Genomic DNA, 144,179 nt, shown 5'->3' on the forward strand with positions numbered 1-144,179 from the left:
TACAACATCCCCGTAAGGTATATATGTATACCTATGTAGGGATATCCATGTACTCGTATAGGTCGCGAGACCCGCGTTCGTGCGGCCAACGCGAGTGCCACGCGCCGACGGGGAGGCGTGTTCTAACTAGAGTTGGTAAAGCTTTGACGCCGTCGCCGTAGGTATAAAAGAGGTGAGTCCATGGTGCATCCACGTATTACAATTGTACTATCCTCCCCGGTTGCGGGTTGTCGCGGGACGACCGAAACCGAACATACGATATCGCGCGTTCGTCGTCTGAAGGACGAAGGGTCGGCCCTCACCGATTCCGGCAGGAGCTGCACGTCTGCGAAAATTATCCGCGGACGCCCGAGCGCCTCGTATCAATTCAAACGAAATACGAAAATACCAGTCGCTGATTTTCTCACCCCTCTGCTTCCCGGCGATTCGATAAACCGAGAATCACGCGCTCTTGACAAAAAGTTTATCCTGGACCGCGAGTGTTTCATTTTTTTCTACTTCATTTTCGCCCGAAGATCGAGATCATTCTTCAAAAGGGGTTGATGTGTCCCGAAGTTTGAGAGACGATTGCGACGTACCTTTTTCTTTAAGGTAAAGCTTTAGGAGCGAAAATGCACGCGATTTTTTCTATCCGTCGTCAACGAGGTTCTCGAATCCTCGTCATCGTCGTCACCGTCGTCGTCGTTCGTTTCCACCACTCGATATTCGAGGGATGATGATTTTTTTTACGCTACCGCGGCCGACTTCGTCGTCGAGAATCATTCGACGGCGAGTCGGCCGGTCAGCTTTCCGGGTATCCTGGAGGACGATGGGTTCTTTGCCGGTTTCGCTTTGCCCTCGCAGCAACAACCGAGTGCCCCGCGGACGTCCCAGACGCGAGAGCACCGCACGTTGCGGCTCCGCCTGCCTACCTCTGCCTTGCCTCTGCCTCTGCCTTCCTTCCTCTGCCTCTGGTTGTGGCTCTGGCCAGTCAGCCAGTCAGCCAGGCAAGCAGGCAGGGAGCCGGGCTGTCCGCTTCAGTCTATCGGGCGGCCTCGTGCGCGCTGGCTTACTAATAAATTGCTTATATACACGACGATTTTCACGCCTCAAATCCGTGAGGACTTCGACGTTCGCGCCGGTCTGTAATTCGTTCATTGACGTGCGAGGCGTAAAGTTTATTTATTCAACTTGGGCTGAAACGCGTAAAGAAAGAGGCGACCACGAAATAGAGGAGAAAAAAACAAACGAAAAACATTAACGAATAAATAAAATCAAACGAAAATATATATGAATACGATTGTCCGATGAACTGTAAATGAAGAGAGAGAGAGCAGTATTTTCCACCCCCCCCTTTCACCTCCGCTCAATTTATTCTTTTCCTCAATTTCTAATTGATCCCGCAGTACGGTAGTTTTATACGTATATACACGCGTATGAATCGGAGGCGAACGAAGTTATAATTTTGCAAGGGTTGTTTTATTTTTGAAAACGAGGTGGTTTTCCCGTACGGCGTCGTTTCGTACTTCCCGCCCCCTTCGAACATCCCCCTCTCCGAGCGTTCGCTACTCCCGCGCATCGGAACGACACGCGGTACGCTTTAAGAGACCCGGAGAACATCGCGACTCCGACATCGGGCGCCCCTGACTGGTAAAGTTGCCACGGTTCGAGGTGTCTCAAATCCGTGCATTGGGACGGGAATTTGAGAGGAGAAAAATTTTCGTCTCTCCGTTCTGAAAATAATCGCAGCTGATCGATTCCGACCTGAAAGTTGAAAGAAGAAGCGAAAGAGAAGGAAATAATGAAAAATGAAAACGCGGAGAACGGAAGATACCCAGGGAGCGAAGGACGAGGAATTTCCGCTGATCGAGATGGAGAATTTTGAATTTTGAACGCGACTCTGACAATTTATCATTACCAAAGACCAACTTTAAAAACAACAAAAGTGTTATACGCAACAACTGATTTTGTACAGCGAACATTTAATTGCACAGTGAAGAAAATTATAAGAATTTTTCCTCTGTATTATCAATATAAATATCGAATTGTGACAAGTAAAATAATTAATTAATTAATATTATTGTTATACATGCGCTAATAATACAACAATTATAAAGAGAGTATAACCGAAAGTGTATTATTGAAATAAAAAGTAAATAAATAATTTTAGTTTAAATTATCTAGACGTATGCTGTAATAAATCTCTTCGCAAACATATACCAAAAATTTTATGAACAATAATAACGAATTAGCAAAGAAAATAAATTGAAATTTTAATCGGTGTTGTGAATATTATGAACTTATTGCAATAAAATTTATTTTTCCCAATAGCTTTCGTGTCTGAAAATAATATATTATATACCTATATATATATATATACATATCCGTTTACGGTCAATGAAATTAAGTCGAAAAAGTAAAAATAATAAAAATCGTCGATAACAAGAATAAGAAAAATGAAAAAATGAAACAATCGCGAGTATGAGAGTAAAAAAAAACCGTTAAGGTGTAAAAATATAAATACGCGTTCGCGAATGATATATCAAAGAGGAGAAACTTTTATTGCGGAGAGAGATAAAAATAGTAACAATAAAAACAGGAGCCACCGTATGCGTACAATTCCTATGTAATAAATACGCATTACATGCGCATGTAAAGGAGATAAGAAGAAGAAGAAGAATAAGAAGAAGAGGAGAAAAAAAACGAAAGCGACATATGATTAAAAATAAAGAATTAAAGATAGAAGGGAAGAAGAAATAATAATAATAAATTATAAGAAAAGAGAGAAAAAGAAAAACGTCTCGAGATGTTTCGCGCGCCGCGAATGCCGCGTACCTATCGGTGCTTACTGCATTTCTGACAAACTTTGTACCGCGCTGCAGCTGCTGCACCACCGTAGCGTAAAGTGTAAAGCGACTAAACACTAAAGAATATAAAGGTAATGCACCCCAATACCTTCACTTCTCGTTGTACTCGGTATACCAGCGCGATTTGCCATTTATCGCGATGTGAATGAGAAAAATTTCTGATCGCTTCGCCGTAGATTCGTGAATATAATTATAAGGATATTCGCCGATAATTTTCGCATGTGATACGGTACAAGTACAAAAAGCCCGCAACTTTAAACTTAATACTTACGTAAGATATTTAAATATACGTAAGGCCGCGCGCGGTTTACGATGCGTAAACATATTACGTGCGTACGTGTATGATATACGGTAATACGGCGGAGACGTATCTATGTACCGTAGTTGTACATACGTATATATATATATTTATATATTTGCTAGGTAAAACTCTGCGTTGCATGCCGATGTCAATAGTGATTTGCACCGTTCTATGACCATCGCGACGGTGATCGAGACGACGATGACGATGATTGCGAGTGCAGAAAAAATTTTCAAATTTCAAAAAAAAAAAAAATAATAATAATCAGTAACAAAAGCGAATCGATTCGAAATTAATGTCTCTGCATGGGGATTCCGATTTTCCGATGAAAAAAATTCTTCTTATATCTTTGAATCTTCTGTCAATTATGCATTATATTCCATTGAGACGATTGAATTTAAAGGGCAGATGAGATGTGATAAACACGGACGACGAAACCCCGTTGTCGAAAGTAAAAGGATATTCGGAAATCACGTCGAGCGAGCGCAGGCCGAGGGTGCGGAATCTGAAGGACTAAATTTATTCCCGGGGGCGGAGGTCCCGTCGGGTTCCTACCGGAGGCGCGGGGCGCCTGAAATGACGGCTCTGCGACGGGGTAGCTCAACACCCCGATACAACCTCACCATTCTGCTCACCGCCGCACTTGTCGCCGCCGTTTTACAGGCTCACTCCGCAACAGGTAATCACAAAACGCACCTACGTTCCATAATGTAGTAATTAAGGGGAAAAAAAAATGAGGCTCGTTAATTAGTAAAAGAAAAAAGGACGAACGGAGATCGGGGAAAAGTCTCCGGGATCCGGGATTACATCTGCACATGCGGAAATACGTGTTCACACGTTTATATAAATACTTCTAAATTGGCGTTACACGTTCCACGTACACGCATACCGGTGCTAGTGTGCTGCGCGTGTGTACTAGTTTTCTTCGAGTGTGTGTATACGCAGGTATAATGCACGAATATGCACCACGCTGCACGCACGAAGGTACGAAAAGTTTAACGTACAGACGGACTCGGGCACGCACGCCTGCCCGTTCGCATTGAACGTATTTCACATTAGCATTGAATAAATTGCGGTTGCAAGCAATGAGCCAGGTGCGCGTTGCACCGTTTCATATGTACTGCAACGACGACAGTCGACGCGACGTACAGAGGAGTATTACCTATACCGGGGTACGAATTTTTAGTTTTTTTTTCTCTTTCTCTTTTTTTTTTCATTTCTCTCTTCAACGCGAATCGGTAGGAAGAAAACGGAATTTTTCAACCCTCCTTTTTGCTTAGAAAAAATTTATCGCGAATGTGATAAAATCATACGTCAAAATAAGACTGGGACGCACGGTGTGCCCTTCAAAGAAGAAAATAGCGATTCACGTCGCGTCAGTTATTAAAGCGGTTAATTTTACGGGTGAAAGTTTTAACGATATTCCGTTCGCGGGGGGTGAATCGCGTCGAAGTGTATGATGTAAGGAGTTTGAAGAGATGGGGTGGGAAGATGGGAACGATGGGAACGACGAAGATAAAAGAGAGCGTCGAAAACGGAGGGTAAAAAAATCAAGGTCGGACTTTGAAGTTATTTTCAGCACTTCGCTTTATTGCTTCCATCTGCAATCTCGGTGTATGAGTGAAGCGGGCTTCGCCCACCTACTTCCGTATCCGGTATCACTTTTCGAAAGTCCTCCAACACTCTTGTACATTGTATGTGTGACGGTGAAAACGTTTCCCGGAGAACTCGCGATTATTAAGCGGACTTGGTAAAAGATGGAAAAAGGACCCCTGAACGAGGTGATTCGGTACCGCGAAAGTTACATACACATTACACGCTCATGGAATAGAGAGAATATAAATGAAAATGAGTAGTAGTAGCAGACGTGTGGTCAGACGATACGGTATAGGTATGACCAAACTACGCCGCCGGCCAAAAGTTTGGGTACTCCGGTCAAAATTTCTTGTCACACTAAAAGTTATGCATAGCGGACTCGACAATGGGGATGATCAAATTTCCTGGTAAACATTTTGAAGACGATAAATTAACCTTCTTTGAAAAAGAAAGCATGTACATATGCCGCGCACGGTTTTCCTCAAAAAATCACATTACATTCGACCCTGAAAATGTGTACATGAGATGATATACATGAGATGGATTACGACTAATTGATACGCTGAAGAATCTGCTAACAATGAGTCAAAAATCGCGCGTAACTATCTAGACACACGTGTATAGTGTGAGACGTGGGCATGCGATGCGATTCGCCGTAGCCCGGCGCCCGTTGTTTCCGGAGTTATGCCACACATACCTGCATATACAATGTATAGTTAAAGTTATGTGGTATTCCGCAGGCAGACACGTCACCCTAATTTTCGATCTCAAGAGGTTAGTCAACCGGAAATAGGTACTTGCGTAATACGATACCCGTACGCAAGAACGATGGAAAACTGGCGCGAGTTTAAGAAAAAAGAAACATCCGAACTTCCGTTTAGATTTCACGACATGCGTCTGGGTTTTTTTTTTTTATCTAGTTCATTGCTTCACGATTTTTAGTTTTTGTTTCTCTGTTCGGCGTCCTTGAATATTTAAAAAAAATAAATAAATATTGAAAAGTTACGTATACGTAGATAGTCATAGCAATCTGCAGGGTTAAAATTGCAGCGGTTGCGATTGACGGGAAAATAAGGGTAGGAAAGAAGAGAAAAGGCTCAGAAACGGGGCCTGACGGAACCCTCTCTCCTTCCTTTCTTCCTTCCTTCCTTGCTTCCTTTCTTTCTTCCTTCCTTCCTTCCGTCCTTCAGGGCCCAAGGGCTACGTCTGCCCGTCTGGCTGTTGGCGACCCTTTCGTTCTCTCTCTCTCTCTCTTTCTCCCCCTTGGTGATCCCTTTTTCTTTTTTTTTTTTCGTAGTTTTCGTGTTTCTTTCTCTCTTTTCCTTTCTCATAGCACTACCTGCACGTGTAGGTATACGTGCATACGCGTCAAAATCCTCGGTGGAACCCGGTGAAACTCTTCGTACCGCTGATGCAGCCCAGATCTCTCTTTCTCCTCTTCTTAATCTTCGGCTCTCCTTTACGCTCCTCTCTCTCTCTCTCTCTCTCCGTTTCTCTCTCTCTCTTCCTCTTTCTCTCTCTCTTTTACGATCCTTCGCTCCGCGCCCGGTGACGCGGTGCAGTGACCGGCAAACCTCCTCTCCCATTACACGGAGGCGCGTTTTACTACCACCGATGCACCCCTAGAGTCACTCGTCGCGTTGCCGTCATCGTCATCTTCATTCTCAGAAAACGAATCCCGGTGAAGAAAATCTGTCACTTCCGGTAGCGAAAGGTACCTCTCTCTCCGAGTAACTTTCTCCAGATTTTTTGTGAAATTTTATTATTCCGAAAAGAAAAGAAAAATAATCGTGTTCAGAAACGGGTAACAAGAAAAAATAGAGTAACCAAATTATTTTTCATGGCATTCATATGGAAGTAGAGTCGAGTTATAAGTAGAATCCCTAGAATAAGGACTTTCCGAAGCGCCACAGGTGGCTAGTTTCCTGTATCGTATAGAAACGGTTTTAAAACCTATATGGACGCAAAAATTTACTACCTCATTTCATGCGCCCAGCTACGGCTGACCTGTGTCGGGATTCTCGCCCCGTCTTTTACACCTGTTTTCTCAAGTTCGTCGGAAAATCCTGAATAGCTACGTCGATTTCGAACGTTATTAGTTCGCGAGGAGGAGGCGGTCGATTCGCTGAATCCGCCGGAGTCCGAGTGGGGTGGTCCGTTCGTTCGTTCGTTCGTCGGATATGACCAGTCGACCAAAACCACAGACCTCTTGCTTACCTCGCAATTAAGTAACTCTAGAAACTCCGCAGACCTTTATACCTCTATGAGGATTGAGGTTCGATTACACGCTTTTAATACACCATAAGGTACGCGCACCAATACGCAACGAGCCAATAAGAGATCAATAAATTGCTTGCCACAGATATTTAATTACCAACTTATACACACATCGTATAACGCTGCGTTAGAAGACAGAGTCACCGCGTTACGCGATCGCTTATCATCGATCCCCGTCCGCTGCAGTCGCTCCTATACTTACGTATATTATTTCTTTATTTATTTATTTTTTTCACCTCCACCACATGGAACCATACGCAGAGTAGGTAGGTAGGTACGTACGTACGTACGTACGGTTCATTCGATATCGTCTTACCTGTCGATTTTTTATTTATTTCTTTTTAATTTTTACGTGCGTCAGATCTGTGTGACTTTTCACTCGTAAATAAATGGATGAATAAATCGTGGAATCGATTATCGTAGAGCCCCGGTAATCGTCGAATGTGTAGCGACAATAATAATAACAATAACAACGAAGCCAACAATTACTATGATTATCGTTATTATTGTTATGATAAAACGTACACTTTTTGCGGGTTCTCACATATCACGCGCTTATATGTGTACAGGCGTATATATACCCTGCACCGTATATACGTATAATGTAAATAAGGGCAGTTGTGGTTGGGCGCGGAGAACGTTTATGGTGCGTATAATGTATAAACAGGTAGTTATAGGCGGTTTAATGGTAACTTGACACCGGATTTTATGAAATCATAATACCTACCGACGCATACCTTTACCTGTACTGCAATTTCAGCGATGGTGACGAACGACGTGTTGCATGCGCGCGGACCCAGCTGTGTTATATCTGTATAGTTTTCAAAGTCGCGGGGAACTGCGGCGGCCGAACGCGTTTCTACTGTACACGCGGAATACGCTGTATTTCCTGGAAAACATAGCGCATAGGACTATTGAAATCGAGATAGGTTCCTTCCGGTCGCTTTATCCTTTATCTCCCCCCCCCCCCCCTCTCTACCCCCCACCCTTTCGCCTCCCTTCATCGCCAACTAGTGTATATAGGTATATATATATACGTACAATAATACAATTGAACGTACGTACGTGCATATCCCGCGTACGTACCGGTGTAAGCCTATGCAGCAAGTACTATTATAACGTGCAATTCGCTCTCTCCTCGTCCTATGCACCACCGTAAAACCTACTGTTCGAAAGACAATGCGAGCCACAATAAATGCGTACAACAAACCTGCAACCAAGAGAAATTCCCATGCGCTCGACAATATTTTAATATTAATTTTCAGGTGTACCTATATACGTATACGTATACGTATGTCCGTACATCGTTCGTTGTTTTTTCTTCAAACATACGAGTATACGCGGGGCACGTGAACGGGAGATTAGAAATTCGACACCCTGTATTCGGATTATAAGTTGAATATTTATTTAAAGATATTTTATTTTTGCTTCTTCTTCGTCTTCCTTTTTCATCCGCGGTTATGAAATACGCGGGTTGAGAATTATTACGTTGCTGATGGGTGCAGATGATGGGATAAAAAGATACGAGTACGCATAGGTGGTGGCGGTAGTTATATAGTGGAACCTGCTCCGCACCGGGGTAAAAGGATAGAGTATACGCATATGTTTATTTGTATGGGTATACCGTGTATAGGAGATGAGATAAACATATGTGCCATAATAAACACCATCATCTTATTCATTCCTTAAGATCTCGAAGACGCGGAGGTCTCGTGGCATTCCGATGCGTCCTCGAGATCCGAAAGTCTAGACCCATAACTTTTTACGTAATTCACGTATCATCCTACTATTTATTACCATAAGACTCTCTCGAGGTGTACGCAACCGCGTATACTTTTACACGGGTGGATGAACTTGTGAAAAAAACCAGAAAAAAAAACCAAAAAAAAAAAAAAACAACAAGGAAAAAGAGAAATCAAATTTCAAGACATCTGGATGCGGACGATTGATAGAAAGAGGAGAAAAAAAAAAGGAGGAAAATTATTCACGGATCTGAACTTATATCAATTACCTGCTTGGGTATATGAGGGACGTTGAGTCGATGGGGTGGAAATTTTGAGAGAGGGTTGAAAATGAAAAGGAAAGGGACGCATGAGAAATGAATCAGACGACTTTACGTTGCACTAGGTCGAGAGACGCGTTTGCGTTAAGAAGTTTTATGCGCTATGTGGGCCGACCGTCGCAGCGAGCTCCGAGCCATTCTCTCACCACCCCTTTTTCAACCCCCGTAAATAACAAACTCTCCAGACGAACTGCGGGATAGTCGACGCGGTCGGTGTACCGTGCGATGCTCAAGCGGCGACCCGAGGGAATAACGAAACTGGGCCAAAACCTCACCTCACCTCACCTCAGTTGAGGTAACAACCTACCCTAATTCTGACCGGTACCGCTCCGCGTAATATTCTCAACCAAACGAACGAGGGAACATCAAAGACGAAGAATAAAAAATATGAAAATGAAGTAGAAGAGAAGAGTAAGGAAAGTCGATCTCAATTTCGAACTGTCCGTCATACTTTTTTTTAGTATTTTTGGATCACGATAGAATTTGTGGTAGTTTTACCGAAATAAAAGATGAACGGTGAAAATTTTCAACGTTAAATAAATTTGAGAGACACTGTAGCGGCTCGGTAGAGCACGCCGAGTCCGTTGCAGCTATCGGGCTGTATCTGGTTGTATCTGAGTATATCTCTGGTTGTATATCTCCCGTGGTGCGGTATCGTTGTATATTCCCTGTCTGCGTTATTCGTTCCCCGGGAATATTCCTTGTTCCTATAATGCACCACCACCACCACCACCACCGCCACCAGCAGCAGCAGAAGCAGCAACAACATGCAACAGAAAGAGGAGAGTACGAAGCGCCTACTAGACTGTAACATTCCGTCCGGCTTTTTGCCAAGGAACGATTGTGTTAATTATATACTCGTTAGGACGCGTTATACCCGGAGCTAATTGTAAAATACTGGCCGCTCCGCCGCGTGGTCCTTCGCCTTCGTTGCGGTAGGGTTACGCTTTTGAATCGACCGCGCGCTCCACCGCGACGCGACTCCCTCGCTCTTCTCCTCCGCGTTGCACAATTCCTCTTCTTCTTATTTCTTATTTCTTTCCATTTTCTTCGGCCCTTCCTAGCTCCATTATTCGCCGTACTTTCAGCTCTGAATTCCCCTCCCGACCACGATGATGTCTTCGATGAATTTTGATACGTTATTTTAAAACGTACCAACGCGGCGAGGAGAAGCGGAAGAAGAAACGCTCGTTCGCGAACCGCGCGTTCCCTTACTTTCGTATTCCGTCTATGTAGAAGACGGACTGCGCACCGCCGGGTACGCCACGCGAAGTGACGTTGACGTTGACGTTGACGTTGACTTTGACGTTGACGTTGACGCCAAACTTCGCGACGACACTCGTCGCTATCCCGTTCCACATACCGATACAAGAACGGAATTCATTCGATTTCAGCTTGCCCTCGACTCGGAGGAGGATCCGACCCCTTCTTACGCGCGATGGGAACAAGTCAGCGTCTGCAGAAATTTGAATTTCGCAGTCGGAACTAAGGAAAAATAAAATTGCGCTCTCGGTTCCACGTACTCGTGGTCCACGGCACGATATCCGCAGGTGTACGAGATTGAGCTTAGATCGAATATCGCGTACCGCATAATATGGACCGTACAACCTCGTGCTACTTTTCCATCCGTATAACCTAAGCCATATCGCATGAAGTTTGCTACTCCAGCTAATCGTTTCTGTTCACTAGTTTCTCGCGCGTTAATTATAAACGTGAACGCGATTTTCAAACCTCTACGGTATTGCAGCCCATACATATCTGTTTTATATACATTATTAAAACCTATACAGACGGTACTGCGTACGCGTAAAACATTTCATGTACCCGTGTACATACCTATATATACACGAGTGTACGTTGCATTCCTACGGTAACTTACCTACTTATATAGTACCCGTTCGCAATTTAACGCATAACTGCGATAGGGAGGATATTTTATAGATTACTATAGTTTTGCAGAATATTTTCTGCTCCGGTACATACATATATACCTCCGCCTATAACCGTAATGCCGAAGTGCGTTTTTTCTTCTTTATTTATTTATTTATTTTCTTTTTCTTTTTTTTTTCTTGGTTTCCTTTTTCTCTCTTTCTCCTCTCATTGCGTCTGTCCGCATGCAGCGTCGTCGAAGCTGTATAATGTAAAATTGGCATTCGCCTGCCGCGATACCCCGTGCGTCGTACGGTGGTCGTCGTCGTCGTCCCCGCAGTGCGGAATGAGAAAGCAAAATTCCAACGTCGGTACATATAAACGATATATAAAACCCTCCCTCTCTTTTCCCCCTCGCGCGACAGTGACGAGCGGTAAACAAAACTTGTTGTACTTATGGTACATAATGCACGTATATCTGCATATATACATACATACATACGATACGTATACGTTTGTACGATACATAAGCCGACGCGGAGTCGGTTCAAGATGCGGCCGGCACTAATTGTAAGTCGATTCCGCGTAAAGTAAAAATTTCAAATAGCGTGATAGAGTTACCCGGATATAGTATACATATGAGTTAAGTGGCCAGGGAACGGATCATCTGTAGGGAATAATTCTAGTAGTTGCGTTAAAATTATCGGGTTCGCTATTTTATAACGGTTATTTTCCCACACTCCGACATATATTCGTGTATATCCTGTAGATCGGCCGCTTGATTATTATACGTTCTGTACCAGATATAACCATTTTATATAATCAGTAACTGTTTTTAATTGGAACATAATATTATAGCAATAAAGCACCGCGCGGCCAGACGCCAGAAGAAGAGGAGAATAAAAAAAAAAAAAAACAAAAAAAAAAAAATATCAATAATTTATTACAAGTATCGAATTACCCAGGTTTTGAAATATATTTATTTTCCCTCTTGGTTTTTTTTTTTTTTTTTTTTTTTTTTTTTGTCATAATTTTTATTCATACTTGAACGAACACGTCCGTCGTATGATTACAGGGGGCATCTGTTGGTCTTCGATAAGGAACGGTCGATGTACGGAATTATTAGCTCAGGGAATATCTCGGCAGGATTGCTGCGCATCGAATACGGCGGCGGCTACGGCGTTCTCCGAAGAAGATCTGGACAGCGGGACTCTCTTCTTCTGGAAAGTTTTGGGGGGCGGAGTGCCCTGCAGACCTTGTCGAGGTGATGAGGGATCGATTTTTCTAACCTGAACCGAACCCCCGTTTATTATCCCCCCTGGTAATTTTCCTCACTAACTTGTCGTTGTGTCGTGGATATTTCGGGTGCAGAAACCTGCGCGGAAGTCCGTTGCGAGGAGGGTAAAAAATGCGTGGTACGTCGGGGCCGACCGAGATGCGTCTGCAATCCGGAATGCAAAGCTCCGAGGGGCGGCGGCGGTCCAGTTTGCGGTACGGACGGACGGAGTTACCGCAGTTTGTGCAGGCTTAAGAAAAGAGCTTGCAAAAAGGGCAGCCACGATCTCGCCGTCGCTTACAACGGCCATTGTCAAAGTGAGTTTATAAACCGATTACGTGAATTTCTTCTTCTTCTTCTTCTTTTTCTTTCTTTCGTTCTTTCTTTCTTTCTTCTTCGAGGGAATATCGGCGTGAAAAGTAAAAGGCGGTTTCGACGTCCTTCGGAGTATTGAATTTTTTTTTGGTTTGCAAATTTGGGGGTTGCGGGTTACTCGCGAAGCTCATTAACGATCTCCACCAAGGGAAATAACGCGTCAAGTGTCGGGCAGGTTCGTGCACGGGGGTGCGTTGCGGCCAGGGTCGAAGCTGTCTTCTAGATCAGAACCTGAGTCCCCACTGCGTCAAGTGCGCCCGAAGGTGTCCGCAGTCGGTTCAGGGTCATCACGGTCTTCCGGGGATACAGGAGGCTCTACAAGTCACCGGAAATCGCCCGGTTTGCGGCTCCGACGGAAACACCTACAAAAGCGCGTGCCACCTCCGACTCGCAGCTTGCAGAAGCGGCAAGGCCATTCCCGTCGCTTATAAGGGGAGATGCAAACGTGAGTTTATCATACATATCAATTTTCGATGTTGTTCGTTTCCCTGATTTGTTTGCTCATTTTTCTCGTTATTATATCCTTTCCATCTTTCGTCGGGCCCATCGGGCATATTTGAATAAGAAGAAAAACAAGAGTTTGACAAACGAATAAATAAGTGAACTGAAAAAGCGATAATGTGAAAAGATGAATCGAGGTCGAACGGACTGGCGATAAATAAGATCGGGGGGACGGGATGCTATGGTAAGGTGGGAGAGGCGGGGTGTCGAGGGTGTTTAGAAGCGGACTGCATATTCATGTACGCACACACGCGCACACGTGATGGCCCGCTCTCGGCTCCGGTGCAGCGGCTGCAGGTGTAGGCGTTGTTTTTTTTTCTTCTTTTTTATTCATCTTTTCTTTTTTTTTATACATACAGCGGGGGTCTAGGGGCTGTCTGAATACGGTAGCCAGAAATTAATATCAATATATTCAGCTTCGGTAACCGCGCAGCACGGATTCTATGTAATTTATTTGGCTGGGTGGGCCCTCTTGCGAGACTCGATCTCCTTCCATAGGGATCCAAACTCCCCTTGGGCGATACGTACCGAATACCGCTCGTATAGCGCTCGGCGGAACGTCGTCATTACGCACAACGTACGTACCTCCGCCGCACCGTCATGCGTCACCGCCTTCCGAACTCCGGAGGCTCCGAGCGATTCCTCGCGTTGCGTGAATGCAGGTGACAAGGATAACGTCGAAACTTGTACAAATGTGACGAAAAGTTCAACCGAAGGCTGCGGTAAAATAAAATCCCTAAATCATTGATGGATAAATGAAATTTGAAATTCTTTTTTTTCACGCCATCTTAAAAACGAAAATAAAATTGGAATCGGATTAAAAGGAAAAAGAAAATTGTTTTTTTCTCGTTTCTTGAATATTTTTTCGCACGACGGACGGTTCCGAGACCTCGAGAAGATATATTGCCACAACAATGGATGGAGGAATGCAGAATAGCGTGGGCTCGTCCCGACAACCGGGTTGTAGTCTAAATATAGGGTTCCAAGGGCCACGAATAACGAGATCGTAAAAATAGAATGTAACCACACGATAAAACAGCTGACAATGGCTGAATCCTAAACGGATACGCTTTGGCGTCGTTCGAGGCGACGTGATGCCGTAACACGCCCCCGTGTGCAGCCCGTTCGGCTTAGTCATTTTTTCATTTTAAGTGTACGCGCGAGGATCTCGGCGAGGATCTATCACACCCACCACGTAACATCCATATGTGGATCGGTGCGAGCGTGCGAAAGGCGTTACGAAAAAACAAAAAGGAGGATCTCCGTAAGAATGTGAAAAATAAAATTCAATAAGAAATAAGACGACGGGTGAAAATAAAAAAAAAAGAGAGAGAGAGAGAGAGAGAAGGAAACGACGGACGCGAAAGAAGAGCGACGGAGAAGAAATGTACGAGATATGAAAAAGGTAAAAACGAACGACGACGACGCGAAAGAGAATAAAAAAAAAAGGAATTTAAATTTAAATAAATAAAACTAAATGAGCATTTTGCGCGACGAAGGTCTCCTCTCGGGAGTCTCGCGTACGACGGTGTATACTATATACCGCGCATCGTTTTGCATCGAAATTAGTCTTATTGTTGCCTGTTTGCGCTCAGCCGAATGTTGGCAGGTGCTGTAAACTCCCAAAGGTATGGCATTCATAAAGTGAATCCTTTCCTCGAATAATAATTCCGCCTATTCGATGACCGCGCAGTTTATACATACGCATACCGTGTGTGTATACTCGCGTTCGTCACATATCTATACACACGTATATACACGCGCGTATGCGAGTATCCGTGAAATTTAATACGTATTTATAAAATACGAACGGTTCCATACACCTCGTGTAAAACGAAGAAGAAGTGAAGGAGGAAAAAATATTCCGTAGACTATTTACGTTTATTGATTTTTCAAATTTTTCACACAAAACAAAAAGTGCACAGGCCCAACGTGTTTTTCAAAGTCGGTCTACACGATGCGGTATCCGGGTGCTATAAATTCGTTGAAATCTTCGGAATCGAATTACATAAATTATTCGTGTCGTCGCAGTCGTGTCCTCGTAACCGAAATCGACGCTGCGCTAATTACGCCGAGGAGATCCGAAGTTCCGCTTTTCCCGGGACTATCGTGTGATGTTTCGCATCCGCGGCAGACAACCGACTGTAAACTGTGTACAGCTTCTGGTCTTCCTCAACGTAGTCGTTCGCCCGCCCGTATCTCTAGACGACTTCGTTAGTTCGTAGCGACGACATCGTTGCACTTCTACTCTCACGTTGTCTACCGCATAGGAAGACGCCCGGGTAACTGCTGCGAGCAAAAAAAAAAATAGAAATAAACAAATAAAATAACAAAAGGAAGATGTCGTTGAATTTATAATGTTCGTCAAATCCGTACGAGGATCGCCTCGCGTAGCGGAAACCAAACCGCGTGTATTTCATCGTCTCGATTGGATCCTGCGAGCGGGTCCCTATTATAAGCGCGATACCGACTTACGTTTCGGGTCTCGCGTGTGTCCTTGCGACGTCCTTGCCGATGGGGGTCGATGACCGCGCGTGGCGTCGCGCCCACGCGACCTGTACGGATGCCGGGTACCCAAAAGTCCGACTCTGCTACGGTGCACCGACCGACGACGTGTCCTCACGACCCAAAGTGCGCTCGGGCGATCAGACGGGACCGGGATACCAAACTTCGGACTCCTCGGTAACGCAGCCAATCACTCCGAAAATAAACCGGCGCGCACCGTCTCCCGTTTCTTATACACGTACACGTGTACGTATGTATGTGTATACGTGTACGTGCGTATCGCCCGTGCAGTTTATCGCGAGGAAATCCGTGGAGAAGCCCCTTCCGATTCGACGATTACGACGACGACGACGACGACGATGGTGAAACGTGAATCTTCGTACCTGAGGAAACGCAGATGCCGCGGATTATCTCACCGCGAGGCAGGCTCGATAACGATAATTATCGGTGCGAGTTCTCCGATTTCTCGTCTCTCCGCTCGGTAGCTCGCCTACGTAACCGCGCGACGCAAAGTTCAGGTTAGCAGAGCGTCGTCGGTTCGGGGTCATCAACTCCGTTCACCCGGATGGTCGGATGTAAACAAGGTTGAGAGTCACGCGCCCCCGGCTCGGCCCTCGTGACTCGTCTGTACATAACGCCGTGTACAGTGTCGGGGATACACAATACATCGGGACTCGACGCGTGCAGACGGAGGGCAAGGTTTCGCACACAGAGGTAACCGCGAATCGCGAACTCTCCGACTGGCGGCAAACTCCCCGCGCAACGGCACGGAAAGGATCGAGGACCCGCCGCAGGTAGATACCGAGGGACCCCGGACTCGCGGAGTTTCTTTTCACCTGGCGGCGAAGGAGGAGGAGGAGGACGACGATCGGGAGGAGGAAAGGGCGGAGATGCAACAGTGCTGCGCATCCCGCGGGTTCCGTACCTCCCGACGCTTCGCGGGGTCCTGTCCGCGGACCCCGCGGCCGCCCGATGCTCGATCGCTTCCCCGTGCCCCCGTTCCTCCCCTGCCCCTCGTTCCCTTCCTCCTCCTCCTCCCACCGCTTCCTGCGTTACTTGGCTCGCCTGCGGTGTGCGGGTCCTGCTGCGAACTGCAGCCGGCGCGGCGGTAACCGACTACTCGGGGTTTCTCGTTCGTCGGTTCGTTCGTTCGTTCGTTCGTACGTACGTACGTACGTTCGTTCGTTGTTTCGTCTTTTTGCGCAAGACTACGCCGGCCGGCCGTGCAACGGAACGGCGAGGCTCACCCCGAGTTCGTCGTCGGGAACGAGCCTTCATGCAGCGGCGGCCAGACCGAGAGTTGAATGCCTCTGCCGGATCCCCTTCCTTCGTCCTTAACCGACGGAGCTCCAACCGCGCGCTCTGCCCTTACTTCGCCCTTTTACTTCGCGGTCTCGCCGGCAACGGTCCCGATGACGTATCAACACGCGACGTCCCGACGCGTCGAACACCCCGTCGCCCGTACCTGCGTCTACCTATCGGTGAAAACGAACGACGATTAAAAATGTACGAGAGGAGGGAGCGCGATCGTTCAAATTTCGACCGACGAACGTTCGTCGAGTCCCGCGTCCCGAGGACGCGAAGAATCGCAACTGATATATAAATATAACGGCCGAGGGTAAAATTAGAAGGACCCTCGAGGGGAACACGTTCGAGCCGCGCGTATACGAAACAGAAGAAGGAGGAGGAGAAAAAAAGAAAGAAAGAAAGAAGAAGTGCATATGTGAAAAGCACATATGACACCGCGAGAAATGTATACATATATACATATATATATATGTATTTTAGTTGCGCGTGGGGAGAAAGGGGGAGGAGACGGAAACCACTTAGCTAAGCTCCTCGCAGCGATCCCGAAGAGGACGGCACACACTGCCGCAGTCCGTACGTCAAATAAGCAAATATAGTGGTCGCGGGATGATGATCGGTGAGGTGTCGCAGGGTCAACACTCGAGAAAAAAGGTGCGAAAAGTTCTTCCCTCCGGATTCGCAAATACCCCCCCCCCCCCCCCCCCCCCCTTCACCACCCCCCCGCCGACCGTATGAATACGGTCCCTCGCACCACCGCGGAAAGCGACGAAGAAACCACAGAGAGACCATATTATACTCTGGAACGTCGGGATCTGCGTCGGGTCGTAAAGTCCAGCTGTTGAAAGCGTGCATATTGTATAGGTGTACCACGCCGACGATCCCTTGGCCTTTAAACCTTTATTTTTATCTTAAGAGCTGTTAAACGGAAAGTCCGAAAAGCCCGCGCGAGGAGTTAAAAGCGTTAAGTAATTTGCTTATTAGGTATGCCCGTATGCGTCTATACAATACACTTATACACGTGCGACACGCACCGGTGAGAAACAGCGGAATGCGCGACGCTGAAAAATCAAAACCTCGAGGCCGAAAGAAATCGTGGCGATTTATTCAGTTTTTTTCATTCAATTAACCCGCGAAGACACCGTACCGCGGCTGTTGTACGCGTCCGAGAGTCGCGAGTGTCGAAAGATACCGGAGCAATCGGGTCCATCTCGCGGCTTCTTTGCCCCAGGTAAAACGAGATGCAAGTCTTGTACTCCACTCTGACAATGAGCCGCTGTGAGATCTACGTGCGATCTTTACTGACGCGGGCACGTCCTGCACCGGCGTAACCGACGCTCGGACGCCAACGGAGTCCCCAACGATTTCGTACCCGCGCAATCTTATTTCGGAATGAAACGAACCAACCGGCTAAACAAATATATCCCACGAGTCATTGAAATTCGTGACAAAAACAGTTGTTGTATTTGAGTGCGCGGGATCGGCGGGGTCTACTTTTGAAACGAGTAAAGATTGGTTTTATCGATGTTTTATTTTTTTTTTTTTCTCGACTTCTTTATTGGGATATTATTTTCGTCCTTCGAACGCCACGCTCGCGGACGATCGTAACGGACGGTGTGGTGCGATGAGAAGTGACCGTCAGACGACGTATCACGTAATGCGACGGCAGCGAGTCTTTCCGGATAGTAGTACGTAGGCTCATGCCCGTGTATACCTCTGTACATACATATAGGTACAGAATGTAAATCAGACACGTGGCAATGCGCTCCGAGAGCAAATTATGCAATATGTTACAACGTAACCGTAAGGGTAATAATCGGTCGTCGGCGCGGCTAGCCGACTAGTCTTTCCTAAATTGCTGGCCTTCAAAATAGAGTAGGGGAGCGTCCGTTGACCCGCACGTGTTCGGCTGAGACCTCGTTAAATCCAAACGATTGCTTCCGATTTTTCGGTGCGGTTGTTCTACAGATTATAACGGCACTGTTACGGACACGTTAATTTTTCGAATAAAAACAGTTCCTGTCACAGCGTCTGAGAGTCCCGGGTTTTCCGGTGCCCCTCCCGCTTGCAGTCAATCATGCGATAATCGGTCGAATTGTTAACGGTGGTTAAAAAAATTATCCGACGTTCGACAACCGATGCGAGTTATTTGGTACGTTTTGGAATTTTTCAGAGGCTGCGGACTGCTCGAGCATTCGTTGCCGTGAGGGTCAGACGTGTCTGACGGAAATGGGATCCGGAAGACCGAGATGCGTGACCTGCAGTTATCGGTGTCCCAGAAGACGTGACCGAAACTCGTCGTCTTCGTCTTCGTCTTCGTCTTCGGCGCCTCAGTATTGCGCCTCGAACAATATAACCTACCCGAGTTGGTGCCACATAGTCAAAGACGCTTGCGTCACCGGATTCGTACTGGAGACGCTCCATCCAGGACCCTGCAACGCCTTCGATGCCGCAGTCTACGTAGGTTGGTGATTGAAAAAACAATAATGTCGATTATACCATTCACGTGTAATTTTCACCGGCCGCTTACGCGTGGCCGTTAGAGAAAATTCGTGAGAGAGAACGAAGATGGAAAAAAAACAATTCGTCGCTAATTCGATCCTCGCTCGCAATTATCTTCGGCGGAGTGGGTGGACGGCGGGCGTGCGACGCCCGGCGTCTACTCCTCGTTTCTTCGATGTTTATAGCGCGGCTAGTTTGCCGCTAAATTTATGTTATTACACGAGCTTTTCACCGACCCGTACGGTTTTACTTGACAAATTTACGAGGCGCCGAGCTGCTGGAGAGACGAGCCCGCTAGGGTGATAACTTATGCAGACCGTACTGCCGCCGCACTTCTTCGTTGCACCGGCGTCGTCGCGAGTACCGCGAAAAAAAAAGATAAGGGGAAGGGGAAACAAAAAAATGCAACTATCGCGGAATGAGGAAAGTTCCGCCGAATCGGAGAACGGGAACGAACGCCGAGGATTCTTCGAACGTGAAAAATATTTAGCTGTAAATAAAAGAGTCGAATCGGGTGTACGCGAGCGTAGCTGCGTTTATATTATGACTCGTTTTTTATCACAGCGGGGAATTTGACGTAACGCAAATGTAAACGTCTATTGGAATATTCGTGCTCAATGTACGTCGACGATTACCATATTTTCTTTATCGTGCGCATACCGCAGATCGTATGTCTGCGCTCTTGCGCAAATGTAGAAAAAATAACAAACCGAAAATCTAACGTCGATGAGTTTCCGATCTGGTTGGCACAGATACCTGTAGAAATGTATCTTCTGAACGGATAAAGATCAAAGACAGCGTTCACCGACGGCGAGTGATCCGCGAGGAGCGGGAGAATTCCTAAGGTTACCGGGTAGTTTAGTACCCTAGGTTAGTGTTGGTTTGATCTGGCTACGCAGAATCTGGACCAAGTCGTGGTTACGGAACGGTTGCGGCCAATGCGAGCTAAGTAAATTTAGATTTTCTAATCCGTTTTACTATCGTTCTACATTAGGCTTCGTTCATCTCTTCTTTCTATATTCTAAACGGATAAAGATCTCGAGTCCCCCTATCCATTTCCGAGCGAGATAGCTGTTCCTCCTCATTGATGGGGTAAAAAAAAAAAAACAAAGAACAATTTATAGCCGAAAGGATGCGTTGAGGAAAATGAAAATAATAATAAAATCTGTACGAATAACACTGAAATTCCTACGCGCGGGTATATAATAGTAGTTTAAAGCGTCGTAACGCGCACTTGAAGGTGCACCACCTCGGCAGCACCTGCTGTAATGTATCTGGAATTCATTCAACAGCGCGCCTCGTTCACGTTAGTTATTGAACCCGTGGATATCTAAATGTGAGGAGTGCAGGAAACCTAGACGTAACAATATCCTATCGGGTTCTCGACCGTACGTACGCCGAGGTGTCATCGGGATATCCGAACGATAAACTACCTAACGTCAAATCGTTATACATCGACGTATATCTGCGTACAAATCACAGGACGATAAATTTATTCATTTCAAAACAAAACTATCCGTACGGCGAGAGCACAAAAACAATTCGGAGACAAGTGCAGATGATCGCGGAGTCAACAATTGTTGCAAGTGAAACTGACGCCGCATCATCAGCGATTCGGGCGAAGGCTACCCACACGTACGACGCCCGATTCCTCTGCGAGCTGTACAGTACTCGCTGTATACATACGTTACACGTATAAAAAGTATTGCGCGCGTGTCGAATCACCCCGGGGCGAGGGATTCGGACAGTACCGGATACTAGTCCCTTGGTCATACAGCAACCTTCGGACGAAAACACATTCCATAGTTCCCCTTTATTCCCCACCTTCTCTTGCCCTTCTCTCGTACCTTCGCTCCCTCTCATACTCCACCTTTCCGACCCATTACTCTTCACCCGCGTTACATACCTACTCGTACGCATTATCGTGTTTTACCTACACGATACGCGCGCATGTGTTGCGTATTTTACAAACTACGTAATACGTGTAAGCATCATACGCGTATAATTTTTACGTAACAACTATAACTATGACACACACGCAATTACCGAACGGTAAGATTACCTCGAAGGTTAAACATGTGCGCGCTACATGCAACTACCTAATTTGCTGTACGTATGGGATGATGCGCATATATTCAAAGCCAAGAACATGAAGAGCGAGACCTTAAACAAAACAGTTCAAATGCCTTTACCCGGCCCTGCGCAATGTCATAGCAATACTTGGTTGGGTTTGACCCTTTGTTGAAATTTAATAGTTAAATTTAATTTCGATGTAATGAATAATCGGAATTTCAAGGTTGAATTCTGATCGCAGATGGTAACAGTACGTCGTTAGCGTACGACGTGGACCTTGCCGAAGAGATGCATCATCATCATCAATCGGGTGGAGGAAGGGCGAAGGAAACCGCGGAAGCATCACGTCGAGGAAAGCGACTTCTGTGACGACATTAAATAGCTAGCTTCAGGGTCGGCCGTCGAGATAACTAGAGGGTTTGACATTTTTTTGCTATTAATCTATACTTGGCGCATTAACAGCTGCACGATGCTGGACACGAAAATGAAATAATAAAAATCGTCCTACAGCACGTACGACGACCATATAAAATCAATAATGTCCGACTAATGTCGCTGAATAATTGTCCGAGCTGCGTTCACCCTCGCGGCGATTAAGTTTGCCTCCCGTGAAAAGAAGAAAAACAGTAAAAGGAAAAGAAAAAAAAAAAAAAAGAGAAAGAAGAAACGTATCTTCCACTGGTCACAGTGACGTTAAATCAATTTAATTGTATTGAAAATATGTAGCGATTAATTAGATAGACCAGTAATTCATCAGTGTAAGTTTAATATTTATTTAAATATTTTAATTCATCGCTAACATCTCCGAACGCTCCCTCATATCGATACGATAATATGAAAAAAAAGAAGAAACAACAAAAATGAACCTTTCTTCCCATTTCCCATTAATTTTCTCAATTTCTCCCGGATAATCGATGATTTTTTTAACGGAATCCGATCCGAACTGTGGAAACGACACACGACGAACTATGAAGATGAATTGAACGCGAAAGGTGAATCGTACTTAATTTATAAATATAATATAATGTAATTATTCAATTAAAAAATTGCACATAACATCCGAAACATTCTGAAGTATGCAGCCGTTCACGCGGTCGGATTATGAAAGCAATAATATCACGGTGGGTTGCGGGTGGGAATTTGGCACGCGAATCTGTACGGGGTTATCTAAATTCGCGCGTCTGTATAAGAAGTGCAGTAGTCGTGCATTTTAGGCTTCAGACGCCGCGCCTGTAAACAAGTTGCAATATTTACGATATGTTTATGTTTATCTTCAAAGTGTCGGTACACTGAACGCATTTACATTTACATGCGCTACACCCACCGTATGCCGAAAGTGTTACGCCGTCGTGTAACGAACGGGTAGATGGAAATAGACGAAAGATTAACGTCCAGATAAATTATGAGTGCATCACCACCGCATGCGGTATATCCAAAATCAAGCGAATAAATTGCCTCCGCTTGAAGTTTTGAAAATACAGTAACTTGATTTGAATATTCTAGTATTACCGGTCGTGGACTATAATAAATAACATATTGATGCGGTTACTATACATGAGGGAGATACAAATATAGACTTAAAGATATCGTTCCAATCGGCATCTTTGCAATAATCTGCGGATTTCTGCGATCTTTCGAAGTAAAAAGTAAAAAAAAAACTAAAAAAAAAACTAAAAAAAAAAAAATAGGGAGATAAGCTGTACACATATAATTGAAGTGCGTGCGATGATTCTGATCCGTCGTGTGTCTTCCGACGAAAAACAAAAAGAAAAAATCAACTATTAGCTTATGTTTAGTCAATGGAGCTTTTCCCGAATTAATCTACTCCCTTCGGCGTTCTACATTTTTCCATCAACATACTATATTATATATGCATAAAAATATTTACTCGTTCTCCATCGCATCTATATACGTATTCACATATTTATTGTTAGATAAGATATGTGTAATATGTATACAAGTGTGTGGACGTAAATTGAAATCCATATACATATATATGATTCAATACCTAAAATATATAATGAATTTAATTATGTATTGAAAACAAAAAGAAATAAGTCAGATGATATAAAGAACATTTATAGTTATCGAAGTGAAAATATGAATAGAAAAAATGGAAAAGAGATGACAGCAAGGAAGAAAAAAAAAATGTAATAAAAATAATAAGTAGTTACGTCCACATAGTTCCTGTACGATAATATGATACGCACGATACATAAAATTTAATATAAAAGTGATCAATTTCATTCTCATTTTAAAAATAAATTATTATCGTTGATATTATTAATAATATTAATATTATTATTAGATAGTATAATGTTATCGTATATATAATAGTCATCTCGCTAAAATACGTCGCTATTATACATCTATAAACTTTCATTATTAATTTCTATCGATCTATGTTGTAAAAGATTCGGATTATTACAGCCACCAATATATAATTATCGCTCTTGTCATCATCGTCATTATACACGATTATAAATACGATTATAGGTAAGTAATATTACTAGTATGAGACATTGTGAACAGACAATAAGATCATCGGAATGAACGATAGTGCGAAGATCTTCCACTTTCCAGTATTACAACCCTCCGTAGCTTGTGCATCGTTATTTAAAATATTTTGGTCATTTCTTAAATAAGTAAGTTCACTTTTTTATGCATTCAAGTTCATATCATCTGCTTGTATATAATGATGATAATGATAATGATGATAATGGTGATAATGATGATGAAATTCTATAGAATTCGGTTTCGAAGCGGCTTATTACTTCACTGCGATATAGACAATATCACATATGAATACACATAAAGTTATAGCACAAAGCAACAGTATAATAATCATGTCTCATTACACAAATTCGAACAGCTGCTATTCTAATGAATTTGATCGAGAAATTATAAGTATGATATACTTTATGAATAACCGGAAGCGATATTTAAGCTAGAATAAAATTCATGCCGAATCTCAGTAGCTGGTCAAACTATGTGAGAATTCCTTGAATGTCTTCTTTCTCTGACCCGAATACCATCTTAAAAAATTATAGTAAATAAACATTATAGTACTATGATTACATGAAATCGTAAGAATTATACATATACGATATTATTTATCAAAATGTACGCTTAATTTGTAATATGCAAATCAATGTTGAATTATTGTCGCTAATATTATTATGTTCATTATTATTATTACAGAATTGATATATTATCTCCCACAAGCGAAATTATTTGATTTCTCCCGAAGAAACGAGAACTATGCTATTTAGTAGCATTTGAATGCAATTGAATAATTTGCCTGAGATAATTTTTCGTGACATTAGCTATATTTTTGCGTAACCGCGAACACGCATTGCTCTGCGGTAACAGATGGATTTACATAATAGGTATGAATATAAATTTGCATATCCAACGCAGTTATCAAAAATATTGTATTTGGTAATTAACAGATGATAGATTATGTAAATTGTATACATATTTTATAATAATAATAATTATTAGTATTATTATCATTACTATTATAAATAGCGATTCAAGCAACTAATTTAAAGACTGTGGAACATTATAGGTGTATAAATGTTTAAATAAATTATTATAACATCGATCAAATTATATTTATCGAGTATAATATGCGTTGTTTCGTATCTACCCGAAGTTCGGCACGGTATTTCGCATATCATATTGTCACAATATTTGAAAAATTAAACTGCAACAATTGCGCCGCGCCGTCGTACGATAACTGCATCTCTCGACTCGATATCTCGACTTATATCTGATCTAAAATTCAAAAACTCAATTGTTGAGTTGGAGTCGATTCTCGAAAACTGTCACACGACAAGTAGTATCCGCAAAGTGCCGAAAACTAATAGCTGACTAATATCTTCACCGTGATAATTAAAAGTTATTATGAAATGGTTGACAATAATTTTTGCCATGTCCTTGTACGTGATGTCGGCGTTTACGCTGGAAGTGAGTAAATTTAACATAACTCGGCCTTATAGGTTAGAAATTTTAAACACAACTTCTTCTATTCTCAAAAAAACTTTGACAGCTACGAATAAGCTGTGAGAATTTTGCGAAATTATCGATTATTTTTAACTTTTATCATACATCACACCTGTCACAAACGTCACATCTCTTTTTCTCTACCGAATAAACTTGAGGTTAGATTCTTGTATTATCCACACCCGAGATTATTATCATTATTGATGTTGTTACCATCTATTAGTATTCGAGGATATTTGTGAGTAGGATTTTAGCTCAACAACTGAAAGGTCGGATTCTTGAATGAATAAATATAACAATTTCAGATGACCGAGACTGGACATTCAAACAATTGGGCAGTCCTGGTAGATACATCAAGATTCTGGTTCAACTATCGCCATGTAGCTAACGTTTTATCAATATACCGTAGCGTCAAGCGACTGGGAATACCAGATTCACAAATAATACTTATGATCGCCGATGATATGGCATGTAATCCTAGAAATCCACGACCTGCAACTGTGTTTAACAATGCTAAGCAGCATATAAACGTTTACGGTGATGATGTTGAGGTGGATTACAGGGGTTATGAAGTAACTGTAGAGAACTTTGTCAGATTATTGACGGGCAGACTTCCACCAGAAACCCCTAGGTCTAAAAAACTACTCACCGACGAAGGATCCAACATTCTGATATATCTAACCGGACATGGAGGTGATGGATTCCTCAAATTTCAAGACTCAGAAGAAATAACGAGTCAAGAATTGGGAGATGCTTTAGAACAAATGTGGCAAAAGAGGAGATACCATGAAATTCTATTTGTAGTTGATACCTGCCAAGCCAGCTCTATGTACGAAAAGTTTTACTCACCAAATATATTGGCTGTTGCCTCCAGTTTGGTTGGGGAAGATTCTCTATCGGTGAATAAAAATCTTATGCAATGTTATGCTTTCATTTAGATCAATTGGGAACTCAAGCCAATAAATTTGATTACAATTACAGCATCACGTTGACCCGGCAATCGGAGTCTATATTATTGATCGTTACACGTACTATGCGCTGGATTTTTTGGAAACAGTAGAACCTTCCAGTTCCAAAACACTGAGTGAATTTGTGAGTATTATCGCTCCTTTCTGTTCAATCTTTTCAGCCAAACATCTGATCCATCGTTTTATTCCATAGCTCAAAGTTTGCCCAAAACGATTCTGTATATCTACCGTTGGAGTGAGAACTGATCTGTTCAGACGAGATCCAAAAAAAGTACCTGTGACAGATTTCTTTGGTTCTTTGAGACCCGTTGAGTTAACGAGTACCGTCATCACCGTCAGTCCAGTTGAGCTCAACAAAACTGTTACTCGAAAACCGTATAAAAAATACAGATATGTAGATCGATTTCCAGATTTATCATCTGTCACGTAAATGTTCTTGTGAGTGTTGTGTATTGAAATAGAAAATTCATAAAACATAAGTTTGGGAATTTTTGCAATTTTTCCCATTATTCCCCTGTTGGATATCTGTTCTGCTAGAATATTCGACGTCTTTTGCTTCCGATGGAAACGCAGGATAATGCGCACCCGATAAGACTACATTTTACACAATCATAAAAATCACGTCACTCATTTCTATCGAAGCTAATTAATGTAGCGTGATCACTGGGTCAACTGGGCATATAGAACACATCACATGTCCCGTTACGACAAGGTCACAGTCAAATGGAGACTAATCGATGATCATGTAATAAAACGGTAGCTGGTACCGAGAAATTTATACTCGGAAAATTCATGATCTGGAGCTGATACAACTATTAGATCAAAACAACCTCACGCCAAACATTCTGCCGAAATCTTCCACGACGTATTTATTACTTTCTGGAATTTATTTTGCGCGCTGGTTACGGGCGATATCAGCTAGTATTGATAAGAAAAATTGTAAAACCTGAAATAAATAATTCCTATACTGCCGTAAACACTTATGATTCCTCTTATCATTATCTCTAATGTAATTCGGAAAAAGAAATGAGGTAAATTTTTTATAGATTTAGAATAAAATACAGAAGATGGAATATCAATAAAAATATTTGCACATTTTTCGGATGATCTTGACAAAATTTTGGGTGAAAATCCACCGAAGACTATAGTCTGCACATTTTTCGAGCGATTTCGTCGAAATTTTGGGTTTAAACACACCAAAGACCAGAGTCTTTGCACATTTTACGGGCGATTCTGATGAGATTTCAGACGAAAACACACTAAAGACTATAGTCTTTGCACATTTCTCAAGCGATTTTGGCGAAATGTAGGACCGAAAATACACATCCAAAAACAGAATCGCCCGAAAAATGTGCAAAGACCGCTAGATTATGAGCGACAGTATAGCACAAAACATAAACGACACATCCTAATAGAATCAGAGATAGAAGAGAACGAAAGATGATCGAATTAATTTCAACGCAAGTGAAATCATTACAAAATTCTCGAATGTTGATCGACGGTATCGAAGAGCGGAGTTTGTGGTTGTAACTCATCGCTGACTCTTTATCACATGCACGTGATTAGCATATAGCATAGATATTATATCTATGCATATAGTAAACAAATAATATTTTGTATCCCATCAATTAATGACTTGATGATGTCAACTAATATCTTCTGCATAAGCAGGAATTGAAACAACGTCACGAGTCACAAGTCAAGATAAACTATTATTATTTAAATAGGAAATCCAGACTCTTCGGCAGACGCGTAAGTATATATAAGTAAGCGCGCTTCTCGGTGATGAGAAACAGTTAGCACTTTGCAAAAATCCGACACACATCCGGTGGACTTGAAAATCAAGCACAGTATCATTTTTCACTCGAAAATTCGCTGCCGTCGTCGAGAACCATTAAAGTGAGCCACTCATTGATTCTATTCATTTGCAAGAAGACTTTCCTATAGGAACAAGTACGTGTAATTTGATCGTCAATCTTTGATTGATTTTAATTTAATTTTTTAACTGTTTCTTTTCATTTCGCTGCCAATAGCTGCAGATCAATAATAAGATGAAGACCGTAATCTTGTGCTTCGCTCTGATCGCTCTGGCCAACGCATCCAGTCGATTAAATCTGGAACCTGCGCCTCAAAACCTCATATTTGTACCCGACTACAAAATGAACATGAAAGAAACACCTGTACAGCCTCCCCAGAATCCGGCGGATAACGAATTCCCGAAGACACCGATAGTTCCGTTCCTCCCTACGTGTATTTCAGGGAAGGGCTACTTCCGGGATCCTTACAATTGCGCGAAATTTTACAAATGCGATGGAATTAACGCCACACCTATCGCGCTCTACTGTCAACCGGAATTCATCTTCAATACGAATACGGACTGGTGCGACTATCCTGATAATGTTGACTGCTAATCGATTGATTAGCTGATTTAATATTTAATTAGTATGTTTAAGAAAATGAGTAAGATAAGAATCAGGGAAATGAACCTGCTAGAGATACTAAAGCCTGAGGACAAATTATACCTATAGCTGTAAATTGGTACCTACCTCATATACTATTATATTTCGCTAAATTATTTAATAAAGTAGACATTCCTTTGTAATATATGTATGTATATTATAACATGCTCATAGTGTAACATCGAAAACGGATGTAGATAAGGTAGTGCATAATTTATTAAAACTTAAATATATGACTGCAGAGATGATAACGAAGGAAAGTGAGGAGTTATGTAATAATTAATGAATTTTAAATTACCACAAACAGAGACACAGATTTTTAATCACACTGCACCAAATTCCTGTAATTACACACGTTGATCGCGGTATCAAAGTAGAGTCCTGCGCTGCAGGAGAAAGGTGATATCTTGAATGCTTTAGCGTCAATTTTCTGACAGATATAAAATTTACTGCAATCTTTGGGGTCTCTGACGTAGAGGAACCCATTTTGGCATGCTTCTGTGACAGTTCTCGGCTGAACAGAAGAAGGAACTTGGGGCTTAGGAGTTTTAGATTCTTGCAGGACAAATGAAGAGTTTGAATGAATTATTTGTGACGGCGGATGGATGGTACTGGAAAATTGGCCGTTGCGGATGACTTGATTTAATGCCTTCAAGAGAGGGAATCTCTCTTTGCAGATGCCCCGGAAGTCATCGGTTTCGACACTCCAGACCATGACCCCTCCGAGTCCCATGGATAACGCGAATTCCGCCTTCTCGGTTACACTCCTGCGGGTAAATGATTATCAATCACAATAAATTGGTGATCATTTTTTTTTTCAACCAATGCAGCGTGATCACTGAATATTTTTTTTTTTTCTTATCAGAGCTGCGGGATTTTCACTCACTTTACGTTGTCATAGCTGACCCACTGATTATCTCGATACGCATAAGGCACGCGTTGTTCCGCATCCCAAGCGGAAGTCCAACCTTGGCTCTCCAACTCGCAGATCTCGTTGTAACCCAGCATCCCATTTTCCCGAGTGTATGAACCAGCCTGACCTGCTCCAATGGCTACGGCTCCTGGTTCGTTTTTATTTTTATCTGCCAAGGTAAAACTCCTTCCGTATAATGGTATCCCGAGAATCAATTTTTTGGCTGGTGCACCCTGACTCAGCCAGTATCGTACAGCTGCATTCTGTTAGCAATGGACGCGAAGAGAATCGGTTGAAAATTCGTGAATGTAAATATCTTTCAATTTGAAGATATTACGACGTCTGCGTTACTTTTCGAAGGTCAGTCAATATCTGACATATATTAGTATTCGGAGTACGAAACATATTATACGAAACTGTGCGGATGTTCTAACGATCTGACGATCGTAAATGTGGTATACTTGGAAATCTGTGGTTTGCGGTTGCACTTGTCTTAACTTGCTAAAATCAATTTGTATAATTCTCTAAATCTAATATATTCTTAAATGCATAATTAATTTGAAGAAGAAACAGGAAGAATTTCAATTTTGTTATTCCAGACCCGCGAGTGGTACTTACGATATTAAGTTGTTTCTGCAATTCGCTTATGTCCCTGGCGGAGGCATATAGAGGAGCGTTATGTCCCGTAGTTGCGTCCCAGGACCCGTGGAAGTCGTAGGTCATGAGGTTGATAAAATCCAGGTACTTCGATATTTGCGGGATGTCGTAGGAGAGGCTAGCAGAATTCTTACCGGCTGCAACCGCGGCTGATAAGATGAGTCCGTGTTGATCGAAGCTCTTTCTAAGTTCTTTAACGAGCAGAACGAAGTTCTGCCGATCCATTTCGCTACCACCACGCTGATTTGGGTATTCCCAGTCAAGATCGCACCCGTCAAAATTGTGCTTTTTCACAAATGCAACTATGTTACTGACGAGATTTGACCGGGACTTAGAGTTCCCTACGACCTGTGAGTACTTTGTCGACCCCTCGTTCCATCCTCCGATTGCCATGAGGGTTTTCATATTCGGATTTTGTCCACGAAGAGCGTTAAATTTATCGTAACCAGCCATCCCGCCGTCATCCGCTAGGTCAGCCCATGGATCCAAAGCTCGAACCGCGCCGTCCAGGGTTATACCGATAAACGTATAGATCATGTGCGTGCACAGGTTTGGCTCCAAATCCGATATACTAATTTTGCCATTGGATGGGCGATAAACTGCCCAGCTTCCGAAGTAACAAACTACTTTATTTTCTGAATCGGGATGGAAATCATAGCATCAGTTTATTTGCAATTTCATGAAAATCATAACGTACTGATCATATCTTGAAGACTAACATGAAGGGATTGGTCGCTTTAAAAGTCTGATATTTTTATAGAGTTCGATGATATTTTCAATCGAAGTAAACCTTTGAGGACTTACGCTTATCAGGCTTGTCGGTTTCGATCGCTGCAGCGACGAATATCAATAACGTTGCGCACGATACAATGGAAAATCGCATCTGTAAATAATTGTGGAATCAAATAATAGATTGCACCTTACAAACAAAATTCCACACGCATAAAATGAAAAGAACAGAGCGTCGCGATGCGAAGATAAGATCTATAGTATTGGATTATTGTAAATTAATCGTGAAATTCGCGGCGCCTTTTCGCTTGAATGTTTTGTTTGCTGATTACATTGATAACTGCGGGAACGACGTGAGTATGTTTGTATCCGATCATATCGGAACTCGCGATTAGCAATATATGTGTCTGCAGACAAGTTGACTCACAGAGGGGCTGGGTTGATAATATCGGTTTATTAGTCTTTACCGTACTTCGACTAATTTACAGATTGTCCTAAACGTTTAAGTCGGCTACATGTGAAAAATTGAAAGGTAAAATATTCAAAAATGATTCGCTACTTCCGGTCCCTCCACAATACATCTTGTGCAGATTCAACGGAGCCTACAGACCCATAAAATGCTTGCGAACTGACACGGTGACCCGGGTCGGGAGTGGTTTAGAGACAAACCCTAGTTCTTCGTACCAGTTTACCCAGTTCTTGTGTCCAAACTCATTGATTCTCGATACCCCAGCATCCGTGACTACCGATATGGGTATGGTTTGTAGTGCAGTGTAATATATAGGTATAATATACCTCAAGAACTCGTGCTGAGAAATCAATGCTGTGCTACGGACGTACCGCATATATCATAATGTAGCTCATCTCTGTATAATTGAATCTTCAAAAATTACCCAAAATCGATCTTACATCATTAAGTTGTCTTAAAATCAGTATATTATCGATGCGTGAAATTTTCATCATTACAAGATTGATGTTTTTTTCCTAATTTTTTGTATCAGGCTAAATTTCTTATTATTTGACTCCGAAATTGGCATTTTTTACCAAGTTATAACAATTCAAATCGCTGCTTACCATTTCAGTTTATATTAGCTCGGGATGATCGTTGACCTCGACTATCTTTAAACTGCTTCGTTTTATCGAACACTGAAGTTGACATCCTAAAAGCCAGCATATATAGGTAGCCTGCCCAGCTGTCATACCCACCTCCACCTCGGCCCAGGGTTTCTATAAAACTACCGATATGAAGGTTTGCGACAGAAGTGCTGTTTAACAATCAATTACTATGTAAATCTGTAAGTGAATCCTACTGTCTCTACCTACTCCTCATAAGACAAACGACAACCCCTAAATTTGGGGTGACGAGTACTATGATTGAGGCATCGATATGTATTTTAGACAATATATTATTGATCATTCATTCATTGGTAATATTAGGCCATTAATTTCAGAAATCAAATTTTAACGTCTGAGTTGTAACCCGAAAAAAACGGGTTGGAATTAAAATTTGACCACACAGGACGAGCTGCGAAGTTTTTTCTTTCTTTTTTTGTCACAAGTAACTTGTTTTTGACATAATTATTCGGTAAAGATATTAATTTTTTTTTCAATTTCAAGTTTGATGATCTTGAAAACTATTTGTATAAAGGTATAAGTGTACCTACAACATATGTCGTATAGCAGTTAGCTATAAATTGAAGAATTCTTAGAAAACATCGGACATAGAATTACATCACCATAAACACTATTTATTATCATAGATACACTTGTATCAATAGGCAATGAGGCATCAATGACTGCAACCATGAAGAATCGATGATGAACATAATAGAAAATTCATTATTTTTGGTTTGGTCCTTGAAATTGTTGATAACATGAAGGAAGGCAGGGCAAAACGGGGCAGCGGGACAAAATAAGGTGCCCCAAAAACTTTATAAACATCACTCTGGATTATAAAAATGTATTTTTTATATCTAATTTCGAAGAAATATTGATGCTAATAAAGATATATCAATATATTGTAATGTAAAGCCCAATGAAATGAATGAAATAGATGCCGAGAGATAAATCTTTGGAATAAAATGCTGTATTCTTTAAAAATGCGGCTTATTTGTCAGAAATCCAGTTTCAGACTGACTATCGTTGTTTACAAAAAGAAATTCAAAGTTGAAAAACAAAAACGTGTGTCAAATAATTGAATGTAATTTAGGGGTAGGTTTAGGAGGCAGATATTAATCAAAAGGGCGTTGCCCTAAAAATATTACGATATCTATGATGGTAATAACTAAATGTTAGCATAATTTTTATTATTAATATCCAATGAAATGTTTGTTAATTTTTTTTCGCACGGTAACTGAAAATCTTTCTTATTTACTTCGAATACAAATAAGAAAAAGAAGTTTCATCGTATTTTAGTTTCACAAAGCTCGGGCATTTCTAATATACCCGATATTAATAATTAATTTATAACAATTAATTGATATATTACAATAATTATTATAAATAATTCAGCGCTAATGGGATTTTCGTGTTTCAGCAAATGATGGTCGCACTATCACTTTCGTCCAAAATGAAATGACAAAAAGAAACATATAATAATAATAATTCGTAAGGTGATGTAAGAGCGCAAACAATGAGTCAGAAAACGATGTCGTGCAGTAATTGTTCAAGTCTTATTTGTTAGTGGTCAAAATTTAAATCAATCCTCATTATATTCAAAATCTCTGGTTATCCTACCCCTTTCAAATGATAGGGTAAGTAAATTGCGAGGAAATCATATTGTCCCATGGTACAAAGAGCAAACGATTCGATTCCCAATCCACACCTGTTAAAATTTTTGATAGGCAACATACTATATATGAAACAAAGGTTTGTTTATTTTTCAATAAAGGGAAAAGAAATAGTTGTTACGTTGATTATTTTACTATGAACGTGTATCAATGAATTTACATATATTACAACAAATCGATCTAAATTAAATAACATTATATGGGATGTTATGCACGCTTTAATTTAGAGAGTAGATTGTGTCTTTTGAGTGCAGCCTTTTTCACTCGCTTCCAATAAAGTTTTGACTCTGGATCCAAATCCTCCAATTGTAGAGGTTCTCCTATGTGAATGTTCCATAGCCAATCTGGGTACTCAGAATCTGGTTTGACCTCGATATCAGATCCTTCTTTCAGAATGTTACTCCCGCATACAAAATTTCTCAGCTTGTGAGTGTCAGTCTCAACGGGAAGCACCTTTTTTTCTATCGAAACTCCCATCTTAATCTTGCCTTTCATCTTACCTCCCAGCTTACCTCCAAGGCCACCTGATTTCAAACAGATATAAAAAAATTTCATTAATCATTTTGATAATTCGTTATTCACATATTACATTGTCAATCAAAGTCAATGTCTCATCATTCTGATTCTCATGTTTTTTAGGTATGTTCCAAGAATTCAAAATGACCGCGGGGGTGTGGTGCATTGTTGGTAAAATTTCAGCAAGCCGTCTGGTAGTGATAGTGTCGAATAACTTCTAACCTGTAGCCACAGTTCTCGATCAAGTTGATCAGTGGAAGTTAAGAGATTAACACGAGCGGAATACTGACCTGGTTTTGCATATCCGTTAACTTGTACTGCATAATACAGCGGAACTATTAGATTTGTTTTTAATCGCAGGATATTTAGCGAAGCACAAATGCTCATGATGAAGCTGCTTGTTGTATGCAGCCGCGCTGCTAGCCTGCTCACGAGGGATCTTAGAACTATAAAAAACGACCACCGGATTGTCACTTGTAAAATTTTATAAAACAAGTCAAGCGCAGTCTCTGAAATTTACGAAAAGTATTGTAATATCATTGAAATAGCTGAGTAATTTAGATTTCAATTAGACCATAAAAAATGGGAGCTGCAGAAATGTCAAAACGTGCATTTTAAGTCACACCTCATAGCTTCATAATACTTTCTGAGTCAATCAGTAGCTCGTCGCGCAAGCGGACTTCCGATTTCGCAACAAAGCGAAGAGTCTGGGATGCGCGTCGGTCAAGTTTGTGACGTTATTTATTTACCACTTTGACGATAAGATACTGCATCCTGATCACATCTGATAGTCGGAATAAAAACTGAGATTTGCGTGGAATCATATGCGGCATAAATCTGGTGAGTTTCTTGCTTAGCTTATTCAGAATTATTGTCAATTCCAGAGTTGACCTAACCTAACTATGTCACTATGACCTCAAAAATGTAACTACCGCAGGTCCTGATCATTCTCGCAGTCTCTTCTCCCCATGGAAACATACATTCTTTTCATTCGATTCATGAACTTTTTACAACATTTTCTTTGGAATTTCTTGCATTAATACCATACATCAGATCAGGATTACACTAGTTGGTCCAATTGTAGATAAAACGTTTGTGTGGGACCTTTTATTTTTCAGAAATAGTAGTCACATTCCGGCGAGATTCAGGGCGAACGTAATCTCTTGTCGCACAATTTGTACTCTAAATAGAACGCATAGAACCCAGCAAGAAAAGGCTGGATACTACACCGGTGAGTTGCCCCACAAAATATTGCTTGGTAGCAGAGCGGACACTCAAAGCCAACTAACCATGTCTGTACAAAGTGTTGCTCTGGCATCTCTCACGGCCACCTATACTGACTCGGAGGGTGAGGACGGGGTGGACGACGATCTACAGGAGCATTCAAACACCCCCCAGGGGACTACCGCCCCACAAAATGTCCAATTTGGCCATCCCCAGGGTCTCACCAGTCCCAAATCTGGCCGATCTGCCTCGAATAGCCCCATCATCTCCAATACCGCCAATAGCAAGTCAAATAGCAACTTGCCCAACGCTCCCACCTTAGTAACGGACGTAACGTCCAAGGTGCAGAGATTAGTATCATATTTTGATGACACGATAGTCTCAGATGACGAGGGTACAGTGACGATGAGTGCCGAGGGGCAGCTCTTTGAGAATGGGAGATCCCCCTCGGTGGTCGTGCAGTCTCCCTCGCATCAGGGGGATCTTATTTCAGATGGCGAGACAGACCCTTATGGAGTGACGATACCACCGGAGCCTCAGGGTCAATGCCCTGTAGAATTACAGGAAAAAATAACACGGCTATTCAAAAAGATGGAGAGCGGTGGGCTGGATATGAACAAAGTCATACAGCAAAGAAAAGATTTTAGAAACCCTTCTATTTACGAAAAACTAATTCAATTTTGTAGCATCAACGAATTAGGTACCAATTACCCGCCGGAACGATTCGACCCTTTCAAATGGGGTAAAGATTCTTACTACGAGGAGCTGGCAAAGATCCAGAAAGCGGAAATGGACAAGCTTGAAAAAATGAGGAAGGAGAAAACGAAAATTGAAATCGTCTCTGGGACGGCAAAGAGGCCGACTAACTCCGCAGTCACTGCTGAAGAAGATGCCAAGAAGAGAAAAAGTAAATGGGACCAGGTTGCAACTGGAGCTCCGACTTCCGTCAAGCCCACTGTATTGTTGTCTCAACCAACCCTTACTACGCTGACATCATCGGCGACGGGTACGAAAGCGACGGTAATATCAGCGTTTGGTTCGTTACCAAAGAAAAGACTGTAACATAACGCGTAAACAAATGTATATATACACTCAACAATGGATACATGTTTTATATTTCGCAAATCCATACGCATTAGATACTCGTCTGTGCCTCACGCATTTCTGCGTTGGTCTCGATTTTTTCCCGACTAGATCTCACCTCTAGCTACTTTCTTTTTTTTTCATCATTATTGTAATTAGTCTTGATAAATTTTCTTTTTCATGTACAAGTTATTTATTGTTGTTAAAGCTGAAGGTGGTTGTTTTTCTCTCCTTAATTGTAAATAGAGCATACAGTTTCAATGATGGGCCTTTTTTTATGACAAAGTCAAGTTATTGTTGATGTAGTCAAAGATTGCGGTCAGGGACAGACACGTATCGCGTACCTCACAGCGCATAATAATATCAGCAACCTTCAAAACATAACGAACGACTAGAAAAAAAAGTTGACATTAAATGAATTGGCATCACTTTGCCGCAAATTTTTGTTACATGTATTAAATATAAATAGTTGAACTATTTTTTAACCACTAATAATTAAAGCCACAAGCAGAGGAGCAAAGACGCAGATTTCGATATTACTCATAGTAAGATTGATGAAAAATATAGAAAAGTTATTTCTAAAACGTTGATACCGTTAGAAATTCAAGTTAGACATGTACCAATTCATAATTTGCTTATTTTCACGTTCCTCTTTCGATGTTCTTTATTTATCTGTAGAAAAAATTCGGTGAATTTTCAGCCGGCAAATTATAGTCTGGTATGAATATACACTTAGTACGAAATTAATCTCAATCATAGGCTGAAAGACAAGAAAATTTTATGATGGCTGAAAATTACGTCGTTTTCTCCTCTCTTGATAGCAACATTCAATATTTAACGTGCGTTAAAATGATATTACTTAGCAAAAATTGGAGTAGCTTGAGAATTAAAAAAATTTAGTGATTCTTTTTTTTAGTTTTCTATTTGTGACAAAACTTTGTACAGAATCTACTTAGAGATAAACCTACCAATTGACGATAGATCAAAGCAATTCGACATAAAAAAATAACAGAAGAATAACATTTGTAAACACATATTAAGATTTATTGTTATGAATAATTCCAAGTAAAACGAACGTTAAATTTTTGTCAGGCATTATCATATCTAACTGATGTAAACCGGGGTATAAAATAATACGAGTTTTCAAAAAAATTGATATCAATTTGAAAGTTTATTATAGTAATAAACCAAACATATGTAAGTTTTCATTTTATTTCCGACTCAACCGTAAAGACAACTTTTTTGACCTGAATGGTGGGACTAAAGTTGAATCTGATTCCTTACTATACTTTTCTCCCGCATTTTACGAAGAAAAGTGAATTAGCGGGTCGAAAAGTACTTTTTCTCCCGCAAATGCCGGACGAAAAGTGGTCTTTGCAGTTGAGTCAGAAATAAACTCCTATATGCAACGCAGGAATAAATTTAATCATTCCCTCGAACTTACTGCCCTCCCGAAAATTCCCTCGCTTCACTCGGGCAGTAAACTCGCCCGCAGGAATTTTTCTCGGGCAGTACAGTCGTCCGCGGGAATAAACTGCAGCTTTATTCCCATGTTGCATAATGTACTATTATGTTCCGCTGTCCAACCCAGTTAGATGGAGTGAAAAATTATTGTGTATATAAAGTATTTTTCAAAAAACAATAACGAAGATGAAAGAATAATAAGAACAACCAAAAAATCATCCAAACAAAAATTTTCTTCTGATTATTCAAATTTATTCAGAACCTGGAGTAAATATAGACATTATTATTTTGCTACATGAATGCTGCAATTTTATTAATACTTTCGCTGTTTCACGGGATGACTTATTCTTATATAGCCGTTCAGCATTTGTCTCACGATTGCGCTGCTTACCATTGGTTTTGCTTTACTCAGGTCTTGCACCTTGTATATCCACTTCATATGTTGCGTCAGCAAAGCCGGAGCTAAAATTCAAAAAATAATTTTTGCACGATCTTTGAAATCAATAAAACTTTACACGGTCCTAACGACGATATGTACATATTCCTTCGTCGACTTCCATGAATCCTTTCTTTAAAGTTTCAAGTGCAACTTCGCTACTCTTATCTTGCACCTCGATGCTGTGGAGTATTGCCTTTCCAAATTCGGTTATTTCTTGCGCAGTTTGACGCGCTAATTCTCTGGCTAACTCACCGCGTTCCCAGCCCTCCTCTGTCTACAAATTTAATTAAAAATTAGCAAGCGGCCTTCGCGGCTCTCATATTCAGCTTTAATACTTGTTTTACTATTTCAGGTTCATTTACCTGTGCGAATAATTTAACAACGTCGAACGCCTCCGTTGATGGGTCGATCCCTAGCTGTTTGGCTGCCGCATAAACAAGAATTTCGATGTCACGATTACTCTTGTAAGGATACATTGTGTCCATTACATCCATTATATCATGTGCGAGCAGAGCATTCTGAAAATCAAGAGGGAGAGAAGGCTTTCAATTTTTTATTCGCTAATACACACCGCAGACTGACTTCGGAAATATCATCAACGCAAGTATACCGAGCCACGATGCTTTCTATTGACGACAATGGATTCTTTTTTTATTCAGTTCTTTATTATTTTGCAATAACGTACTATTTTTTGATCCTCCATCCGCATCTCCATCATCTTCCTAAGTGTGTTAAATTCTTTTCTCGGTACGTGATAAGCGTCCTCGGTAACATTTCCCCATAATATATCCCAGAATAATCCAATCTGGTCGTCGTATACGAGCCGTTGACAAGCGTAATAAAGATTATATATCCATTCGTACCTCAGCAGGGGAAGATGATATCTGTCGGTGAAATACTTTACAATGTATTCACCCATCGTTGTGCTTGTCTCTCCCGAGGAAAATGTTCGATTTTTCCAAATATCGTTTATAAGGATACTGACTTCCCGGCGTCCTAACTTTCGGTTTTTCATCTTACCCTTGTAGCGTAAGAATACCGGTACCGATGGGTCCGTACCTTGACCCACAAAATACGCATTTTCTGCACTAGCCACTCCGCACAATTCGGATATCAATATGGACAGACGATCTTCGCTGGATTTCTTCGCTGTTATGTCTCTCCAACGCTGAACACCGCCTTGAATGAACTGCCCACATCTATTTATGAGTCAGGAATTAATAAAATTATTCGTTCTCAGGATTAACTGACACGCATTAGACGCCTTGTGCTTGTAGATAACTTCGGTGAATCAAAAATTTCACAAAATCGGTTCGATTAAATTACTAATGTTTATTATACTTAGACCAATCTGGACGCGGTGTATTCGTGTGTGCCAATATTTTGCAGCGATCCCTCAAGCTGTTTTTTTGCTCCTTGACTGCCTCAAATCTCTCTGAAATACAGTGTAATTATAGTTATTTTTACTCAACTATTTAATACCTCATTATGATCATTACTCACTCTTGAGTATCTCGTGTTCCTTCATGAGCGTTTCCAGCTCTTGCGAAAGGTCGCGATATTCCCTCTCGATGACCTGGTATCTAATTTCCAACCTTTCTAAATCCCGCTTAGGAACAACCTCTCGAAAAGTATCTTCAAATTCTGCAAGTCTCTTATGAGCGCTGCTCAAATCCTTCCTCGCCCTTTGTAAGCACGTGCTCATCAGGACGGGGTCGTCAACCAATCTCCTTGCTACAGATATCTGGTCGGTTTTTGGTACAGCTGAGAAAAAAAAAATCAACGAACAATTCATCAATGTGTTCGCATTTGCATAATCAATTTACCTTCAGTTTGATTATCTGTCTCAGTCATTCGAGGAGTCGTTCTCTGACCATTTACTATTCTTCCTATTTCCCTTTCCTCCAATTCCAAGATATCGTTTCGGAGTGATTTTACCATATCTGTTCTCTCCTCAAGATTCAGTTTCAGTTCGGCTATAGTCCTGATAAGATCGGCATTCTCGATTTTTAAATGACGTGCTTCTACAAGTCCGGTACGCTGAATTGTTTCAACTTTGCGCTCGATCGATTCCTTATATGATTCCAATTTGGATGACAATACGTCCATCAATTTTATTCTATCGTCTCTTACCTCGATCGATTTATCGTATATGTACTTTATTCTCTTTAGCAGAGGCTTGAAAGTCATTATTTTATTTAAAAGAGCATCAAATGCTTTTCTGTATACCGTTAATTCAACGTCCAAATGATCCTGATGACACAACAAGTGATCGCAATTAGTATTGTTGCATTCCGATGTCTCTGCTTTACTCTTTAATTCGCTCTCTATAGAGAATTCTATGTTTTTAATGAAAACTGGTTTATTGAGGGAAAACTTGTGATTTTTTCCGTTCCCAGAAAACTGGTTTCTTTTAATTTTGCATCCTGGAACAATCGAGGATTTTGGTGGGCGCAATATCTGGTGTTGTATCTTCACTCTTTCAAGTTTAACTAGAACTTCGTTTACTCCTATCTTGCGCCTAGACTGCAGCACGTTCAATGACGAATCGAACATCATTATATTTATTTAAATATGATATATCGTCAAAAATTACGACTAGCATCCGCGAACGACGTACCCGTATAAGTTGACCTCACGGTACATTGATAATCACCATGATTTTTATCCAAGCAACGTGTACAACATAGGAAGTACAGATAACGTTACCATTATTTTTTTATATTTCACCGAGTGGAGGGTGGGGTAGTGAAAATAATGGTCATGCAAACTATGGACAGTCGTTATGTAAATTAATAACGCCTTTTTTCCGGTATTGACGAGCTTTATTGATGCAATTCAAACTTTCAATTAACTTTTGCAAAGAGCTGGAAAAATCTAAGAGAGTTGTTATTACTATTTTCAAACAATTTGACATCGCAGTACCTTCTGTAAATGGAATAATACATACATTAAAAAATGGTACTCTTGGAGCAATTAAACTTATGTTGAACGGTTGCGCGGCAAAGTAGCATTAATTATTTGAATTTCAAATTCTGGCGACTGCGTGAGCCATTCAAATGGCAACAGTGAATTTGCGAAGCCCTGGCGCTGGTAGCTGACTTCAGGACTCCTAACTTCAGGTTCCCCACGGATGGGGGCTCGAATGCCGAGTGGTGGGATCGAGAATGACAAAGATGGCCGCCACCAGCGAGGAGCGGAGTGCAATGGAGCCTTCAGGTACGAATTCGGGGCAAAATCAGCCCGTAGATCGTTTAAAGATGCTGTACCCCATGGTGAACGAAGATGAAACGCCGTTGCCGCGATCGTGGAGTCCAAAAGACAAGTTCAACTACATAGGGCTCTCGCAAAACAATCTCCGTGTTCACTACAAAGGTAAGTAGCCATCCCGATCTCCTACTGCGATGCGTATTTCAAGGATTTTTCTTACGCGATTTATTTCCTATTTGGTTTGTGTCACCTAGCCAAAAATTAATGAAAATAATGCTAAAAAGGTGGTAGGTTCGTTGAGCTGTGTTCCAGACGACTTACAAATATTGATTTACAATGGCAGGGTACTTTTTCGCGAGTGTCAGTGACCTAAACAAAGGAATCAGCTGATCGCAACTATCCTGCGCTCTCCCTCGTTATTCATTTCGGAATCACCTTCGATGAGTCTTTTTTTAACCGTAAAATTTTCCATCGCTCAGAATAATGCGGACAAAACCCTAGTTTACATTCAGTTACCCTTCGATCATTAGGTAAACATGTTGTATAGGCTCTTCAAAAACGTGGGCAAAAAAAATAGTGCGTAGACGCACAATGTCAATGACAGCTGTTCCATCTCTCCGCGTACATATGCGATGTCTGATTGCCAGTAGTGAGTTGAGTTAGTAATAAGCAACCCACGTTCAGCTAGCTAGATGGCTGGCTTTCGCGCATTGCTGCACTCAGGCTTGCGCAATGTTTTAAATCACGTTTTCTCTATCCAAATCAAATTATTTTGCTCGAATCATTGTCTGCCATTATTTTTTCTTTGTTTTCCTTATTTTTTTTCAACATTCTTCTCCCATCTAGCTACGCCGTTCACGAGCTCGCGGTAAACAATTCGTGGTGGTGCATTCGCTGGATTATCCGTGATTATTGTTTTATACATTTTTTTCGATATTCTAATTCAATAATTGGGCTGTGAGAATTCGATTCATTGTCTGCTACTACGTTGAGTCATGCCTCAGTGAATAGCTACCCTGGAGAGATGAGACTGTAACACATGATATCTTCGAAAATTCTTCTACTCGTTATTGTTGTATATTAATATTCGACGATTTTTATTTATTTATCGCTCGTCACAATTCAGCATAATAGCGATATATTTGCCTTATCTTTGTTTCTGTTCTAACAGATTCCCTTTATCGGGGCCACTCAGAATAATTACTCGCCAATTAAGGAATTCATTTTAATTTCATTCATGATGAAATTTTTTCTCAATCATCACCAATTCCCTTCGGCATTTGGCGCATTACTGAATCAAATGGACTCTGAAAAGCTTGTCAATATAGATGCATCTGTTTCACATTATCTGCTTATGATATGTGTACAGATCGATTCCATTTAATTATTGACTACTTGACTATTGATATGTAGAAAAAATCAAGATATGGATGATATGAAAACCCTTGCTGCAGCAAAATATTCGGCTTTGCTGAAGGTCAAGGGTTTAAACACTTACATGTGAAATCAGCAATCCATTTTTATTGATTCCAAGGTAATCACTTCGATAAAATTTTTCCCTAGAGTTAGATTGTTCAAATTTTCATTATTGCTAGTATTCGTTTATTGACTTATGGTTTTAGTCACCAGACAATGGTATAGTTCAATCAATTTACCCATATTTATAGGACAGGATATGGAAAAAGAAGTTTTGTTGTTGACAGAAAGCAGTGAGCAATAATGGGTGATGGCTATTCAAAAGGAGAGATCCAATTACAATCAATTATGGATTAAAAATGTTGGGAATTCTTTGTGGCAAAATGCCCATTATTCTATACAACACAGGGCATTCCTAGAGATTGTGCGTGAGCATGTGTAGTTGCATTGATAAAGTTCAGCTGACCTACTGACCCAATTGTCAACTTACTATACATTGGAGTCTCAAGCTCACCTAATTCGTAATTGTATACTGGCCCTCAGGGTACTAATAACATGTGTAAAATATGGCCATTTACTCGATATTAAATTTTTTTCAATATCATCTTCAACTATGCCACAGGCTTTTTATTCATCTGTCATCACAGATTTGTTTGTTTTCAGAAATGCTTATTGTTCCTTCCGATAATCGATGACCTCAAACTTGATGAGAATTAGAAAAATTTAATTTTGGTAGACAAAAATAAAAATGAAAATAATTTCCAAGAAAAAATTATACTGCACATATAAAAATTATAGATGGGTTCAAAGTTACAATCAAAATCATAGACGGGGTCAAAGTTACGGTGCCCGAATAAATAAGAGCTTCATTACAATCAGGCACAACTGCCATTGTCTCGATAAGTTCAGTTGCAATTAAAGATGTCTTTGTAAACCAAAATGGGAAGGAGAATGACAATAAGTCGCAGTAATTGATAATCTTTCACATACTGAATAATACTATGTTTGTTGCTGCTTCTTATCTTGGGCTTATCGGTGAAATTCATTGAAGTTTTACTTATATTTTGCATATTACCATAGCACAGATATACATGTCCTTGCTGTTAAATATAACAAAAGTAGATGCAAAAGTTTCAATTCTGTCCAGGTTATGGAAAAACTCATAAAGATGCAGCCAGTGTCCGTACGACGCACTCAATACCAGCCGCTTGTGGCTTATATTATTTTGAAGTTAAGATAGTGAGCAAAGGCAGAGACGGTTATATGGGAATTGGATTATCCGCTCATGGAGTTAACGTAAACAGACTACCTGGATGGGATAAACATTCTTATGGTTATCATGGCGACGATGGACACAGTTTTTGTTCTTCTGGGACAGGACAGCCTTATGGACCAACTTTCACAACAGGAGATGTCATTGGATGTGGCGTAAATTTGGTAGATAATACTGCTTTTTATACAAAAAACGGACATCATCTTGGAATCGCTTTCACAGACCTCCCTGTAAGTGAATATCTACTGCTGGTGAACTTTTATGTTGTGGTAGAAATAAGTAGACCACTGATTCAAAATATCATAATTTTCAGCCAAACCTATACCCCACAGTCGGTCTACAAACACCAGGGGAGATTGTTGATGCAAATTTTGGGCAGGCTCCGTTTGTGTTTGACATAGGAGATATGATTAATGAGCTTCGTGTACGAACGAGATTGCAAATAATAGATTATCCCACACCTGACCATGGCCAAGGCCAGTGGCAGTCGGTTCTGCATAAGTACGTAGTTTGCACTTTATAAATACGCACTAAATAAAGCAAAAGTAGTTCTCCACGTGAATGCCATTTATACAAATGAATCCGTTTGCACAAAAAAATCTCACTCATCTGAGTAATATTACTAGCAAAAAGTTCGTAGCATTGCATGGGTTTTCAGGTAATGAGTTGTGGAAATAATCGATGACGATATTTTTCTAGAATGGTGTCTACATACCTAGTTCATCATGGTTATTCCGCCACTGCCGAAGCTTTTGCCAATAGCACTGGGCAGGTTTTTGAAGAGGAGATTAACTCTATTAAGAATAGACAAAGTACGTTCTGGATTATCCAGTGACACCTAAAATTAAAATGTGCCAACCTTTTCATCCCTTCTGCTACAAAATTTACAATTAGCAAGATAAAATTAACAACAAATAAAGCTAGAGCTACCTGGTTGGTAAATTTAGGATAAAGGGTAATTTGCATCGGAATAATATGAACTTTTCTCCTTTGGTTATTTCTAGGGATCCTGAAGTTGGTTTTAGCAGGGCGGATGGGTGAAGCTATAGAGTTAACTAGCCGGTTATACCCTGGTCTATTAGAGCGAGACCCCAATCTAATGTTTGCCCTTAAATGCCGCCAGTTTGTTGAAATGGTTAATGGAAGTGATTCAGAGGTGTGCCAGAATAGCAGCGAAAACCAAACTAGCGTTATACAGTCAACCAAAGCGTATACAAAGTCATCTACAAACGGTAGTGTAGAAGAAATGAACTTAAATAATACTCTGAATGGTGCTGGAGATCAACAAGTCTCAAATGGACAAATCGAAGACGACGTAGACATGGAAGAGAATAATGTCAATGGTATAAACGGAATCAAAAGTGGCAATGGGTATCAGAATGGGAACCTAAACACCAATGGCCACAAATGTGAAAACGGGGAATTTGAAGATATGGGTGAGATAATTGATTTATTCACTAAACAAATCGACTGTCAATATGTTATCTGGTTTTGTAATCATTTTGATCGATATTGCACCATTCAAAAAAATTTCAGAGGTAGACAACACTAATCAAAATCAACAACAAAATGGCAATAGCAGTAACAACATCGACAATCCGAGCAATAATAAAAATAGTAAGAGATTATTGTGCGGGGGTAACAAGCAAGCTGTTGAAAAAATGCTGGACTTTGGTCGTCAGTTATATTCCCAATCCATACATCTCAGGCAACAACATGGCAAAAATGATGCCAACAAAAAAATGCTCCAAGATGCATTCAGCCTGTTGGCGTATGCGAATCCTTGGAATTCCCCCGTGGGTTGGCAATTGGATTCACAACAAAGAGAGACCGTCTGTGGCCGGCTTAACTCTGCGATACTTGGTGAGCACTTTTCTTTGTAAACTCTGCGATACTTGGTAAGCATTTTTCTTTGTAAGTATGTACGAGATTCAATCAGTGACATTAACTACTGAAATAATTATCTAATGAATCTTCTTCACAGAGTCCAATAACTTACCACGTCGACCTCCTCTGGAAGTTGCCGTAACACATGCGAGAGAGTTGGTTCGTTTAATGTCGAGTGCGGGCCTGGGTGCCTGCGGTTTTGCAGTCGTGGATAACATCGTTCAATATTGACGGTGCCTACCACTGCTTCCACGGCCACCCCTTCTACCTGCCCGAGTGTGGTAAGTGGTTGGTTTTATTGTATCAGTGATCAGAGGAGTATGGAGACAAGATCATCTTGATCTTTTCAATGCCATACCATGTACTCAATCTTCTATTAGAACCCACCGGGAGTGATATTGTGTTTAAAAAAAAAAGAAAAAAAAAAAAAAACAGATTAATGCCTTGGTCGCGTCGTGTATGTTAAAAAGTACTAGAACCTGCATCTCTGAGATCAGTTCAGATATTTTACGCGAAGCCAGTCAATTATTTCTGAAATTTTTACCAAGGAAAGCAGGTTGCCCATTTTAGTGCAATAAGTGATGATATCCGTTTGCTAATGCTTCCATGGTCCAGAGGTTTTTTGCTTCAACTAAATTCTATATATATATAAATATATATATGTTAATGATAAATCTTTTGATTTGATAAATAAAGTTGAGTATATCGGTTAGAAGTGAAATTTCATAGCAAAATATCTTCTCCCAATATACACTTCCACAGCGTAAGATTCTTTCTCTAAGCATTAGCTTCTGATCAAACATTTGAACAGCAGACGATACGGTTTTGTTTAAAACTTTCTTTGAAAAATAAAATAAATCCTTATAGTTAAAGTGCTCGATAGCAAAATTAGGGAGAAGATCGTGATGAAAATGATCTTTTAGGATGCGGAGGCGAAACGTGGAGCAGATGATTCTGTTAACTCAGCAACATCGCGACGTCGCGTTCCTCTTCAGCTAGAGCAATCCGATTTTTCGTCGATTTTGTTATTATCGGCTCGATCTCACACTATAAACACAACCCAAATGATAAACATTCAAACCTGCCAACCAAAATAATATTAATAGCTTCGATGATAAATAATTGCTTTTCAATCGACAACTGCCCACCGACTATCTCTGATGGGTCGTTTGGTTTTGCACCTCGTTCCCGGATTTACTCCAATGATCAGCGACTTAGAATTCAAAATATGTTCTTTTGTTTCAACATATCGCGCACAAATTATCAACAGTAATACAGAAGTACTATTCTGCACAAAAACAAAAAATGAATATAATACAACAAATTTGGTGTTTTACTTTTGTTACATTCAAATTCTACGTGCATTGCTTTTTTTTTTGGTATTATCTTCATTTTTCAACGTCTGTTTGATATGTTGACACAATATGGAACTTTGAATGATTGATAATTTCCTCGCAAATGAGTGAAAGAAAATCATTGCCATAATTATATTTTGTTTCTAATTTCGACATTGATCTAATAAATCTGAATTTTAATATCTGGGAGCGAGGAACAAAAGTTTTAATGAAAAACGAAACAAGAAACGAGTGTTATGTTTATAAAAAAAAAGAAAAAAAATTAATCAAACAAAATAACAATTAAATTCACAGAAGAAAACAAATTAAACAAATAAAAAAAAATCGAAAAAGGCAAATAGAAAAACAAAAAAAAACTTAACTAAGAATCGAACTTGTACTCTATATTAAGTAATTGTTTTTTATATGCGACATAGTATATTATTATATTATATATTATTAAAGAGTAAAAAGTGAAGTAAACAAAATGAAATAACGGAAGATAAAAATCGCAAGCGGCTAAAAGTAACCGTGCGTTTGAATACAATAATTTACTATACATACGAAGATATAAATTGAATAGGTTTACTCGAATTGAATGATTTTTAGTGTTACGTTTTATGTACTATAGATAGATGAGCTATGAAGCAAATATTATGATCATAACTGATATGAACGAATATAATAATGATTTTGGAGGAAAAAAAAGTTCAAATCTATTTTGATTTATTATCTCATACCTATGAATAACATCGTTCAAAGTGCTTTAAAATTTATTGCTCCGATTATTTATCGATTTTGTATGATAAATTTCGAGTAAAATAATTGGGAGTAAGGAATTTTTGGAGCACCTCGTTTGTTCTTGACTTTTGTGTGCCCTGTATACGATAGGTATGTGTTTGCTTTCAAGAGGAAAAAAGGAATCATTCTCGCCCGAGATTAATTCATTAACAAGTTTTATTGATAAACTATAATTGTAACACGCCCATTTAACCTGATTTTAATTTCTATGTTTTTATTATTAGGCATTACAGAAAAATATATACAATATTTGTTTAATATATTTTATCGAATCAATTCTTTTCATTTGTCTCCCATTTTCTTTACTTTCCTTGCTATGGGCTCCTCGGCATTCAAGGGTCCTTGATAACGTTACCTGTAATATACATTGAATTAATATTGTAAACATTCAAGCCCAGTGTGGCGAGCCAAAAAAATGCTCCGCAGCATCATCAACTTCTTGTGTACATGTTTCCCAAAGTATTTGAGAATTGAAAGTTAGATACATTCAATAAATCTACTGATTCCGATTGATTGATTTACAAAAATCAATTTCTTTTTTGTGTGCGTTTGCTGCTGACGTTAAAAAAACCCCATCGATAAATATTAATAAATGGGGAGAAATGAGAAGATATTTCAAAACGTTAGGAATGATCTAATCGGAAAAGAACCTGTTGAACAATCCCTAATGTTTGTAATCTTACTATTCTTTTTAATAGCCCGTAGCAAACGAGAGTAGGAATGATATGAAGAAAACACAAAAAAAATTGACAAACGTATCAGAATACTTTGGTGAAGCCGAATTTTCTCGAGCGATGCGGAAAATCATTTTATCAGAATTTTCTAATACGCATCCACTGTGTAAATCAGTAATATTTCTGGAATCAGGTGTTATTAGTGTATCCACTTCGAATGAAACAGTAAAATATGATAAATCATGATAAATTTGACCACGCGCTTTTCGTGCACAAGAAGATCAGAAAAATGTAAATGCGCAACTAATTTATTCACGGTTATGCTTTTCAAGCTTTCACATTGGATCCAATAAAAATTAGTTGGAATTATTTTTACCAGAAATTCAATCTTTGTTTGCCAACTTATCACATGTACGACAGCTAACTGTATCTGCGATGTTTGCGATGATAATTGATGCAAATTTAAAAAAATGATTTTTTCGTAATGACTTATTTTCTCAAAATACGAAGACCAATTGGCATTCCTCAGCGATCCATGGTGATTGAAAAATAATACAATATTAATAATTGAAACGGGTTTGCTATTAGTCAGTCGTGATACTCGATATTGTATATATTATATTATATGATAAAAATATATAAATATAGACTAATTATTACTCTTTACTGCCTCTGTATTTGCTCTCGTAACAAGACGTCACTTATACCTATATACATATGAAACTTTCAAACGGTAGGGAAGAGAATGCAATCAAGCATTTTGTAGATAGTGTAAGTGTGATAGTGATATAAATAATTATTTCAAACAAAGAGCACAGAATTATAAGTTGGACTTAAGCTCTCTTTTATACAAAGAAGAAATATCTCGGTCAAATGATGGGAAAAATTTAGCTCTATGAAAAATAATTCTTGACGAAAATCGTATTGCAACATCTTATCCCTGAGTTCCGGCGGTGATGATTCAGAAATTAAAGGAGATTTAGAATTCAACGAAATAAATGTCGGCATGTCAACTAGCCGAGTTGAAGCCGTTATATGTTCGAAGCGCGACGTGACTAAAAGGGGTTTCTTGCTGAATTTGCATCTTGCGATATATACAAAATTTTCAAAATGAAGAACTCATAAACACACCTGCACTACATTGAAAATTGAGAACTGCTGGCTTTACATCGATTACATCAAAGAGAAGCGAATTACTTCACCGCTTATACACACATATAGATAAGATCACTTGTGTACCAAATATACATACTTCATATTTAATTATCACATAGTTATTGTAAAATACACATTCTATTATCGCAAGAAGTGAATGCAGCGGTAAATAATTTCGGTAAGTGTAATTATGAATAAAATAATAATAACAATAATAATAATGATAATAACGATAATAATACATATACTAACGTGTTGTGCAGTTAATTATGTCCGCTCACTCGTCGTTTTTAAGAAATTATACTTTTTTATAATCAAAGCTCGTCCCAGCTTAGCTATTTAAAAAATATAAATACCATATTATCGATGTCGTCACCATGTAACGACACGACGACGATAATGCTATAGTTTAATTTGTCGTATCGTAAATTCACATCCATGTATATCGTTAGCCGAGTACGATTATTTTAACTTGTACTTTCAGGCCATGAATAAAATATTCACGGACATGTAGAAAAAGAATTACCATGAGACACATTCTTAAACACCCATTACATTCATTACTATATTTTTTTACTGTTTTTGATCGGTCAGAAGTTTGATTGATCAATGTCAATTCTATCATAATGAAAAGATGTAAAATCATGTAAAATACAATTGCATGGAATCATTATCTGAATATACGATAGGCAAATTGATAATTATTATCGCGAGTATCTGTATAAATTACATCAGCAAATCACGGGGTAGTTTGAGTTAAACGTACTCTGAATGAACCGTATTTGCGAATAAATTATCCGTGGGATGTATCAACTCAAATAGGACAGATAATACGAATAATATACAGTTGATAATATATTCGAATGTAACACTGGGGCTTCCCTGTACAATTATTGATTTAATATCGATCTAGGTTGGGCACTTTCAAAAATATATTCCACAAATTTTCGAACACTATTAATAATTGTATATCTGCTGATATACATACTTGTAGCATAGATATGTTGTTCAATATATCTATGCTTGTAGTAATTAAAGTAATATTATAATTAATTTTAATCGGCACGCAATGTAAATATATCAGGAATGTCATATGTTTGATAATAAAATAATAATAATAATAACAATAACAATAATAATAATAATAATAATGGTAACATACAACCATATATAATATTTTGAATAAAGTGCAGTGAGTATGGAAATACGTATATGACGCCTATATAATACATACAGAAAAGTATATATGATTCTGAAAATTGAATTAATACACTATTGATATAACAATGAAACAATTGCGTTAAAATAATCAACCCTTCATTCATTATTTGCATATGATAAAATAAAGTAAAATTTCACATATTATTTATGAATGATTTCCCGCCCCGAGATTCGCGATGCGGAGGTTTTGTTGCTTTATCGACGTTCCGATTCCTAGGGGTTGATGACCATTTAGGGTTGAAAAAAAGTTTCTATGGGGTATCGCGAGATGGCGATAGCATTGCTAAAAATTAGAGTTGAAGAACCGAGAACGAGGACCCGGGATGGTAGTATCGTTGGATCCTTCGTTCCTTCTGCTCTCCCGTCATACGTGGTGCCTCGCTGCTCTTCCTAGGCATCCCGATTCCTGTGGGCTGCGCTGCGCGTTGTGCGTGGGATTGATCGAGCGAACGGCTCTCCCGTCCGGAGCGGCAGCAGCAGCAGCAGCAAAAGCAAAAGCAAAAGTAGGGAGCGAGCGGAGTTTCGGGCGGGGCGAGAGGTCGCTGGCGTCGAAGTAGCTGCCAGTACGCGTCCAGCCTGCCGCTGTCAAAAGACGTTTTTCGATCGGTTTTAGTAAAAAATTTCGCATTCCCATAGGAAGAGAGAGACAGAGGCAAACCCATAGCCCGGGCGTAGCTCGATATCGCAGCGTACGTACCGCCAGGGAATATCAACATTTAACGCGGGACGTTTTATTTATTACCGGGTTCTGTTGTGAGTGTCCGTTGTTCCGACATTCAAATATAATAATACCAGATAATATAAAACTATTGAGAGGGAAGTAAAATACGTCAAGGGGTAGGTACCGCCTATGGTACACTTGAAATATACCGATCTGCGGCTTACCAGTGGCGAAGAGAATTAACTTTTTTTTTTGCTAAAATTGATGGATATTCCTAACGTGCTAATTACGCGGCGGTATTTTAACGAGCAACGGGAAAAGTAGCGAACGGAAAAAAAAAAACAGTGTACGTAGGAGCAGGAAGGAAGGAAGTGGCAGAAGGGATCTCGGAAGGAATACCGAGCCCCTCGCTTCAATAAAGCAAAGCCTCGTACGGATAACTTCCACCACTCTTGCAAACGGTTTTACTCTCGCAGTTTGTGGGGCTGTGCCGCCCGTCGAACACCCGGAACTCCATGATTCAAAGTATCGATCAAATAATATCGAAAAAGTGACCGGGAGTGCGTACAAATACCAATTCACTCGTAAATAATTCATTATCAACACCTATTGCGACCACGCTTATAATTTGCACTCGAGTCGCAAAATTTTCACTCTTTAGTATTTCATTAGAAAACATACCTATATTGTTTGACGTGAGAAAAATATCAGGCGGTACATATTGCATAGATATTGGTATAAAATCGCTGCTACTCGCGCCTTAATAATAGTAATAATACGATTAATAATTAAACGTAGTGAGTTATCATAAATGGTGTATGTCTGAGTTTTGTGTTGCCGCAAACTACCCTGGAACATAGCAGCAGAACCGGAAACCACCAAAGGGATTTTTAAGGATTTCTACCAGTGCGGGGTGGCTTCCAAAGTGAGTAGAATTAAACAAAATCCATCCCGCCAATCAATTTGACATGCCCCATCCATCGCCTAAATTTGAATTCCTGGGTAGGCTAGCTGCCCGGTGGCTAACCACCTCGGTCATTTCTTTTTCTTATATTTTTCTGTCGGCCCAGTAGTTTCTATAGCCGTTGAATTGTAACATGCATTCCAATTCAACCCGGTGTTCGTTGCGGAGGCGTCATCCACTTTAGTCGGGGAGAAAAGTCAATTGCTAGCGTTGCCCTTCGTGCCTGCGTGGGAGGGTGCGTGTTTCGTGCGTTAGCGAGTTGCGGGTGCGTCGAATAAGATATCCCCTTATTTTGGCTACGTATTCAAATGAAATGTATAATTTGCCCTTGGTAACGACGATAGATATTCCGTGCGTTTTTTCTTCTTTTTTTTTTTTTTTCTTATCCGTCTTCCATCATTTCCGGTTATCATGACACCATCGCTGACGACGACGACGACGACGACGGCAACGACGACGACGACGATGACGATGATGACGACGATGATGCATGGATCTGTAATAAGATCCGTAAGAACAGGGCGCGTAGTTTGCCTCGAACGACGGCGAAGATGGAAGAAAACTATGGAATTATTTTATTTACCTAATGAAAATTTTAATAAACCCTTATCAAGATTTCGTCGGGTCATGTTGGGCGTAACACGCGAGTATCGCGTAATTCGTTTTATACTCGGTTCGTTCGCGTTCGGTTCGATACACACGTTATATACGTCCATATCATATACATATACATCTGTGTCGCGCGTATGCGAACGTGTAGCGTGGTACACCTATATTGCGGGTATGTCGCGGGTGGTACACACACAGAATGTGTACGCAGATCAGAAACCCTCCTCGTCCGTTTTGCCCACATTGGGAGAGAAGGAAGGCAGGCTGCGCTGCCAAACCATACCCTGCAGTATCCAGCGGCAGCAGCCAGGTTTACCAGGCAAAGCAAAGCAAAGCTAAGCAAAGCAAGGCACGGCAAGGCAAGCAACCCCCACCAATGAAGCATGATGAATACAGAGGCCAGAGAATCCAGATCTGAAGCTCGACTTTGCTCCTCTCTTAAAATAAATTCTGTGTAACGCGTTGGATACACTATACCATCCGTACAGATACTCTAGAAACTATAAAGAAAGAAGAGAAAAATAATAATAACAACAATGAAAATAGGAGCCTTGAATTTAATTTACGCACCCGCAGTATATTTTTTTCCATTTTATTCCTTCCGTTTTCACGTTTCATTATACACAATATCAGCTTTTGAGTACCCGGTTCAACAACGACGGGTAAAAAATCAATGTTTCATTATATACGTGTACTCGCATCGCGTGATCGAACAACTAATTAACTATTCACGCTAAATTTTTATTTTACGATACAATTATTTCGCTCGAATTCATTCTCTCAAATTCTCTATTTTTGTAATATCGCTAATTAAAATGTACGAGGAACGGAGGGTACAATTTAGATTACACAATTTGCGGTATATATAATGACGACTGACGTTTTGGACACGTTTTAGCGTACGCGTGCGTGTGATAATAATAATAATAATAAAAATAGTTATCCTAACAATTATTGTAATGCAGATCGTAAAGTGCTGAGGTTGACATTATATTCCGACTAGACATTGTACATGGAAGAGTCGAATATAATCGTTCAACCGACAATAAAACGAGAACGCCAACTATATGTATATCTTTCTCATCGTCATTCTCCTCGTCATTGCCGTTGTTTCATCTATATATTGTTAATTATCGGTTCATTTAATCGACGTTGTATTTGCGCGTGATATCGTTTTATCGACATTTTGCTCGTACGTTTTGTTGTTTGTTCGCTTCATCATCGTCGTAATCATCATTCATTGCGAAACGCGTGCAGGGCGCAGTATACGTTTTATACATGTACGGTAATGAAATATTCAAATGCCGTGCTGATCGATCGAATGCCAATGAAAAAAAATAGAAAAAAAAAAAAAATATAATGAATTTTCTGCATATCGTAAAATGTTTCTAATTTTCTCTCGCAGCTTATTAAGATTTCCAATTCCCAAGGTACGTACGTACCCATCGGAAGTGTAAAATAGAAAATATGTCCCGCATTCGATCAGCCGTATTATGGGCTTAGGGTAAAAGCGTCCCTTCGAAAAAAGAAGGGAAAAACAGAATAGAAAATAATAATCCTTCGGTCGTTCTTCCCCCCCCCCCCCTGTACGATAATTGTCCGCGGGCATATGCGTACGGCATATGTACACGCTGCGTATAAATGAATAATAATTGATGTAAATTCACTAATGAATGTTTGACGCCAGTTTCAGGATCGTCGGTAAATAGGCGTAAGGGTGGCGGCGTTCCGAAGTGGTCGACGCCGAAGGTAGCTCGGTGGACCGAGGCGCGTGATAGTCCTTCAGGGGGGGCGCGAGGGTTGCGTCGTGTCCGATTGCCGTGTGCAGTGGAATAATAAAGGGGCGGGGGTGGCGTTTGTGAAAGCAACGTGTGGCAAGATGGGCTGCGCCATGTCAGCGGAAGAGCGGGCCGCTCTGGCCCGCAGCAAGCAAATCGAGAAAAATCTCAAGGAAGATGGTATCCAGGCTGCGAAGGACATCAAACTCCTCCTATTAGGTGAGTCGTATACATATATGTATATTTGCTGAAAACTATCTCTTGTCAGTTTTTCCCCTCCATTCTTTCATCTCTCTCTCTCTTTCCCTAACTTTGACAATGGTGAAAGTTGCCCGAGTTTTTACCACAGTAAGAATTCATCACGTGCGATAAAAATATACATTCACATGCGCAAGATTGTTGCCCTGCAATAGCGGAGGAAGTGGTTCTTCGTCAGGTGCTCTGAGAATGGAAAATTTTTTTTTCCTTCCCTTCGATGCGAGATATCGTGCAATATATAGTTTAGACAGTGCACGTTACAGTATTTCCATATCTTGTTTACCGGGGATATTTGATAATGAAAGGTGCGGGATGCCTCGTGGTGCAGATATGGATATATTTTATCGCTGCACTACCTGTACTAAAAAAATTTTCACGTATACCGAACTTGGAAACAGTTCGAATATTTCGGAAGCTATACGTATATACGGGAAAGAAAAATTGAAATATGCGGGTTGGATGTTGTATATGGTACACGAAATTGTGTAAGCCCATAATGTCATACGCACGTGCGTTTATCAATTGCACTAACTGGCCCGTTGCTTCCAGCCTTTTAATTCTTCTAATTCCCTCAACTCTTGTTGCAACGACCGACAACAGACTCGAATAATTTATACCCATGCAGCCTCGTTGACCTCGCGACCCCGCGCGGTCCCAGCTTCCCGTTTCCCATTTCCCGGTTCCCGACGTCCGTTTAACGCCGCGATATCGCAGGGCTTGCTTCGAATTTTCGTCCTCGTCTCACCGCAACCTACGATCGGATCGATCTCCGCCCGAATCAAAAGCGGATCCCTTTCGACGCAGGGCTAAAGGGTTCGAGCAAAAATCATCTTTCGTTCTTATAACCCCGTCCTGCAGACCACATCCCTATTTCTTTTCCTTCTACATCTGCAACGCCGATCTGACTATACGTATCATACACGGGCGTCCACACATCTCACTTTGTACAGCGCACGGATTCTTTTCGCCCTCTACCAGGCGTGTCATATCGCAGTGTCTGAGCTTCTGTCTTCACGTGTATTGTATATTGCACTTGTTATACATACATTAATACACTAGGTATGCACGTACACGTCTACGTTTCAACACGTGTACATAGGTAATGTAGGTATAGCCTACCCCTATGTACACGTAAAAGTGAAAGAAATGGCGGACGGAGGAGAGAAAGAACTGGGAGGAAGAGTGTTCCGAGTGCGGGGGTGGACGAGCAATGGAGGGAAAGGGCTGTCGCGCGCCCCCCGTTCCCGCTCTCTCTCTCTCTCTCTCTCCAAAAAATTTTCTTCCCTCTTCTCTTCGCTTCCCCTACATACGCGCCTCTCCACATATATATATGTATCTCCGTGTATACGTATGTATTTCCATCTCTTTTCATCTGTGTACGTTGAGATCCCTGGCGGGGGAGGGCCGCTATTTTTTCGTGCTTCTATTTCGGGCTTTTTTCGCTCTCTCTCTCTCTTAATCTTCACTTTTCAAGCCAGCTTTCAGATCGTGAGAGAGAAACGAAATAGGCGAGTATGGGGGCGGTTGAGGGAACAGATTTCTTCAAGCACCGGGAGCGTTCGCTCACTCTATCTCCACACGCTCGTAGTATAGGCGCCACCGTCCGCATACACACGAAATACACCTACATACCTACACGCCTAGGCGTAGAAAATTTTCATGTGGGTGTTCATAATCGGTACGTGTGTATCCGTCTTGTCAGATTCGTCTTAGCTGCGCGGAGACGTCGCACAACCGTATTTCTCTATTTATCTTTCTCTACTTTCGTGCGAAAAAATTATGAAGAAAAAAAAAAAAAAAAAGAAGAAAAACGAAATCATAGCTCAGCCGCGTATTCCGCGGCCTCTGCGTGTGTTGCACAAGCATCCGGGAATCTCGACTCCACAATTTGAATTGTTTACACCGCGAACTAAAAAAAATTTGATTACATTATTCTGCGATCATGATGCCGATCGAAAACCCCATTCCTCTCCGGGTTTTATAGATGAATTTTTTTTTGCCGAAGCAACGATTTAACGTTCGACCGAATTACACGTCAGATAGGCGAGTTTTTTATTTTATTTTTTTGTATAACTGCAACAAACAAAATACCTCTTCCTCAGTCCCGGGTATACACATCGCACTTCCTGATGTGTTCCACCTAATTTATACCGCGGAGTAATATATTATAATTGTTCTACAATTTATTTATTTTCATGTCTAATGAGGCGCGAAATTCGCAGATGTAGATTGCGGAACCGCGGAGGATTGCACATACTTCTTGGGATTGATGCTCGCCTCGTTTTCACGGCCAAACGTTTGTAACTACGATACATGAGACTTGGACTTATATATAACTTAAGATCGCCGGAATCGTTATACGGACATCTTTCTTCCTTTTCTTTTTGCTCTTGGTTTAAATGTCTTGCGCGCGGGTTGAACTTCTGATCCTCGATATTCTCATCGCGTTCCCAGTAACTCGCGTGTTTGACGTACACCTCCGCGTCGTCGTTTTCCTTACCTATTTCTGGCTGCATTCCAAACAGCAAACTACACATCTGCGCGAGCTGCGAAAAAGAAAAAGAAATAGAATAAAAAAAATAAAAAAAAAAAAAAAACTAAAGAGTTGAGTTACACGTTCTAGATGAATCTCTTTAACGTATACAGATAATCGATCTGCACTCCTCCATCCCTCGTTGTCGGCGGTTTTGTTCGCGTAACAGACCTATAAGTACTCGAATTGAAAGTTTTTTTCACCGACCGGAAATACTTGAAATTTTTGGTCCCATCGGCGTTATTAACGCCGGGCTACAGAATGCGAGACGTGTATAGTTGATGTTCGGCATCTGGTCGTCTGCGTTTTATTTTTTCACTGCAAATGACCGACCGACTGCGGACTTTTGTGGTCCTCTAAAAAATTCGATTTCCCTCGGCCTCGTTTTTCTCCGATGATTGATAGCCAATAATATAGCCGATTAAAAATATTCGTGCGCGGCATATGTAATACACGTACGAGTTTTCGCGCGGTTGTATGGATGTGGAACTATATGTGTATACGTCTATAATTTGCAGATGTTATTTATACGTATGTACGATATAGTATGTACGTACCGACTCGATGTTCGCACATATGTATATGTACACATCGTATACTATATATAGGCTTATATAGATGGAAGACGCGACGTGGGCGATGCACTCTGATACGAATTTAACGAGGCTCGATTATTTACTCACGGTCAAACGCTCCCGAATGATAATATATGGAGTATATATATATATATATAACCATAGTATACATGTAATATAATTGCGACCTCCAAATTATTACGAGGTTCTACAGATAACGCACCCTGCACGCCTACATATTGCGACCTTATATATATATATATATATATATATATATATATATATATATATATGTATATATAACTTATATTTGATCTTACACGAATTAATTAGCGTAGCACAAAACGGCAATGTAATTTTATCAGGGGAAATTCAACTCTGTGCAGTATCCGGAACGGGGATATTTTTTTTTTCACATTCACATGTGATTCTACGTCCGAATAATCTGTATACCAAAATTTCTTCAAAGATAGCCACATATGTTTTTGTTGGTATAATTTTATTCCACATTACATATGCGCGCCATGCATAGATCTAATAAAATTTCAAGTTAACATTAATTAACCGTCACTTCGGTTTACATGCACGTAAACATACGTACATCCATATGTATCTATGTAGTGTATTAAAACGTCACATATCTATCGTATATGACGAGACTAAAGGTTATACCGGTTTAACGAGAACGACCGGGAGGGCATGATCGTATTTAATTTTTTGTTCAACTGCATCAGCTCAACCACGATATCACTGCTGCCAGTGACTCCGTGACACTGACAGCTACGTTTTACGTGTACATACACCATAATGCACGGATCAGTTAACTCGACGATATAATTAGTCGAACGTCGAGCGGAATCGTTATAACGTGCACGTATACATATGTACACAGAATTAAAATACATATAGTATATACAAATAATGATGAGAAACTGATTGTGAGTTGAGAAGGAATTACGAAGGGTGAGAAGTGATCGTAGAGTCGGGTATCCGTATTCCATGAAAAAAAGTAAAGAATATACACACGTCATATGTATTAACGTTAACGTACATACGTATACGGATAATAAGAGGAAGGAAGATCGGCTTATGCTCGAACAAAATGTGGCTCGATATCCATAGTTGTTTATTGCCATGAGTTTAACGTGACGTAATTCGGAGTTTGATGATACCGCAATCTGTTTCTAGGTATAGGTGTATCACATGCGTGTGTGTGTGTGACTAACAATACTCGCCAGCTCAGATCTAGGGGATTTTCAATGCTAACTACGCTCTGCAGAATCTGCATATACGCATATAATACCTGCATATCTGCTGCAGGTTTAACAGGTCCAGCAGATTATTCGTGATCTCTTTTGTCCAGAATTTGTGTTGCCCGTACTGCATATATTATGCAGTCCTTATTGTCTGTTCGCGTATACATACATATACATGCACGTATATACGGGTCCGCCATGTGAAGAGAAATAGCTTAGAAGCTTATTCGATATATAGGTTTAGACATGGAAGCGTTCGATTACCGATCGACGACCACGTTGACCGTGTTGGCCCTCAGCCAGATGCATTGTCTTTGTCGGTTATAGGCTCGGTTGTAGGTAATTTCAGTACATAAAATATGTACGTAACACACATGGATATGTACATGGATAAATTGCCGGGAGTAAAATGGCATTCGAATTTGCTAATATTTCATATAGTTCATACGTCCAAAGTATCGATGTGTTTTACTTGTAATATTTATACAATGTGCGCCGTATCGACAAATTCGTCTCAATTATTATGGGATGTGTATCGAGGCGTGTCGTTAAATAGCCCGTGCGCCCTTATATGCGATGGGGTCTAGACCCCGTAATTCGTGGTGATTTTGTTGAAATCACTATCCGATGTACGGAGGGAAAAGTTATTGCCGCGGAGGGTCGCGTTGACGTTGAAGGTCAATGTTACATTTTTTCCTTTTTCGTTTTCGTCGTTTCAAAGACGTGCATAGATGATGTTATTCACTTTTCACAGAGCAGCTAGTTACAGTTACAATATGCGTTCATTCATTGCGCAGTCTCCATATGTATGAAATTATACTTGTATCTTATAAACCGGGTTTTTACTGAAATTTATCTTACATCGCGCTACTGTAACGGCTTTATCTCATTTTTCTTCATTTCCCTTTCCGTTGAAATTCTTAGTGCCTTCTTTTTGTTTCTTACGCTTCCAACTGTCTCGCCATGGAGACTTTTCTTCTCTTTCTTCTTACGGAATTACAATTTGAATCGATTGAAATTTAATTTCAAAAACCTTCTATATTTTATCCCATCAGTTTTATTATGTAGAAATAAAAACCCCCTTGACTTTTTTCAATGTACTTCCGACCTTTGCCTGAAACAATTTCGATTTTTATTTCTCGCGTGACTTATTACACGCCAGCAGCGCGCCATAGTTGTATTATCTATTCTTCGTATATAGGATTATAGCAAATTGAAAGGTAAATAGACACAGCACGAATTAATTAATTTCCGTGAATCGTCACCGCATAATATGTAATTTTTATCCAGATAATCGATCATCCAATTTATCATTGCAGCAGCTGGGCCTATTGTACACCGGGATAAATAACACGACATTTTTTCATTTTTAATTACGATGATTCAAAATTATTCCTACTTGAAACGTTGATATCTCTCAATGGTGGGAAAAACACACGCGCTCTTACGTGCCTAATTATATAGTTTAAATTTTTTCAACAGTCACAAGCGCAACTTTTGCAACGCTCGCGAGTGAAAAAGGGTTGCGCACACACGTATCGCAGAGGTATATAGGTGTATAGGTGTGTAAAGAAATAATTAACACATAGTTTCATATGCGCGAGTCGTAAAGTACGCTGCATACACTGTGGTACACAATAATGCACATTATGCGGTATGCATTAAGTGAGCGTATGTAGGTAGGTAGGTACGTACGTACGTACCTATATTGCCCTTACCAACAGTTATTATAGGCGACTACTTAACTTGAAGAGCTTTTAAAAGGTGGAGGGGGTTTCAGGGGAGCTTGCGGTAGGCAGGAAAGCAAGTTCCGCCATCGCTCACCACGTCACGTCCGGCTATAAAGTCACAGCATATTTCGCTGTTACACTGTACACGCTACTCACCCACATGTACACACCATCGTATCCATTCGTCAAACCGCAACCACCGATACATTTTATATTAATAAACCTCCGCAGCATGCCCGAACCGTATATCGAATTGATTACGCTGCGCACATTATCGCTAAAAATATACACACACGAGGCCTATGCAGTTTATAATAATGTGTACGCATGTGGTTTTACGTTCGTGTATATGTTCGAAATCGAGTTTTATCTATTCCATGTATGGTAGAATGTTTTTTTCTCACACTTACTGAGTGATAATTAAATTTTTCCTCTTCTCTATTTTTACAGGGGCTGGAGAGTCCGGCAAGAGTACCATCGTTAAACAAATGAAGTGAGTATATATATGTATACGAGCTCTAACTTTAATTTTTCTAGTTTCCGTAATTATTTCATTAATGGTACACTAAATCATGAGCACCGCACTCGGTCTACGTCGTTTTTAGTATTTCTGGCTACGACGCTCGTATGAATTTTTTTCTAAGTCTTCTCCAATATTTGTCGAGAACTATAAAAGGGTGTAACAAATATTTCAACGGTCATGGTCTTCGCATGCGTCAATTAGGTTCTTTCGGTCCTGTGGACCCGAGGTCCCGTTTTTGTTCTACCTATACCTTTTTTTTTTTCCTCTCCTTCTTTTTTTCCATGTCTTCGGCAAAAAGATAGAAAATAAAAAGTATTTCACAAAAGGGTCGCTCGTCGACCAAAATGGTTTGGTTCGTTTCCCAAACGCGAGGAGGGTCCAGCCTCTTTCGCCCAAGAATAATCAGACCGAAGGAAAAAATGAAGAAAAAAGAAAAGTAAAAGTAGAATATAAAGAAGAGACGCATTAGCGCGTTATTTGGCTCCCTTATATTCGCTTTTTTTACCCCTTTTCGGTTTAGTATTTTTTTTTTTCGTCCCTTTCCTGCAAGCAACCCGCCGCAGACCTGCACGTACCGATCCTTGTGAACTGACCTATAACGACGCTTGAGTAATCTCAGACTGTTTGTATACATGAATATTATATGTATAGCTGCGGTGCGATCTTATATACTTAATTTACACCTCTTAACTCTTCTTTCTTCCGTATCTCATCTACCTTGTTTTTTTTTTTTTTTTTTTTTTTTAAAACGTGCAGCTGCTACTTTCGGTTTTTTTTTTTTTTTTTTTTTTTTTTTTTTTTTTTCTTGGTCTCGTTGAAGACCGTTGGTGCAATTATCGAGAAAATCAGATGTAAAATTCGTGCACGATGCCGACGATGTAGATTCACTAATGCATAATCATGTGAATTTCAGAATTATTCACGAAAGTGGATTCACGCCCGAAGACTTCAAACAGTACAGGCCGGTTGTTTACAGCAACACAATACAATCACTTGTTGCAATTTTAAGGGCAATGCCAAATCTAGGCATTGGATTTTCGACCAACGAAAGAGAGGTGAGTGATAACTAATTCATTATTACCTATTACACTGTAGCGTGTTATTATCTGCCTGGAAGTAGAAAAATTGCTTCGTCAGCAACAGTTTTAGCGAATCAATATATAACGATGAGGTGTGAATTGTTAATCGAAGGTGCGGTCAGAAGGTGGGAGACATCCCCCGAGGGATGTTTTATTCTCTCGACTCTCCGTGCAACTTGAAAATCTCTAAGCTCTTCGATATATTCTACTTATATATACCAGCGTTTTCAGTCATTGCTTCGTAACACGAGCAGGACGTAGCGGTTTGCCACAGTCCCATAAGTTTTCGCCCGTTTCACACAGTAACGATGTAATTTATGTACTTTACTGCTACTGGTTTCATATACTCTCTGCACTTATGTACGTATGTACTATACGTCGCGGAGATATGTACACAACTGTGTACATTCGTATGAAGAATGTTTTAATCGTCAACGTTTTTATGGTCACTGATTAATAACGTACTTGTATCATTGTACATAATTTCCATATATGACGACGATGTAATTGTTCGAGGAGTTGAATGAGTTGTTCGAAAATGATCGACGGATAACAGCTGATTCGTTGTAGGTTAAATTGAGGATGATTAATATAGGGCGATAGAAGTTTGTTTGGATGATACAGCAAATCGCAGCAGCAGCAGCAGCGGCGGCAGCAGCAGCAGGGCGGAATGCCCTCGACTACAACGTATACCATGAGGAGGAGGTTACTCACCTGTTGTGTTGACTGTTGCATGTTGGCTCCGAATCAATTACCTTGACAATCCCCCTGCCCCCGGGTCGTCTCACGTCTCATCCCTCCGTTTCTTTCTCTCCTTCTCACTAGCTTTTTCACCCTCTGACCCTCTTCTTCTATCGAAGAGAATAAAATTCGATCCACTAAACTCGTGCTACAGCTCGATGTTCTAGTATCCGTTATAACTAACTGTTTAGTCATCTATTTTCATGTCGTACAACCCGGCCACGCGTGCAGTTTATCCGAACATCATCGTCTTGTGTAATCGTCACGATTATGTTCAATCAAAGGATTTTCTTATTTGGTGAAATTATGATGATCGAATATTAATTCATCGTCATCGTAACCGAGATCATTTGTCAATTGATTTGTTATTATTTAATTATCGCATTACCGTTTTCACGCACACGTGTTATTGTACAATACACAGGGATTGAACCAGATCATGTTGTTTGGCGGGTAGAAGAGAAACATGAATAAAATCCTGTTGCAATCGCCGCCGCTATTATATACGTACCTCTGCCTCTGCCGCTGCCGTTGCATTTGCTTTTTTAGCACCGGTGTCTGGTTAACTGTTTACTCGTATAGTTGCGGCAACTTACTCACGGAGTACTCTTTGACTAGTAGATACGAATGTGTAGTGTAATCCGACTCCGACTTGGAACCGCCTCGTACATGGGATAAGAGAAAACGCATTCACAACCATCCATCTCTACACATATAAGATACACGTAAGGATCTCATGAATGAATGTACTCACCTGAAATTCTCTCATGGTGGAAAGTATGGGGGAATTAAACTAAAAAAAAAAAGTGAAACATTGAAGACCGTAAGTTTTTAGTCGGGACAATCGCGATCCTTAACTCTCGACGTGGGTGCAGGAGGTGAGGGCAAGAAAAAAAAAATGGCAAAGTGCCAGCCCTTGTCAGGTATAGACACCAGGCAATATGCCATACGTGCTATAAACGCTGATGGCTATCAGCCACAGGTTGCGCTACTAAACATATGCACATTACGCTACGGATGATATTGTCAAAGTTGTATCTAAAATACACACCTTTTTTCACGTACGTGAGGACAAGCTCAGTAACTGAATTCGGTGCCTGGTATAAATTGAAAAATTTTTATTGTGTCACAGCGCGAATGATGAGTTAAAAATTCTTGCGAACCATTTTCCCTCGTCGACATCATAGTAGTATATAAATTTTGGATGTATATATATACCTAGACCGATTTCACGTCGATTGATCTCGTCACGAAATGGTGATCGTTCCGTTGTACATACTATTCTGTTAATTTTGCTTATATTCATGTTTGTTTTTCCGATTTTTCAGACGGACGCAAAAATGGTGTTCGATGTTATCCAGCGGATGGAAGACACGGAGCCTTTCAGCGAAGAGCTTCTAGCGGCGATGAAGAGGCTTTGGGCAGACAACGGGGTCCAGGAGTGCTTCGGTAGGAGCAACGAGTACCAGTTGAACGACTCTGCTAAATAGTAAGTTCTTTTGCAATTTTTTTTTGTTTTTTGTTTCGTTTTGCTTTTCAACTCATCATCATTCCCATTATATGGTATCCGAAGTCAACGTGAGTGCGGATTAAATGGAGATGGCTGTAAAGATAGTGGACAGCAAGTGCCAATTGAGAAAGTTGCTAAACGATGAATATCATGAATATCGTCTGTGATTGGCGTATACGATCATGCTGCCATATCAAAGCCAAAGGATTTTACACTATGGTATCGGTTCATATCTCGGTTCATATCATACAATGCGGTGATTTCATGAGATGTATAGCTGTATAAGTACGCTGTATACGCTATCTAGTATGATACATAACGTGTCGAGGAAAAAAGCTTGGCCGCAGTGGAGTAGTAGGGCAAAGAAAAGCTCGGCTTTTTTGCCTCGCTTGCTTGAGTTATCCATGGGAGAAGAGGAGAGTTGACGAGTGCACACACAGCGGTAGCGCCGCACGTTCAGAAACGAGGGATCGAATGAAAATAGAGAGAGGGAGGATGAAAAAAATGAGAAAAAAAAAAAAATGAAAAAGAGGGAGCGAGAGTGAGAGGATGAGGATAGGGAGGGCACACTGTACCTCCGTGTCGTATTGATCGGTCGTGACGTCACGCCACGCCCGTGTCACGTGGCGGGAAAATGGCCGACTTCGCCCTTGCAATGCTGGTGCTTGTGCTCGTACCCCCAACCCTCCCTTACCACCTCTTTGCAATGCCCCAGCTCACTAGCTCCTGCTGGATGAGCTATCAGAGATTTGACACCGCTATAGAGGCATACGTGTCTAGAAAATGCAACTCTTGACAGCGCGCCCTCGATCATTTTCAATATTAATGTTGAAGATCATCGGGCCCCGATGCGATCCTTTTTTCGTTATGGAATCATATCACGTTTGCCAGCGCTCTAGAAACGAGAAAATATTCAACACCGTGATTGATGTAATCATTTTTCATTTTTTGAACATATTTCCTGACTCATCGATTACCTATATATCTGCCGTATCCGTTCGTGTCCAGAGAAAATCTCTACGTTATGGATAAAGTTTTGACGCGAAGCCGTGGATCTGATGTTGATTATTATTGCATGCAGATAAATTTTGGACCAGCTACACACGTGCTGCAATCCACCCCCCTTGTATTTGGCCTTCCTGCTGCAGTTAACCACGTGATGCTTACAATTGCCACCTGTAGCGATGGGCACACTGACATACATTACATACATATACGTATAATACATGACACTATATACGGTTAAATTTCGTCTAGATTCCTAATATGTAAAACGAGGTCTGTTGAGGATATTTGTGCAACCCCGTCAGCGGCCGATGCATAACTCTTATGACAATTATGAATTTTTTCCGATAATCTGTTCACGTGATTCCTGATGTAATAAATTTTCGTTTCATCTTCTTTCAGCTTCCTGGACGACCTGGATCGGTTAGGCGCCAGGGAATATCAACCAACGGAACAAGATATTCTTAGGACTCGAGTAAAAACGACAGGAATAGTAGAGGTTCACTTTTCGTTCAAGAACCTTAATTTCAAGTGAGTTTTGCTACAATTAATTCGATAATATAAAAGCTCGTATTCGTCTCATGCACCCTAGTTGGTATATGGAATCTCACGTAACGTAACAGCGGAAATTTTTTTTTTTTTTTTTCCTCTTCACCGTAACTGTGGTTTGAAAATTAGCATGTCCAACGAAGAGGCGAAATAAATTTGATTATGCTAAATCCTGTGCGGTTGAAATAAAGTAAATTGATGCAGGACCGCGTTTAATATACCGCTACCATAGGTATACGACATTCGTTATTCCATATACGCGAGCAGAGATTGCAGTAGATTGTTCAAGTACATACATTTATGAGGATGGTAGAGAACGAAGTCTAGAATCAGCAGTTGCTCATCCATTATTCATTCTATCTAGACCCGTAATCAGACTGTACTACTTCGTCGATAATCATTAAATGCAATTTCGATTGATTCGTCGTTAGATATAGGTACATCTGTACATAGGTATACGTGCGTACGATGGGCGAAAGAAAACCGCCTAGCTCGCTCTGATAGAATATATATATATAGATTTTCTTTTTGTTTTTTTCGCATATCCAAATATAGGTATCTATATTGGTATCGGGAAATCATTGCGGCGAGAAAAAAAGTGACATTCTTTTTCGTCTCTTCTATTTTCCCACACGGCGTTTTACATCCCCCCCCCCATATACCTTTCGACAGTTTTTTTGCATTAAATCGACTGCTTTAATTCCAGACTTTTCGACGTCGGCGGTCAAAGAAGTGAACGTAAAAAATGGATCCATTGTTTCGAGGATGTAACGGCCATAATATTTTGCGTTGCCATGTCGGAGTACGACCAGGTACTTCACGAGGATGAAACAACGGTGAGTTCTCAAGCACATTAAACGTACGAATAGTTCACCTACGAGTCGACAAATATCAAGCGAATAGATGAAATAGTTTTTGAGCCTTGGATGTTAAAAATGAATGAAGCAGTGACGTAAGAGTTACATGAATGAATGGAGAAATCAAAAGATCAAGGGATCAATTGTCAGGCTGACAATGAGCTAGAGAGTAGCTATGAGACAGGAGAGTCGACGGACACGTGGGACGTGCATTAAGATCCACTCGACTCACGTTCACGTCGCTCGTGTCAAAGTGTCAATTGATTGTCAAGGTGCCGCACCGCTACCAGAATTTTAAACGGCATTGTTTTAATTGTGGCGAACAAAAATCAGCCCGAACTAATTTGAATTTAAATTTTCACACCCGTCTTTATCTCGTATGGTTTTTTTTTTTTTTTTTTTCTAATTTTGTTTCTTCTCTTCTACAGAACCGGATGCAGGAGAGTCTGAAGCTTTTCGACTCGATTTGCAACAACAAGTGGTTCACGGACACCTCGATAATTCTTTTCTTGAACAAAAAAGATCTCTTCGAAGAAAAGATACGCAAGTCACCGCTCACCATCTGCTTTCCCGAATACGCCGGTGAGTAGAATTTGTCAATCTGTAAATTTTTTGAAAAATCTCACAATTTTTTACGTGAACGAATGAATATCAATCAATGTAATTTTCTCCGATTTCTATCAGGTGCGCAAGAATACGGAGAAGCGGCTGCCTATATCCAGGCGCAGTTTGAGGCTAAAAACAAATCAACAACAAAAGAGATTTATTGCCATATGACTTGCGCCACGGATACAAATAACATTCAGTTTGTCTTTGACGCTGTTACAGATGTGATTATAGCAAATAATCTCCGCGGCTGCGGTCTCTACTAGCCTAATTCAACCATAATAATATCTTATTTAACTATCTATACATACATATATACGGATACATGTAATATATGTATCTGTATATATATACTATATGAAATTACAAGCGTGAACAATTGACGAGTTACTGTGAACAAAAAAAGCAAGGTGATTTACAATATAAACAACAACTGCACACACCATAACGCTTCTCTAAAACCTGTTACGGTTTTATTAAAAAGAAAAGGAATAAGGAAAGAAAAAATTTGGAGAAAATGAAAAAAATAAGAGGAAAGATGGAACAACAAATATTAAACAAATATTTCTCACTATACCTTCATTAACTGTTTTATATGTACAGTGGCTATACATTAACATTGTTAGGTATGGTATATACATATACATAATACATACATATAAACATACTGTTAGAATTTGTAGCTAATATTGTGCGAGTTTTAAGTAAGATCTAAAAAAAAAAAGAAAAAAACGTAAAAAAAAAGAAATTGAAAAATTCTTAGCGGTTATCTATAATATTGATAAGACGGTTTTATTATGCGGATATCCGCGAAAGTTTGGAGTTAAAAACTTAGTGCTAGAGCCTACAGTTAATATTTCTTCCCATAATTCAGAATACCCGTGACATGATAGATGTTTCGGTGTGTTTCGAACGGGTTTAAAAATCGTTGAGATATACTATATAAATATTTATACGTACATATAGTATAATTTATCATTTTTAAACCGTGACAGATTTTTGGAAACGATAGTCAGATTTATGTTTTTATTACGCTGTATGTGTAAGATGGTATGGGTGAATAAGTGCAGAGAAGAAGATTAAATAGAGATTCGGAATAATATGGTTGAAGAGAGGAAAAAAAATAGCGATAAGACCGAGCACGTAATTATGAAGGATACATGCATTCTCAAATCGCGAACACAGTTGTACACTATTCCCTAGACACGCACACTTGCACAAATTTAAAGAAAGAGAAATAAAAAGATTTATTTAAAAAAAATATTGATTGTTGAAAAATCGTTTAATATTTCACAGATACGCGCAACTCACTACCACACAGTTACACGTATAACACATTTACATAGCAGCGGCAACAGCAGCAGCAGTAAAAACAATGACAAATATACAAATATAGGAACGCAGAAATTTGAGAGAAGGAAATAAAAGTCGAATGTTACTTGAGAAAATCGATGCATTCGTATTTGCGGAATTTGTTTCTATCTATTAAACTTTATTAATCAAACGTAATCATATCTGTACGTAATACCTATTGATTTTTTTCTATACGCGTACATATATATTATATAAAGTGTCCTAAAAAAGTAAACCTGCACAGTTTTATTGAAGTCCAAAGATAGATTTTATTTTATATTCGGGTTATTTCGAACTTAAATAGTTATGTTCGACGAACCTTTTTTTTCTGATGAATTAAAGGAGAAGTGAATGATAAATTGTTTTGAAATTACAATCGATTTTTGTTATTACTTATACTTTGTTTAATTCTACAGCCAACTTCTCCTGTATAAAAATTTGTTACTTTTGGTTATCATTTTCTTTTTTTTCTTTTTGTTTTCATGATTGTTCTCACCATATGCGACTTTATAACGATGTAACTACAATTATTATACATACATATATCTATACATAATATACTATAATACGGTAACTCACAGTAATCACAGATCGGAAACGCGATGGCATTTATTTATTACATTTGTTTTTATTACATATTATTATACATCTATTTTTGTTTTTCACCTGATGATTTAATTTAATTATTATTCTATCATTCATAGTTAATCGAATGCATAAACGTGGATAATCGGTATTTGATTAATTATCAAATAAATTATGCAGACAAGGATTATATTCAAGCTTCGTTTGTGGCATAAGATAATTATAATTATAAACGCAAAAAATGACCGAACAAAAATATATTATATACCAATTAATCCTGCGTAATTATTAATTATGGTATTCTATATGCGCAAACAATATATACATATACGTACACAGGTGGTTCTTCTAAAAACGCACCTATTTTTCTATCGACTTAATAATTACTATCGTTATAATTTTCATAAGTACCTAAAATTGTTATTAATTTTGTCTAAAAAACATTTTGACAATACCTTATACCGGTAACAAACATACATATATTTACAATCTATCTTTTGCTGGGCAGGAAACAAATTTAACAAAAATAAAAAACAAAAAAAAATTAAATAAAGCAACAAAAAAAAAGCTCATACGGGACCTCACAAGTGTAAACACGTATAATATAACATTATAAATTCAACGCTAGCAAGCAGACACAGATTTCATTGCGCACAATCGTAATTCGAGGGCTACGAGAGTTTAAATGGTTAAAAGGTATATCAAAATATATTATATATACATATATCTATATCTGCATTTGAGTAAAGAGAATAGAATCTCAAAGTCTATTCGTAGTACATACATTCCGACTTTGATATTTGTTTTAAGTATGATAATAATAATAATTGAAACGGAATGAATAATCACGTACTATACCTGTACACAGACTATTTTATCCTCCGAGTCCTCGAAATTATATTTTCATATCTTATATTTAATTATATACATACATACAAGAAAGTGAGAGAAATGCATACCTAGTTTGTTCAAGGAATGATGTATTAATTATGGGAACATGTAGTCCCAAGGGCTTAACTTATACAGTCTTAACGAATGAGAAATGAAAAAACAAAAAAGAAGCATATAATTATTTCGACTTCGTCATAAAAAATCATAAAAAATATGTAATATACCAATACTATGTATACCCCCCCACGTAATGCATACCTGATTCATGGAAAAAAACCGAAAAAAAACCACGCTGTTCGAGTGACAATATTATTTGGCTAATTACTGTATTTAAAACGAGAAAAAAACAAATGGAAAGAACAATCGTCCAAAGAATTGAAATCATACGGATAAACTTTTGATTAATATTTCGCCTACTGGGACGCGTTGCTATTGTAATAGCAATAACGACGATAATGATAAACGGGACAAAATATTAACGAATAATACAATATTGGCCAAACTTAGTCGAACGTATTTGAATAATTATATCTACTGTCATACCGATTCGATTTATATAATGGAGAAATAAAATATCAATCGATCGATCAGACATTAGATACATTATTGTAAAGACGCGCTTCGAAGTCGTAGACACAGATAGCGAGCGAAAGATGAAAAAAAGAGTGTGAAAAAGCGTCGGATGCATTTTTGACTGCCTGCATGATTGTGGGTATGATAATTGAATGGATTATGTGTGTTATGTATGGGTGACGTGAGAATGAGAAAAAAAATAAAAATGACTATCTACTCGTTGTCGATGAAAATTGCGCGAGCTAGTCTCAAGAAATTCAAGCTATCACAAAAAATGTCATTGATCGAAAAATCGATTTTCCTGAGGGACCTTTGTACAGTACATTGAAGGATTATTTGCTATCAAAAACTGGATTAGACCGATATCCGAATAAAGTACCAAGTTGGGCGAGGGATATGGAGAGTGGAAATTGTAATTTGTTAGAACAGAAAGAAAAGAGAACAAATAAACGAACACGAGAAGAAAATGTACCAAATATTAATACGTGCCAATGAGCATGAGATAATTCTAGTTGAAGGCGATATCTGTAATAACATTTAAATTAATTAATTATTTAAAAGTTGAATATATTAGTTGGGGTGTAGAGAACTATGGATAATAAAATTAGAAAGGAATCAGGGAGTGAGAGGGAGAATTATTAAGATGAAAAAAGACGTCGAATCGTTTCTGAATAAAACTAGCACAATGTACAGCGAGTAGAGTTGATTAAATACATACCTCGATCGCTCGTAAATCGTTGCTATTTTATTTTACGCCCGTGCACCTCCTTTTCATAATATAATGTAGAAAGCGAAACGAACAAGAGAATGAAAAAGGAAAAAGTAATATTAAAACGAAGAGGTAATGAGAAAAGAACTAGGTAACAACTGTTGACGAAAAAAATAAAATAAATTTAAACTAAATTAAATTAAACTAAATAAAGATATCATGCTGTGCGCTTGCAGGAATGGATAGAAAATAAAAAGATCAAATAGGTGAGGTAGCAAAATGGGAAGCGTGGTTAATCGGTTGAAAAAAAAGTTAACAAATTGAAAATTAAACATGAAAATGGAACGTATAAGAACAGAATTAAGTAAAGGTATATTTGTAAGAATTATTGTCTACCGTTTATTGCGCTATTATTACTAATTAATATCAAATTAATTCATTAATTATATAAAGTGGTAAATAATATTTGTGTGTGTACTTGAGGTATATTCCAATAACAATTAGGAAAAAGCGTGCTAGCCAATGAACGTAACAATGATTGTCTGCTAATATAAGGTATATATGATAACTATAGCAATATATCTATGCTATAGTATTAAAAGGAAAGAAAACACGAAAAATGAATTAGAGTAAATATATAGCGAAAATCGACTCCGTTATGCGAGAAAAAGAAAATTATGATAAAGCGTTGAACTCTTCGTTATTTTTCATCTTGATTTAGTACATTCTTTGAATCTCGTTATACTATACGTACGGTATAAACTAAACGATCAATCGTAAATCCTTATTAATCGCTGACCATTACATTTCCTGAATAGCTGCCAAATATTTTCATTCGCTGCATTATCAAATTTTGAATATTCATTACAGTAACAACCATATTAAAACGAAGTTACAACTTTTGGCAACACGATTTTTTGTGTTTCTTCATTTGTTTTTTTTTTTTGTTGTTTTTATTTTTTTTTTTCATTAATTTTTTATTGTTTAAATCGTCGTTATATACGTATTTATGTGGATGCAAAATGAATAAGATATAAATTATAATAATTCACACAAAGCACAAACACAAATGCACACACACACTTTATAAACATGTCGTAAGTCTCTCAGTGCCATTGCTACATTCCTTGCCATAATTTATAAACTATTATTATATCATAGTATCTATCACACGACACGCTATACGTTTTCCAACATAAATTTTATATTAATATAAAATTGTCATAAATCGTCGCTGCGCGTACGGTAAAAATGAGGTGTTTCATAGAACTAATCGATCCGCGTGATTTTTTTTTCAATAACTATTGGCTGAAAAATATGAAAAAATATCTGAATTCATAGCGAGGTGACGCACTTTAAACAACTGAGGGAAATTTTATCATTCCATAAACGTCGCGCAGCAAGAACTATAATAATTAAATAAAATATATAATTAACATACATACGCGTAATCATATTCTGTATTATAACGTGCGAAGTTATAAGAATATATAGCGAATTATAATCATGAAGACTTCTTTTTATCATCCTGCATTATATCCTGCACAACACTTGCATTTAACGTATAATACGTCCGAATAAGATGGGGGAGAAAATTTATCCTCGAATTTTATAATTCACGCGCTTAACATAACGACAAAGTTTCAAAGTTCCTAACAAGGTGTGAGAGAAAAAAATAAGAAAAAAACTCGTTGAATTGAAAAACAAATTTTACAAATAATTCGACTCACGCAATAACGATGATATTCGATAACGAAATCTGAAATCAATCTCCGAAAAAAAAAAAAAAACTCATGTGGTTCAAATACATTTAACAACTGCAAAAATGTATTCTAGTCTGACGTTGTATAGTACCGCTTTTCAAATTTGTTTACCCCCGAGTTAGAAACAAGTGTAATCTAAATAGCTTTGGGAAAAGAATACAAATTTGCCATAAATAAAAATATCAAAAACTATGAAGTCATACGTATTTATGTTATTTTAGGTAATTTTTATTTATACGACGGTTTAAAACAACTTACATTTTCGTTCTATGTATACGCACATTATATACAATTATATCATTATTATGATTATTATTATTAGAACTTCTGTTATTATTATTATTATCATTATCATTATTATTATCATTACTATTATCGTTGTTGTTAATATTATCATTGATGTTATCGTTTTTTGTATCGCGGTTGCCATATTATTGTGAAATGAAACTAACGCTATTTATTTTATGGTAATTAGAATTGTGAATATAATATATTACATATTATATTGTAATTATTGTATTAATAACTAAGTCATACGCATTATATCGTGTTTCTAGTCACATAGTTGAAGAAGAATACACTGAAAAATGTTCAATTTATTTTTCGCTGTTAATTTCTACTAATAATAGGCAAGTGAAACGTATACCTATTCGGGCATACCTATAATATAAATATATACATAAATATATAAAAAAAAAGGTATATAATGTGGGCCACAGAACAATTACATACACCTTACATGACATTGTATAATGAAAATTATACGTACGCGATGGTCGCGTTTATCGTACCTCTCGCCTACCCAACTAATTACCTTTATTATAATGAGGGAGGAGAAAGAGGTAAAAAATTAATCAAAAACATTCGACAAAGACAAATTGAACAAAGGAATAATAATGGTAAAATTGAGAAAGCAAACGGTCTAATAACGACTCGTTACAATGCAGCTGCCATGAGCTGATGATAGAGGATGTTTTTAATGCTATTGACAGAAGAATAATATTTAATGAACATCAGATAGGGTGAGGCAGCATCCTTCGAGAAAGATATGAGATATTGTCCGATTACTCGTGTCTTGTGCACAAGAAGATGGCAAAATTAAATATCGATGATTGTAGAATGAATAGCTGGTACTAAATGAGTAGGGGTATTACAAGATACGCGGAACGTATATCTTCGTAGACGTTCCACGAAAATGATTTAGAAATGGCCAATGAGTTTTGCCATCTTTTGAGACACCGTATCGGACAAAGTCCTATATCTCTATTGTTGAGAATAAAAGTTTTCATATTCATTACGTGATTGACTTCGCGAACGAAGTAAATATAATATTTGATATATGGGAAAATAAAACCGAATAAAGATATATAATACACAAAACGCAATATAATAATGTATTTCGTATAACATTACACAAAATCGCAGTGTAACTTCACTATTATTGCAGATAAAATAATGAACCAGTAAATGAACGAAGAGAAAGATTGAACAAAGAAAAAAGAAAGAAAAAACGGAAAACTACAAAAAAAAAAAAATTTGAATATAGCGTTGGTTCGTAATTATACTATAATTATATTAGTTAATTGAATAAGCGATATGATATACTAAGTATGATATTGATGATACGATTTGAGAAAAAAAAAAATTAAAGAGAATGCATGAAAAATCACACGCAACACATGAACACACGCACACATACACACGTAATATTAATAATATTAAAGATAATGAATATAAGGAAAAGTATAATAATAATATAATAATAATAATAATAATAACAATAATAATATTAATAATAATAATAATAAGGATAATGAACATTAACGATAATAAAAAATAGTAACAATAAGCATAAAAATGAATACGATAGTAATAATAATATTAACAATAATAATAGTAAAAATTATGATAACACTAATAACAATATAATTATTGATTGGCGATTAATAAAGAGCAACCCGTATTTCACGATTCATTCATAATTTGAAAAACTATTAATTTTATGGGAAGAATGTGTAGGATTCGAGATGATGGCTGGGAATATGAAACGAGTACACGATTTGTCTAAACATGTAAAACAGCTGACGAGTAAAATGTCTCATTATGTGTAATTATTATGTAATAATTGTCCATACATCTTGAAATGTCGAAATAAACTAATATTAAAAAATAAATGATATCAAATTTCATGAATTACCATCAGAACTCATCGGTATATCTATCAATTTTCTGAACAATAAATTGGCGATAACTCGGTCAGTTTTATAGTTAAATCAGTTTGTCTTGGAGATTCGGATTCCTGAGATCAGAATACATGAGAGAGGCATAGGGAACCGCATAAAAAAATCTCTTTTTTCATCTCAGATTTTGAGAAAAATCCAAGGCTGTAGGCTTGCCATTTTTTGTGGGTAAAATGTGAAGTACATGAATTAACGTAACGAATAGAAACACGTCGATAAAATCAAGTCCAACATGAATCCTGTCGAAATATCCTTGATTTTTCACTTTTTGGATCGATAAATTGGCGATAACTCGATGAACTTTATGTCTTGATCAATTTAACTTGCAGATTCGGATTCTTGGGATCGAAATACATGATCACACATCTCTGAAACCGTTAGAAAAAATGATGAATTTATGACTCAGATTTGAAAATTTTGCATCATGTGGTGAGTATTGTATATATGATAAACGTAAAATGCAGCTGTGGAAAATTGCAATCATTTCAGAAAATATTACGCCTAGCCTAATTCACTCAACAGAGTCGTATTTCTCACGCAACAATGCATGGAAAAAATCTCCTGCAATCGATCTTCAAAATACTTCACTTTTCGGTCCAAAAACAATGTTAAGCTTTGGCCTTAGATTTTTCTCAAAATCTGAGATGAAAATTCAGATGTTTTTATAGAGTTTACTATTCTATTCTTACGTATTTTGACCTCAGAAATCGGAATCTTCAAGCCACATAATTCTGTCTATTAAATTGAACAAGTTATCGCCAATTTATCGATCAAAAATTTGACAAATCCAAGATTCTCGGTGGGATTTGTTGATAGCCTAATTCGAATGACGTCAGCGTGCTCGTTACTCATTATCACGTAGGAAAAGCATACTCGAATCATGAGAACGAATAGCTTACTTTTTGTTAAAAAAAAACGCCGAGCCTAGAGCCTAAGATATTTCTCAAGATCTGAGATCAGAATTAGGACTTATTTTCGAACATGAACAAATTTTTGTTTCTCGATAAATCGTCTTCAACTTCATCATTCTTGAATAGAGCCCCTCCAATCATGAGAGTCCCGACCAAAGATGAAAAAACAAATCGCGGGAAAAGTTTAGAAAAAATTCCGGCAATCCCAGTCTGAACCCGTGCAACTCTTCACCTCTGTGGCATTTTTCTCCTGAACCCCACAGTTCTTGGATTACGCCACAATTTCGAAAACTCGTTTTTTTTCTTAATAACTGTAATAATATTCGGTATTCGGTCATCGGAGCATCTCGTACGTAGATCCTTCTTTTCCGAAGAAACGGCAGTACGGCCGCAGCAGCCGAAGCGAGTGGTCATCGGGAGCGACATCGACGGTAGCGCCTACTTACATCCTTGGAGAAGAGAAGGAAGGAGCTAGAGGGGAGAAAGAGTAAGAGATACATCGGGGTAAGGATTAGTACGCAGTTACTTCTGCGCCATAGTTCTCTATGTTTTGATCAAGTTTTTCCGGTCGCGTTTCAAACGTACCTAAAAGAAAGATCGTACGAATCCTTTACACGTTGAGTCCAGTTTCCAGTCTTGATTGAATAATAACTCGAAATGTAGTGTTTAGTTTGATCTACATATTTTGAAAAAGTGCCTAACAATCAGTAGCTGCAAAAAGACCTATATCATTGGAAATTTCGTGAATTCCGTAACTCGGAAATTTTTCCTCAAACAGTGGTGAGCAATGTGTTCGTATCGTGACCATCATGTGTCGATGTTCCCGATCGGTCCTCTATTTGTCTCAAAGAAATTTGAGGTAGGAACGCAGAATTTTGATATATTTTGAGTACTGTTTGAACTTGATGGTGGGAAAGATTGATATCTTTTCGCCAAAACGAAAAACTTTGATTATTTACCATTGTATTCCTCGTATTTTTGTTTGGGGGAGCATGAGAGTCATGATTTTGCGCCGCAGAAATATCTTTTATCGTTGGAAATCCGAACAACTATAGGTATCTAGTTCATTACACATTTCTATGTTTCTATGTTAATATACTTAATTAACAATATCCTGATTAATTTCGAAATAGTTTTGACAAGTGTTTGAATCCTACAAATTCTTTTGTCTTACGTTACGAGAGGGTATCAGCGTGATTTTGGTTTGGAATTATGCCTCATTGCCGTTTTTGGTATATTTTCGCATTTCAGATTTATACTCGACGGACGTCGAAATTGCCTAGTCCTTCGCGATGAGATTCAACTTTCAACCACCATACCTACGTTGTGCTGAAAAATTCGCATACAGGTAAGAAATGTTTGTTATTGTGTATTCGTTGACTTGTAACGAGATCAGGAGCGGTCTGGAGTCAGAATACATTCACTGATCGTACTAAAATCGACATTCAATGCGACTTTACCTTTTGCCTCTAAAAAACGCCAAGCCTATTACCTTAGATACTTTTCAAAATCTTATAGATCAGAAAGTGGATTTTTTTTCTAAAGTTTCCCACTCTATTCTCAAGTATTTTGATCTCGGGAATCCAAAACCGCAAGGCAAATGATTCTATTCCTGAAATTGAACGAGTTATTTCGGATGATTTTGTGGTGAGAAAACAACAAAGACTTTAGTCCTTGCTAATTTTCCGGGCGATTCTGTGAAATTTGGAGGTGTGAAAAATCTCCAAAATCGAACTAGTTATCGCGAATTTATCGATCTGACTTGTGAAAAATCAAAGATATCTCGACGGGATTCAATAGTAGCTTAATTTAATTGACCTCATCGTCTTCGTTACGCATTTTAACGTCGAGAAAACGTTCTGGAGTCATTCGAACAAATATCTCGGCATATCTCTGCGTACACGATTGCCGTGAGGTCTGTGTGGATAAATAAATAAATAGATAACCAACCAAATAAATAAACACATGAATTGAGAACCATCGAAATCATACCGATTAATAGAATTAATTATTTAGTCTATTCATTTATTTATTTAGTTATTCAATTATTCATTTATTTGATGAATTGAATAATGAAAAATGTTTCCGACTACTGATGTCGTGATCGATAGTCCGAAATACTATTCATGATAATTAATTGTTTGATAACTAACAGTGAAACAGTCTGCACTTATAGACGCAACAATTATTGCTTTACATTGAGAGTATATATAGGCATCATGCATAAATTTTCAATTCAATATACCAATTAATTATTAATAATTATTAATTGGTGTGACTTCGATCCTTCTAAATTCTTGTGTTCATTCATTTATTCAATTATTCATCTAGTTAGTTATCTATTTATTTATTTATTCAATTATAAATTTATACCTGATATTGCCTATGCACTCGCAATGTTAAGCAATCGTCACGTCTATGATTGCAGACTGTTTCAGTAATCAAACAATTAATTATAATCAATCGTATTTCGAACTGTTGATTAATATTCATTAGTATTTAGGAAGCATTTTTATTGTTTTTTAATTTAAATGAATAAATGATTAATTAGCCAATTAAATTAATGAATTGGTATTATTTTGATGCTTCTGCATTCTAGTGTTCCCTTAATTATTTATTCATTCATTCGGTTATTTATCTATCAATTTATTTATTCACTACTGAACTCACACATGATTTCTGTATTATTCTACATGTAAAGCTGTCGTCGCGTCTATGATTGCAGACTGTTTTAGTCATCAAACGATCAATTATTATTAATAGTATTTTCAACAGTTAATTCATTAGCATCTCGGAAGCATTTTTTACTATTCAATCAATTGAATAAACGGATGAATAACTAAATTAATTAATGATTCGGTAATGATTTCGATCCTATCTAAATTGACGTGTTAATTCATTTATTCATTCAGTTATTCATATATTCATTTATTTATTGAATTCTAAAATGAACCTGATTTCTATGCAATCTCACATGTAAAGCAAATTATAGTTTGTACGTCTGCAGTTCATAGGTAATTACTTCGATCGCTAAATCCCGTCGAGATATTCTTGATTGTCACTTTTTAGGTCGATAAATCGGCAATAACTCGGTCAATTTTAGGGATAGATTAATTTAGCTCTTAGATTTGAATTTCTGGAAACAAAATACATGAGATAACCAAATGGGGTTCTGAGGGAAAAAAAGTTCAATTTCAGCTGGAATTTTGAAAAATTCTAAGGCTTACCGTTTTTTTTGGGGAAAACATGATGTAGCTCCGAACTCGATTGCGGGACACTTTTCCTATGGATTTTTGTGCGAGAAATACGAACAGGTCGATTAAATTGAATCAGGAATAAATCCCATCGAGATATCCTTGATTAATCATATTTTAGATCGATAAATTGGCGATAACTCGGTCAATTTCAAGATAGATCATACCTACCGTTTCTTTGGGATGAGAAAGATTATTCATATTTTGAAATCGTAGGAATCTGGATCTGGTGCCCAAATTCACTCGTATACAGAATAGAGAAGTTGGCGCCGTAACTTTTTGCTAAAAATATCCTTTGTCGTTGAAATTCAGAATAATTAGGTATAATCAATTACACATTAATGAACTTTTATGAGTATAGGATTTGGGAACTCATCATAGGTTTAGAAATAATCTTCGCTGTTATATTTTGAATAAATTTATTCATATATTTTACGTTCAGGTATACAATTTTACTTTTTTTCCTATGGGACATTTGTTTCAGGCTTTCAATCAGTCGCCAGGGTGGCTAATTCGTCGCAGTACCTATTCAACTTCCAATCCCGAAGGGCAGGAGTTACATGGCATCGCACAATTCGTTTACAGGTATGCAATAAACACCAGTCAGTATGGTGAAAGTTGGTGTATAACAAAAATATATTCAATGCAGTACATTATAACATCACATTGGCAGTAATATATTAACATATAATTAATATATTCACATAGAATATGATATTGGCAATAATATACTCTCATATTAATTCATTATTAATTCACTTTGAAAATATATTCCATATAATATATTATAACATCACATTTGCAGTAATATATTACCATATGATATAATATAACACATAATCAACATATATTGACTTAGAATATAGTATTGGTGATAACATATTCTTATATTACGTCATTATTAATGCACTCTTCGTATATTTTAGGTACTTGGAGATGCTGCCGCCGTAGCTGCTGTTTGCCCGGACTCCCCCTGTTCATCAGGGGGAGTCCACCGTCCCCTGGGACAGCGCGGCCTCCCACCGCCCCCGGGGTCCCAGGGGACCCAGTCCCCGAGGACATGTCTTCGGGGATGCGGTATCCCCGCTGGAGGGGATGTCATATCCCGAGGGGCATGCCCTCGGGAACTGGTCTTCGGGGACGCAAGTTCCCCTAGGGACACGTCCCCGGAGATGCGGTATCCCCGCTGGAGGGGATGCGGTGTCTTTGGGGGCGTGGCCTTAGGGGAATACGCGTCCTCGAAAATCCCGGGAAAAGGAGGTCCCAAGCGGTCACTCGTTTTCTTGATTTCTCTAGAGAAACGAAAAACAAAGTGTCCGCTTGAGGCCTCCTTTTCCCGGGATTTTCGAGGACGCGTATTCCCCTAAGGCCACGCCCCCAAAGACACGGCATCCCCTCCAGCGGGGATACCGCATCTCCGGGGACGTGTCCCTAGAGGAACTTGCGTCCCCGAAGACCAGTTCCCGAAGACATGTCCCTCGGGATATGGCATACCCTCCAGCGGGGATACCGCATCCCCGAAGACATGTCCTCGGGGACTGGGTCCCCTGGGACCCCGGGGGCGGTGGGAGGCCGTGCTGTCCCAGGGGACGGTGGACTCCCCCTGTTGAACAGGGGGAGTCCGGGCAAAAACGTTGGAGGAACTGCAACCTGTAACATAAATAACAAATAAATAATTAGTTGACGCAATACATGACTTAATGTATGACCTATCATGTAACTCAATGTATAACTTATGTTCTTTGACTCAGTATATCAGTATATGTATAAGACGTTTGAATTATAATAAATTTTACCAAGTTATGTGATAATAAATAATATCTTGCCTTATTGGCGTGTCTGATGAATTATATTATGGGGGTGTATGAATTCACCAAGTCTATTGGGTGATACAGGGTGATCTGATTCTATGAGGACGATTTTGAAAATCTTTTCTAAGGGGGTGCAATTCATATACTAAAACTCTAGATGTTGAATTATACGAGGGACTCTTGAAAGAGATACAATTAAATGAAACGTACCTCTGTAAAAAAAGAAGTTGAACGTCTCTTGTGTTGCAGATCCATGGCTCTACTGAAACAAGATGAAGAGGAGTCGATCTTCGGAGTGACTCGTTGATGTCCTGATTTGGTTCCATCGCCCAATGGTCATCTTCCAGAAAGAAAAAGAAATATCACATGCACAATTAAAATCACGATATAACAATCACTTATACGTATCACGTATACCTATATTCTTGTTGTATCCACGAATAAGATCAATAAATCTTTTTATATTCCATTAAAAAAAGAAATTGAGTGAATCATTGTCAAATCATCCCGAGAATCCTGAGGAATTTTTCAGGAGCTGTATTGAGTGCATTTGCAATACGTTCTTCAACGAAGCTCATAATCGAAAACGTAATTAAACTACATACAACGGAAAAAGACGTTCGAGCGATTTGAAAACTATTTCATTCACGGCCGCAACAAATCAGAAAGATTTTGCATAAAAATTTGATTAAGAATAATAGCTAAAGATATCTAATTTGTGTCAGTCAGATAGATTTAATTAATTATCCCAGAATTCTGAAAAACAGAATGAAACGCGTAATTCACTCGAGTAGTCAACTCTCAGAATTCTGAAGGATTGTTCAGAATCCGGGCGACTCTATTTATGAATACTGTTTTCAGCGTGAATAGTTGGGAGCGCGTGATCAAAATACATCTAGAAACGTACGCGCAACTGATTTGAACAATATTCAACTAAATTTTGTGAGAAAAATTGCTTACCGTTCTCTCTCTCCATCGTCGCTCTGAGGAACCTGACTCGTTACTGATGTCGCCGGAGCTGAACTGCCGTGCCATCCAAGACGAAAAACCTGTGGCACGAATGTACTCTGTTAACCATACACCAAATTATACGCCCCGATTGGATGTTTCGTGATTGGCTTTGATTTGTTCGATTACTATATGTATATGTACCGCTTTGTGTCTGAATTAATGTACTCGTTGATTAATTATCATCAATCGAATAATTGAGGTCCGAATCGCTTGTATAAGATCTGAGTCATGAACAATTGAAATGGTGAGAAGAACAGAAAAATGGAAAAGAGAGAACTCTGATCAGTTTACTGATCTCTGTGCCATATTCTAAGCAAATGAACCGATTTATGAAAACTCTCATCGGTCGAAGATTTCTCCCCCCGAATCGTATAATATATCTGAGGCCATAGGCTTGACGTTTCTTCGAGGCAAAAGGTAGAGTAATCGATTTAATTGTTTCGGGACGCTTTCTATACGTTGGACTGTATAACGAACACGAAGACGTCGTTCAAATTAGGCTACAGTAATAAAGCCAGTCGAGATATCCTTGATTCTTCACGATTACTTTTATTTCTAGCGGAACTTACTCAATGAATTACTTACTGAATTCGTATTCTTGGGCTCGAAATACATTGGAAAAGTGTCCTGCGAACGATTTCGAGAATATGTACTTCATTTTGGGCCCAAAATTGAAAGAATCCAAAGGGGTAGCCCTTGGAGTTTTTTCTGATTTAGGGGTCGAAATTCGACTTTTTTTGTTATAGGGGTATGCCAGCAAATCTCAGGTAGTTTAATCTCAGAAACTTGAAGCAATTGACTAAATCAAGCTGAGATCAGAGCCAATCAGGATATCTCCATTTTTTCGTTGCGAAAGAAAAAATGTTGGTCGTGACCTGCTCGTTTCAATACATTAAGATGTAATTTAAATATTAACAATTTTTAAACAAAACAGTTGTGTTTACTATCACGAGCTCGAAAATGAACAAATAATGTCTGTCATCCCCTCTTATAATGCATAATATCGCAATGTATGAATATAAAAAATTTCTGAATTTTTTTTATTTTGTACACTTGGTGACTCTGATTCTGTACCACAGACCCATGCTTTAGTACGGCAAAACGCGACAGAATTGAACTCCCCCGGTGTACACTGAACCATTCAAGTATATACTGAATTTGTAAATATTTACTTGCTGAAACGGTTGTATAGAAATTCGAGGAAAAATCACTGCAAAGGCATGCCGCCTTTTAGGTGGATCAAAGCCGTGATTTACGAGGTGTGAACTAGATGTTTATCAGGTGTTGACAGTTCGTCTGACACTTGCTCACAATAGGAGCAAGTAAAAAACTAAGGACAATTAGGAAAATAAGGACATCTCATCATCGATTAAAAAGCCATAAATTAATTATGTTTAAATTTCAGCGCGTGCCGGGCCGTCACCATACCTGACGCACGTGTAAAAATCGGGTAGTGGGAAAGTGTTGTAGATTTTGATTTAAGCGGTGAGCGGGAGCTCCCTAGCAACTAACGCTCGAAGTGCATTTGCCTAATGAAAAACTGATACTTCGTTTGGTGCGAGAAAGCTAACAAAGCGTGGTGCGAGCACAGGGCATGAGGCGGTACGCCGCGGGGCGGTCGGAATACGAACGAGATCGAGAGCGCTCGTGCTCGGCCCGCTGGAAGATGACATCACCAATTTTTAAGACGTTGTTGTGGTCGTGGGTTTTGTTTATAAGTCGAAGAAATTCAGCAAAAGATTGCGAAGCTATAATTTCTACTCTACGCGATGTATGGATGAATAAATAAGTAGATAACTAACCAAATAAATGAATGAATAAATAAATGAACACGCAAATTTAGAAGCATCGTAATCATGACAATTAATTACTAATAATTATCAATTTATTGAATTATTATAGATATTATAGACGCTCGCTGCTATCGTGTACGCTAAAATATGCTTATTGTTAGCGACGTACGCCGAGTGCGTAGAGTATAAGAAACCATAACTTCGCAAGGGGGTGTGACATCACAGGACGATCCGTGTCGCCACGTCTTTCGCACGGACAGAGCGATCTTCGCGAGTCGTCGAGTACAGCTAGCAATAAATCTCATACAGATACCCTTGATTCTTAACTATTCAGATCGATGAATTTGCAATAACTTGTTCAATTTCAGGGAGACAATTATTCGGCTCGCAGATTCGAATTGCTGACAATGAGATCAGAACATTTGAGGATAGCGTGGCAAACTCTTGAAAAACGACTCTTGATTCTGCTATAAGATTTTGAGTGATACCCTAAGCTACAGGCTCGGAATTTTTTTTTTTTTTTTAGGCAAAAGATAAAGTATTTGTTCGAATGACTTCAGGACGTTTTTGTCGACGTTAAAATGCGTAACGAACACGAATCAATCCCGTCGAGATATCTTTGATTTTTCACGATTCAGATCGATAAATTGGCGATAACTTTTTCAATCTCGGAAATGGAATTTTCTGGCTCCTGATTTCTGAGATCAAAATATATCGTGATAGTGAGGTAAACTGTTAAAAAAAAAATCCGAATTCTGATCTAATTGTAAGACTTTGAGAAGTATCTGAGGCTTTAGGCTGTGACGAGTCCGCCAAGCCGCACGGGACACGACCTGAACAACAAACCGTACAAACGAGAAAAAAGACAGACAGAAGTCGAAAACTAAAATTTTCGTTAGGCGCCCGGTATCCTGCGATACCGTGTTATATCACGACATAATAGAAGAAATACTCACGATAGATGAAATAATGATGACCGCAAAAATACAGAATTCAGTCTTTGTTACCGAAGTAATATCACAAAAAGAATCAACTGTCGCCACTAATTGAGCAATACCTAACCCTATGGCAGGATAAATCAATCTATTAGTCGGTACGAACAAAATTCAATATGCCCTACTGTGGAGGGTCGATTAATTCACGAACAAAGTCTTTTGGTCAAACTATCGTTAAATAAGAAGAGGCCCTAGTGTTTCACTGTAGGGTCAGCAAAACAGAAGCAAAATTTGAAACTACGCAATTCCGATCGAAGGGATCAGGTGGTCCGAAGGCCACGCTAATAATTTTAATGCGACGTCAATCGAATCTACGCCGAAATAAAAGCTAATTAACGAATTTAAATCAGAACACAATTATTTCCAGAAAACTATTTCTCACAAATAGTTTTTCGAACACAAAATTTGCCTCGGCAGGCTGCAAACTACGCGAAAACAGACGTGGATATAAATTCTTCTCTCGAAAACCGTTAATATTCTACTATTCTTCACAAATTAACGGTTCAAGATAGAGATTGGGTACTAAAACAAATTTAGCTTATCAGAAAATGTCAAAAGCTAAATACAGAAACTCAAAATTTCAAATGCGACGTACCGACGACGTCACGACCATACTACGCAATACTCGAATAAAGGTGAAGATTCGAATTTCTGTCAGGAAATTAGGTATAGGAAACTCACCTTGATAACGAAAACTTCGAAACTGTCTCTATAAACGATAACGGTACGGTAAATTAAAAAAAACCTTCGCGTACTACAAAAGCACGCACTCCCAAATAGAAATTCAAATAATAAGCGGTCGCTACAGCTCCGGGACGACAAGCGATGCTCCCCAAGGCGTAGCGTAGCAAAGACTGATGATCCTACGATCGATCGACAATTACGAGGTATTGGGAAAATCCTTTTCTTCCTATTGGTTGACGACGGTGACCGGATCCAATACTATTGTTTATTGTTTGAAAAGTTTATCAATCCACCAATTTTCGATCCCAGATGCCTTTTTGGGTCTTTTTCCGTTATACTCCCCCTTCCAATTAAAAATGATAATGATAATAACAACCCTAAAATGTACTGCACAAACATGACAATCAATAATACGAAGGAAAACGCGATAGAAATTTGTTCGTCGAACTGCAAAACTTTTTGGAAAGCCAACCAAGAACGAAACAGATGGCTAGCGCGCCGGGCTCACTATTACACCTGATGGACTTCCCTACCCGACCCACCGCCTAATACCTTACAATAACTGTAGAAGCATTACTCGTACACTATTCATAGTCGATTGTTACATATTTGTCGACATTGCGTCGCCTACGCAATTCGCACAATAAACACCGGTTACAATTAAAATAGAGAATCACAGAAAATAATAAGGATTTCCTCTACCACGATGTCGATTACTGAAAGGAAATCCGCGTGTAAAATCTACAAGCCATACTTCATTCGATTGATTTGTCAAAATGAAAAATATTTTCAAAATATTTTTTTACATCTCTCTCCACCCTTTAATGACCTCTACTGAGGTTAGCGATATTTCTTATGCATTTCCCAATCCTTTTTCAGCACTTGGGGGGTGGGGGGTATAACAGAAAATAACCGCCTTTTCAGCCAGTGCGGGCCGAAGTAATTTAATTAGACAATATTTAATTATCGGAGATGAGCAGGTTTATATGTACGTATAGTTTTGTTAACCGCTGCACATATGCCGCGGGAGCGTAGACGTCTTGTCTGGGAAATTCGAAGTAAGAAATACAGTATGCCGTTCTTTCGTTCTTTATAGTCCCTTCAGCACATTCAATTATCGAACATTATGGAATACCGACGAACTGTACTGACAAGTACTAATGAGGTTCCTTTGCGATTCCTCTTCTCGATTTCGATGTACTTCTGATCATGGAAATTTCTTTTTGCCGACCTAGAACATTGATGTGGTGCAGAGCTGAGTTTAAGATCATTCCTGTGTTTCCCTTAGGTGGATCCTTAACGTCCCATTTTTTTTGCTTGTACCTCCCAATTTGTATGATCTTGAATTTGGAAAAATATCTAAGGACTATAGGCTGGGCGTTTTTTCTGAGGCAAAGGGTAAAGTTTTGTAAAATGTCACTCCTAGTACGCTTATTGAATGCATTCTGACTTCAGAAATGTAAATCAGGCAGACCGTTTCTGATCTCACTACAAGTCAACGAGTACGCGATAACGATCATTTCTTACCTTACAGCGTAGGTATAGTAGTTGAAAGTTGAACCGCATCGCGAAGAACCAAGCAACTTTGGCGTATGTCAAGTATAAGTCTGAAATGCGGAAATATTATGTCAGAAACTAAGAGAAATTGTATAATCGAACATCAAATATATCAATAAATTCGATTATGAAATGGCAATGAAGCATAATTTGAAACTAAAATCCCGACGATATCCTCCGTAATGTTAGACAAAAGAATTCATATGATATTCAACCACTTGTCAAAACTATGCCGAATTAATCAGAATGTTGTTGATCAGGTATATGAATATAGAAACATAGAAACGTGTAATGAATTAAGTATAGTTGTTCAGAATTCTAACGACAAAAGATATTTCTGCGGCGCAAAATAATGACCCCCATACTCCCCGAATCAAAAATACGAGGAATACAAATCGTCACGTCTTCCGAGTCGTCGAGTGGAGCTAGCAATAAATCTCATTAGAGATATCCTTGATTCCGAACTCTTCAGATCGAAAAATTTGCAATAACTTGTTCAATTTTAGGGAAACGATTATTCGGCTCGCAGAATCGCACAATGAAATCAATGTGTTCAGCTAATAACAATAAAGGTCATCGGTGACAGGTAATAAAAGTAGCTGCTCCCTAGGGATCGCTTCATCTTATTTATTTTTAGGGAAAAACAGATATTTATTCTAAACAGGATTCGGGGGTAACCCGAAATCCGCGAAAAGGTAAGTGAAAAACTCGTCGATGAAGCGCCTGTTCGAAAATGAGAAATAGAACGGAGCTTGAAAAGTTCGGAGCTTGATCGCAATGTACCCAAGTTTCGTTATCAAAAAGCGCCGATAAAGAGATATATCAGCTCGAAAGCTCTGCGGAATTACCATCCGATGGAGCTTCGCGGAGTCAATAAGACAGCGAGCTTTTGCGCTGCCGGGTCGATAGCTCCAACCACGGGTGCTTTGTTACCCAAAGTTGTAACACAGGATGCTTTTTTGAACTCGAATCAGAAGCTCAGCGAATTTACTTTCAGTCAGTAAAATTTTCATTTATCCAGCAGCTGTGGGTGTAAAAGTAACGCGCTTGACGCAGATCGAATTCTAGATGTCCATTGTCATTGAATCTGATTTTGTTGTGGGCGGTTGAAAAATTGAAAGTCAAGAGAAGCTAAAGCCATTAACTGTGAAAATGATAATTACAGTCGTTCAAAAATAAGCGACGTTGTCATTTTGTTTTGTTTCAATTACGAGTAAAGGAATATATTTAGAAAAGCTTTAAAAACAAAGTTTTCTCTTCTTTGTTGTTTTTTTTTTGACAAGATTTATCAACGCCCACTGCCTAGAATATTGGAATTCTGTGTGGGAAGCTTTGACTTTCCATCTTATTATAAAACTACAACGCGATGGTGAGATTGCAAAAAGAGAGAGAGAGCAAAAAAAAACAACTTTTTAATTTGAATACGTGACGATTATAACTTTTAGTCGAGTGATAAAATAACGAGGCTTCAGATATGCGAAACGAGAATGCAAAGATTCAAATTTTATAGTGTATCTTTATCGTACACAGGACAATTTATGGCGAAAAGATAACTCGAATTTCATCTTATTCTTTTCACGTAAAAGTGAAAATTGAATCTCATGAATAAAACAAGCATTACTCGACGACGATACATTTACCCAAAAAAAAAAAACAACTCAACATAAAACTTTTCACTGACACTTATAAACTTACGGTACTTTCAAACGTCCGAGTTAGTTACGTTCCACTGAATTTTTTTGTACAACCGCAACGATCGCGTTAAGCTCCGTTACATTCTGTGTACACCATCGATATAGGTACATATATGGGTGTATATTTCTTAAATTTCCTCCGAAAAATCAATCACAATTTTCCATGTACCACAAAATTACAGAAGATCGAAGGACAGTTCGGACGGATACTATTGCTACCACATTTCGAATGAATTAGGCGGTGAACATTTTCAAAAATAACAGCCATTTTGACGATTAAATTTATAAGGGATTTTCAATGAAATCGCATCTTGCGAATGTCGCGATAGGATGGATGAGCATTCGGTTGCCAGTTCGCGATTGTCACGATGTATAGGTTTGACTCGTCGTCTCTACAGAATCGGAGAGACGATCGGATCGATCTTGAGATAGACCGCGAGTGGACCGCGGAAGATGTTCATAAAGAACGACCCGCAACGATTTCTTCTGACATGGGTTAGAAGTGAGGAGACGATTGATTTTCATTTGCGAATATTTCATCTTGCATGCCCACAGACGCGACGTCGTCAAAATGAGGAACGGAAGGTATCCGAGTTTCGTCCTATGTATACATACAAAGTATACCTATACATAGGCCATAGTATACGTGCGTCTTGGACTCGTTATTTTTTATGATGATCGATAACTCATTCTGAAATTGATGTGCCCTCTGCTGAGCGTCACGTTGTATTGTTTCCTCGACTTTATTCCGCGCCTTATATAAGGTATGCGAAAGTAAATCAAACCAACCTAGAAATACCAGAAACACATCGAACGCCTGATCAGTCAAATGAGTTGCGATCAGAGATTAAAAAATTCTCGTGGAATGCATCAATTTTACATGAGTCAAGATACCGTAACCGAAATTCCAAAGTTGAACATTGTCGGGAACTAAAAAATTACGTATTCGACCTCAGGGTTCTATTTGAGACAGAATTAAAATTATCTCTGATTGAGGTGATCTATGGACAGAACTGATATCTGCCATTCGACGTTTTAAACTTATCACTTTTCTTATTACTTGTATGCAGAGTAGGTGAGCGCACGTGCAGGTGCTACGATAGAAAATGCAACTTTACACAATGCAAATTCCGAAACGATGCTCGAGATATAGTATTCTCTGACACGCCACTTGCAATCGATAACATAAAGTGCAGTTCTACGATGTTTTTCGATAATTCATATAAATGTGTCGATGGTTTCGTAAAAAAGCCCGTCTATTTGCTGGGCATCGCTCGAGAAAATAATGGATACAAAACTAATCTCATCTATGCGGTGTATATCTATGTCCCCACACCGTTGGAAAACAGATGCTATCTAGTTTTTCGTTTTTTTTTTTTGATTCCCCTTCACCACCAGAGATCGAGGTTACTTATTCACGCAGAAGCGTTTAAGTTTTTTCATTTGTTCATCATTAGCTTTCTTCCTTTCAACTGCAGATTTCTCCAAATCGAGTACTTACCAGCCAAAGTGCAGACGGAGCTTTCAAACGCTAATAACTCGGTGAAAAGCACTCGTGCATCACACGCCGTTCGAAGAATCATTTTTGAATGGAACCCTCCAAGTTTCGCTCAGAAATCGAGGGTAGTTTTTCTTTTCCTCCGTGCGACAGTAAGTCTAGTTCAGTCAAAAAAATGACGTTTTCTGGAATCCGATGAAATTGGATCCCACAATGCGAATAACGCTCGGCAAACTTTGAATACGAATTACAGGGATTCCAAGAATTTGAAATCGGCATGAAATCATATCTCACGGTTCTCTCGAGCAATGCGGATTGTCGTATCTGTCAGAAGAGACAAATCAGAACGAAATAAGGAAAGAGAAACTAACTAACTATGTGAAAAAATAAAACCAGAGATCGCATTTTAATTTCGCCGGGCGTATAGAACTACCCGTGAGATATATCGTCCCAGAATTGAGAAAAAAAATGAACATTTCACCTCGAAATACACCAGATCTATAATACGCTAGCTCATAGTCGTGAAGCTTATTAAATTTTTTCATTTCAGACAGGCCTGAAATTCGGTGAAAGAGATAAGCTCTACACACTCGTTCGTGCCATGCTGAAAGCTTTATAATACCTGAATATGATAAAAAATAAAAGAAGAAATATATTATTTGCGTCCCGCTATCGCTGTGATCAAAACGTTTTTCATACCGCCCGTTGGCTAGTCCGTGCGCTACTAAATAGCAGCTTGTCAAAAATTTAACAAATTTCGCATGAACGCGACGACGCACGACAGACTCGCAAGAAAAGCGCTGATCAATCAGCGTCACCGGAAGCCTTGAAATATTACTTGTGACTACGTTCAAAGCGTACGGAATAGCTCCCTTGGTGCAGGCTACTATAAACAAGTTCACTGCTTATCTAAACAACTGCGGGGAGGAAAAGCTCGTGAAACTTTCGAAAATTTCCAACGAATCTATTTTGCCTTCGTGGCTTTCGCGTCAACTGAACAAGTCGGATGAGGTTCGTTTCGACGACGGAAACCGTTTACGCATAGAAATTATTTCTTTGCTCAGGGATATACAAATCACGTAAAAGGATCATAGTCCGATTTATACCGTGCCCATATTTGCAAGTATTTAGACACAAGAGCCAACAAGTTAATCAAGCGACGTTATGATTCGTCACGCGTGTCGATGAACGTAATTTTTCAAATTAAGTTGCCAATAACTTGATAATCGATATCGATCCGAAGTAGATTTTGTAGAATTACTTCGTTGATTAATAACTCGTTCGTTATCATCGGTTGAATTGATGAATAAATTTCAACCTCGTTGTGCTGTTGACCTGAAAAACCTTTTAATTATATTAACTCCGAAGGATGTTAATAAATGAAAACCCAATATGTTTACGAAAAGATGAAATTACAAATATTTCGATGAAGCGACGCGGAAACGATCGATGCAAACAATTTGAGATACGTCGACGGTAATTTTTTTAAAGGTATTCCAATATCCGTACAAAATGAATAGGTATCATTTGCAAGTTTTAAATACATTTACCATTTTGGAAAATCACAACATTCGCGATTGTTCCGAATACGTTTGACGTTCAGACGATTCAGTAGAGTTTTTGAACAGGTGATTCGGATAACACAAAAACTTTGTTTCAATAATTTAATAACAAACACGATTGGCAATTAAATTGTTTACCGCTACTTTGAACTAGCTTCCACTTACCACCAGAATCGATCGACTTGCAACCCTTACCGGAGTCCTCTCCGCGACCTCTGAGGCCTGTAGGCGTTTTAAGGTATTCAATTCCTCCCCCGAAATAGGCTTATACGGCTTTTTCTCTGTTGTGAGTAGCGTGAAAAAAGGTGTGAAGGGAAATTGAGAAATTTTATCATCGTATAAAAGATGGATTCAGGGAATGCCTTGAAGGTGTTTAGACGTACATTGTTCGCGGTTGAAAATAACTTTCGCACGTCGTTTCTTTTTTTTTTTTTTTCGTAACCAGAGATTTTCGCGAAGATTCAAATTTTTGAGCCAGCTCTTTTCTTCCTCTAACACAATTTGAGTATCGTGGATTGTTTTATTTGAAGAATTTTTAATCCTTCAGTCCTGAAGAAATTATGTCCATTTTATTTTTCATCCATAAATTGATCCTTGATTATACTGCGCGGTTTTCTTTATAAATCAGAAGAAAAAAAAAAGTTCAAATAACGAATTACGTCAACAGTTGAAATATTTTGATGAATTCGTTTGAGAGAGTAAGTTATACTCGCACCTTTTTTTTTTTGTTTTATGCTATTTTTACAAAGTTCTTAAGAAAATTGCAATATTTTACGTAAGTACGGTCGGTTGTGGTTCGCAGAGAGATAAATTAGCGTGTCTTTTTTCCTTTTTATGTGTAGGAGGTAAACTTCTTGCCGCGATATTTTTTAAAGCTCGACAAGCAACTCTAAATAGTTTTGTTGCATTTCTTCAATCTATCCAACATTCTTACTCAAATTAATTGAGAGTAATAAAATTTTAAACAGATGCGGTAATTCACTGTGCGATAATAACTTCACTAACAAATCACCGGTAAAACAATCTGCTAACAGCAATCCCTGAAAAGCGTAGTTCAGGATTTTGTTGAAAATTCTATTACTGCCGGGGTGCAGTGGTCGCGTTAAATTATCTCGTCTGCTGTTTCCCACGTGATTCAAGACTAATTCTATAATCGTATCCTATTATCCGCCGGAAGTAAACCAAAAACGTTCCTCGAAATGATGCAGCTTTCGAACCTTAGGATCAGTTCAGATCAGTATAATAGATTCTTTGATCGGAAACGGAAAAAGTACTCGTCGGATCTTCTTATCGAGCATTCGTGAAAATGACCTTGAAATTCTTGTGCCCTCGTAATTTCTAAAAAGAATTTTCATTTTCATTCGTCCAAATTGCAAGGTCATCTTCGGCATTTCTCGGTGATGTTAAGTTAATCAACGAATCATCCACCAAACCCAAATGCATTATGTACGTTGTATTAGCAAGCGATTGGATCCCGATGAATAAGCCATGTTCTCATGGAGTTCGAACGCCGAGGCTGCCCGTACCGAGTAGACGTTGCCGTAGCCGCCGTTTGTGCTTTCTTGACGCTTTGGGAGCAGCTAACACCTGCATAGTGAAACCGGCAATATATGTATATGTGTATACCTATGCATGTCAAGCCACAAGTTCTACATTATCTAATTGTAAGTACAACTACAAAGGCCGGTGTCAGATCGATTCCGGAAATTGATTTTCACGAAAGCTTTTATTCGTATAATTAAAAATATTTCAAGACTCGTGAAAATTCATGACACTGGCTTCGGTAGGGCAAAGTCGAGGAATGGGTACGAACCATCTCCAAGATTTGTAGATAATCGTGCTCAATATCTTCGAGAATTCATCCGATTCGTTTGAGAACCCACGATATTCCAAAATTAATTCGTTTTTTCGCAGACATGTAATTTTTAATCTTCTAGATATTGATTTTCAAATTTAACGTGCTAGGTGAAAAACTCGAATGGGGTTACTACTTCAGTGTCGGACCGTATATGATCCCACGGGGGATATAAATCCGTACGAATCGCACGCATTTGTTTTATTGTACATCATACATCTCATGACTATCACGCGGTTATATCCAGATAAATAAGCAGGCCCGGAAAATAAAATGAAATGAAATGAAAAAAAGAAAAAGAATGAGGTAGTAATAGAGGGATATGTTTTATAACCTCTGGTATATTCGTGGTCCCAAAACGGTTGAGCTTTTGTTCGTTCGTCACGTGCCGTTCCTAATCGGATAAACGTACAGGAAAAGGTTTAATGGGTTTACTCAAAATATCAAATCATGTGAAGTTCAAAGGTTGAAGAATTTCATTTCTTTTTCATTCCTTTATCTTTTTGTTTTCGCCATTTAGCTCTCTTTCGAATCGTGCTGATCGCGAGTCGAAAAACGCCGTGGTTGGAAGCTGTTGACTTGCGAAAAAATTCCGATGGAAGAGTCGAAATGCGGATGCAGTGAGAAACGCATCGAAATAGCATTCGTTGAACCGGATTTCGGAACAAAGAATTTTCACCGGCAACCAGGCCATAAAAAATGAGAACATTACAACGCTCGCGTACGGCATGGCGTTACAAATAGGTACGCGCGTCGGGCTCGCAAATTTTATACTTCAAAAACTCCACCGTACATTGTCATGAAGATTTTCTTTTTTTTTTTTGCTTTCAAATCTTCGTATTATACCCACAGATCCCGCACGACCCTTCCGTCATCCGAATAGAACTTCATGGATTTTCGAACCCTCCCCCAAAAAGTCTGTCGCCCTGACGAAGTTTTGCGATAAATGATATAAATTTATTACAATGTACGCGACAGAAGGATGGAAAGAAGAAACGAGAACTCCCGTTCGTCTCATGTCTCTCATTATTGTCACTGCGGTGACTTCTCTGTGAAAAATAAAGAAGTCAGTTAAACGTCTTCGATAACGTTTATATTTGTGTATAGATGTGTGTATGTATATATACATAATCGCGATAGTGGTTTAAGAGTCGAGGGTTGGAGTTGACTGTGAGAATCCGGTGAGCGGGAGTGGGAGACTATGGGGTGGGCTGGATGCTTTTGCGTGCGGAGTCGCTGTCAGTATCGTCGCGGTGCGCTTCCGACGCGGTTTCAACCTTGATAAAAAAAATTAAATAAAGTATCGAATGAGATGAAAAAAAAAATTACATATTTCTATACGACCGATAAGTGCATGAGGAAAAACTGTTCACATTTTTCCGCGGTAAGTAAAACGTAACAATTTTTTCTTTTTTCTTTTTTTAACAAAAAAGAAGATTCCGATTTCTCATCTCCCACTCCGAATGAGCGTTTCTTCGCTGCTTTCGACAAGCTTTTCGTTTTTCTACTTTCCTTCGTCTCTCAAAACATTTGATATTTCGTATACGTAGAATCAACATTTCAACATACTCACATTTCCTCTGTTTATTTGACCTCCTCGTTTAATTTCAAAGGTTTTCGATCTTCCCGATTCCAGCGTGCATCGCTCGTAATTCGTTCGCGATGATAGATAATACACGAAAACTCCGCGGAAGTGACGCTTCGCCGAAGTTACCCCGAGGAGAAAGTTTGTGAAAATTTTTCACGTCGAATCACTTTTTCGAGAGCCGAATCCGACTTCTTCGGGTTGCAGGTACAATCGTAATCAGTGATATGATTAATTCGACGGTTATGCCAAGCGTTCGTTAGATTTCATTCCGATTAATCACTCGGTTACATTAGACAGATCCATCTCCGTGATGCAAACTTACTTCTTTTTTTCCCCGAAGCATTTAAAGTCACGCGACAATCGGCCGCAGGCATCCCTAACTTAATGTACGATTGTCACGCGTTTTTGGTTCACCCCCTCGCGTTGTTACGTTACACCAAAAGTTGAAGTTGCAGAGTTTGAGATATTTGAGGGAGTGAAGTAAGTTGAAACACGTTGAATTCGATGTCGCAAATATGTGTGATTAGTAAAATTCATGTCTACACGGATGTAAAAGTTTGATATCACGCACACTTTGGACTATTGGTATCACATGTTTGCAGATCTCCTCTTGTACTGACATCCGTATCTTCTTTCGTTCCTCGAAGTCTGAGGATATCGATAAAACTTGGCCTACATATTTTATTCATCTTATAAATGTGCCTTACTTTCATTTCGAATCCCCTGCTTCTTCTCGTGCCACTCTAATTCAATTTCGTCGTTACGACGTCAGTTATTTTTTTCAATTTTTATTCTTTATTCGCATACGTCTATTACCTACGACATAGTTTTATTTTCCACTATCGTCGTCCGGAAGAAAATAGTTTTTCCGCCTCCCTCGCGGCAAAAATTTGGAAAACGCGGCAGTAGTTCGCTAAACTTCAAAAGGTCGAAAGTTCATCGTCGGACGCGCGCGAACGGGATTCCCCTCTTTTCCATCACTAGATCGGTGGTAAATATTCACGGTACCGTGGAATGAAATTTTTTTTGTAAGAAATATACAGTGTTCCGAAATTTTGAAAAATCAAAACGTATGACCTACATGTATTAATTATGATCCTTTGTTTTGTAACATTGATTCGAGTATAATGATAATTGTTTTCATATAAACGTGATGGTGAAAATTCAATTTCCTGAACACATTGCACGATCAAAGTTCAAACAATTGCCAAACAATTATTCAGCGAAATGCCGAGCTTTTGACATGCCTTTTTGTTGTACCTTTTCTTCTTTTTTTTTTCATTTTATTTTTTCACTCGGTTCCGACTTTCTCGAGTATCATAGGCGCACGGGTACCTGTATATCTGAACTTGGAATTCGCGTATAATTACCCCAGCCGCGGTTGCATATATACACTGTACTCTGCTTTCATCTCTCTCACTCTCTCTCTCTCTCTCTCTTCGAGTTCCTCTTGCATCCCGTACGCTGTTTTTTTCAATTTTATTTGATCGAAAATCTCTTTGATCCGGAAACTGGATCAGCCTTCGTTTCTACCTGCAACTGCAGCTATGAGCACATAAATGTACGTATAGGTATATACGTGCAAGTGGTTAAGAAAAAACGAGAATAATGAAATTCCGTAAATTGAAATTCATTACCTATACTTCGCACTAATCGTGGATTCATACTTCTTCGTAAAAAATATCTGAGGTAAAACCAGAAAAAAATGAAATAAAAGAACCATCTCGAATTTGCGCTCAAGTATTCGAAGATATTAAATATCTGAGTTGATCTGTTTTTTTTTTTTTTTTTTTTTTTTCCTTAATTCTCATTCGATTCGAGATTTGCACGAATATAACATCCATGGCGTAAATGATCGTCGTCGAGGCTTTTTTTTTCCTTTCTTGTAATTTGACATTTATTGTTCAGTGGTATAAATTGACGGCGATCGACCAACTTTCAACGTCATAATTGCGGTCATTAAATACACAAAGATGTCTACTCCATTTTTCCAAATAATCCATACTCATCGGCGTGAACGTCCTTTGAAATTCATTTATTCATATGGATTTTTTTTTTCGTTTTTTTATTCGCTCTTAGCTTTTGACATTTCTTTAGAGCGAGTGCTGCCGGGCTCACGAATTTTTGCGGAGAATAATAATCAATGGCTGTTAATTATAATCGGGGTAGGTATTATAAACACTGCTGCCGGATATTAATTTCCTGTTATAGCGTGTCTTAATTTCATAAAAGCCAAGCGCCCTTGCTTCAAACTCTAGAACATTCAACGGGTGCCGGAGTATGAGCAATGGCCAAACCACCCCCCCCCCCCCCCCCCCACCCCTTCGGGTTTACCGTAAAGGCATTCGATGATCCCTTTCAAGAGCGAATAAGACGAATTTTTAATTAGGGACAATACCTCAACCCTAAACCGGTGATAAATATCGTGTCAGCTTTGGTTGCGGTTGGTGGCGGGGTGTCGATGTTGCGTTCGGGATCCTTTGAGCGTCCTGCAGGAGTATCGGTGGTAACCTTGTATCCGAACGTGGGGAATAAATCTAGCTTCAATAGGGTGAATTCGTAAACATCGAATACATTTGGGTCAACGCGATCGAATAAATGCTCCTCGGAAGCTGTCTTGGTTTATTTTTAAACAAAATTTGTTTTCCCACCACTCGCGTTATATTCCCGATTGTCACTTATTGCATTGCAGAACTGCACGGAGAAATCGAGAAACTGCATTTTCCAAATCTACAGATCCACCCGACGAGGGGCACTAATTGAAATGAAAACTTTGCGTCAACGAAAGGAAGTGAAAAGTTCTCAGAGGCCGATGTGTGCGGTTGAAAAATTCAAATTCAAGCAAAGTTCTCGTCTCTACTTGCTTTTCCTTTGTTTCTCTTTACGTGTATAAATTAGCACGATTTCCACGGCGGCCACACGTTGAATATCGCATTTTGTTTTTTATTTTTCCTTCCGTTCAAACAATACCACTTGTGGAGTAGAGAAGAGAAAACAATTAGAAAAAAATAGAAGAGATTGGAAAAGGGTGAACGCAATCACAAAACAAACGCGAACGAAGCCTCTGTACAACTTCACGTAAACTTCGTTCGCAGAAATTCCGATTTTTCGCGTTGTCTTTTTTTTCCGAGCAAAGTACAATGAGAAGTTGGTTTTCGTTTTTTACACGTTCTAATGAAGCGAACTTGGGCGAGATTCAATTTTGAATTGAAAAATTGAATACACGCTTGCCAGTAGATGAAAACATGAGAAACGAAAATATTTGTTTTCATGATCCAGTCGAATTTATTCTACACATATGCGTTACGCGGTAATACTGTACGTTCGCGTCGTTGAATTTTAGTCTATACCGTTTCCCCGTACCTTGAAGAAAATTCAAAGGCTCATGGAAAAAAAAAAACAATCCGATATCGGCCACTTTCTCTTTGTATTCGAAATTCATACATCGATTTCGCGGAACGAATGAATGGCAGAGAGAAAAAAAAAAAAATTACACGTAAGAGAATCACATCATCGTGTACGAAAAGCAACACGTGTGTCGAAACGACGGAAGCCCCCAAATTTGTTCGACGTCCTAAGTCATCAACCTGCGGGTAATTCGGCTGCCGGTGAGTGAGTGGGCTGGCAAAATGCGTATCTGATCTAGTGACAATCGAGTCACGTAGTTCGAATGTAACCTAGGTCGATTCCGATCGAGATATAGATGTATGTACCGTCGGTACTCTACGTTATGGGTTCGAGTTATGATCTCGTATATAGAGTGTGAAAATACTAGGGAGAAAATATGGGCCCGTAATATTCCCATCCACTTTCCTTCTTGTCTTTTCCCAACAAACAGCGTGAAATTTTCCAATAAATTGTACACGACGATCGATTAGCAGTTCGTTTTAACTCTGCGCTTGGAAAATCATTCCGAATTTGTTGTAATATTGTCAACTTGGGTGTTGTTTAATAAAAGGCGAATGAACGCTCCACCTTAAATGAACTCGGCGCGAGACTCCATCGAGTCTTTCGATGGCTGTACACCCCGATTGATAAGAACGGATTCGCGCTGCAGCAGAGATGGGAAAGGGGATGAGCTGATTGATAGTCCATGTAAATTTCGTGCGCCCCAGCAGATGCAAGAGTGTAATAATTTCTCGTTTATAATCGTCTCACGTACTAGCAATAAATCGTTTGAAAAGTCGAATGTACCATCGTCACGTGGTGAATGAGTAGAAAAGTGCAAAGGGCTTTCTTTTCCATTCAGTCCGACGAAACTTCGCGTTCGAATCGCGATCGCGACGATTATGAACCGATAGATTTCGCAGAATCATTTTTAAAGACATTCGCCCTGCTGGCCAACTTTTATTAATGTAGAAAGTTCTTTCGCTCTCCAGAGCGGAAAATCAGGGATAACTCGATCGTTTCGCACAGTAAATCGATTTGGTTATCGAATTCGGACTCGTAAGCTCAAAGTATATGGGCCATTCCACGTGAACCGGATCAGTCACCTCTCAGATATTTTTTTAATTTGGCATGTCGATTGTCCATGGGGAGTTAGATTTTTGTGCCAAAGGATTTTTGAATTAGTGCAAATTTCGATTTATTATGAACAATCGAAAAATTGAGAGGCGGTTTCTTTAAAAAATCATAACTTCGTCAAAAATGATGTGAGATTTAATTTTTTTTTTTAAATTTACGCGGATGAGGCTATAGATTTATGAAAAAAATAAATGGTGCCGAAAAAGTTTATTTATCATTTGTTTATTTGACAATGAATTTTTAAATGATTTTTAAAACACTGATGGATAGCACCAAAAAATTTAAAAAAAATGCTGACATATACTTTGAACTATACTACAGCCTGTGAATTAATTTCAGAGATGCGTTCGGCTTTGTTTTCGAGTAAAAAATCATCGAAGTTGGCGGCGCGCATGAATTCGAGCTCGTCGACGCCTATGCGCGTGATGACGCGCGTCGAGCGACAGAGATCCTATCTACTCTGTACGGACGCTACTTGGTGTACGCTTGACCGCGGTATTCACGAGTCATTTTCGCGATGATAGACACCGTTGAAAAATCTGGAAAAAATTCCATAGCTTCCCCATAACACGGCAAAGCCATAGAGTAAGTTTCAGAGATGTGTTATTTCTCGTTTTCGAGATATCCGGACGCATTGTGACTCCGCGCTTGCTACTTGGACATATTAAGCCACAATAATATCTCAAAAACGAGAAATAACACATCTCTGAAACTTACTCTATGGCTTTGCCGTGTTATGGGGAAGCTATGGAATTTTTTTCAGATTTTTAAACGGTGTCGATCATCGCGAAAATGACTCGTGAATTCCGCCGCCGAGTGTCTACCAAGTAGCGAGCATGGAAAGTCCCAATGCGTCCGGATATCTCGAAAACGAGAAATAACACATCTCTGAAACTTACTCTATGGCTTTGCCGTGTTATGGGGAAGCTATGGAATTTTTTTCAGATTTTTAAACGGTGTCGATCATCGCGAAAATGACTCGTGAATTCCGCCGCCGAGTGTCTACCAAGTAGCGAGCGCGGAGTCACAATGCGTCCGGATATCTCGAAAACGAGAAATAACACATCTCTGAAACTTACTCTATGGCTTTGCCGTGTTATGGGGAAGCTATGGAATTTTTTCCAGATTTTTCAACGGTGTCTATCATCGCGAAAATGACTCGTGAATTCCGCCGCCGAGTGTCTACCAAGTAGCGAGCATGGAAAGTCCCAATGCGTCCGGATATCTCGAAAACGAGAAATAACACATCTCTGAAACTTACTCTATGACTTTGCCGTGTTATGGGGAAGCTATGGAATTTTTTTCAGATTTTTAAACGGTGTCGATCATCGCGAAAATGACTCGTGAATTCCGCCGCCGAGTGTCTACCAAGTAGCGAGCATGGAAAGTCCCAATGCGTCCGGATATCTCGAAAACGAGAAATAACACATCTCTGAAACTTACTCTATGGCTTTGCCGTGTTATGGGGAAGCTATGGAATTTTTTTCAGATTTTTAAACGGTGTCGATCATCGCGAAAATGACTCGTGAATTCCGCCGCCGAGTGTCTACCAAGTAGCGAGCGCGGAGTCACAATGCGTCCGGATATCTCGAAAACGAGAAATAACACATCTCTGAAACTTACTCTATGACTTTGCCGTGTTATGGGGAAGCTATGGAATTTTTTTCAGATTTTTAAACGGTGTCGATCATCGCGAAAATGACTCATGAATTCCGCCGCCGAGTGTCTACCAAGTAGCGAGCATGGAAAGTCCCAATGCGTCCGGATATCTCGAAAACGAGAAATAACACATCTCTGAAACTTACTCTATGACTTTGCCGTGTTATGGGGAAGCTATGGAATTTTTTTCAGATTTTTAAACGGTGTCGATCATCGCGAAAATGACTCGTGAATTCCGCCGCCGAGTGTCTACCAAGTAGCGAGCATGGAAAGTCCCAATGCGTCCGGATATCTCGAAAACGAGAAATAACACATCTCTGAAACTTACTCTATGGCTTTGCCGTGTTATGGGGAAGCTATGGAATTTTTTTCAGATTTTTAAACGGTGTCGATCATCGCGAAAATGACTCGTGAATTCCGCCGCCGAGTGTCTACCAAGTAGCGAGCGCGGAGTCACAATGCGTCCGGATATCTCGAAAACGAGAAATAACACATCTCTGAAACTTACTCTATGGCTTTGCCGTGTTATGGGGAAGCTATGGAATTTTTTCCAGATTTTTCAACGGTGTCTATCATCGCGAAAATGACTCGTGAATACCGCGGTCAAGCGTACACCAAGTAGCGTCCGTACAGAGTAGATAGGATCTCTGTCGCTCGACGCGCGTCATCACGCGCATAGGCGTCGACGAGCTCGAATTCATGCGCGCCGCCAACTTCGATGATTTTTTACTCGAAAACAAAGCCGAACGCATCTCTGAAATTAATTCACAGGCTGTAGTATAGTTCAAAGTATATGTCAGCATTTTTTTTAAATTTTTCGGTGCTATCCATCAGTGTTTTAAAAATCATTTAAAAATTCATTGTCAAATAAACAAATGATAAATAAACTTTTTCGGCACCATTTATTTTTTTCATAAATCTATAGCCTCATCCGCGTAAATTTAAAAAAAAAAATTAAATCTCACATCATTTTTGACGAAGTTATGATTTTTTAAAGAAACCGCCTCTCAATTTTTCGATTGTTCATAATAAATCGAAATTTGCACTAATTCAAAAATCCTTTGGCACAAAAATCTAACTCCCCATGGACAATCGACATGCCAAATTAAAAAAATATCTGAGAGGTGACTGATCCGGTTCACGTGGAATGGCCCATATATAAAAATACTAACGATTTTAATTTGTGGTCGTAAATTTGGAAAAATCTCATTTTATTGGGAGTAAAATCAAAAGTTTTTCTTCGCAGCATATTGATGCGTTTCTGTATGTATAGTTCCATTTCTCGAATACAAATCCGCCCAGTAAAGAAATCCGCGCCAGCCGAGAAATCTCAATGACGCAATCAATTTGATTCACAGATACGGGAAATTCTATCAAAACATGCAGACGAAAAAAAGGTAGTACGATTGAAGACAAATGAAGCGAAAGTAACGACACAATGCGGTGCAGCGCGTTCGTTCGATGCTAATAGATACGAGATAAACTGAAAAAGTTTAATCGAAATCATTTCGCATCCTCAATCGTTGCACGGCTTCTACGAAACGCCATTAAAACTTCCGAAACTATGTAATAATCAACGATAATCCGATTATTAACGAGTTGCAAACAAAGCTAAGGTGTAGTTTGATTAATAGGAAAAGTAAAAGTGTACGTGATCGCACAGCAGCAGCAACAGAAGTAGTGTATAGCGAAAGCTATTTCCCCGCAGTGATGAAGAGAGGATAATGCGGTTTGCCTTTGTTCCCTCATAGGATATAATGTTGTAAGTGTAGAGTATAACATTTCAGCGTGTCATCCCTCTATCTCCTTTTTCGGGGGTGGGTCATATGAAAATTCGGCAACAAGAAGCTCAGAGCTACCATTAATGACGATGATGTGATCGAAGGGGTGTTTATGCTGCCGGAATTGACAACCCCGCGCCGACTTTTTTTTTCACAACGAAACCGACAACTGCTGAGTTCGTCCTCGTTTTATATGGTGTACGGTACATAAATCCGACGAGGCACTTTGTATTAAAGCTTTTAGTAAAACGAAAAAAGATAAATGTATTCAAAAAAAGAATCGAAAAAAAAATTAAAAATAAAAAAAAAAATAAAATAAAATAAAACGCCGCAGTGAGTGGATTTCGTTCTTGTTTTGAAAATAAAAGTGTCACCTGTCACAAGCGGATACGTTGAGCGTCTCGACGAACGTATACGTAATAATAAATAAAAGCGTCGGATCTTATACGATGCTGCAGGAAAAAGCATGTTTTATAGCTTTTTATTTTGCATCTTTTTTTCATATTTTCTTTTTCGTTTTTTTTTTTTTTTTTTTTTTTCTACGTTTTTATCGCTTTCCATACCAACTTTACGCCGCGAAACTCCAACTACCGCGCGACATATTGAACGTATATAAATCTTCGGGGTTCTTCGTATATCACAAAATATTCGTGTCCGTATTTAAAATGATTGCATTTTTTATCCCCTTTTTCTCGTCATTTCAACCTACCAGTTGCTTCGTGTCTTCCTTACTTTTGGTCTTTTTTTTCTCTTCTTTTTTTTCAATTCAACTTTTCGATCCAGCCACTATAACAGCTTCGTGATTCGCTTGGCTCGAACTGAGATAACTAGATCAAAGTTATGTACTTGATCCCAACCAACTTTAACATGCAAAACAATTCGTGCTTGTTGTAGACGTAGCTAACTAACTATACAGTCGGGAAGTTTCCAGCCGGAACCTAAGTTTTACTTTTAATTGAGATTATTAATCAATTTTTTTAATAATATTTATCAACGATTACGAGGCCTAGTCGAAAATCTACAAATGGTACATCAGCGTAACGGTCATTCCCCTTTTTCATGATCCTTGAAAAAATAAATCAGTTTTCAATGCGATATCAGAGGAATGAGAGACGAAGATGATGAAATGAACGTCGAAAAAATACAGTCTCGGTTTGTTCCATTTGACGAAAGAAATACGTGATTTTTAAAAAATATTTTTAGCAAAAAGTAGTCACAGTAAAAATATATATATTTAAAGCTCTTGTAATGGTTTCCATCAAAAGTTCGCAGAACAACGATTTTTCTTCATTCAACTCCGTGTCACTCACCCCGTCACGCACCCCTCTCGAGACAAAAGATGGAAGGAGCATTTTGAAGTGAGGTATGAAAAGTCAGTGACTCTAAAACAATATTTGCTAGGATTAGTTGCTGAAATTGGAAAGCCTCACGTCTCGTGTTTAGTGTTGTAAATCCCGAACGATTGTAACCACGTTGCACTACAACAACTGATCGTCATATATCCCGGTGGGAATCTGGCATTTTGGGGTTTCGCCCGGTGAATCACAATCCTACTTAGAATTAGCGACACTTCGGTGCCCGCCAAACTTGATGGATAATTCACACCACTAATCACAGCTTCGCTATTATCTTCACTGATTATCGATCTCGTAATCCAGGAATTAATATGCCGACCTGAAAAAGGAGAAGAGATTATGGGTCCAGGATCGAATTTGAACTCAAAATGTTTTTTGGCGTTTCATCGATATGATTTTTCCCCCCCCAATTTTTTCATGAAAAATGTTCGCGAGGATTTAGCGTGCACGGACCGAATATCGAAATCAAAGTTCAATTATAAACTTTCTCGAAGTTAATTTCGCTCGGAGAAAATGTAATAGTGTCCATGTAATTCCATGGGAACTGTATACACGGTGTATGTTATAACGTCAGTCGTTTCGAGCTGATGTTCATGAAATTTGAAACTCTGAGAAAGAAAGAGAAAAAAAAAACGTCAAGTAAAGCAGCGCGGTTATTACTCCGCAAGTGTACATCTTATCGGACGGAAGGTACGAAACAGCTGAGGGTCGTACCAAGTGGAAAATGAAGCGAAATATAACGACGATCGATTATACGGTAATTATACATAATTCCATAGCGTTATAATTAGCAATTAAACTTTGAGGATACGATTTACAGTAGAATCTCAAGTTCACGGTCGAAATTCCTCATAGTAGGTCAGATTTCGGAGTAACCCCGCGGTATGAAGTGTCGAGAAGGCTTGTTACAGAAACGATACGATCGTGTTGGTGCATATCAACGAGCCGATTGATTTGAATTGATTTTCGATGGTGGGATGAAAGATAAACTTCAATCGTTGCGTTTTAATCCGCCCAATTTGATAACTTGTCCGTCTCTCATCCCTCACTCTTGGTCTCTCTCTCTCTCTCTCTCTCCGTCGGATGTTGTTTCGGCTACACACAGACGCCGAACTTCCGTGCGATAAAATTGTTCGAATTTCATTTTTATTTGCTCACGCCAAAACTCGTTCAATACGATTTACGCGAATCCAGAGAGGGTTTGCGATTACGACGACTCTTCGTGATAAAAAAAAATCACACCGGTAATCTTTCGAACTTCGAAACGCATCTATTCTCGTTTCAATTCGTCAAATTTTCGACGGAGTTACGGTCGTTCGAAAGTTGGTTCTTCGGGAGGGAAAATGTTTCGTATTTTATTTTTCACAATCGCCTCTCCGTTTCGATCTCGCTTTATGGAAACGGGCGGAATTATCCGTGTGACAAATAAGGGGGTGTTAAAAAAAAAAAAAAACTCTACACAATGCGGTGGAAGTTAGTCGGCTTTTTGGGGTGTCCAATATAAATCTAGCTACGTACACCCTATCCACGTCTATCAATTATAAATGGCTTAGCCAAACCGTTTGTTATTCTTGTATACAACGAAGCGACACTATACCAGATGTTGCCATAGATTGCGATATGAAGAAAATAAGCAAATAAAACGAAAACAAAAGGAAACAGAAAAATACCAACTGAGATTTTAAAGGTCTCGCCGAATTTAGGCTTCTGCGGCAAAAAGTTACTTCAATCCAACATTGAGGTGGCTATCTTTTTGAGAAATAAAAATTTCAAAAAAAACAAACGCTGTTGTCCCTAAGGTAATTTATTATAATACCTAATCATAAGTAAACGATCAGAAATTCGTTAATTACGTTGAACATAATTTAAGAAAAGTTTCAGAATTACGATTTCGAATATGTTGGAGATACGGTTGAGCTTGCAGTTCCTGCATTCCGATAACAGTCGCATCGTATATCATCGCAAATATAATCTAGCCAAGTCAATTAATTCGGTAGTTTCTATATATCGTCCTCGTTTGCTCTACGTAACGAGTGGGACACTTGTTATTTTTTTGTTCACTGTCAAATTCCTCAACCCCGTCATTGAACCGAATCGAAATACGAGGGTAGCAAACGTGATCCTGTCGGGTCCAGTATGTGACGCACACCCTTATGCAGATTTATCTCCATGGCGACATCGACGCCTTACGGTACGATATATCGGCGAAGCACATCAGACGTTGAAGAGTTGAGTGCGGAAATCGGTTGGAAGTAGTAGCCAAACGAAGCTGGAACGCCGGGAGCTGAGGCTTCGTAACGTATCGACTTTGTTTTTTTTTTTTTTCATTTGTTGGGATTATATGTCCTGCCAGGGATTTACAATCCCCGTGGTACATCGGCTGGTATAAATGAATTCGGGGTGGCTTTATGATCGAGTCGTCGGTCGGCAAATATGTCGACTGGTCTTCCGGGAGGGAAAAACTAAGCGATTTAATTCCATTCGATTCCGTGCAAGAGAACGAAGAACGAAATCAAATAAAACGAGTGGGTCGGTTCTTCGTGTGCCGTGTGGCTCGATTACGTTTCGTAATAGTTTTAAAGTTTCGAGAAGAGAAATCCGTCGGTAAAATAACAAACGGCTTTGAAATTCTCACGTACAATTAGAGCTTTGGGATACGTACGCGATGGTTGGTTAATTCAATCTGGTTTCACCAATTTTCAAAACACGTCGTGGTCGGAGCTTGAATATCCGGTTAAACACCAACTCGAGCTTTTCACACTCAACGAGGTCTGATTGTTGACGCGACGAATCGACTAATTAGGCGATTGAATAATTACATTGGCCGCACTTCGCGGAGACGATCATCGTTGGCCAACGAACGAAATACATAGCATATCCGCCGTCGTACCGATCGCGCCATGACATAGAAATCCGAAAAACAAAATTTCAAAGGGCTTAAAAGAAAAATAAAAAAGCCCTAAAAAAAACTAGGCTACGTAGCTCATCTCGAGACGTTCCGAATAACACGTATACGCGCGATCTTTATCCCGATCGTCTGAAGCAGAAAAAGAAAAGAAAAAGTAGATCGAGCAATCTGAAAATACAGTGAACACGAGGTGATCAATCTTACGAGTCAATGGATCTGGCTTTCGTCGTATTATACGTATAATAATACCTCAGTTTTGATTACTATATTTGACGCGAAAATGAACGAAATGTAATCTGAGCGTCAATTCGTTTTTGATCGGTTTACTCAACACGCGAACGACCTACGAGCACGATAAGGGACGGGATAGTTGAAAAAAGTTCATATTGGTACCGAAATATAAATGAATAAACAAATGAACGGCTGCCTCATAGGTTCAACGCAACTCACTTCCGTCACACTGTAGTACCGTCTGATTTGAAGTTACTGCTGCATTGTGGGCGTTGTACCTATACGGTCGATACCATCGTCTCTACTGCTGATAGTTGAGAAAAAAAAAAAAGCAAAAAATGAACAAACCCAAGGCACCGATCGATGCTCTATAGAATTTTGCGGGGAAAAATTGATCGCTAACAATGAGTAGAACAACTCACATCGTATCTCAAGGGAATCAATTCAACCAGATCACATGGGGGTTTGGAGCTCTCGGGGTTTTTATGGTTTTTTTCTATCTCTCTTACAATTAATGAAAAATCAGTTCGACAGAATCGTATTTAAAATTATAAGATCGTCGCGTACAGTATCAGGAAGGTTTCGAACTGAAATTCAAGTTATTTGTGATATTACGATATCAACGAGACGGGTAATTTTCACAACGAACATTTGTTTTTTTTTTTTCTTCGCACGGTATAATTAAAATGGAGTTTTTTGGAATTAAAATAACCGGCGTATCGCGATGCAACGGGCAGCGCGTGTCTCGCGAGTAATGACGCCGGCAATTTTTCGGCATTACGCAAATTCCTTTTTATTATAACCCGCGGCATGCGGAGGGGAAAATTTGTCTGAAAGATAATCCTGTCGTCAGCAAGGTGAATGCGGATGATCCGGTCGCAGCGAACGCGTAACTCGTCGTGTACCTCATAAAGCTCTGTGAACATTTGTCCGTACGTAGGTAGGTGCATATCGACTTTTTGGCAAATTCCATTTTTCGTTTTGCTTCTCATTTTTTTTTTGTTTTTTTTTTTTCGCCACCACGATCATCTGCTCTTCGCCCAGCTTCCGCCGCGTCGTCACCCTCGTGAACGTGGATTAGATTCGCCGCGTGTGTGACAGAAAGTCAACAGCCCCTGAGTTGCGGGTCTTCGATACCCAGAATACAAATATATCTACGCCTATATACGTAGAGCGAACGGAGTTTCGACACGGAATAAGTCCGGGAATGCGTCACTCCCGGAGGATTTTGGATTCGGAATTTTGATATTCCGAAGAAGACCGTAATAGATGGAACGAAAGGGATTGATACGGCGAGGATCCTCATCCGAAAAAAGGACTCCGATTTCCCTGTACGAGTCGCGTGTATTTTTTTCCCAAGACACAAATTTAGTTTTATTTTACAACCGGGCGTGTATAAGATACTTATATCGCCGACCTTATCTTTCAACGTGGATACTTTTAGCTGTAAATTCGAAATTCCATCATGTCACCCGGATTAAATGTTATATCTAATAAAAACACCTCGTACACGTACGTACATGTGTATGATATAGTTTTTCACCTCGAGGGTTGCGTAACAACCTACCGCGTGATATTTCCCGCGTGGATTTAAAGTAAATTGCTTTTTACAAGGGAAACAACAGAAAAAAAAAAAAAAATCATATACACCCGTATATGCCCGAACGTATAGCTAAAGAAAAAAAAAAAAATCTCCTTCGCACCTTTCCTAAAACAATTTTTCCTTCATCTCATATGATTTGAACTTTGAAGCTTTCGCTTCAACGGCAGACGCGGCTCGAGTGGCTAGCAAATTTTAACAATTCAACGCCGAATGTAACCGAAAAAAAAAAAACAAAAAAAACCAAAACGAAAGCTTAGCCTATTTCGAAACGTAATGAAATAGCATTTCGGTGCGACGAGACACGCTATACGGACGAAAGCTTCTTCTTTTCAATAGGAATTCCCTCCGCGGTTACCGTCAACTGACACTCGCCCGGTTCAACTCTCGGCGGCGGTATAGGTATGTAGGTAGGTAGGTACGTACGTACGTACGTCCGATGCGACACGAAGTTGGCATTATTCAAATCGTTGGCGCAAATTCAGCGTTCAGGGATTTCGCTGGATTATATTATCCGAGTTATTACGCCGCTGCGGCGAACGGGCGCGGGCCTTTAGAAAGGGCCAATGACAGTTTTCGGATTTTGCTCTACGACTTGATTCCGATACGCGTATTACCATGGATATAGAGGTGCGTACATTGCGCCATATACGGGGTATACATACATATAAGTACACACGACGTGAATAATGTATCGCGTGGGCGTAATTCACTATCGGTTAGCAGATACACATCCGATCACGCGATATTTCCGTATAATATAAAATGAGAACGAAATCGTACAAGAATCTATTTTCTATACGAGACCGATACATCCGCTTCAATCGTCATCATCGACATCCCTTTCACGCATGACGTTTCGTTCCGATCGCCGCCGCGGTCCATTTGCTCTCGGAGTTAATGGAAAAATACTTTTCTCCTTTCAATCACGAACACGAGCCGTATCACGTGATACGCGTCATCGTACAGATTTTCTTTGACTTTCGAGTTGTGAAAATTCTCCCGTCTCTTCGCGACTATCGGATCCAGTTTTTTTTTTCACCTTATCCGTTCGTCTAACTAACGTGTACGCGACGTACGGTAAAATGGCACTCTTGATCGACGCTACCAACCAGCTTCAACGTTCAACGTTTTTTTTGTTTCTTCATCCCTCCGGCCCGACGATCGATCAAACTTCGCAACGAAGTGCGACGGTAATCTGCGAATTATATAGCCGCGTGAAAAAAAGAGAGAAAAATCTCCAAGAGATGAAAATTCATCGACTCGTGTTATAATTCGGAGGAAATTTGGCCCGCGACAAAATTCGCACGTTCTCGAGATTCCGAGGTGAAATCGTCTCGTTGATTCGCGCGAGATTTCAAGACATATTAAATATGGCGTCGACGCTTTTCATTCCTTTGAAAATTTCGTGCGGAGACGATCGTTTACACCGATATAAGCGTATAACGCACCGTGGGGATGATTCCGTAACGCAGACCCTGAGTATTTTTTTTTCATTTGTTAAAATAGAATCGTGGATTACCGTTGAAACTAATTTCGCACGGTCTTCCGGTTAACAAATTTTAACGTCAACAAACGCTCGGGGCTTCTGCGGATAATAACGATCCGGTTTTTCGAATCTCTGTTAATATCGGTCGATGAAAGATCCTTCGCCATCTGCCGTTCACCCGATTATTTACGTAGCAACCACTTACGGCTTTACTGCACCGTCTAGACGTATCAAGAGTCGGGGAAATTTGAAAAATTGGCGTAATAATTTATTTTGAATAAACACGACGTACGGGAAGACCGATAAAAAATATTTACAATCTCGAATTGGTCGGACAAAAATTTCTCGCCTCCTTCGACGGACGGCTGTTTATCGACCGATCTCCGTTCGAATTATTATTTCAACTTCCCATGATACGGTTTTGAAACATGTGATAATTAGCACGTGTTTACGACCCCGTGGTACGGCGTTCCGCGAAGATGATAACGTCGTAATTCGTAGCTACGCATCGAGACGATGTGTAAATTAGGTAGGTTAGGTGGATTTTGTAGCGACAAATTTTCGTATCTACCTGCGAAGTTTCTAAACAGTCATTTAATAATCTCCCCAAGAGGGATGATTAGTGAATTCCTTTACGGGGCACTACGTACCATATCCCCTTGTACCCGGGTAACACTGAATTTTGGAATTAGAATTTTCTACCTCATTTGCACCCCACGAGCCCCAAGGGACACCCTGGAAGACCGTAGACTGCGGTAGACAGTGGCTTGAGAAACACGTAGGGAAACTAGACGCGTCTTATGTATATCGTCTGCAATTCCGTCTCAGGGGGACAAAATTTACACCCACCCACATAAACTCTCCAGGAAACATACATATACTTTACATACGAATATAAATAAAAAGGAAATTCCGAACCGCTGAGAACTTGGTAATTAAACTGGATTTTTATTTTTCTTCCTTCGCTAAACCAACGATATTTTAAACACCGCGAAGGTATATCTACATTCCTACAGATTTTTCCAATCGTTAAAAGCCTCTAACATCGACTGAGAATCTTTTCGAATCATCTAAAAAGATATATTCTGCATTAATGTACATTTTATGATTAACTTCACATACGCTCGAAGAAAAAATGAATAATAAAAAAAAAAAAATAAAAAAGAAGAAAAATCCAACCCTCGCACTTTCGTTAAATATGTAAATTCAACGCACTAATGTACACGTATATCAAATACATGAGGGGGGAGCTAATTCTGACCTTTTTCGTGTTCAACTACCGTTACTTTGAAAACGAAAATGTGTACAGTGCGGCCCGGAAAAGGAGAACAAACTTTTGATGAGATTGCTAATATTTTAAAACGCGAGTGAAAGCTGCACCCCTTGAGGAATGTCGTAAAACTTTCTTTTTTTCAAGATCAATACATGTTCAAAAATTTGAAAAACTAAGTGGAAGCTCCGTTCTGAGTTCGTCGCGATTTTTTCGTGCGTTCAGCGTTTTTCGCGTCTAACACCCGGCTGCAGGCTTTTTTTTTAGTTTTAATTTATACGTACATATTTCTTTTCACGCGTGTTATTCGTCCCAGATTCATATCTGATTAGTTATTACGTTCCTCGTACCGATGTCATGACATGGCGTGAGAGTTAATTTCTGCTCGTAGGAAATTCTTAAAAAAAAAATCATAGCAATATTCACGAATCCGACAAACTTTGACTTTTCCAAGTTTCCACCCCTATTCTTTAATCAAGTTGAAAGAAAAAAGTAATTATTCCATTTTGCAGATTACACTTCAGGTGTATCGAAATTCTTCTAATCGGGGAAAAAGAAAAGACGTTCGAGTTCCATCCGATTATTTGAGCGGTATATTCGCTGCAACCGAAAGTAGATTGAGTTTGTTATACCTGCGAAAGTCTACCGGGCACAGGTATCGCGAAATTCACTTTCACGTACAGTGCGATAATTTAATACCAGAGCACGTATTTAATCCTCACCATTTCCTTCCAGAGTTCAGCGAGGCGTCGGTCGTCGTAACTGGGGATCTTTTATCGAATTAAGAAAATTTTTAAAAATTAATGAAATCCTACATTATGTAGGACGCTGCAGGCTCGTTATATATATATATGTACAAGGAACAGCTCGACGTTTTTGGCATATATAACTTTTATCCATCTCGAGTTTCCTTATCTTATTTTTCAACGGATAAACAAATTTCAGGGCTTGCTACACCGTGGTTATAAGTTTAATTGAAATAAACCGGATTATAAAGTCTCTAATGATTAATTCGCGACACTTGCTATACATGTATACAAATAGCCGCGGGTGAAGAGATTATTATTGTGAAAAATAAGAATATCAATTTTTGAACAAAGACGCGACACGCAAAAAACGCTCGGCTTCTAAACTTCGTTATATTCGAACAAGAGCCGTAGGAATCTTCAATAATTTTATTAATATCGCGTGTATTATGAAATTGTCCATTTAATTGAATATTCAATGCAACGGAAAAATTTCGCCGTTGCATTAAACATTCAATTAATTTTGATGAGTTAAGTCTGAAAATCCGTTGAGATATAATATGTCGCCAGTACGGATCATGTATATTGTATTTAATATTTAATAACGATCAGGTTAACAATTTTTTTCTCTTCTTCTTTCTTATTGTTATAACGAACGCCGGTCACAGTGGCCTCGAAAATGAGAAGGGCGCCTGTGTCGGGGCTGCTTATTTATGATTGATGGACTTCCGCTTTGTTTAAATTTTTTTGTTCACTCTTTTCCGAGCGTGTGAATAAATTACACATTAAACGTCGCGACGTTTGTACTCATCACGAAATCAGATACACGTTCGCAGAACGGTTTTGAGAATTATTTTAGTTTTGTTCTGTTTTTTTTTGTCATTTTTAACGGGTGAAAAAATCCAACAAACTTCTGGCGCAGAGAGGCGAGCGTTGAACTCTCGAAGATGCTTAGTTTTCCGAACGGTAATCTATTGCGAATTTCCCGGCATAACTAAATTCAACCCTCCGTAATTATTTAACGTACTTTTCTTTTAATCGTTGAAATTCGCTTATGAAATTCCTCTTTGAGTTAAAAAGACTAATCCTGAAGATAATATGCAAGGGATGCAGAAGTGAGGCGAAAAGGTAAACGGGAAAACTGAAAATGGGGTCGAGAGTCAAACGTTGAACGCGAGGGCGTTAGAAAATTGTATTTTGCACGGTGTATTGTAACGGATGAAAATTATAGGTAAAGCAAATATTATCTTCTAAATTATCGTTAAATGCTTACATCCAGCGTACCTATTATAACGTTATCGGCTTACAATTATCGACAACAACAAGTTTCCGAGGGCTTTATAATATCGTAAAATTGCCAGCCCAGTCTATTAATGAAGCGAAGGATATCAAATGGCCGGTATATATGCACTATAAAAAATTGATATTCGTGCAGGTGGTTATATGGGTGGGTATATTCGTTGGTAAATTTGCTCGTTAAAATGAAATGCAAGTGCAACCGTTGGTATTTCAAGTCGCGTGATATAATATGTACATGGTTAATTTCGATCGGAAAATGATAGGAAATTGCGAGCGAAAATTAAAAAACTGTCGCGCGCATCCCTCACCGTTTTGTTTTTCATTACCAACTGCACTTTCGATTCGATGCTAACACGATCGATGCGTGATCTGATACATACGTACACACCTGATACAGCTACGCGCGAAGTAACGAGAAAAGCGAGAAAAAAACTCCTCATATTCTGCCGAAAATCAATCACGTACTTTTATTCGCGTTTTAAAACGGGCCGTTCTGACCGTTTTTTGGATCGAACAAAAAAATGTTTGACGCACAGTCGAGACTCGTAAAATTTAATTCTTTTCATTTTCTCGATTCGCCGGGAGATACGGGAGAATCGTTCAATTTGGAGTTTCAATAACGTTTGATGAATCCTTTTGAAGAAAAGCGAAGAAAAAGTGTTCTAAAAATTTTACGTTGTAAATAACATTCGATTTCGTTCGTACGATTGGAATATACGATTCGAAGGGATACGCAGAAAGAAAAGCTCCGATTCTTCGATAGTTCCTCGTATAATACGAACAACGAAATTCAAAACGGGATTCCAGGCATTCGGTTCTCTCATTTATGGTTTCAAATTGGTTTCATCTTTTTCGTTCGTTTCTTCTCATATCGATTACTTTTACGCGAACGTCACACCACCACCGTTTCTTCGTATTCGAACTAACTAAGAGACCGTATATTTGCATGGGTAGATCGGCACACGGAAAACGTACATGCGATGGAAATTGGCAGCCATCTCATTGTCGGTGAGAATTTGAACACTCGCTCGTATAAACGTTTGTTTGTTTAGGTTTCACAAGGAAGCCCGTCAAAGATGAGATTTGCTCGTGTGCATAGAGCTTTTGGATTAATTCACGCCGTCACTTTGTTTAAAACTCGTTAAACGACGGAAGCTTTCGAAGGTACGACGACGCGATCCAAAAATTTTCCGACCAACAATGTGCCGCGATCGAATATCGTTTTACATTTTTTCGTCATCATGTTTGTTTCAATCTTATCGATGATGTTTCATCCCTACCGTTGAAGTCCAAAGTGCATACTGTAAGGAAGGCGGCAAACGCTAGTGAAAATCCAGTAAAACACAAGGATCAAAGTTTTTCGTATACAGCTACTGATAAAAAAGCTCGTACATAATTATAATACCTATCGTCATCTCGCGTTATTGGAAAAGTGATCATAATATTTTGATTGGCGGTAAAAGAAATTTATTACATGATTCTATCGTATCTCCTTCTACCCTCGATTAGTAGAAGATTCATGGATCCCAAAATAACGCGGTTTAAATGGTTTACGCCAAACGGATTCTTTTTCACGTCTTTTTCTTCCACCCACCCTAAGGACGTTTATAGAATTTATTTCTTTCGTTAATACGCGCTAAAATGTCTGTATTTTCACAAATTACCTCGTATAAATTTGAGAGAATACAGCCGCACTGTAACTTTCCAGCGCACGGGGGATCAATTGACGTTGAACAATTATACGAAGTCGTTAACGTGAAATGTTGCCGCTACGCACTTGCATTGCAATAATTATAATGATTCAAATTATAATTGCATAAAAGTTCGTTATAGCGCCTGTTCGTATGTTTTATGACGTGAGAAGCGGTACCCGTATGGAATTTACACATTTCCGATCCATCGACCTTGTATTTCATTATAATATTCGTTTGTTAATTTTGTTTTCATTTCTCATTTCATTTTATGAATTTTTCCGCAGGGCCATCGTATTATCTTTATACAGGTATACCTATATTACGCGCGTAGATTATATCGAGATCCTGCAATTTTTATTTTCCCATGAGAAACAGAGTGGTGTTTTTATGCCCGCCGATGTTTATTGCCTCCTCGTGAATTTTTCGTCCGTTATATCTATTATCTCGCACGGTACATTTTTTGTATACCCAGGTGTACAAATTACAGCCAAACAAAGCCCGGTATAAATTTCTCCTTTTTCCTCACTTTTGTTTAATTTTCTTTTTTTTTCTGCTTTTTTGCGCCCCTGCATCTGGTCTTTTTACTCTTTTACCATCGCCGCTGGGAGGTCAACCGACGATCTTTGGTGCTTTTTTTTTTTTCATTTTACTCCGTTGACGGTATTTGAGAAAAAAAATAACAATCACTGATGTAGAATGTGCTTACGTATCATGTTCTACGTTCACTCAATCAAAGTGTACGAATGTTTTACTCACTGTGGAATCACAGGGACTACCGTTTTCAGATTTCTCAGCGTGAAAATTACTCGTCGTTCTCGGCAGATTTAACGTCATTGAATCGCTGGTTAGATGAGCAGATATTCGTACGTTTAGCGCGTATTTAAATAATTGTTCTAATCGACGGAAGCTGCTAATTAAAATCCGATAATTTTTATAATTGGAGTTTTAATTGAAGTCCGTCGTCAGCCGAATGTATCGTCGATTTCCGTAAGAATGGAATTAATTTCAAGCTCGTACGCGGATCTACCCTGCGAACACGTTATCGCTAATCAGTCCGACCCACCCCGAAACGTATTCCAACTTTCGCATCCATTTGATTCAATTTAGTTTAGTTTACTCCGCCGAATTACCTGCTGCTATATCGCGTGTGGTGGACGGGTTCGCATACCCCCTTCATATTCTCTGACCGCCCGTTTTGTCATTTCGTCTGCGGACATTGCTTTTCAAATTTTTCATGGTTCAAAGAAAAAAGGCAACCATCTTGTCTTCTTATCTCAGGGAAAAAGAGGCGACGGTTTCGGGTATAAATAAAGAAAAAGAGAAAAGCAAATGATACTCCTGTATTTTCTGGAGCCTTGCCATTTCTTCGCCTATCTTTCTATTACTGTAATATACTGGTAAGGATCAACAAACGACCTCGTGTGGCCTAGGAGTTGACCGGTAAAACCAACGCGCGCTACAGATGTTGGAATTCGTAGGGTGAACGATCCCGATAGCCCCGAAACATTTCGCGGTTTACCTATCGAAAAAACAAACAATGCCCCGGATAGAACTTCGACCCTGTAGTTTTTCTCCTTTCTTTCTTTTTTTTTTTTGGCTCTTCGTTTCTTACTTTTGACGCGAACAATCATCGCCACCCTTTGGGAGAGCCCGGAAACTATTCCGGAAATTTTGCTAGCGGTAAACGTGCTCTGCGGTCAGCCAGCGGTTTCGACGTTTACAAAGAGCTATTTACACATGCTCGACATGGAAACTTCGATCTAATGGAACCGCCAACGGTAAACCAATGAAACAATCGAGATCGTAACGAAAAGAAGGACTATCATCTCTCGATTAGAAATTCAATCCTCGATAGAGAATCCAAGTCGTCGACTGAATGTTGACCTTTCGTTATTTATATTCGACGTTTGATTGACATCGAGACACTGCGGTACGAAGTTCGCGAAACACTGAAAAATTTCAATTCAGTTCGTTCGCTCGTTCGGAGTTGTTTTTCTTTTCTTTTTTTGTTTTTGTTTTTATTATGAAAGTCGAATAGAGTGGTGAAAGAAAATGATATTCTGGTACTTTGCGATAGCGATATATAACGCGCATATCATTAAGCAGCGTACCGGTAATAATTCATATGAGGAAAGCATATGATTAGAAACTGGAGATTTTATGCTCTGCAATAAAATATTGTTGTAGCGCAACTCGCTCGTTTTTAGGGTCTAAACACAGAGCTGGTGTACACACACGCGTGTACATGAATATTCAATGACTGCAGCACGTAGCCTTAATGAATCGCGGATTGCCGTGTGCTTTTATTATTCTCCCATTTTGTTTTTCCATTTATTTTTTTCCTCTTCAGCGCGGACATTTTTCCTCGCTCGCTCGAACGAACACGTGGAAGGTATCGAATTCGAACAAACGAAATGCCGCGATCGAAGCGATATCGTATCTCGGCCGCTTCGCGTCCCGGTTCGTACCGATGTGGATCTCGGTTTGTTTAACGTTATAATATATATTCGAGGAATCGTAACGCGGACCTTTTTGACCGTAAAATCCTCGTCGTAATTATGAGTCGTATAAAATTGTTAGAGAAACGTCTCACCGTCCGCGCCGTAACTCACGTATTCGTGCACGCGCGCCTTACCCTCGGGGTACACGCACCCCGACCACGCCAAAAACCGTATACGCTGTCCCTCAATCAAAATCATATTATAACCCCTCGCAGCGAGCGAACGCGTTTTGAATTCGTTACAACTAATTAATTAATTAATTAATTAATTAATTGTTTAATTGATAGGAAAGTTTGGCAGAAAACCGTAGACTGCGATCAAAGTTTGATAAATTTCAATACGCTTGTCAATACACGTGCGACTTGACGATTAAATTTGCCCTCTTCAATGTACATTTACGTCATTCATCGTTCAATCGCGTCCGGTTGTATTGTCGCGTGAAGAGAGGATCGCGACCGGTTACACGACTGGAAAACAAATTTACGAGGAATTCGGCAGAAAATCGTGTCGACTTAATTATTTTTGACAAATTTTGCGAATATTTCTTTTTCAGCCGTTACGCAACTGCCAGACAATTTGGCAACGAATACCCCGTATATTTGTACGAACTTTGGCTCTATTTCGGGGCTGGTTTGATAATCACACAGGGTTGTAACCCGCGCACTGCGTGGGAATTATTTTGCGGTAACATGAATTTTCAGAAATTGAAAGCGTGTTTGTAGACCCAAATTTTCCTTTTTGATTTCCTGCACATGGTATTCATCGTTACACATTGGGAAACGTTGAAATCCGAGCAAATATTTGTGCGCGAATGATTACCGAGCGGATGTTCGTAACGTTGAAAGGCTCGAGTCTATAATAACTTTACAATTATGACGGCACCTATCGCTCATCGAATTTTCTGGTTAATAGGTAATTAATCTCATCTCCTTGGTTAGTCATATTCCTCATGGGATAGATTTTGTCAGTGCGTAGGATTATTTTTCGGACAACCGTGTCGTACATAGCTTTTAATATTTATACCAGAGGTCGTTTTCGAGGACCCACCGAAAAATTGAGTATTTTTCTAAAAACGCCTACGAAAGCTGGATCTGAGTTTTGCGAGTATACTTGAAAAAAAACCAAGGGGGCAATTCTCTCAAGTGGGAATCAATCGCTTATAGCACCGCCTATCGCGTACGCCCGCGTGGCTCTTTGATGTTAAAAAATAATTGGAACAAGTTCATTCCTCGTCGATTTTGAAATTTCAATATGCACCTGTGCGCACCTGCGAAAAATTAAATCACTGCATTGCAGAATATATTTGAACAAAAAAAAAAAAAAAAAAGAAAACGGATGCCTGTATACAGATACGAGATATTCGCAATATATTTCGGGGGAACGATTTTCCGTCAACTTTATTAATTCCTTGTCGTGCATGTAACGAATACATGAATAACACGGCCTGAATAAAACCCTACAGTGAGCTCAAAAGCTCGTGTCAAGTCTACCAAATATCTTTTACCAAGTTTGTTTTTTGGTTTTTTGTATTCGCCACAAATTTCACCCCAGATCTTCTACGCTCCCGCCCCACGGTCGACTGAGGAAAGATAAGTAAATATATAAACAAAAAAAAAAAAAAAGAAAAGACAAGAAATGAAAAAAAAAAAAGAAAATATAACCAGCCGGATGAAAGACGGACCCGACACTCCTCGTAAGCACCCTTCAAAAAGTTTCTCTTACGTGCGAATTTCATATAAAACTTTGGACTTATAAGTTCGTTACCGCGGTATTTTTATTTTTTATTTTTTTTGTTTTTCGTTTTTTGCTCCCCCTTAGAATTGAAGTGTTGGGAATTTCGCGTGTGCGCTTCGATCCATTCGACCCTTTAAATTTAATTCCGAGGATATTAGATTTTAGCGCGGGTATCGAAGAATTAAACTATCCCGCTGTTGGTTGAAAATGAATTTGTTAATTATACACTAATTAACTCAAAGCTTGCAACTGATAACGTCGAAAGTTATTCCATTCGACGGCCGATCCGGTCGAAGATTGGTGTATTTTTTGGCGAGCTTATTCCTTGTTCCGTCCACGACGAAATAGTTGTATAATACTCGGGGAAAATACCGGCGGAACTTTGTCCCCACATTTCACACCTACCCTCGCTAAAGTTCTCGCCAAAAACTGACGACTTACGAAGTTTTCCTCTTAATATTCTTCGAGACTTTCAATTAGAGAGTTTTATCCTCTGTGCTTTGCCGTACTACCGTTCGTATAACTACCCGTGTCAGGTAGTCATTCGTTCGTATCGCAGAAGAGGAAGAATTCTCCGAGGGTTTTGACCGAAACTTTCAGCTCGCAGATGCTTCCATTCTGTCCGACCGTGCTCTGGTTATTCAAAACCAGCGTCACCCGTCCGCACAATTTTCTCCGGTATCTTTGGCGAGGCGAAAAATTTTCTGCATACCTAATACGGTCGCATCGAATCGGGAAAAAAAGCAACTGAATAAAAATGAAAAAAAAAACAAAAATAAAACACGCTCAATTCGTAGCGATTCAACTGCCGGAAGGACGAGGCGGCGCGTTCGGAAGTTTGAATTCTTCTTGAAGATATTTTTCTTGATTTCGCGAGGTCGGTGAAGAGAAATGCACAGGTGTGGACGGTATCCACTGCACGATTTATTTCAGATCCATAGAATTTCGCGTATCCAATAAAAGTGTAAAAAATATCGCTCGATCGTTTAACGCGGGGCGAGCGTACCGTGGTGCGGTATTACGTGTTACGTTACTCGCCGACCAACCGGGGGATCGACCGTTAAAAATGACGTGTGCAGAGAGTGCTCTTAAAAGCTTTGAAGACAAAGTAAATTTTTCAGTTATAACCCTGTTGGAAAAAATCAATCTCTGCATATTATCGTCCCCCGGGCATTATACACGGTGCATCGGGGATATAAATTCCGACGTCTCCGACGCGACAAAGGAGAGTGAAAACGAAATAAAGCAAAAGGAAGAGAGAGAGAGAGAGAGAGAAAAAAAAATTCACCGCTCCAAAGCGCAGTGTGTTGTCTCAACGTCCACGCGTACGTAACCGCGCGCCTACCTGTTCACGTAGATTTTAGATATACACATATATGTATAACGTATAATTATGTAACGTAAAAGTGTAGCGAGATTTAAGCGTATCCCTTAGGCTATCCCAAAACCCATTCCGCGTCCCATCCCATTTTTGTCACTTGATTAATAGCTCGAGGGCGCCAGAACCATACGAGACGGATAAGAACCTTTGGCATCGCTACGGTATAATAATGTTGGGAATATGAAGAAGAAAAAAAAGAGAGACGGAACGGTAAGAAGAAGAATATAGTGGGGAAAAAATCAAAAAAGCGAAGAAGATGGGAAGAAGATGAAAATGAAGCAGAAGCTGCTTGTGCGCGAGAAAAGAGAAAAAAAAAATAAAAAAAAATAAAGTTGAACAAGGTCACGAGAACGGTAACGTTCGCGAGGTAATTCTCCAACCCTACTTTGAAGGTTGACTTTAAATATTTATCGGCTCATTTTCCGCCATGACTCAACTTTTTATTTACCTTCGGGTTTCGCCGAGTCGGCATATTCTTTATCGATGCGCGTACCGAAACAGATTTTTTATCTTTCATTTTCGGCTCAATTTCTTTTTATAATTCCTATGATATAAATGAAATAATTCAAAAGCCTCCGACGGTACTCGACGGTCTCGGGGGTCCCGCGCGTTGGAGAAAATTCGATGTAACGCAAGGCGGCTATGGGAGGGGTTAATTTCGGGGATGTGATATATCGATTCGTATGTGGAATCCTGAAGGGATTCGATGTACGTACCACCGGAATTTCCAAATATTTTCGAAAGCTCCCAAAGTTATCCAGTTATTCGACGCGTGTCCGCGAACGTGGCAAAGGAATACTAAAATATAACAAATATATACCCGACTTCAATATTTGAACACGTTCTCACGATATGTGAGCTGATAATGCGAAGAATAAACGCGCGACGAATTCAAGTTTCGTGTTTTTTGCCATAAAAAAGTTATGGCGTCGAATCTCGTTGTATTTTGTATTTTGAAATTAATCGAAAGAGATCATTGAAACCCGTCAATCGGTTTTCACGCGGGGTTTGGTTTCGATCTCAAATTGCGTGAAAAAGTTTCAAGGTCACAGTAGGTGAGACGCAACTTTTGCGATGTTATACTTCCTTCCGAGGTAATGAGAATTTTTATCCGTCGGATCGAGAGAATTCAGATGCAGAGGCGAATGAAACTATGCACTCCTTTTTTTCTCTCTTTTATACCTCGTTAGAAAGATCGAATCCAATTTCGCCTCGCTCCGTTGTTCCGATTATTTTATCCGGCTTCTAAATGGCTGTTGCGGTGGAAGTTTAATTGAGAAAATTTCATCCACAAGTATAGGTTAGGTTAGCTTCCAATTGTGCAGTATTTTGCGTTATTAATTAGAGTAGTTGGAACCACATGTTGCGGGATGTCGGAAATCCGTGTGATCGGATGATTCCAATTATTCAGCGACCCTGTCACTCCTTAATACCCAACGTACAAACATCGATCGAACGGTAATCTCTAGTTGAATCAAAAACGTCGATTGTTATTTTTAGCCTCATGCCAATTTTCCATTATTTGCCTCACGTAATTCAACAATCGGAAAAATAGTTTCAGACCCTTCATACCTCACGTTCGTCCGATCGACGGGTAAAGATAATCTGTACCTCGGGGGGGGGGGGCGGAAAATTAGGTACACGGGAATACGCGTGATGTATATTATCGAGTGGCTGCTTATGTAAATTTTATTCCACGATTCGAGATCTCACCGTTCATTCGAGGTATCTACGTTCAAGTACCTACTACCCAGTGCCGCACCAAGATTACTAAACTTGCGCGTTTCACTCCTCTTGCTTTCCACCTATCTCCAGATTAATCGAGCTTGTTGGAGAAATCGGCATTCCGAGCAAAGTCCCCTCCGTTTGGTTTTAACCGGTTCGGGGGAACGGGCGCCCTCCGAAAGCTCGCAGGGCTGAAAATGTTCCACTCAATTATTTGAGCAACGGGAACGTACGAGGGCGAGAAATCCGCGCCGAGGGGGGATTGGGACGCTTTGCTTATTGGCCTACCGAACCTCTTCCTTATTTACAACCATTCGAAGCATAGGACCAGCCGACGCGAATTATCGTTCATGCGGTAAAAATATCGAAAGCCACGTGGATTCGAGGTTTTTCCCTCCTCCCGTGATCCTCGACGCCGGTGCGCTCTTGAAATTTAGGTCGTACAGTTCAACGCCTGAATATTATCTGGAGGGCCTGCGATATCGTTCGGTGCAATCCACGGAGAATACAATAGACGAAACTATCGTTGGTTTAACACAGCCATTGTACTTACGCTTTTCGAGCAGCTCCATCGGCCGTTTTGCTTGTATATACAGTTGTAAGATAACAGACAGTTCGAAGAGCCCTCGAGGCGTTCAATTGGATCAATACCGACGTCATAATGGCAGCGATCGCGACTACTGGCTTGACAAATATCACTCACTGGGCCTGAAAATGCGCTGGGGATCGATAGCCTTGGATCCAAGTGGATTCCTTGACTCTCGCGGTGACAAACAATCTGCGATTTTTCACCTTCGGTTGTTCGCAGACGTTGCGCTACCCGCGACCCCGCGACGATCTCGAAAAAAACAAACTCAGGGACTGAAAGAATCCTGGACGATATTCTCGGACTATGTGAGCCGTCTTCTCTCTGATTTCATCCACTTTTATTTCACCACTATATATATATATCAGTGTTTCTACTGTCACATACGTATAACTACCTACATCTATACGCGACAAGAGAAGAAATAATAATAATAAAAAGCCCCTCGTACGGTACCGAGGTTGGGGAAGATGCTCTTAGAGTTTATGTTCTTCACTAGAAAATGTCTCTGTCGCAACGGGGTCATGAAACTATCAAGATTTGATAATGTCGGGTACATTGTCTCGCGACTATATGTACATGTACATGTACATGTACCTTTGAGTGCAGTCTGGTATTACAATTTCGGCACGAAAGGTGACCAAAAGCTTTCGCGCTAATTGTCTAAAAGCGCATCGTGTGCACAATTGCTTCGCTGCGTACGCGCAAATTACGATATGATATTACATTATGCAGGTGTAATGAATTTTGATACCAGCACCAGATCGTCGAACACTCCGCGCAGAGGTAACGCCGCGACAAATTGACAGCGCGATTGATTTACCGAAACGAGTAGTGGAGCGTGAATTTTACATTCCACGCCAAGATAGAGCGGCTGTTGCGGTGAATTTTTCGCGGGCGTTACTTTTTCCGAATACATGGCTCGGAGGGAGGGAGCGAGGGGGGAGTCAAAAATTGAGTACATGCACACGCGGAGCATCCAAATGTCTGATGCGAATTCGATTTCGCGCCCATAAATCTCAGGGAACCTTTAAAACGCCGATACCGTTAAATCACCTCGGAATCGACGGAGAAACTCACTAAACTCTATCTATTGCCTACGTTTATTACGTAAATGCGATCAATCGCCACTGAAAAACAATCGGATGGATTTGCTGAAAATCACCCACTTATTGTTAGCCTGACCCCGATCTTGGAGTGAAAATCATTACTTTGATCATAAATCGGATGGACGCGCGTTCAAGGAAATTGGGATTACGTTGTGCTTGAGGTGAAAATTTTTTGGCCCTGCGTCAAGTCAAACTTACAAAAATCGGCTAATCTTATTTCTCTCCGAGTAAATCCAAACGTTAAAGATATTATCGTTCTGTCAATTTCTTTTGTTTTAGGGATCTTGGATTTAAAGTTGAAAAATTTCCCGTCTAATCAGAATCAGTTATTTCATCGGGAAATCTACGTATTACATCATTTCCTTTTTCCCTCAAATTTTGGAATCGTGTTCTACTTTTGCGGGATCTTTCAACTTCGAATGAAACTCGATGTATCGTGAACGAACGATAAGACGGGAGAAGAAAATATTCGGAAAAATAATCGTGTCGCTACATTTTCCAATCGCGAAACTCGACGGCAACTCTTCGAAAGCGAAGTAAAACAAACGAAACGAGACAAGAGAGCCTTTTCTGTATGCCATTTCGAGAAAAAAGCACGTAGGTCGCGACGGGCGTATATACCGCAGCTGGCGCAGTCGGAAGTATAAAGGTGGATATTCAAACAGTTATTCTCTCTCTGCGAACTCCATCGGCGCGGAGCCTTGTAGCGAATTGCAGATACAAATAGCAACGGAACAAGCCGCGGAACATTAATGTCACGTTCCGTCTCTATCACAGGCAGCATATCGAGTCTCGATTATACGTGGACGTACAATTAATCCCACGTATTAAACGGAGAGTAATTCATGTCATCATCTGGCGTTGATTCAAAGCGTCGCGAAGACGGATGATAAAAACTTGAAAAGAAATACAGGAAGAGAATGGTTCCGAACGTCCAACCGACGGAGCTTTAAACTTTTCTCTTGAAACAACGAAGCCATGTAGTCGGTAACAATTTACGAACTAAATTGGAAACCCTGCAGTGTATTTAAGTTTCGCGATGAACCCGGCAAAATAATTATGCCGAAGCTTTTGCCTAAGGAATACGCGAGAAAAGAAAATAAATAAATAAATAAATAATAAACACGCGTAAAAAGGGGCATTTTAATTATCCTTCGCAATTCAGAGCGAGGTTCAGTGAGCGGCGGAGGTGAATCAACCCTCGCGATCGCGCTGAGCAGGGGGACGTTCAACGTTGAATAAAGCATTTTTGAGAATAACAATTCCACCCTTGTAGCAAACGGTACTTAAAAAGTAGTTGCAATTCTGAAATCTTTACAGCGATCTTTTGTCTTACGTTTTTTTCTCACCCTCTACAACAGAATCGGAAGGTGATCAAGAAGTGTCTTTTGTTCGTGGTTCATATGGTAACCATCTCCGTCGAGTGACCGTAATGAACCGGAGGAAGCGAGGTGGAAACCAAGGTTGAGTCCGACGCGCGGTTACGATCCTCTGGCACAGTACCATTTTTATCGGCGAGAAAAAGGTCGGAGTGTCGCGAATGCGGTAGGCGTCACCGAAGATCGGTAAATGAGATTGGACGCCGGAGAGCTTCCGATAGCGAAGCTAATCTGGTTGAATTACACGTTGGCCAATTCCCATTCAAAGCGTATCTCTCAAAATTAATTTGAAAGTTCGCAAGCGGTGCGGCTTACGGACATGTGCGGCTTATTGTTGGACTCACTCCCAAGGAATCCGAAACCTCATTCCAGTTGATAATCTCAGACGAGTATTTTCTCCCGGTAAAATTGCGGGACAAGGGGCTCGTTGCGGAGGACTCTAATAACATTCCTACAAGGACATGTGAGGATTGCCAGCCTCCGCCCTCGTCAACTTCAAGTTTTCCGACCGGAGACTGATGAGGCGCGAAATTTTATTGTCGAGATGACCGCCGAGATGGACAGAAATTACCTCATTTCGTCGTCCCAGAATATAGTGTACCATAGTCGCGCAGTGTCGAACGCGTAGGTATAGGTAATACGCGTTGTACGTACGTCGTGTTCGGGTGACGTATAGAGATTATACTGACGATACATCAGGTTACAGTTTCCCTTCCCAGGTATAAGTATACCTATCCACGTTCAACGATCGACGTACACAGGGGTCGTCTATAATATCGATGCATGACGTATCAATCTTGATAATTTGACACTGGTGTATTGTAATATTTTATCCACGACCGGCAGGAAGAAAAATTCGAAAAATAAGAAAATAAACTTCCAAAACTAACCCGGTATTATGCGCGGCATTCCGTCATATCGCATGAAATTCATCATGGCGTTTGCCGGTTGGAAGCGAAAGCTGAATTTTGGGATGAATTTTTTACATACTCCGTTTCCGGTGTAAGTAGGCTTCGCGTTCGCTGCACCGAAGATGGTTCGCAAAGAATCCGGAAGACGGTTGGCGTAGCCGATTCGGTATGTCGTTGAGCTCGATGGTAATTAAATTCATCGAACGACCATTTCCAGATCCTCGGTCTTCCGATTCCCATCTCAACCGTGTTGAGTTACTGTGGTGACGAACTTGCGCTACTCGTAAGTGAATTCTGAGCGAGGGATTTATCTTTGCCTATTAAAACTATTGGAACCTTCAAACTTTGAGAAACCAGAAAATCCTTCAGTCGTCATTCATACCGGGCTTTTATGATTCTCTACACGTACCGGTTGGCCGGCTTTGTAGCCCTTAATCTCTTTGATTCACGATTTTCTTGGCGAACCGCATCTCCTGGGTAGAGACCGTTCTTCCCTAACCGATAGCTGCTCTCTCCAATCTTCTCATTATTCGCGTTATTTCCGTTATAACGTTCATCTCTATTGCGTGTATTTGCTGGAATTGAACTTAAAAAAAAACCGAATCATATTATCCGTTTATAATTGAAAATAATTATGTTCGAAACTAGCCTAATTAGCTGCAGAGAATGGAAAAAATTGTCTCCAACAGAGTTATGAAATTTATTGTTATCCACATCCAAGGAACGTAACGGAGATTTCTTTCGGTAAAAAACTCGACTTCAGATTGTTATTTATGATTTCATTAAGATGAAGGAGATTTCAGACCCGACTGGTCAAAATTTGCGAGAGTGTAACGTTGATAAGCCTGCCTCGGAGCATCAGCGTTTATTTTCTAACGGAAATGAAATGTGATAAATTAAGAAGCGAGCGAAGTGAAATAATTTCATACAATTCAGTCGTGTTTATATCATTAACGTGTGCCATAAATTTATGATCCTGGAGAGGAAACATTTTTAGCAAGTTCACTCCCCTCTTCGGCAGGGTAAAGAGCGTCGTTAGAATCCCATGTTTTTTCACCGTTTTCTCTCGCGCGAGCTCGGCGTACCTACCAATTTTGTTTGATTCCTTTATTTGTTCCATTCTCTTTTATTTCATAGCTAGGTATATTTGCGTTCGGTATACAAACCAGAGATTGTCACACGTTTCAACCTTAAAAATAAATCAAATCCTACGCTCGGCGTGAAACTGTTCCCGACAGTTTTTGTCGACTTACAATTAGTATTATTATTTTGTTTCGCTCCATACCGCGATACGCCAGCGCGCTAATTACCGTCGTAACGGATGTAAAAAAAGAAGAACGCTCTAATTATTTGCAATTTAGCGAGTGCAGCGTTGAAAAAATTTTGTTGAAAAAACGGAATTTTCTAAAAATTCCGTCAACTACGTACGTACATCCGCGGTCGTAACTCACGAGTTTTCGCGCTATTATATCGATTTTTTTTGTCACGCTACGAAATGCGATAACTCAGTGAGCGATTTTGCGGTGATAGATGCGACCATATATCATCAATCACGTATACGAAGGTCATCATTTTTGACCCCAAATACCTGGATCAAATTCCGAGGGTTGTCTAGTCCTTCCTTAACGCCCGTGTGAAGTCACGCGTTTCGTGTTGACGCCTTGAGGACACGAGGACGTTATCTCACGGTGAAACGAGATCCCAGATTTGATCCTCAGAATCCCCCTAACTGAGTTACTAAGATAGGGATTTCGCTCTAACCGTAAGATTCGTATTTCTGCTCTTAATTTCCCGTTTCTCTGATTTCATGTAGCAGACAAAAAATGAAATTATTGTAATCACGCCGAAAATAATGCATTTATTTACGTACGTGTGTGAACTGGGTCTCAAACTTGTAACTGATCAGATTTTCGCTTTGATCGGTTCCGCAGTTTTCGAATTATTTGCGAATAACGAATTCTAAGAAACAAAATGAGAACAGTTATAACTCGAGAACAGATGAACGAATTCAGAAAAATATTTTCACTTTTTAAGCCCAAATTAGGGGGAAGTTGAAGAGCTGGCACATGCAGGGCAGCCCAAAGTCGCTTGTTATTCATTCGTTCCATCAACTTTGTGTGAGAAATTTTCGATAACTTTTCAAACTCTGAACAAACAGGGAATTTCGAATAATTTTTTAATTGGATCGCGAATTCGTTGGTCTTTCCTCGTATCAAATATTTGTTGAGTCTCATTGTTCTTATTGTGAAAAATTTGTCATATCGATGATACGGTGTCGTTAAACCCAAAATTACTGACAAGAAATTGCGTCGCCCAAAAACCGAGATTCCGAGCCATTTGAAGGGAAATAATAACGGGAATGAGTACTGAGGTTTACACACATAGGTATACCATCAATCATTGGAAAAGTATTCTTACGTAGAGAGTTTTCTTCTCGCCCAATAAAAGATAAAAACGCTATGTTATTGCTGTCGCGTAATAATTTCTCAATTACCAGTGAAAAAAAGTGAAAGTAATTATTCTAGCACCAACTGTACTTACAGTTCATATATTCGTAAGCTGTTACCGAAAGTGCAGCAGCCGCTTTTGGTCTTCTATTTTTTCAGATTTCGTGAATATTCAATCGCCGTTTCCGTAATGCTGAATAATTTTCGATCGAGTTTTTTTTTTTTTTTTCAAATCACGAAATATTGGAGTGTCAGAAAGTAAATTTACATTTTGATCCGTACATTTCGTTTGCGTGATAACGTCCGTCATCTAAAATATCGCGATTTTCGCAGTACGAGTCGGATTACATTTGTTAAAAGCCCGTCTAAGCTGCCAAGCCGGCGAAGCTCTTTTAGTAACGTCACCAGCCTCTCCGATGGATTTTTTTATCCCTTTTTATACCGACCAAACTCTGCTTGACAAAAAAAAGCTCTGTTCACAGTAACGCTTTGCTAAGTACCACGGGCGTAATCTATAATATAATAGATGGAAACAGGCTGAACAGCGCGCGATGTACAAGGATACAACGCGTCTGTCTATTCGGCTGACAAAAAGTTCAAGTCTGCGCGTATTCGACGTCAACTTGTTGCCGATGTTAGCAATCGTACAAGAAAATTTTTTAAAGTAGCTACGATTGACGAGTGTCACGAGTGTTGAAAAACGAAAGAAAAAAAAAAAAACTGAACATCGCTCCGCCGCCTCCAATTTTCACCAGCAACGCCATTTGAAAACGAGATGCTGCTCAAGTTGTTTTCATTTATTTTTGTTTTTCGAGCTTTTGCTCCCCCCAGCCCACCCTTTCCCTCGTCAGAGGCTTCTAAATTGAGTTGCTGCGGAGAGTAATTCGGGAAGAGGTTCGATGTGTGGATTAATTTAACGTTGATAGGTAATTTAACCCGCGATTTCGATACGAAATATTTTGTATCGCGGCATCGGCTTCGCGCGAATAATATTCCAGCTATACGTGTACAACACGATATCATTTTGAGTGATTGATGTCCACTGTCGTTGGAAACGTGCAGGTACGTATTCAGGTATGAAAAGTTTACGATATCATCCAGATCCGTCGGCCATTAGTACGTACAGCTGGGTACAGATACGTTACGTATAAGGTGATAGGAAGTAATTTATTTTCGAAATAGCGCCACGTTGGCAGCCAAGCCAACCCTAGCGAGGGATCGGAAAATACTTGCAGATTGCTGCCAACTCTATCCGCAATCCGTATCGCCGCGGTTTCTGATCCCCTGAAATATCGCCGTCATTTGATTCGCCGGAAGTTGTTTCATTGTCGGTTCGCTATACTCTATTTACTACATCGCCGTCGATCAGGTCCTCCGCCGCCCTCGTCGAGGTACTTTGAAAATAAAGCGCGAGGATTTACTAATCGAAATTGAGCGGCCCTTCGATACCGATGTAGCTTCGAGGCCAAACAGCGATAGATAAATTAATCTTGGTGGAGCAAGTGCTTCGGAATGCCTGCAGTCTAGAGGCACCTTACCTTCGGTATTCGATACTCCGAACTTGATTTATACAAACACCTAAAGATCTGGGCTAATCTTTTCAATAGACGAAACGCTCTGATCCAGTTCCAAAGCTCGCTACGCGGGGATATACGGGGATCAGATGCCCGGGTGATTTTCGCCGAGGAAACTTTGCCCTTCGCTTTTCCCCCGCGACCCAGTGAGTCGCCGAGGGTGATTGTAATATAAATTTTATGAGCGAGCTTTCACTTATTTTTCTACCCTCCTTGCAGAGTCGAGACTTATTGCGTATCGACCACGATATGAAAAAGCTTATGTTACGAGGATTAGCTTTGTTTGCTTTTTCTCATCGGGCACCGTGGAATACTTTTCTGACTTAGAGAGGCGTTGAACGTCGTCACGAGTATGAGGAATAACTGCAGGGTTATGTCGACCGTAAAACGAAATTCGATTTTTCATCACTTTTTTTCTACGAATCCGAAAGACCCCGGGATGTCCGGTTGCCGGAGGAGTTCATGAGAAATCTTCTCGCTCGTGCACCGGTCTTTCGACGGCCAAATCAACTGACCGGGACAAAATCGGATCGCAATTTTTTATCCTCAAAAACTGACTACACTTTTCATTCGAATCTCTTGTCTTTCAAAGTCTCGACGGAGGGTGTCCGATGATATCAATGTCTGGGCAAAAGTCAAAGCTGACGCGGAGTCCTTTCAACTCGATAAATAAGATCTTTAAAGAATCGCGCGCGATAATATTACCGTAGATAAATTCCAGCTGACGCTTTACCCTTAAGTTAACATTGTAGATTTTAAGTTGCGAAATATTTTACGCGGGGGCATCATTTCGCTATGAGGTGAAACCCTCGATTAATTTAACACGAAGAGTTTTTGACGCCCTATCGGTACGAGAGAATTCATTATTCAGGACTAGCCCATAAAAGCCAAACGTAAGCCGATCTCTTTTCACTCGGAAAAGGTAAGTGTGGGAAGAATTGCTCAGACAATTTGACGAAAAGGTTAAAAGTCACGCTTGGCGATGTTCGTCTTCGTAATGCAGCATCGTACCGTCTGTGGCAAAAGAAAGAAAAAAAAAAAAAAAAAAAAAAAAAACTGGCAATACGCGCAAGACCTTCAATAATTAACATGATCATTTTGGCAAGAATCCGGAACGGTGGAAACGATATAACTTCGCGAAACTTTATTGAATATAGAGAAAAAAAACGCAAATTTTCAAACAATTGCACCAAATTTTGGCAACTGTGACGCCCAAACTTGGCCGTGGTATTGTCTCCGCATCTGACTACTGGATATACATACATATACAACGTAACGTGAAGCATCCAAACTAGATTAGCGCCAAACTTAGCCTAATCTCTGGATCACGGGGGAAAGTTCTTACGATACGCGTGACGACGGACCGGGGTTGGAAAGTTAACGTGCGACGTTGAAAATGGAGTGGTATCACCTTGAATACCTCGTAGGAAAACTCATCCGAAAACTTCCTACCCCCATTATCTGTGCACGGTTCTTTGTTCTTTTCCGCGGTAAACCCTCGAGACCCCGATGTAGATACGCGTACGTCAACTTCGGATTCCGGATACCTGACCCCCGACGATACCTTTGCGACCGCAATAATCCAGGGTGGTGAAAATAAGCAATTTAATAAAGAGGTGTAATTGCTCCCCACTCGACCATCGCGTGACTGAATTATTCGGTTGATTTTTTCTTTCCTTCGCGAAGCTCATCTTTATTTTTATGAAACACGTGCCGCTAAAATTGTAACGATAATTACGTAGGTTGGTAACAATCGTTCCAATTCAGAAACGTCGATCATTGAACCCAAATAGAATTATTGGTTGATATTATTTTTATTTTTTTATTTATTTATTTATTTTTTTTTTTCAACGATTGATTTCGGGTAAAGCGTAAAATTAGGTTCCGCATGGCTCTCGATCTCTGTGCATAGTTACACCGCATTCTAATCCGTCGGTCGTGATATTTCGCACCTTTGGGTGCTTTCGGTTAGATACGTGAATCTAATTCACGATACGACGCTACTTGCAGTTTACCTAGTTCCCAAATTGCTAAGGAAGTAATTTCACTAATTGAAATCGCTTCGACCAATAGTACTGCTAATGAATTGTGACCGACGTTACGGAACTCCGACGGTATGCGAAAATTCGAATAGTGAGACGTGACTATTTACTCCGCTATCACTATCGGTGTACTCCATTAACTGTGTTTTCCGATCTCCATTGATTATTTTTTCATCCAGATTAAGGTATGCGGCCCCCGCACCTCTAAAATCGAAAAAAATTAAAGCTCGACGTCTTCAGATTTTTTGATATTTATTTTTTTTATTTCACTGTTGTATTCATAAGAATTTCGATCCGTGAAATGAACGTTGATCGTCTCTTGATACAGCCATGCATATAGCTACGTCGATAATAATCTAAAAAATCTGAAAATCAGTCTTAAATCTACAGGCGACACGTATGATTGATACGATGTGGTGGATACGTTGCACGGTGATACGGTAACTCTTACGAAATTTAAGGAGCACTTCCCTTCCAAGACTACGTCTCATTTAAGACCTGCACACTGGGATGTTCACACACATTTATCACCGAGGAAACATGTCTACCTAACCAAATGTAGTCGCGATGCGATTCCCGTGATGAAGTGCAAAGTGAATTCAACGGTTTGTCGGAGATAATTCTAAGAAGGCTCACGATCCTAGAAATTTTACAAGGTCATTTCTCAGGTGAAACGACAGAGCTTTTCGACCGTTTTTTTTTTTAATTTTTTTTTCAGCAGTCATTAGCATGACTTATAAACGTGATATTTCCGCAACCGGCAAAGAGAGGTATAATTTGTTTCGCTCGTTTCCGCGTACCTTCATTTCTTTATTTTCATTATACAATTTCACGTCATACACACGAGTCGATTTATCTGATTCTATTATATCCCTAGCTGTCAGTGACAGACTTTTTCAGATTTTACCTAACTCGTGTAATTTATCGCCGTAACAAATTTTCCAACTATTTATAGAGCTTTCAATGTCCGGTGTTTGTCCTCAACCACCCTCTGGCGTATATCGCTATACGTCGCAATAAATATTAATCGCGGTGGTAGGATGCGTATAACGAGTAAATCAACAGCTATTATTTCATGTCGTTTCATTTCAAATTTCTTTTTTCTTTTTTCTCCGACATTTTTTAAAAGCCGTGATTGATAAACCAGATCCGATATCGGTGCTTTTTTGCGACTTGTTTTGGGGCAATTTTTTTTTATCGCTTAGATTTAACATAAAATATTCAGTTTTTCAACGTCCATTACTTCGACCGGTTAATTTCAGTTTTTCGTGACTCCTCGATTGGTTTGTGTGAATAATTAAAATCACACTGCATATAATTATCAAGCCCCAAAGTGGAAAGATTCGTTGCGAGATTCGTTGGCTTTGAATGATGTATTAACAAACTTTCAAAAGTTCGCAGCCGATGCGAATATTTAGTTTTCAGGCTGTACCGAATTGATTTATTTATAAATAAACTTAAGAAAACATGTTTCATTTGCTGCCTTTGTGTGCCCCGTGTTTGCATTTTTTTTAACGACACAAATGACTCCGTGATCCTGGAATCGAGCAATCACCCTTAATTTATGGAAGTTTACATTTTATTTTCATTCGTGCCACTTAATCGGATCAACCCGAGCTCGGCCAGATTCTGAATTGTTAAATCCCTCCTCAGCCTATACCGAGAGCTCTTCTGATGGTTTTGGCGTTAACGCAATTTAATGGGAAAATTGCATGAGCCGTGCCGTTTTCCGAGGTTATACGAATATATTAATCTTTGATCGTAGCAATATACCAGTCACCCCGTTCTTTTTACCATTTCCAATGTCAGAGCCAAAATGAAAACGACGCGGTTAAATTTAAAGTCGAACGTTTCGTATCGTGCCGTATATTTTACATTCCGTATTCAAAATTCATCGAGTCCGTCGATGCGGAAAATTTGAAGAAACAAAAAAGAAAAGCAATAAAAAAAAAAAAAAACACCGTTAAACATTTTGAAGAAGAGAAAATGTTACCCGGAATATACCGGCGCTGCAGTCTCTTGTGAAGTAAATGGTACATCGGTGTAAAGAATTCTCGGTAGATATCGTAACGTACCTACATATAGCTCGCCCGTGTAGGATTCGCACGAGTCGTCGATTGAAATTCCTTCAAATACATATGTATAAACAGGTGCGTTCGTCCTCGCAATACTACTTTACTCGAGCCGGAACTACTCTCTCTCCAATAAACTTCCTCTGTAATACTCGTTCCTTCCACTTACGGACTTGCAGGGGTAGTGCCACTCGGCGCCAAGGTCACCGTCCATCTTCCTGAGAAGTGTATTTTTTTCAATGGAAGTTGAACAAGCTTTCGTTCACTCCCGTTTTACCGTACCTCTATACATACCTATAGACGTTACGCAATAAGTCGGAAATTAGAAATCTGTTCGAAATACAATTTTTTTGGCTCTTCAAATAACAAGAGACAAATTTTTTTTCGGCTTCATAACTTCCGTTACATCTATACGTACATACTTACAACCTACTCGAAGCTTCGATATTTTTTTCACCGAATCATCGGGTTCTTTCTTTTTTTGTTTCGACGAAATAATGAATGTGAGATCGACACAGTATGCGGTCTGAGACACCACGTTTCTTATTGAAGTCAAATATACGTACGGTATGCGAAATTCATATCCGAAACGTCCGAAGTGAAAAGTTTTATTTATTCTAGGAATGATTCATGTAATATTGAAAGACGTGTTCGAATTTGATCGGTATATTTATATACCCACATATTCGATGACATTTCGGGCCCTGGGCTAAGCTCGAGTGTTTGGCCATCCAATTCGAAACGTATGACCCACTCGAATAGGCTATTTGAACTTTGCGTTAGGTCACCCACTTCACAGTGATTCAAATAATCCCTTTCCAAGTACCTTTCGACCCTCACTCGCTCTGTAAATAACAAATTTGTATTTCCCGCAATGATTACTTTCTGCCTCATATATCCGATGAAAATCTCTCCAGCTGTCACTTTTTTTTTCCGTTCTTTTTTTTTTCAAACGATACGAACAATCCGATTTTCCAAATTTTTTTACGCAGCAATTTCCAATGGGGGTCGATCCAAGTAATAACGTTTCACTCGAAAAAAATGGACAATTAGAAACGCGGATCGACCGAGATGTGATTTCAGTGGAGGACTTTGATGAAATTTCGACAGTTTTCCGTTGTTGTCTCATAATTTTTTTTAATCGCCAGAAAAAAAAAAATTTTCACCTCGTCGTCCGCGCGAAGTTTGGCTAATTTTTTTTCGCCCGACCCATCCAACCGCTACGTCGGCCACCCCCGGGAGCTACACCGAACCTCTTTACCGAGCGTAAAAATTCTTAACTGAATACGTAATTAGGTAAAACTAATCAAGACTGATTAATAACATTGTTTGTTCCAGTTGCTGCGTTACCGAGAAAACGTGGACAGCGAGTGAAGAAGCTAGCTGAAGAACGCTGTACACGAGAATAAAGTAACGAACGACCATTCCCTGAATTCATTAAAACCCCGAGGGCGTGAGATATGGTCGTGCAAACATCAGAAATCGGGAGAAGGGAAAAGGAAAAGCAAAAAAAAGAAGGTTGCGAAGTCGAGTGGAGACTGCAATAAAAATTGCGAAGTAATTTCGTCGAATCTTGGATGTGTACATAGTTCAAATTCGAAGAAAAGAGAAGAAAATTTCAACGGAAAAAAATAAATAACTGCTATCCACCTTGCAGCGCACAAGTTTATACTACGAACGATATACAGTTTATCATCCTGATTAGTTAAAATATAAAGTTCCAAGAAACTGTATTTAATTACAAAGTAAACATTAAACTCATCTAATCAGTGGACAGGGTATAAAATGGGGGAAAAATAAAATCCAATCTAACTCGGAAGATAAAAATTCCTGGTCAAGAAAAAAAGTTAAACAAAGTTGGAAGAGCTCTAGTCTCTAGGTAATTATAAGCAATGCAATAGAATTGAGAAGAAAAAAAAAAGAAAAGCTCTGCAAGGAATCAAATCGTAATATGTTCGTGGCAATGAGTTTATTTTCCGGTGCCATTTCGGTGACCGTTGGAAGAAATTCAAATACCTTACTAAAGATATCCAGCTATATAACTTGAGAGACTTCGGGGTAGACGAGTGAAAAACTTTCACGATAAAAGGCCAATCGATAATCGCCATTTCGAGGCAATTAAACACTTTTATCCAGATGTCTGATCGCTAGAAAAAAGCAAGAAAAAAAAACGACTGCGCGCGACGTTGAAATAAATTTCTCAGCTGAAACCTCTGCAACAAATTCGTAAAATCTTAAAACACGCAGATTGAACGCCAACAAGTCAAATTTCAGAATTATCGAATCGTTGACGGAAATATTGTGGCGAACCAGACAATTCCTGTACATGTGCAAACGTTGCATGAAAGTTTTTTTTCGTTCTTCTCTCCGGTAATTGAGCGGTACAGAGGCGAAGGGGGTATTTTTCATTGGAATTTTCATCCCCGACGTTCGATAGAAAATTCTACCTATTGAGTACCTCCTCGACGCGGTAGATTCGAGTGACACTGTACCGCAGTCCGCTCTCTGAGATCGTAACTTTTAATCCAAACACAATGCCAGCGACTATAAGAAGTACGGAAGTGAAGTGAAACAATTTCCTCCTCTCAGCAAATATAAAAACAAAAAAAAAACCAGAACAAAAACAAAGAAGAAAGTATTCGCCACTAGAGTGGAAAATATATAATTAAAAAATGTGGACGTACAACTCCTAACGATCGGTAATAAAACCGCGGTGGGACGGAGTAATCGCGCATTTTAGTCGATTTTTTATTTCAGTTTTTCACCTTTCGTTATTCGTATTCTATAGATCGGCACCGCCGAAACTTTATTCGATTTTCATCTCCTCGTAAAACATCCGAAGCGTAGAAGGGAGGAAAGTTTATGTGAAAATTAATTACCCTTCTACAAATGACGTGAAATAGATTCTTGGTAAAGAGTCTATAATTGGCGCAAACAGCGACGACTGTGATGATAGTTAATTTGACGAAGTAGTACGGATTGATCGGAAATAAGAGATGTGCAATATTAACGTGGGTTTTCATTGATGTGTGTGTACTACCTAACCACCTATATACTTGTATTTATATATACACATATATATGTATGTATATACAAGGTGAACTGCGCAGCGCAGTTATCTGTGCAGGATAAACTTTTTTTAACATTTGGATGAGAAATTAAATCCTGCAGTAGAGGATCAGCGACAGCGATAGCGGCAGCGTTGCAGCAGTCATGGCGTTCACAACGGCAATGCCATTAATCTCCCAAGTCTCCAACTGCTCTTTGAACGAGAGCGAGTGCGCGGAGGAGGAATACATACCCTACAGTACACGACCGGAAACGTACATCGTCCCTGTCGTGTTTCTCATAATTTTAGTCGTAGGAGTTGCCGGCAACGGGGTTCTGGTTTTGACGTTACTTCGCCACGCCAATATGCGCAATGTTCCAAATACCTACGTACTGTCATTGGCGCTCGGCGATCTATTGGTGAGTATTCGTTCAACTTTACATTTTCACAAAGCACCGGCGTTTTCGTACAACCGCATTTCGACACCGGAATCCTCGTGCTTCAATTCTTAAGACGATCGACGGGGGGCCAAGGGGGAGAGGATTATCAAAGTTTGGACGTTTAATCGAGTAACAAATCGACGGAGCAGGAAGGGGGGAGTAACGAGCGCGAATAATGTAGTAATTCCGCAGTAAAAATATCTCCCGATTATTCATGGACGTTTCAAATTAAAAATCAACCCGACTTACGGTCGACACTGACGATGAAAGGTATTTAATTATACGCGACTGGAGATCTTCCGATCAAGCGAAGGTCGCAACTGCGATTAACTTGGTTCCAAATTTGGCCAAGACGTCTCATACGAACGTCTTTGAATATACGTGTGTGAAATTCGCACCGTGTAACGCGTTGCTAAAGAAAAAAAAACAACAAATATCTAGCAATAACCGATGTAATCCGGTAAGCTGTGTCGACTTGAGTGCCTCGCGATAAAGCTTTCGCAAAGATACAGAAATGGCGCGAAGAAGAAGAAAAGAAATCTTGCACTTTATTCACTTGTTTATATAGAAGAAGCTCTCAATATCATAACTTTCCTAATCTTCGTAACAAGTTCGGTATCTCCTGCATTAGTTTTGTACGATGTTGGAAAAATACGCGAAACAAAACATCCTCGGACACGTATTAGGAGATCCTCGATCTCCGTTGAGCTGAATTAAGCCGGAAATAATTGCCTCGATCATGGAGAGAACATTTTTTTTTTTCATCTTCTATCTTCTTCTGTCTCAAAATATAGTTGTGCTCGATATTGACAGCTCGCCGGTTGAGTTTCAATGCGATCTCATCTCACAGTGCGGATCGGGTTCTGCATGAAATTATAACTTATAATAAACCAACTGTACAGTTTACCAGTTTTACGAATATAAAGTGTAGAAAAGCATTAATTTTCTTCCGATACACTTTTCAGACACTTCGTCGTTACGCCAGTATAGTTGGCGAAACTTTCCATAAAAATTATTTCATTTCAAAAAGATTGCTAGAAGAGCTCGCGTAATTGGCTACTCCGCAATTTCAAAGTTCGTTCAAATTGTACATTACAATGCTCAACGTATCGCTTCCCCGAGATTCCAGATATCGCTTCCGTTACGGCGACCAATTTCAAATGAGGTATATATGCATATGGAAGATATATAGTAACCACTTTCATTCTTATCGAACGAATAAACCCACCAAACTCCGGACAAAGTGCGTGGCGCCGGTCATCTGCTTTGGATGTCACGCGGATAGAGATATAAATCGCAACGGATTTATACGGAATGACCTAGAGAAGAAGAAAAAAAGGAAGCGGAAAAAGACACCGTCCCTTCCTGAAAAAGCTCACCCCGACAACGGACCCTTCGACGATTCGATTTTTTCCCTCTGTTTCCTTTTCCTTCAACCTTCGCTGAAAACTAAAATAATGAGGCTTTCATTGAGCCTTTTCGGAGCGTTCTGACGGAGATTTTTCGAAAAAGCTCCCCACCGGAATGGCGACATTTGATGCTGGGAAATATTTCATATAAGATTAGCAACATTTTGATACTATTAGTCCGCTTTATATCGAGGTTTGGAATTGGGACTTTTTCATTTTAGGGCCACCTCTTGAATAAAACTTACTTTTTCATCCTCAGGTAATTCTGACCTGCGTACCCTTCACCTTCGCCGTTTACATCGTTGATTCTTGGCCCTTCGGGCTTATCCTATGCAAAGTTTCCGAGTGTGCTAAGGATGTTTCCATAGGAGTCTCGGTATTTACCCTGACGGCGTTGTCTGCCGATAGATTTTTCGCCATTGTCGATCCGATGCGAAAACTCCATGCAACTGGTGAGATTCGCGAAATATCTGGGTTTTCTGTTTTTTTTTTTTTTTTGTTTTTTTTTTGTTCGTTTCTTTCTTTTATTCTTTCTCGCTTCGTCGAAGCTAACTACTCGTATTCTTCTCTACCGCATCGATGACAATGAGAGTTGGAGTGCTTCGCTCGACGAGGAAGAAAACAATAATTCTTATCACAGAAGTATTTGTCTTCACAGGAGGCGGGCGTAGGGCGACGCGTTTCACCATTGTGATCGCAACCTTGATCTGGATACTTGCCATTATTTGTGCGATTCCGGCTTCGTTCTCCTTCATCAGAGTAATTCGCGTGAATAAAGACGTGACCATTAAGGTGAGTTCGAACTAAAGGTTTTCCCTGGAAAACTAAGGTAATCTGCATTTTTCTACAACTCCCTATTGATTCCAGTTTAGAAAATAGTATATCTCGTTGGTTCTACTTGCTTCTGCTTTATATCGTTCCGTAGCCAGTTGATTACTCTCCGGATTGAATCCGGTTATAATTTTAATTACAACTTCCAATATTCCATTTCAACTTCATTGTCTCCTCTGAATTGAAACTCTTCTTTGAAATTTTTCATTCGAGCTTATCAGGATTTCGTGGTTTGATTGTAAAGAAACTTTTCTTTATTAGCTCGAACCGAAAATTTCCTTCGTTCTTTCCGGCCACTCTGAAAAATTCTTTTTAAAACTTCTGAAATCTTCATTTCAGGCACCCCCGCAGGATTCCTGCGGTGATTCCCCCACGCAATCCCCACAGATTTGTTTCCCGCATCCGTAATTCTGGAAACCAATTTTCCTCCTGAAAATCATCAGAAAACCGAGAACATAATTTATTCACGTTACGGCGCGGCCATTTATCGCGTCGTGTGTATGCCTTCTACTTTCAGGTTTGCTATCCGTTTCCCGAAGAATTTGGCGTCGAGTATCCAAAAACGGTATTGATTTGTCGTTTTTTCGTCTACTACGCACTTCCTCTCGGCGTAATCGCAGTTTTCTACCTGTTAATGGCGAGACATCTCGTCCAGAGTACGAAAAATATGCCCGGAGAATTACAAGGGCAAGTCAGAGCCAGTGTAAGTATTTATAATTAACTTTCTGAGACGAGAAGATGTATCACGGTGACGGCATCCTTAAAAGTTCAATTGTATGACTGCACGCGCGGAATGACTCGGCAAGCTTGTAAGATTTCCGGTTAGAGAGAAATTAGGTATTTGCTCGTGGCGTACAAATACACCGAACGCAACTGACAAAAATCTCCGGAGCGATTCGGATTTACTTTTATCTTTCATCAACCCCGTTAACATCGCACATGTGGTCCTAACATACGGTGCGGAGAATAGCGAGGGCAATGTGAAAGCTCTCCAATGTTGCGTCGTAAACCGAAGATAACGAGGCGCGAAATCGTCCAATCTGAGGCGAAGAGGGGAAAAGAATTGCCGAATTTTCAGCTCGCGTTGAAGAGGGGGAAAAAAAATTGACAGTTTAATTCAATCGACGTCAGTTTAGAACTTTGAAAATTCCTTCAGGGTTATCG

General features: G+C 39.5%; 11 protein-coding genes and 2 long non-coding RNA genes across 19 annotated transcripts in view; 9 read left to right on the forward strand and 4 right to left on the reverse strand.

Moving 5' to 3' along the window:
* Positions 1-228: 228 nt before the first annotated feature.
* Positions 229-22,142, forward strand: LOC105684487 (follistatin-A). 4 transcript variants are annotated; one of them, XM_048654262.1, is made up of 7 exons: positions 229-591; positions 3,551-3,826; positions 12,027-12,215; positions 12,323-12,544; positions 12,778-13,047; positions 19,087-19,377; positions 21,730-22,142. In XM_048654262.1, exons 2-7 carry the CDS (start codon positions 3,556-3,558, stop codon positions 21,855-21,857), a joined length of 1,371 nt encoding a protein of 456 aa, XP_048510219.1. In that variant the 5' UTR covers positions 229-591; positions 3,551-3,555; the 3' UTR covers positions 21,858-22,142. The 4 variants fall into 4 exon arrangements, with proteins under 4 accessions (XP_048510219.1, XP_012253285.3, XP_020707090.2 ...); XM_012397862.3 differs by lacking the exon at positions 229-591 and adding an exon at positions 670-2,917 and having other exon boundaries at positions 19,087-19,373; XM_020851431.2 differs by lacking the exon at positions 229-591 and adding an exon at positions 687-2,917.
* Positions 22,143-25,280: 3,138 nt separating this feature from the next.
* Positions 25,281-26,943, forward strand: LOC105684493 (putative GPI-anchor transamidase). Its single transcript, XM_012397875.3, has 4 exons — positions 25,281-25,460; positions 25,802-26,395; positions 26,478-26,588; positions 26,658-26,943. The coding sequence occupies exons 1-4, from the start codon at positions 25,398-25,400 to the stop codon at positions 26,892-26,894; spliced, it is 1,005 nt and encodes a 334-aa protein (XP_012253298.2). The 5' UTR covers positions 25,281-25,397; the 3' UTR covers positions 26,895-26,943.
* Positions 26,944-28,221: 1,278 nt separating this feature from the next.
* LOC105684452 lies at positions 28,222-29,227 on the forward strand. Of its 2 annotated transcripts, none has more exons than XM_012397794.3 (2): positions 28,222-28,363; positions 28,498-29,227. In XM_012397794.3, the coding sequence occupies exon 2, from the start codon at positions 28,516-28,518 to the stop codon at positions 28,873-28,875; it is 360 nt and encodes a 119-aa protein (XP_012253217.2). In that variant the 5' UTR covers positions 28,222-28,363; positions 28,498-28,515; the 3' UTR covers positions 28,876-29,227. The 2 variants fall into 2 exon arrangements, with proteins under 2 accessions (XP_012253217.2, XP_012253216.2); XM_012397793.3 differs by having other exon boundaries at positions 28,260-28,417.
* LOC105684449 (chitinase-3-like protein 1) lies at positions 29,060-32,433 on the reverse strand. Its single transcript, XM_012397788.3, has 5 exons — positions 32,297-32,433; positions 31,298-31,376; positions 30,455-31,128; positions 29,810-30,099; positions 29,060-29,690 (listed from the first exon to the last, which is right to left on the reverse strand). The coding sequence occupies exons 1-5, from the start codon at positions 32,297-32,299 to the stop codon at positions 29,243-29,245; spliced, it is 1,494 nt and encodes a 497-aa protein (XP_012253211.2). The 5' UTR covers positions 32,300-32,433; the 3' UTR covers positions 29,060-29,242.
* On the forward strand, positions 31,640-34,126 carry LOC125500683. The gene is made up of 2 exons (XR_007278133.1): positions 31,640-31,754; positions 31,813-34,126. It is a non-coding gene; the product is annotated as an uncharacterized LOC125500683 (long non-coding RNA).
* Positions 34,123-35,069, reverse strand: LOC105684451 (39S ribosomal protein L54, mitochondrial). The gene is made up of 2 exons (XM_012397792.3): positions 34,818-35,069; positions 34,123-34,535 (listed from the first exon to the last, which is right to left on the reverse strand). The coding sequence occupies exons 1-2, from the start codon at positions 34,912-34,914 to the stop codon at positions 34,219-34,221; spliced, it is 414 nt and encodes a 137-aa protein (XP_012253215.2). The 5' UTR covers positions 34,915-35,069; the 3' UTR covers positions 34,123-34,218.
* A 108-nt stretch (positions 35,070-35,177) lies between these two features.
* LOC105684450 (SAP30-binding protein) lies at positions 35,178-38,829 on the forward strand. 2 transcript variants are annotated; one of them, XR_002305601.2, is made up of 3 exons: positions 35,178-35,367; positions 35,646-35,758; positions 35,832-35,968. XR_002305601.2 is itself a non-coding variant. In XM_012397791.3 (2 exons), exon 2 carries the CDS (start codon positions 35,818-35,820, stop codon positions 36,811-36,813), a length of 996 nt encoding a protein of 331 aa, XP_012253214.1. In that variant the 5' UTR covers positions 35,178-35,367; positions 35,646-35,817; the 3' UTR covers positions 36,814-38,829. The 2 variants fall into 2 exon arrangements, 1 of the variants encoding a protein (XP_012253214.1); XM_012397791.3 differs by having other exon boundaries at positions 35,646-38,829.
* On the reverse strand, positions 38,612-39,752 carry LOC125500588. The gene is made up of 4 exons (XM_048653768.1): positions 39,423-39,752; positions 39,100-39,255; positions 38,837-39,011; positions 38,612-38,760 (listed from the first exon to the last, which is right to left on the reverse strand). The coding sequence occupies exons 1-4, from the start codon at positions 39,750-39,752 to the stop codon at positions 38,612-38,614; spliced, it is 810 nt and encodes a 269-aa protein (XP_048509725.1).
* Positions 39,753-40,047: 295 nt separating this feature from the next.
* Positions 40,048-41,725, reverse strand: LOC105684393 (translin-associated factor X-interacting protein 1-like). The gene is made up of 3 exons (XM_020851399.2): positions 40,564-41,725; positions 40,241-40,501; positions 40,048-40,172 (listed from the first exon to the last, which is right to left on the reverse strand). The coding sequence occupies exons 1-3, from the start codon at positions 41,294-41,296 to the stop codon at positions 40,063-40,065; spliced, it is 1,104 nt and encodes a 367-aa protein (XP_020707058.2). The 5' UTR covers positions 41,297-41,725; the 3' UTR covers positions 40,048-40,062.
* A 146-nt stretch (positions 41,726-41,871) lies between these two features.
* On the forward strand, positions 41,872-48,920 carry LOC105684454 (ran-binding protein 9). Of its 2 annotated transcripts, XR_001102924.3 has the most exons (8): positions 41,873-42,112; positions 44,511-44,866; positions 44,950-45,137; positions 45,336-45,448; positions 45,641-46,072; positions 46,173-46,499; positions 46,621-46,804; positions 47,447-48,920. XR_001102924.3 is itself a non-coding variant. In XM_012397796.3 (7 exons), the coding sequence occupies exons 1-7, from the start codon at positions 41,905-41,907 to the stop codon at positions 46,752-46,754; spliced, it is 1,758 nt and encodes a 585-aa protein (XP_012253219.1). In that variant the 5' UTR covers positions 41,872-41,904; the 3' UTR covers positions 46,755-48,920. The 2 variants fall into 2 exon arrangements, 1 of the variants encoding a protein (XP_012253219.1); XM_012397796.3 differs by having other exon boundaries at positions 41,872-42,112; positions 46,621-48,920.
* Positions 48,921-52,012: 3,092 nt separating this feature from the next.
* LOC105684425 (guanine nucleotide-binding protein G(o) subunit alpha) lies at positions 52,013-76,990 on the forward strand. The gene is made up of 9 exons (XM_012397746.3): positions 52,013-53,294; positions 55,630-55,939; positions 62,523-62,565; positions 63,509-63,650; positions 65,744-65,904; positions 67,333-67,461; positions 68,186-68,315; positions 68,765-68,918; positions 69,021-76,990. The coding sequence occupies exons 2-9, from the start codon at positions 55,822-55,824 to the stop codon at positions 69,206-69,208; spliced, it is 1,065 nt and encodes a 354-aa protein (XP_012253169.1). The 5' UTR covers positions 52,013-53,294; positions 55,630-55,821; the 3' UTR covers positions 69,209-76,990.
* Positions 76,991-78,214: 1,224 nt separating this feature from the next.
* On the forward strand, positions 78,215-82,202 carry LOC125500682. The gene is made up of 4 exons (XR_007278132.1): positions 78,215-78,471; positions 79,219-79,315; positions 81,706-81,806; positions 82,148-82,202. It is a non-coding gene; the product is annotated as an uncharacterized LOC125500682 (long non-coding RNA).
* Positions 82,203-96,941: 14,739 nt separating this feature from the next.
* LOC105684405 (neuropeptide CCHamide-1 receptor) overlaps positions 96,942-144,179 on the forward strand; it is a 56,145-nt gene continuing 8,907 nt past the window's right edge. The window contains exons 1-5 of the mRNA XM_048654263.1: positions 96,942-97,065; positions 138,625-140,754; positions 142,444-142,636; positions 142,843-142,976; positions 143,533-143,718. Coding sequence (XP_048510220.1) covers positions 140,500-140,754; positions 142,444-142,636; positions 142,843-142,976; positions 143,533-143,718 — 768 coding nt within the window. The 5' untranslated portion in view covers positions 96,942-97,065; positions 138,625-140,499. The remainder of the gene's footprint in view (positions 97,066-138,624; positions 140,755-142,443; positions 142,637-142,842; positions 142,977-143,532; positions 143,719-144,179) is intronic.

This window comes from Athalia rosae, chromosome 4 (assembly GCF_917208135.1).
Source record: "Athalia rosae chromosome 4, iyAthRosa1.1, whole genome shotgun sequence".
In the NCBI taxonomy this organism is placed as follows: domain Eukaryota; kingdom Metazoa; phylum Arthropoda; class Insecta; order Hymenoptera; family Athaliidae; genus Athalia; species Athalia rosae.

What these genes read in the sequence shown, in the direction of transcription:
- LOC105684487 (XM_048654262.1), top strand. Translation starts at nt 3,556, where the DNA reads ATGAGATGTGATAAACACGGACGACGAAACCCCGTTGTCGAAAGTAAA. An exon ending in TTACAACGGCCATTGTCAAA is followed by an intron (nt 12,545 to 12,777) that starts GTGAGTTTATAA and finishes AGTGTCGGGCAG; the next exon opens with GTTCGTGCACGGGGGTGCGT. An exon ending in TTATAAGGGGAGATGCAAAC is followed by an intron (nt 13,048 to 19,086) that starts GTGAGTTTATCA and finishes GGAATTTTTCAG; the next exon opens with AGGCTGCGGACTGCTCGAGC.
- LOC105684493 (XM_012397875.3), top strand. Translation starts at nt 25,398, where the DNA reads ATGAAATGGTTGACAATAATTTTTGCCATGTCCTTGTACGTGATGTCG. An exon ending in TGTCGGCGTTTACGCTGGAA is followed by an intron (nt 25,461 to 25,801) that starts GTGAGTAAATTT and finishes TAACAATTTCAG; the next exon opens with ATGACCGAGACTGGACATTC. An exon ending in TTGGGGAAGATTCTCTATCG is followed by an intron (nt 26,396 to 26,477) that starts GTGAATAAAAAT and finishes TTACAATTACAG; the next exon opens with CATCACGTTGACCCGGCAAT.
- LOC105684452 (XM_012397794.3), top strand. Translation starts at nt 28,516, where the DNA reads ATGAAGACCGTAATCTTGTGCTTCGCTCTGATCGCTCTGGCCAACGCA.
- LOC105684449 (XM_012397788.3), bottom strand. An exon ending in AACCGACAAGCCTGATAAGC is followed by an intron (nt 31,129 to 31,297) that starts GTAAGTCCTCAA and finishes ATCCCGATTCAG; the next exon opens with AAAATAAAGTAGTTTGTTAC. An exon ending in GTCAGCTATGACAACGTAAA is followed by an intron (nt 29,691 to 29,809) that starts GTGAGTGAAAAT and finishes ATTTACCCGCAG; the next exon opens with GAGTGTAACCGAGAAGGCGG.
- LOC105684451 (XM_012397792.3), bottom strand. Translation starts at nt 34,914, where the DNA reads ATGAGCATTTGTGCTTCGCTAAATATCCTGCGATTAAAAACAAATCTA. An exon ending in TAACGGATATGCAAAACCAG is followed by an intron (nt 34,536 to 34,817) that starts GTCAGTATTCCG and finishes GTTTGAAATCAG; the next exon opens with GTGGCCTTGGAGGTAAGCTG.
- LOC105684450 (XM_012397791.3), top strand. Translation starts at nt 35,818, where the DNA reads ATGTCTGTACAAAGTGTTGCTCTGGCATCTCTCACGGCCACCTATACT.
- LOC125500588 (XM_048653768.1), bottom strand. Translation starts at nt 39,752, where the DNA reads ATGAAAAACCGAAAGTTAGGACGCCGGGAAGTCAGTATCCTTATAAAC. An exon ending in GGATGGAGGATCAAAAAATA is followed by an intron (nt 39,256 to 39,422) that starts GTACGTTATTGC and finishes CTTGATTTTCAG; the next exon opens with AATGCTCTGCTCGCACATGA. An exon ending in GGAAGTCGACGAAGGAATAT is followed by an intron (nt 38,761 to 38,836) that starts GTACATATCGTC and finishes TTTGAATTTTAG; the next exon opens with CTCCGGCTTTGCTGACGCAA.
- LOC105684393 (XM_020851399.2), bottom strand. Translation starts at nt 41,296, where the DNA reads ATGATGTTCGATTCGTCATTGAACGTGCTGCAGTCTAGGCGCAAGATA. An exon ending in GACAGATAATCAAACTGAAG is followed by an intron (nt 40,502 to 40,563) that starts GTAAATTGATTA and finishes TTTTTTTCTCAG; the next exon opens with CTGTACCAAAAACCGACCAG. An exon ending in GGAACACGAGATACTCAAGA is followed by an intron (nt 40,173 to 40,240) that starts GTGAGTAATGAT and finishes ACTGTATTTCAG; the next exon opens with AGAGATTTGAGGCAGTCAAG.
- LOC105684454 (XM_012397796.3), top strand. Translation starts at nt 41,905, where the DNA reads ATGACAAAGATGGCCGCCACCAGCGAGGAGCGGAGTGCAATGGAGCCT. An exon ending in TGGCAGTCGGTTCTGCATAA is followed by an intron (nt 45,138 to 45,335) that starts GTACGTAGTTTG and finishes ATATTTTTCTAG; the next exon opens with AATGGTGTCTACATACCTAG. An exon ending in CGGGGAATTTGAAGATATGG is followed by an intron (nt 46,073 to 46,172) that starts GTGAGATAATTG and finishes AAAAAATTTCAG; the next exon opens with AGGTAGACAACACTAATCAA.
- LOC105684425 (XM_012397746.3), top strand. Translation starts at nt 55,822, where the DNA reads ATGGGCTGCGCCATGTCAGCGGAAGAGCGGGCCGCTCTGGCCCGCAGC. An exon ending in TTTCGACCAACGAAAGAGAG is followed by an intron (nt 63,651 to 65,743) that starts GTGAGTGATAAC and finishes CCGATTTTTCAG; the next exon opens with ACGGACGCAAAAATGGTGTT. An exon ending in TTCACGAGGATGAAACAACG is followed by an intron (nt 68,316 to 68,764) that starts GTGAGTTCTCAA and finishes TCTCTTCTACAG; the next exon opens with AACCGGATGCAGGAGAGTCT.